Source organism: Mesocricetus auratus, unplaced genomic scaffold (assembly GCF_017639785.1).
Source record: "Mesocricetus auratus isolate SY011 unplaced genomic scaffold, BCM_Maur_2.0 Super-Scaffold_100007, whole genome shotgun sequence".
In the NCBI taxonomy this organism is placed as follows: domain Eukaryota; kingdom Metazoa; phylum Chordata; class Mammalia; order Rodentia; family Cricetidae; genus Mesocricetus; species Mesocricetus auratus.
This window is the reverse complement of record NW_024429191.1, coordinates 57,311,503-57,413,496: the sequence shown is the minus strand read 5'-3', so window position 1 is coordinate 57,413,496 and position 101,994 is coordinate 57,311,503. Positions and strand designations below refer to the sequence as shown.

At 48.9% G+C, this 101,994-nt stretch overlaps 2 protein-coding genes across 5 annotated transcripts; one reads left to right on the top strand and one right to left on the bottom strand.

Annotated features, from left to right (window-relative positions):
- The first annotated feature begins 1,031 nt into the window (after positions 1 to 1,031).
- On the top strand, positions 1,032 to 25,136 carry Lgals9 (galectin 9). 3 transcript variants are annotated; one of them, XM_005077087.4, is made up of 11 exons: positions 1,033 to 1,173; positions 9,046 to 9,134; positions 14,285 to 14,486; positions 16,087 to 16,197; positions 18,014 to 18,109; positions 19,732 to 19,767; positions 20,844 to 20,894; positions 21,361 to 21,402; positions 22,265 to 22,353; positions 22,502 to 22,664; positions 24,585 to 25,136. In XM_005077087.4, the coding sequence occupies exons 1-11, from the start codon at positions 1,135 to 1,137 to the stop codon at positions 24,729 to 24,731; spliced, it is 1,065 nt and encodes a 354-aa protein (XP_005077144.1). In that variant the 5' UTR covers positions 1,033 to 1,134; the 3' UTR covers positions 24,732 to 25,136. The 3 variants fall into 3 exon arrangements, with proteins under 3 accessions (XP_021086806.1, XP_005077144.1, XP_012973736.1); XM_013118282.3 differs by lacking the exon at positions 18,014 to 18,109; XM_021231147.2 differs by lacking the exons at positions 18,014 to 18,109; positions 22,502 to 22,664 and having other exon boundaries at positions 1,032 to 1,173.
- Positions 25,137 to 27,095: 1,959 nt separating this feature from the next.
- On the bottom strand, positions 27,096 to 65,834 carry Nos2 (nitric oxide synthase 2). Of its 2 annotated transcripts, NM_001281644.1 has the most exon segments (27): positions 27,096 to 27,644; positions 29,814 to 30,008; positions 30,806 to 30,954; positions 32,302 to 32,423; positions 33,235 to 33,322; positions 35,525 to 35,732; positions 37,028 to 37,191; positions 38,382 to 38,563; positions 39,311 to 39,389; positions 40,237 to 40,369; positions 41,074 to 41,248; positions 41,539 to 41,588; positions 42,926 to 43,030; positions 43,111 to 43,255; positions 43,587 to 43,669; positions 44,037 to 44,231; positions 46,328 to 46,429; positions 46,522 to 46,696; positions 48,888 to 49,027; positions 49,112 to 49,253; positions 50,616 to 50,707; positions 51,417 to 51,579; positions 55,776 to 55,924; positions 57,220 to 57,342; positions 58,105 to 58,189; positions 65,300 to 65,456; positions 65,697 to 65,834. In NM_001281644.1, coding segments are annotated over 26 exon segments (3,453 nt in total). In that variant the 5' UTR covers positions 65,410 to 65,456; positions 65,697 to 65,834; the 3' UTR covers positions 27,096 to 27,545.
- Between the last annotated feature and the right edge of the window lie 36,160 nt (positions 65,835 to 101,994).

Genomic DNA, 101,994 nt, shown 5'->3' with positions numbered 1-101,994 from the left:
AGAGCAGGGTTTTTTCTTTCTTTGTTTTTGTTTGGGGCTGGGGAAGACTGGGGATGTAGTTCAGTTGGTGGGGTGGTTGCCTAGCATGTAGGAAGCCCCACCACCATTGGGTGCAGATGGCCCGTACCTTTATTCCAAGCACTTTGGAGGTAGAGGCAGGAGGATCAGAAGTTCAAGGTCATCCTTGGTTACATACTGAGTTCAAAGCCAGCCTGGCCTACATGACAGTGTTGGAAGAAGAGGAAGAGGAGAAGTGGGGAGGCAGACAGGGAGTAGGTGTGCATGTATTTGTCAAGGCATGCTGGGACTGCATGATGTGCGGTCATGCCTGGTTTGAAAACTCTTTCAAATATTCCCTTGGCTCTTCTTTCTTGTCACTTGGGATATTCTACTCTACCAGTTATTTTTCCTCTTCTCACCCCAAAACAGAGGAAAGGGGGAGAGAGACGGAAAGAAAAGAGAAGAAACATAAACTCACAGGCAGATGGAACTGATGTTCCCAGGGCACCCCCACATTCCACACTAACAATCACAGTGATGATGTCTTTCTTGCAAAATAGTTCTTCCTGCGGTGTTAAGCTTTTACACAAGGGAGAAATACTTCTTGGAAAGCCTAAATCTTTGTAGGGACTTTAGACTGCCCGTAAGAGTTGAGTTGAGCAACCTTGCACAGGCTCCTTAGACCTTCCCAGCATCACTTTCCCTGCACAGAGAATGGGCTGAGCAGGGCTTTCCCACGGCTCCCTGCACGCACACAGGCAAAGCGAAGCCTGAGCTTTGCTGGATGTGGTGATGAAAGGTTCAGAAGTAGAACCACATCCTCTGGCCAAGGCTGTCGAGAAGCATCACTTTGAAGCTTCAGAAACCGATGTGACCGGCTCTCTGGCAGAGCACCGGAGGGGGGGAGGGCAAGGTGTCAGAGCAGGGAGCACCCAGTATCTTCCCCAAGCCCCTCTTCCCCCTGACATTATCTTTATTTTTCTCCAGACACTTCCTTCAGCCGCTGACTCCTGGCTCCTCCCCGTTGTTTAAGTGCCAAGTGACTTCGGTTTCTATTTCCTCTCTCAGCCCCGCCCTGTGCAGAGGTCTCTAAGTGAGTGAGGCAGAGAGTGGTGATTCCCCGAGACAGGAGAGATGGCTTTCTTCAGCACCCAAGCTCCCTATGTGAACCCGGTGAGTTATGGGGTGCAGAGGAAGTGGCTCTGGGTCTCTGAGGAGACAACTAAGTGGCATGTGGTGGGGTGTCCCTGCAGGAACACATGAGGGCAGACACACCAGACAGGGTCACCCTGATTGGATAGCTCTTGTTAGGCTCACTGTGTCTCTGGGGATCCCAGAGCTCCACTCACCATGATCATGTGGTCGACTAATACATGCCTGCTCTATGCTACCTAGTAGCATCTAGAAAATAAATAGTTTATATGGAGATGAAGATGGGCTTCCAGGGGCTGGGTGGGTACTGGACAACCAAAGACACTTAAGGCACTTACTTTACACAGGATCTCTGTTCAGCCATTTACAAACTAGGAGACTTCACTCATGGTACTTTCTTCTCCTCTCTGGGTCTCGTTACCACATCTGTAAAATGGGAACAATACTTGAGTCTGTCTGGATAAGGAGAAAGCAGGTAACACATGTGGGTGTTAAACAGCACGTGGAATACAGTAGGTGTTTTGGGAGTGGTCTGGGGGCAGTTGGGAAGCTGTCCCACAGAGGCATCTGTCCTCCGAGGACCCTGTCAGAACTTACCCAACAACATTCCCAGAATGTGTGTGGAAGGGCAAGGAGGTCGGGACTGTCCTTCAGTGTGGTGTGCAGAGGGTTGCCTTGTGCTCCTGCAGGTAGCCCCGTTTACACACTAGGAAGTTAAACAGCCCCACGGTGTGTGGAGAAACTGAGGCTTTGATAGGTTGGGGTCGTGCCACATGTCCTCAGATGGTAAGTGACAGTGAGTGAAAGTGCTTTGATTTATTCCCAGAAGGGGGGTGCTCCTAGGGAGAGGGCAGTGAAAACAGAAGTGGGTGCTCCGAGGGCAGTGCTCCCAGGAGCCTTCGGCACTGTGCCCACTTTATGCTGGGCAGGAGACAGCAGGTTTCCGGTGGGCGAGCGGGCTGCCAGGACCTAGCAGCAGAGCTTACTCTAGCACGGGCTCCGGGCTTTGTCTGGGGGTCCTGGAAGTTACCAGTGTCCCCAGCCACACTGTCCAGGCTTCTGACTTGGGACCTGCACTGGAAGGGGCTGTCCAGTGCCTCTGTGGGGCCTTCGAGAGCAGAGTGTGACAGAAAGGGCATCATACTCCCGTTCAAGCTTCCCATCAGATGGGGCTAACGTTTTCAAAATGTGGCAGCTGTGTCCTGTGTGGGTTTAGAAGGCAGACTTTCTGACGCTAGGGAGGCTGGGGCAAGAGGGTCTCCACGCACTTTTGGTCTGCCTGAACTGCATAATGAGTTCAGGGTTAGCCTGGGCTACACTACACAATGAAACCCTTTTTTAATAAAACAAACAAAGAAGATGAAGGAGGAAGCAATATTTTCAAATATGGAGGGAACTCCTCCCACAGAGAAGGAAGAGGCCCAGCAGGTCCTGGTGGCAGATGTGAAGGCCATGTGCAGTCCCGTGTCTCCGTAACACTGGGATCACATGTCCACCTGGCTCCTCTCACTCAGTGACCCACTGGCTTCTGCAGCTGTGGCCCAGTGTCTCCTGAAATGCTGGTGGCTATGAAAGCCATGTGACTTCTGGCCTGCAGAGGAGCAGCAGTGTCATAGCCTGAGGGCACTCCTCTGAGGGCCCAGGGGAAGATGGAACTGGTCAAGGTGGCCAGTTTGTGTCACCCTGGTGAGCCAGAGGGACCTGTATGTGCTTCTCACAAGGGGAAGCCTCTGGCTGAGTCATCTATGACTGAGAACATGAGTCCTAGTGTTCAAATCCCGGGCTTGATGTTAACCGGCTTGCAGCTTTGGACAAGTTATATGGGTTTCCACATTTCCATCTCCTCACCCACAAAAGCACTAAAACCAAGGCTGCTGGGATACTTAGGGAAGTGACACTGCAGGTTTAATGACAGCCACTGGCAGGGTCTTTGAACTTCCGAAACAGCTGGGCCTTTTGGTTTGAGAGCATACCAAATTGGTGTTCCCACTGCTGGTTCTGGACTGTGTGCCTGGCGGACCATGGCGCTGTCTGCCCTCTGGCAGTGAGCTATGCTTTCTGCACATCCAAACAGGAAATTGAAGCAAAAGACTCTAGCCTCAGAGTGGAAGACAGGCCTGCTCAGGGAGGAGGGTACATTCTTCTTAGGGCAAACATTTGATCACTCAGAGACCCTCTGGACCAGGGACGTCCCTAGCATCTTATCTTCTCAGGAATGCCTCAGGCTGTGGTTGGTGCCACTAACCCCAGGAGGGACTATGGCATACATAGATAAGTGACTTGCCCAGGGCCAGGACAAGCACCGGGAGATGGGAGCCAAGGCAAATAGGATCATAAATGCTGAGGGGAAAAAAAAACCAGCAACGACGAAACCTGGCCCCTCTCCAGTAGCAGCAGGGATCAAATGCAGGTCCCATTACTGCCTGCTAAGATTCCTCACCGACTCACTGAAGTTCTGAATTCCACAGTAACCTAGGTCCCCAGGTTTAACTCAATACTTTGTTCTATCACTGTTCAGGGGGGACAGAAGTCTCAAAACCAAGAGTTTAAGTTCTGCGGTTGTGAATTAGGGTTGCCTGCTCATCACATGCGAGGCCCTTGGGTTAATGCCCAACAACAAACATCCCCCCACCCCAGCAGCAGCAGCTCACGCTTCTTTTAAAAAACACCATTTATTTATTTGCTTGTTTGTTTATTATGTGTGTATGTGACAGAGGTCAGAGGACAACCTTGGGGAGTCAGTCATTTCTGTCCACCATACGGGTCCTGAGGGGGGTGTCATCAGGCTTGGTAGCAAGTTCCTTCATCCACTGGTCCATCCCACCGGATCAGATCTCTTTTTTATTTTTGTACATCTATTTCAGAGCCTGACCCCCTGACCTTCCTCTTATAAGCCTGCCTGGGTAGTTCAGCAATCTCCCCATGTCCAGAGACTTCAGCACATCCGTAGAGTCATTTCTGACACTTAAGTCAACATATTCCCAGGTTCCGGGCCATATCTAAGGGTAGGGGTGAGTGAGGTGTGCCACCCAGACCTTCCCTGCAGCCTCTCCTACCACTGGAGTCTTGGAGAATTTCTCCAGAGACAGCTTATCTACAAGTTAGTAACTGAGTACAGATAGCTGCCCCTCCCACTTCCTACACAAATGACCTCACTCTGGGCCTATTGCTGAGGGCTCTTGTCACTGAGCCTGGTGACCTGAGTTCGGCCCCTGGAACCCACACAGTGGAAAGGGAGAACTGACTCCTGCAGGTTCTGACCCCCACGACCACACGAAACGAAGGAATAAATGCAGAACCCCCACCTTCATCCTGTCTACACTGAGTGCCTCATATTGCAAATTACACTATTTGACACTTTCCTTTTAGAGGACTTTTAGGGTCTTTCCAGTCTTTTGCAATCTGTGCTGAGACATGAACAACTTGGCCTGTAAAATCCACTCATGTTAAAATAATGTTTCAGAATTTGGGGATACCACTTAGGATACTAAAGTCTAAGCTGGGGATGGTGGCACACACCAGTCATCCCAGCACATCAGAGGTTGAGGCAGGAGATCCAAGGTCAACCTCAGCTACAGTCGGCCTGGGCTACAGGAGATTGAAAGACACTGAACTCTCACAAAGCTTTTTTGGGAAAATTCATACTTCAGAGAGCAACCTGTGCTGCCCTGGCCCCATGACCTGGGTCTATTCTTCCTCTGCTACAGCACAAATAATAAAAACCCAGAGGTAGATATTGGAGTTCAAGCTGAAAATCAGAAAACCAAAGCATCGGAAACTAGCTCTTCCCTCTGTCTACCTCAGGCTGAAAGGGCTGTCCTGTTCTCAGCGTGGCTGGAGAGTAAATCTCTGAGACTGACTCCTGAACGCCCGCTCCTATCTTACATACCTCTTTGGAGCTGGGACTAGAGGCATGGGATCCCAAGTGCTGGGATCTCCTTTGTGTGAGCTGCTTCTCTTTTAGACTGATTCCCTCTAACGTAACCCTGGGTGACCCTGAACTCCTGAGTCCTGGGATTAAAGGTGTGTGCTGTCACTGCCCCTCCTCTATGGCTTGTGGCTGACTTTGTATTCTGAACCCTCGGGCAAGCTTTATTAAATCATAAATAATATATCACCACACTCTACCTCTGTCTTTCTGTGCAATATGACCCGTAGCCTTCTCAACTGTTCTCTGATCTCCGTATCTCGTGGCTTCCTGGGAGTGCTGGCTGGTTAAGCATCGTCTTCAGATGCCAGCAAAAGCTCTGAGGAAAATTTCAGGAGGTGGGAGGAGTTTTGTTTCTTTTTAAAAAGATTTATTTATAGCCAGGCGTTGGTGGCACACGCCTTTAAGCCCAGCACTCGGGAGGCAGAGACAGGTGGATCTCTGTGAGTTCGAGGCCAGCCTGATCTACAGAGTGAGCTCCAGGACAGCCTCCAAAACAATACAGAGAAACCCTGTCTCGAAAAAACAAAAACAAAAACAACAACAACAAAAAAGATTTATTTATAGCCGGCGTTGGTTCCAGCACTCAGGAGGCAGAAGCAGGCGGATCTCTGTGAGTACGAGGCCAGACTGGTCTACAAGAGCTACAAGATAGCCTCCAAAGCCACAGAGAAACCCTGTCTCTAAAAACAAAAAAAAATTATTTGTGTGAGTGTGAGTGTATGCCACATGTGTTGGGTGTCCCAGGAGGCCAGAGGAGGGCATCAGGTCCTCTGGCGCTGCTTTTGGGTCCTCTGGAAGAGCCGGCTATGTGCTTATTCCTGCAACCTCCAGGAGGAGTAAGTGCCCTCACAATCATCTCTTGTCTGGCTGGGGATAAAGCGAAGTGTGCTTCTCTAGTAAATCTGACACCTTCAGTTTAATCCCTAGCATCGTAGAAGCAAGACAACAACAAAACATTTCCTGCCATGCCCGTGTACAATTCCCACGGGCTGAGTGTTCTCCCACGTACCACAGGTGGGGATGAGGGTGTGACCAGAGGAACTCAGACACGGGCAAGCGGGAATTTGTTCCAGGTACTGAATCACTCAGTGACAGAGCCAACATGACATGTGAGACGACATCTCCCTGAAACGATGACAGTGGAGCTTGCTGAATGAGACTCTTCATCTAGCGGGCCATCACAGGCTTTCATAGGTCCTGGTGGCCAGACAGCTCAAAGATGAAGGCCAGAAGGCAGAGACGGTTAGATAAGGAAGGAGAACCTGGCTGGGGTGTTGGTTAGCTAGAGACAGGAGCTGGCACACGTTTCTGACAATCAAATTCCTTAATAGCGCCAACTATTAACAGCAGGAGTAGCTGGGGCATGGTGGAGATCTAACAGCAACGCAGAACAGAGAACAGCCAGACACAGGTCAACGGAAGTTCTTTAAACGTATAGACTTTAGAGTGACGGGGTTGCTGATCTTAGACAGGAGGGTGAGCTAAGGGCGGAGTCTAAGTTTAGAGTGAAGAGGTTTCTCAGCTTATTACTGAGGGGGTCTCTTTGCTTAGGAGGGAGGAGTCCCTGAGTTTAGCAGATTATTGAAGATGCTTGATAGGCCATAAAGCTGTGTCTAGGAAGCCGACCTGTGGTCCCATCCCTCTGCCTTGAGAACTGACACATGCTAAAAGTTTAGCATCCCAGAGAAGAATCTAGGTAGGATGTAAGTCATGGCAGACGCCTCTACCGGCAGCAATTGTCGAATTTGGTGGGTGGGTGTTCTCTGTTGGGCTCTTGGACGATAACTTAATTTGAGCTGCAAAGAAGTGTCACAATGACTGGCAATCCCAAAGTCCTGTCTTGCTTGTTCCCTTATACCTTCCCCTTCTTTCCTTTCCAATCCCAGGTTATTTCAAAGCAACGCCAGCCACATTTCGCTGAAAATATTCTTTTATGTATCTCTACAATACAGGCTGTATTTTTAACTAATTAATTTTGAACTCAGATCCCCCTGCATCCACTTTCCAAGTGCTGAAATCATAGGTGTGCAGAAACATAACTGACAAGAATTCTTATGCGTGTGTGAGGAGTCCCCAGTATCCCAGAATTAGAACATAAAACCATCCCATTGCCCAGATTTCTGCGTTCTTGGGAGAGTTTGGCAGCTCCACAACCTGTGGTTGGTGTTTCCAAGTCCTTGGCATCTTATCCAAAGAATTCAAAACAAGGGGCTCGCAGGGATTTGCAAAGGAAGCCACGCAGTGCTTCAGGTTAGAACGGGAGCCTCTCCAAACTGACAGCGGGATGGGTGTACGGGAGTACTTTAAGGGCCAGCTGACACTCAGGGCTCCCTTTTGCAGGGTTCAAGAGGAGTTGTTACTAAGGGGCGTGGTCAAGGCTGTCCTCTGCTTTGATGGACGGTCCGGTTGGTATATACATTAGTCCCACCATGCATACCCCTTCCCTCATGCAGAGGCACAGGCTGGTAAATGGGAGACTCTCCCTCTCACTGTCTCCCCTTACTGCACACATCCCCCAAACCAGCTCAGGCTGAGCGAACCCCTCCTCTTCTTCCTACCTGAACGCACTGGGGATGTATTTGAATAGGAACTGTCTAATTTTGATGGTTACCAGGGAAACTTGCATTATTGTTCACACGTGGGAGTAGTCCAACCGGATGCAGGCTGCAGAGGCTCCTGGGGTTTCCAGCTGCACTGTTTGGAGCGGGCTGTATGTGCATAGTGCAAGCAGGCGGAGGGACTAGGCCAGGTGAGGCGTTAAAAAGGGGCGGGGCTGCAGAACCCCACACCGTACAGGGACTAAAACTGTCTCTCGTGTTTGTCTGCTTCATTCCCCCAGCACTGGGCGCGGGTAGCGACCATTCGTTAGAGCTGAGTGGACGGCGCCCCGCTAAATAAACAGTGTGAGGCCCACTCTGTCCCAGTCCCTATGGCTTCCTGCTGTGCCTTACCACCTTCCTGGCTACCAGGGTGTTTAATTTTTATAGGGCATTGACCCAAAGGAGGTGTTAGAAAGGCCATTAAAAACCCTGGAGCGATGTGGGGATTAGCTAGCAGACAGACCCTGCAGGTGGGAGAGGCGCGCTTGGTGTACAAGGCATTCTGGACCCTGGTAAGCCATCAGTTTGGGAATTGGGCTCTAAGAGCACAGGGCAAGGCAGGCGGGGGCCGGGGGTACCAGCCTTGTGAAGAGGCAAGTGGGGAGGCAGTTTATCCCTGTTTACAAAGGAGAAACTGAGACAAACAGAGACTAAGTTTTGGAAGTCCACACAGATACTGAGCAGTGACGAGGGTCAAACCAGGAATCCTCCTGACTCTAAAACAGTGTGACACTCAGTGGGACCCAGTGCTCCTTTAGGACCCTTCAGGGAGATCAGGGAGAGGCCTGATGGATGGACTTCTGACAGCATGTGAGACAGCGGGGACACTGGGGCTCAAAGGGGCAAGCAGGAACAGAAGCCATGCGCTGCAGGAACGAGCTACCTCCGCCAACCCGCAGCAGAGTTGGCCTCTTGGCTGCCGTGGTTACATGGCAGAAATGGTTTGCTGTTCAAAACAGAACGGTAGATCCCTTTGGTCTTCTGGCCTCCTGAGTCCCTAGTCAGGACCCTGAGGTCTTTCGGGGAACTTGGTTTGGGGCCAGCAGCCCTCACCACCATCCTAGTTCCTTACCTTCTAGGCCATTTGCATGCTGTTTCCTTCTGGTAGGTTCACAGCTGTCACTTCCTTCAGACTGGAAGGAAGTGACTTGAGGTCTGCGGCCAGTCATGCCTCAGAAACCTGCCAAACTTCTGGTATTCTCTGAATGACTGTAATTAACTGGACTGGGCCTGCTTCTGTAAAGGACCCTAAGATCTGTGCAGCTGGGATTCCAGCTCCTTGGTGGCCATGCCCACCAGCCCTCACTGGGTCCTGCCATGCAAGTGTCACCCAACTGATATCTATCCATTTCTCCTCTGCAGGCCATCCCATTTTCTGGAATAATCCAAGGAGGACTGCAAGAGGGACTTCAGATCACCATCCAGGGGACCGTCCTCGCCTCTGTAAATAGGTATGTGTATGACACTTGTCTTGGGTTTTATTGCTGTGAAGAGATAGCGTGACCACAGCAACTCACATAAAAGGAAACATTTAATTGGGACTGGCTTACAGTTTCAGAGGTTAGTTCATCATTGTCATGGTGGGAAGCATGGCAGCACGCAGGCAGACATGGTGCTGGAGAAGAGCTGAGAGTCCTGCATCTGGATCAGCAGGCAGCAGAAGGAGACTGTGTGCCACACTGGGTGTAGCTCAAGCATAGAAGACCTCAAAGCCTACCCCCACAGTGACACACTGCCCCCAACAAAGCCACACCTCCTAATAGTGCCACTCCCTGTGAGTCTATGGGGACCATACCTATTTAAACCACCACAATACTGATGTTAACCTCTAGCCTCAGCAACCATGGAGGGGCAGGCTATGGGGGGCTGGCCCTTCTCACACCTCCTACCATCCCGGCACCATTGACAGACTCCGTAGACTCCTGGGCCCTGGCTCAGATCCTGAGGAGGGTAGTAGCATGGTCAGAGCAGCTGGTCACAGGATACACCCTTGATTGACACTGTGACATGGTGCTGCAAAAAGAGACGTTGCATTAGTTCCCACAGCAGTTTTGTATAGTTTTCTTTTCAGGTGTGTGTGTGTGTGTGTGCGTGCGCGTGCGGTGCATATACCAGAGGAGGCCAGAAGAGGGTGTCAGATCCCCCTGGAGCTGGGCTTATCAGCAGTTATAAGCCACCTGATGGGGATGCAGAAAGCTGAGCTAGCGTCCTCTCGAAGTGCAGGAAGTGTTCTTGACCCCCGAGCTGTCTCTCCAGTCCAGCTCTGCTGATTTTTGAGTCCTAGGAAATATTTTAAAGTTCCTGTCAAGAGTGATCCAGGGGATGGAGATGTAGCTCGGTTAGTGGAGTGTTTACCCAGCGCACACGAAGCCCTGGGTAATGGAGTATGGTGGGACATGCCTGGAATCCAAGCATGAGAGAGGTTGATGCAGGGAGATCAGAGGTTCAAAGCTGCAGAGGCAGGCTGGTCTCTGAGTTCCAGGACAGCCAGAGCTGCTTAGGGAGACCCTTTCTTAAGAAGAAAACAAACAAGTTCTGCATAAGGAGTTTAAGGCTAGCCTGGAATACACGATATCCTATCTTTAAAAAAGCAAGCCTCGGGGGCTGGAGAGGTGGCTCAGAGGTTAAGAGCACTGACTGCTCTTCCAGAGGTCCTGAGTTCAATTCCCAGCAACCACATGGTGACTCACAACCATCTACAATTCAATCTGGTGCCCTCTTCTGGCAGAACACTGTATATGTAATAAAAAAAAGCAAGCCTCTGGTGGGTTTATAAACTCAGCTCCTCAGAGGGCTGAGACAGGAGGATCTCAAGTTCAAGGCCTTTCTGTGCAACTGAGTGAGTTCAAGGACAGCCTAGGCAACTTACCAAGACTGTTTCAAAATCAAAACAAGCAAGCAAGCAAACAAAAAAACAAAAAAATAACCCACAAGTGTAGCAGCACATAATCATAATATCAGACCCAGGAGGTAGAAGCAGGAGGATTAGGAGTCCAAGTTCCCTCTCAGCTACACAGTAAGTTTGAGGCCAGGCTGGGCTGCCTGAGACCTGTCTCAAAAAAGGACTAAGTCTTCGGTGTCATGATCATGTGTCTGCTCAAGCCTTCCAAACACAGGCCTAGGTGGGATAATCCCCGGCTTAGGGCCACAGTAGCTTCTTGTAGGTCCTGATGTCTAAGGCTTCAGCCATTGAGGACTTCATCAGCATGCTGCTGCCTAGAATGTTCCAGAACGCATTTTCCAGCAGAAAACTCGAGTGGACTCTCCATTTGAGAGGAACTAGATGGAATATCTGTGAGGAGGGGCCACTGAGTGGGGTACAGGTGACAGAGCTCCGTGTGAGGGCTACAGAGACCAGTGAGTAGCTAAGCAGGCACCAGCCACTTTGGGAGTTCAGGGAAGACCGGGCTGTGCGGCACCTGTGAGAAGAACCTCAGACTTGAACTTGGATCTTGTATCTGAGCTGAGCTGGCTGTGCCACAGAGAGGCAGGGCAAACAATGATGGGTCTCCTTTTGTGAGCCTGCCTCTCTGGAAGTTTCTGTGATTTCAGTTAATCCTGTTGGAGTCCTAGCCGTACTCCAGAAGTGGTTCGGGGAGAGGCTTCCTCCCAGGAGCGAGACAGAAATGGGAGTTTTCCACGTTGGTGAAAAGGAGAACTTACCACGTTAGTGTGGGTCAAGGGTCATATCAAGCGACACTGTGGATCTGGGATCAGAGCCTACGCTTGCCTTCCATAGCTCTTATGTCTCCCAAACACACCAGCACTCTGTGAAGACCAGATTCGGTCCTGAAGGCTTTTCATGCCTGGACAACAATTCCACATGACTTTTGAAAAATTTTTAAATTACACGCGTGTGTGAGTACTCACTCTTGACGTGGCATATATGTGGATTCAAAGGAGTTAGTTCTTTCCTGGTGCCAGGAGGATCTCAGGGATCGAACCCAGGTTGTCAGGCTTGGCAGCATGTGTCTTCACCTGCAGGGCCATCTCACCTGCTCTAAATTTGTTCTTTCCTGAGCCTGTTATGGGCTGGCTCCCAACAGTGTCAGCTTCCAAACACTGCCCACATGTGCAAAGGACTTCCCTGGGGAACATTTTTCATTACTAATAATTTTCTATTTTTATTTTATGTGTATGAGTGTTTTGCCTTCATGTATGTCTGTATATTACATGTGTGCCTATTGCCCACAAAGGTCACAAGAGACCTTTGGTTCCTCTGGGACTGGAGTTACAGATGGTTGTGAGTCACCATGTGGTTAAGAGCGGCCAATGCTCTTAACCTCTGAGCCACCTCTCCAGTCCCCAGTGGGCAGATTTCTTAATGTCCATCTTTGTTATCAATTGCAATTAATCTCTAAGACATTATTCTTTTTCATTTTGCTTTTAATTTTTGAAATGTTTTTATTAGTATATTACTTGGGACATTTTTGTACATGTGAATAATATATTTTGATCATGTTCACCCCCATTCCCCCATTATCCCCTCTTACTCCCTCCCACTCCTCTTGAACCCCTTACCTTTCCCAACTAGCCCCCCATCCCGTGTATGTGTGTGTGACCCAGTGGGTTTCATAAAGGTTGCTTCCATGAGCATGTGTGTTTACAGGAACTCGGGCACTTGGCTAATGTGGCTGCACCCCTGAAAAAATACTTCTTGCTCCCCCCATCTGCTATTAACTTCCCGAAAACCCCCAGGGAAGGGTCAGGGGGTCCCGCCCTCTCCTGACACAGTGCTGTTGTCTGACCCAGCCTTAGGTGGATCTTATGCAGGTAGCCATAGCTGCTCTGAGTTCAGGAGTGAAATGGCCATGTTACACCTGGAAGACAGTGTTCCCCAGGCAGTCAGTCAGTCAGTCAGTAGTCAGCCAGCCAGTCAGTCAGTCTCTCTGCCCTCTCTTCCACAGTGTCCTGGGATGCTTGGAAGGGGTGATAGAGATGGTTCATTTATGTTTTTGTTTTTACCGTTGATGCCCACGTATAGCTGTCACTCTTTCCGCTGTGGCCACCGCCCATTGCAAAAAGAGGCTTCTCTACCCAAAGCTGACAATAGTATTGCTCTATAGACACAAACAATTTTTTGTTTTGTTTTGTTTTGTTTTTTGAAACAGGGTTTCTCTGTTGCTTTGGAGGCTGTCTTGGAACTAGCTCTTGTAGACCAGGCTGGTCTCAAACTCACAGAGATCCGCCTGCCTCAGCCTCCAGAATGCTGGGAATAAAGGCGTGTGCCACCACCGCCCAGCTGACACAAACAATTATGTAGAGGTGTTTTTATATGCATGCTGTATCCATTAAGTAAAACAGTGGTATTAGCTTCCCCATTAGAGCCTAAGACCTTGCAGCCACAGGCTATTATCCAGGTCTACAGTATCGGATGTGAATTCCTACCTCAAATTTAATCAGAAAGTAGTTGGTACCACCATAACAGACTTGCCACTATTGGCCAGTGGGTACATTGTCTCAGTTAGTGTTCCTATTGCTGTGAAGTGACACTATGACCCCCAGCAACCTTATAAAAGAAAACATTTAATGGAGGCCTGCTTACAGTTTCAGAGGTTAAGTCCATGATCATCATGGCAAGGAGCATGGCCCGATGCAGGCAGACATGGTGCTGGCGAAGGAGCTGCGAGTTCTATGTCTTGATCCACAGGAAGGAGACTGTGTGCCATATTGGGCATATCTTGAGCACAGGAGACCTCAAAGCCCACCCCCACAGTGACACACTTCCTCCAACAAGGCCACACTACCCCAAGAAGGCCACACCTCCTGATAGCGCCACTCCCTATGGCTAAGCATTCAAACACATGAGTCCGTGGGCACCATTCTTACCACCACATACATCTTGCCTGGCCAGATGGAAGTTGTATTAGTTTGTCTCTCTGTTGCTGTGAAAAAGCACTCCGACCAAAAGCGACTTGGGAGGGAAAGGGTTTGTTTGGCATCATTGAAAGAAGCCAAGGAGGAACGGATGCAGAGGCCCCAGAGGGATGCTGCTTACTGGCTTGCCTCCCCTAGCCTCCTCAGCTACTTTTTTTTTAATGCAGCCCCAGTCCACCTGCCCAGATATGCACCACCCACAGTAGGTGGGCCCTCCTCGATCAACCAACAACCAAGGAAAACACCCCATAAACATGTGTCAACCCTTCGGGGCAATTCGCTGGTCCACAGTCCCCCTTCCCAGATACATCAACGGCTGACATCAACTGTGACAACGGTGTTGCACACAGGGAACACAGCTGAGTAAGATGGTTGATGACAATTCTCCAGAAGCCTGCGTAGCACCTTCTGAGCGCCAAGTGGCAGCTACCAAGGTCCAGCATGGTTCCAGTGTGGTTTCTCTGTCTGTGACCAGAGGCTGGGGCAAAAGATGTGTGGGTTTTGTTGTTGTTGTTGTTGTTAATGTCGTCATTTTTCCTTGCTAATTGTCTACTTAACTTTTTTAAGAAAAGAACGCAGGAAGGGAAAAATGCAATAACTGCACAGAATACATTTGGCCTAAGTTAGATGAACCTAAGCATGCTAACAGACAAAGCAGTCCCAGGCGGTTCTGTCCAAGTCTGGCTGTAAGCCATGCTCCAGGAGAATCATTTCTCTGCCTTAGGATTACTGTGAACTTTCAGACTGGCTTCAGTGAAAATGACATTGCCTTCCACTTCAATCCCCGGTTTGAAGATGGAGGGTATGTGGTCTGTAACACAAAGCAGAGAGGACACTGGGGGCCCGAGGAGAGGAAGATGCAGATGCCCTTCCAGAAGGGGAGGCCCTTTGAACTTAGCTTCCTGGTGCAGAGGTCAGAATTCAAGGTGAGTGGGGAATCCCACCCCCAAACCTGCCCCTGGGTGGACCACATTTAGCAGCCACATTCATTGAGACCAGGCCACAGCCTAGCCACTACACAGATGTGACCTTTGTTCTTTGCCTTACACGTACTCCAGCCTGTATCTGCAGATGCAGCTCTTGCTTTTATTCCTCAGAAACTAAGACTCCAATCTGCCACCATGTTGCGTTTAGGCCTCATGTGTCTAAAAACAACAAAGAAACCCCAAAATCTCTGTATTTATTCCTAGATAACGTTATACACATATGGAATGTATTTTGAGAGCACACACTCCCCATCCTCCCCTCCCATCCCCCTTCCACTCCCTCTCTAACCTTTGTCTTCCCTACCCCCTCCTACTTTTATGTCTTTTTAACCCCTCAATAACCCACTGGGTTTTATTCGAGCTGCCTTTTACGCATGGGTGTGGGGCTGTTTGCTGGGTTATGGCAACAACATTGAAAAGATAGGACTCCCCCCCAATCCCCACCCCCTGTATCAACTGTCAGTCAAAAACTCCTCAAGAGGGGTGGGGCCTCATCTGCAGACAGCCTCACTTATCCCAAAGTCCAAGTTAGCTCCATTCCTCCACTTCAGGTCCCTAGTAAGGGCTACTTTCTGTGGTGCTGGGGATCAGACCTGGCCTCCTGCATTCTAGGCAAGTGCTCTGCCACTGAGCTACACCCCAGTCTTAACTGCATGGATCTGTGGACAACATTCTTCGATCCTCTCTTTAGGCTAAAAGGCAGTGTCTTTACAGGAGGACCTAGGCTGGGTGGGGTGAGTATGTCCACTCCTGAGCTTGTCTGTGTCACACTGGGCTTCCTGAGGTTGCCTGTCCTGTGCTGCTCATGCGCATTCTAGCACACCTAGATACTCTCCCAGGTGACGCTGGGAGACAGTTCATCTGGTAGAGTGTGTGCCCAGCATGTACAAAGCCCTGGATGAACTAACTGGGCCTGGTGGCACAACCTGCAATCCCAGCATTTGGGTGATGGAAGCAGAAAGATCAGGAGTTCAAGTCATCCTTAGCTACATAGCAAGTTTGAGGTCAGCTACACGACACCTTTTTCCAACAATACCAATAAAAAAATGTTAACTGACATGAGCAAAGTTTGAAAAGATAAACCTGGGGACTGGAGAGGTGGCTTAGCGGATAAGAGCACTTGCTGCCCTTGCGGAGGTCCAGAGTTCAGATCCCTGTACCCACATGGTAGCTCACAACCATCTGTAATCCAGTTCTAGGGAATTAGACACCCTCTTCTGGCACCACAGGCATGCATGTGGTGTGCATACATACACACAGGCAAAACATCTGCATACATAAAATAAAATAGCTCCAAAAATCTTCTAAAAAGGAATGATAAGCCTGGAGTACTAGGTGAATGGCTGTCACCCAGAATCAGGAGCCCAGTGGACAATGGGTCTAAGTGCAGTGACTCGTACATTCTGTCCTTGGCACCCCAGAGATGATGTCCCTGCCTGGAAGGGCTGGGCATGAGAAGCGGGTTCAGATCTTCGTTTCTGAACGTACAGCTCCGGTGTGGCCCGGGCCAGCACATCCCCACAGCAGCTCTCTTCTGCAGGTGATGGTGAACAAGAACTTCTTTGTGCAATACTCACACCGCGTACCCTACCACCTCGTGGACACCATTGCTGTCTCCGGCTCCTTGAAGCTGTCCTTCATCACCTTCCAGGTCAGGAAAGGCTGGCACCTGTCCCAGGGTTGAAGGACGGTGACCAGCTTGGCTTGTGCTCACTCAACAGGGTACCAGCAAGTGTCTTCTCCAGGTGGCTTTGGGGCTGCACTGGTTCCCTGGTTTGGTGTCTGCCTGCCTGTTGTCTGTCCCTCTATCCCTCTTGGTGTTGCTTTCTCTGCAATGAACAATCTGCCTTGGTCTCCAAGATAACAAAGCTACTCCTTCCTTGCAACTGTCTACTGCTAGGTGATCAGGGAGTTCAAGGTGGGGTTGTGCTTTGGGAATCAAATGGAATCCATCTCAGAGGGCACAGCATGGTGCTTGGAGTCCCGACTGGGTTTGACCTCTGTATTAAAAACAGAAAGGGGGGGGAAGGGAAGGAGGGAAGGAGAGAGAAAGAAGGGGGAAGAAGGAAGAAGGAGGAGGAGGAGGAGGAGGAGGAGGAGGAGAAAGGAAGGAAGGAAGGAAAAAGAAAACCAAAGCCAAAACAAACACCAAAAAACTTTTTGTGTATGAATTTTTTGTTGTAGTTTGTGCCAGGATCTCACTTCGTAGCCCAGGCTGGCCTCTAACTTATGGCCCTTCTGCCTCAACCTCTTGAATACTGGAATTACAGATACATGTTACCAGGCTCAGCTCTCAAAACAAATTTAAAATAATGTATTTATTTGAAGACAGTGCCTCACTATATAGCCATGGCTGGCCTTGAACTTGCATCAATCATTCAGCTTCAGACTCCACAGTGCTGTGATTACTGGTACGTAGCACCAGACTCAGTTCTGAAAATCTGCTTTGTTTCTTTTAAAGACAGATTCTTATTATACAGCTTGAGCTGGCCTTGAATTCTGTGTAACCCAGATTGGCTCTACATTGTGGTCCCCCTGCCTCAGCCTCGTCAGTGCTTGGGATTACAGGAATGTAAGACCACATCCAGATGTGTTTTTTTAAAAAATGAGACAGCTATAAAAAAAAATGAGACAGGGTCTCTCATGTAGTTTAGCTGTTCTTGCCATGTAGACCAGACTGGTCTCAAACTCAGAGATCCGCCTGCCTCTGCCTCTCGAGTACTGGGAATAAAGGCATGCATCACCCCTCAACTTGTTTTAAAATTCTTAATGTGTCGCCAAGATCTGAAAGTCTAGCTGTATGTACTGGCCCAGGCCTATGATTCCAACAGCAGAGAGGTTAGGAGTTTAAGGTCACCCTCAATTTAGGGCTAGCCTGAGCTACATGAGACCTTGTCACAAAAATACCAAACACAGTAAATAAATAAATATATAGAGATACTCTTGTGAAAAACTGGAAAGCCAGGGTATGCTGGGCCTCTTTCCCTCTGGCATTATGCTCATGCCCCGGTTTCCTGACCCTCTCCCTGCAGGAGCAGGAGCAGGAGCAGGAGCAGGAGCAGGAGCAGGAGCAGGAGCAGGAGCAGGAGCAGGAGCAGGAGCAGGAGCAGGAGCAGGAGCAGGAGCAGGAGCAGGAGCAGGAGCAGGAGCAGGAGGAGCAGGAGCAGGAGCAGGAGCAGGAGCAGGAGCAGGAGCAGGAGCAGGAGCAGGAGCAGGAGCAGGCAGGAGCAGGAGCAGGAGCAGGAGGAGCAGGAGCAGGAGCAGGAGCAGGAGCAGGAGCAGGAGGAGGAGGAGCAGGAGCAGGAGCAGGAGCAGGAGCAGGAGCGAGGGAGCGGAGGGGCACCGCGATCTCATTCTCGCCAGCCTAACCTTTCCTTGGGTCAGGAGCCGGCCCTTGACCATTGCCTGCCCTTGCTTTGGCTGTGCCTCTTGCTTCCTGTCACCCAGACATGCTTTTGTTTTAACAGAGGTCCTCTGCAGTCCCTGTCCAGCCTGTCTTCTCCACAGTGCAATTCTCTCAGCCCATCCAGTTCCCACGGAACCCCAGGGGGCGCAATTCGAAAGTGAGTTAAGTGTTCGGGCCCTGGAGGTTCATCAGGAGCAAAAAGACAGAGCCTAGAGGCAACCAACAAGCTATCCAGGGCCTTCAGGCCCCATCCCATCAACAAAGGCTGCATTCACCCGCCCACACCACCGTCTCTTCCTCCCCAAAGCCACTGCAAGGTCCAAGCTGCGTAACTCCCCACATACATCACCCGTGGCTCGTTTCCGTTCACCCCCTCCAAAGCCACCACTGCACAGTGACCTCACCCAGCACATTTCATCTGACACTCTCCCGGTGTAAAAATCCTTGGGGTTGGGTCCCAAAGTCTTTCTGAACAGAGCCCAAAGCTTGGTGGATACCTATAGTCCTAACACTATAGAGTCTGGAAGGATCAGAAGTTCAAGATCACCCTCAGCCTGGACTACGCAAGACCCTGACCCCCAAAACAAAACAAAATGCAATAAAACGAGACCGTAAATAATAAATAAGCTCGAGCTCAAATTCCCTCCCAAGACATAACAGGACACACTCCCTGGTCTAGCCCCAGCTCACTGCCTCGCTCAGCCATGCCACCTCCACCGCTCTCTTTTGCATAGGCTGCCCCTTCTGTCCACCTGGCCCCGGCAAACTAATAGTTTTATTATAATTCTTTGTTTAAATGGCACTCTAGAGTTTTCTGTAACCCACCCATGTCACTGTGAACTTTGTACTTGTCTGTGCTGGGACGGTCACAACATCATTCCTATGTGTCTTTGTCTGCCCCCCCGGCCCCCCCCGTGCCAGGAGCGCCTGGAAGACTAGAGCATGACCCGTTTGTTCATTTGTGTATTTCTAGCCCCTCACAAGGTGCTGGCATGCAATAGGGACTGAGCACATGATAATTCTATTATTATTATTATTATTATTTTGCACAGCCAGGGAGAACAGTAAGCAAATGAAGGGGGGAGGGTCTTCTGGGGTGGGGTGGGACGGGGCAGGGAGGAAAGGCCAGTAGCTAGCTCTCTCTGTGGTCACTCAGGCAGTTGGGGTTAGGGGAAAGGGTGTCATAGGCACTAGCCTTTCTGTGGTTCATGATGGTCCAGGCAGGGACCCGCCTTCTGCCACACTAACTTTAGGACTGGCCAAGCACCTGGAAGCCTTTGCAGGGCAGCCCCAGTGTTGACCCTGGCCTGGGGAGGATATAGGATGCGGTGGATACAATATGACCAAGCCAGGTTCTATTTGGAATCTTCTCACTCGCTGGCTCACTCGCCACCTGTGCTAGCCTGGACAAGTTGTGTAACCTTTCATGAGCCTCGGGGCCTCACCAGAGGGATGGGAGTGAAGGATGCTGGCCTGTGCGGAAAACACTGGAACTGGGCACTGAATGCTAATCTTCACCTCGCAGGTGAAAGGGGAGCTGGGGGAGGTGCTCCTGCCTCTGGGGGCCCGGATGGTCTGGCAGTCCTCTCAGGAAGCCAGGGGACAGTCTCCCTCCCCTGACCCTGACACCCTGTGCACATGAGGGTGAGAATTTGGGTGCAATAGGCTCAGGAGGAGGTGAGCGTGACTAGGCAACCGACCACAAGAACCACACCTGGAGTTTGAAGTCCTCTCACCCCAGAGATAACATCTCTCTCTTTCACCCTCCATCCTTTGCAGCTTCAGGGTATCCGACCTGCCCACCAGGCACCTGTGGTAAGTCCCTTGACCCTTTAATGTTTTAGAACCTCTTCATTAGGGCTCTTGTTGAGGGTTAAAAGAAGGAGGCAGGCTCAGCCTCCCTCACGAGGGCAGACAAGGCTACACACTCCCCACCCACCAGACAGGTGTGCTTGGCCGCCTCTGATCAAATAGGAAATGGGGCTGGAGGACCAATTCTGTTGGTGGAGTGTTTGCTCGGCTCTGGCAAAGTCCCAGTCTGATACTCAGCGCTTCACAAACAATGCACAGTTGATGCTCGGATGCAGCCGTAACCCCATCACCGGGGAGACGGAAGTAGGGCAGAACGTCTGAATGGGTTTGTTTGGCGCACATTCACCCCTCCCTCCTGCAAATCAAGGCTGGTGAGGTGGAACTGTAGTCAAAACCCACCTTCCCCTCCAGGAGAGAAACACCTCTCCCCACCCCTAGTCTACGTGGGCGTCTGGGGGAGGAGGGCTGTGGTGAATGACCGCCCTGGTTACAGGTCAAGGTTCAGGCTTAAAGGTGAATATCAACCCAGTGACAGAGAGCGAGGACTGATGAGCAAAGGGGTTAAGACTGGGCTGGGTTAACCCCCAGAAACAGCTGACCTGACAAGGGTTAGCTCTTGAATCCCAGACTGATGCCTGGGGATCCAGCATGGGACTGATCAAGACCCCCTGAATGGGGGTGTCAGTGAGGAGGCCTGGGTAATCTACTGAGCCTTGGGCAGTAGATCAGTATTCATCCTGAGTATACACATGGAGTTTGGACTCCCATCCAATAATGAGAGATGCACTCTCACCCTGGACTCTCGGGGGAGGGTCTAGGCCCTGACCTGGATGAATGACAGACTATGGACACCCCCAAGGAGGGCTTCACCCTCCCTGGGGAAATGAGGGGGCATTGGGGGGGTTGGTGGGAGGGCGTGGGAGGGAAAGGGAGAGGGGCCTGGGATTGACATGTGAAGCAACCTTGTTTCTAATTTAAATTTAAAAATAAAAAGGTGAATATCAAGCAGCACCCTGTGGTGGCAGATAGTTGTCTTCACGATGGGGAGAGCAAGTTAAGACCCATTTCTTTTTTCCCAGGCTCAAACTGTCATCCACACAGTTCATACTGCCCCTGGACCAATGTTTCCTGTAAGTCTAAAATGCAAAGTTGGAGCCAAAGTGCACAGGGAAGAAGATGGAGAAAGCTGGGGCTGGCCCCTGTGCTAGGACGATGACGCAGCTCAAACTCTCCTGGGGACAGCCCAGGTTCAGAGGAGTAGGACTGGCAGACACACTGGGCCCCCGCTTGCCCAGGCTGGAGTGTGGTGGTCCAAGCCTCTGGTTTGCTTACTAAAGTCGAGCCCATGCCAAGGCACTCCCTCCTTCCCCCAGCACAGGGCAGGTGGGGAGTCCCAAGCTGGTGGGGCTGCATGGGGAGCGGCTGAAGGGCAGGGGACCACAATGGGCTCCGGGAAAACAGCAGGAAGCTTCAGAAATGCTGGTGTGAGAGAGAAGGGGAATGGGAGGTCTCAAGGGCTGGATACTGAGGTCCCCCTGAAGTGTGTGTCGCTTGTACACATTGTGCTTCTATATGTGACCCTGATCTTTCCCACAGACTCCCGGAATCCAGCCTGTGGCATACCCCACTTCAGCCTATGTAAGTGGTTTCCTACAGAGAGCCTGAACTTTGGCTTGCGTTGGGCAGGGTGAGAGAGGAAGGGCAGCTTTAGGAGGAGCAATCCTCTGACTTGCATGACCAATGAAGGTTCCTGCATCCATGTGAACAGTTAAAAATACCCTCGGAAATTAGTAGACCGCTGAATAGAGCTTTCAGCTTTAAAATGGTCCCTTCAGCATGAGCAAACTGTACACCTGCCTTACTTACTTTTCTGTTGATGTGATAAACACCATGACCAAGGCAACTTATAGAACAAAGAGTTTAATTTGGGTCTTAAAGTTCATGACCATCACAGCAGGGAACATGGCAGCAGCCAGGCAGGCCTGGTACTGGAGCTGAGAGCTCACATTTTGTAGGAGGGGGTATGGGAGAGGAGGGGGAGGGAGAGGGAGAGAGAGAGAGACAGAGACAGAGAGAGAGAGAGAGAGAGACAGAGACAGAGAGAGACTGAGAATGGTGCAGGTCATTTGAAACCTCAAAGCTTATCCCCAGTGACACATTTTCTCCAACAAGACCACAACTCCCAATCCTTCCCAAACTGTTCCACCAACTGGGGGCCAACTGTACAAATATCTGAGCGTCTGGGAGCGGGCATTCTCGTTCAAACCACAGTGCCCCAAAAGTCATTTGTGCCCTGCGGAGGTTCCTCACTTGATAGTCGAAATGTGTTTGGGAGACAGTGGAGGTTTTCTTTTGATATTTAACGAACCAAGTGTAGGACCCTGGGTTCCTTCCAGAAGATGCAGGACTCTCGGGCATGACTTCAGAGTCTGCAGCCCTTGTGCTGAGTCCCTGCTGCAGCAGTCCAGCTGCTGATGAGCTGTTTTCATCCTCCCAACAGCCTGTACCCTTCTTCACCTCCATCCCAAATGGGCTTTACCCGTCCAAGACCATCATCGTAGCAGGCATTGTCCTGCCCAATGCTAAGAGGTAAGGCAGGCTCCCAGGGCTCTTGGGACAACGGAGGCTCTCGGTGTTGTTGTAGCCAGCCTCTGTCTGAGTCACCTGGGGGTGATGGGTCGGGGCTGGGCCCAGAGCTCAGTGGTCAGACAGGGTCGACGTGACCTGCCCATCCCAGGTTCCACATCAACCTTCGCTCTGGGATGGACATCGCTTTTCACCTGAATCCCCGTTTCAACGAGAAGGTTGTGGTTCGAAACACCCAGATCAACAACACCTGGGGGCCTGAGGAACGAAATCTGCTTGGAAAAATGCCCTTCAGTTGTGGCCAGAGCTTCTCAGTAAGATGCTGGGGTGCAAGAGGCGGGTGCATGGGATGGGGGCAGACACCTGGGATATGAGGGCTGCCCCTCAAAGAAAAGAGAAGGTGTTACTATTTCATGACTACTGTCCCAGCTGAAGTAAGGGTTTGTGTCTGCTAGGCCCCCTTCCCCCTGTTCTGGGGACTGAGCTACAGTCTTATGCATGCTGGGCAAGTACAATACCACTGAGCTACATCTCCAGCCCTCCATTTTGTTTTGTTTTGTTTTAGGAAGGGACTCACTTTAGTCCAGGCTTACCTACAACCCACTTTGTAGGGTGGCTGGTCTAGATCTCATCTACCTCAGCCTGCCAAGAGCTGAGATTACAGGCCTGAGCTTCCTTCCTTCCTTCCTTCCTTCCTTCCTTCCTTCCTTCCTTCCTTCCTTCCTTCCTTCCTTCTTTCTTTCTTTCTTTCTTTCTTTCTTTCTTTCTTTCTTCTATTTTAAGACAGTCTTGATAAGATTAGGCCTTGAACTTCCAATGCTGCCTCAGCTTCCTGAATAGGTCAGAGCACAGCCCTGCACTACAGGGTATTGTTGTCCCTGTTTTCTACAGGGGGCAAATAAACTCACAAGGATGGGGCACTAGCATGAGGTCACACCAGCCAGTTTGCACCAATCAAACCGAAGAGTGACCTGCCATTCGCTCATTTGCTTATGTGTCACCCAGGAGGGGGCGGGCTGAGAGCTGTATGTACTAGTGCTGCAGCTGGAAACCCGATACCCGAGCAGGCCTTATCTACCCTGATTATGACATCAAATCACCCCGTGAGCTTGAAGAAGAAAAATCAATGCCTGGGCCCCACCTCGGGGCAATGTGCACGCACCATTTGAAAATGTCATGGCAGCATTCTCTGCCACAGGTTAAGAGTATAGGGCTGTATGGGTTGTGAAGGGAGTTGCATCCTGTTACTGTTGTTGAGACATATAGCCCAGGCTGGCCTCACATGTATTGAAGGCTGACCTTGAACTCCTGATTCGCCTGGCTCTTTTCCACTGCTAGGATTATAGGTGTGAGCTGCCATGCCCTGCTGAGGTCTTTGTGGCTTTTCTTTGTTTTGTTTTTAAATGTGTATGAGTGTTTTTCTGCGTGGATATATGTGCACCACACGTGCGCATGCCTAAGGCCCTCCGGTGTCAGAAGAAGGCATCAGATCCTTGGGACTGGAATTTGCAGACAGTTGTGAGCTTCCGTGTGGGAGGTGGGAAGTGAGCCCAGCGCTTCTGCAGGAGCAGCCAGTGCTCCTAACTGCTGAGTCCTCTCTCCAGCTTCCTGAGCCTGGGTTGTAACTCAGTGAGAACAGAGACCTAGCAAGACTGAATCTCACAGAGCAGAAAGGAGGGGGCAAACAGAGTCTGCAGCATACTTTGCATGGTGCCCACAGACCGTGTGACATGAGTGTTAGCCTGGTCCTCATACTGTGCCACAAGAGTGTTAGCAGTGGCCACGGATCGTGGCGTTTTAACATCTGCATCAGTTGTCTCATTGAGAATGACTGAGAGGAGACCAGGCATCGAGCACTGGACACACAGATAGCCTGAGCCAGCCCTCCTCTTGCTAGTAGCTTAGAGTTCAGCGGAAGAGTGAGCGTGGGGGTGAGGGATATGGTCTAGCTGGCTGAAATGGGTGGGATCAGGAGGTGGAAGGGACATGGAAGGTCACTGTAAGGGATGGACCAGCACTTATCCCTGCATGGAAGGCGTGCAGGGTGGGAACAACATCCTAGGCTCGGGAACGGCCTATGCTAGTGTACTAGGCAAAGAGAACGCTCATGTTTGGTGATGGGCAAACCATTCAGGCCGGGTTTTAGCCTTGTTCCCGAGGAAGGAGAGATGGGGTAGGGAGACACAAGCCTGGGTCCCCAAGTGCCCTGCAAATGTGATGGCATCTCTCCCCAGGTGTGGATCCTCTGTGAAAGCCACTGCTTCAAGGTGTCCGTGGATGGGCAACACCTGTGTGATTACGTCCACCGTCTGAAGCACTTGCCAGACATCAACAATCTAGAGGTGGCAGGTGATGTCCAGCTGTCCCACGTGCAGGCATAGGCAAGGTCCCTGGCCTGGAAAGGAGGGCTGGGGCACCCTGACTGTGTCTTGTCACCTCTTCTCAGCCTCAGTCCTGGCTCCCCAAACCCCACCATCACGAGTGCCTCAGGGACAGGCATTCTGGAAGGGGAAACCCCCAGTTCACTCCCCTCCACACAGGCTATGTGACATATAGCCTTCAGCCCACAGTTCCGTTGCTCTCAAGCTAGTTATACACTTTGAGAAGTAACCTCCTTGGGTCTGCCCCGTACCTCTCTGGCCCTTTCCCTCTGTCTCTTCTTCCCTTCACCCCACCACAGGAAGGCCACCCTGATGCCATCCCGCTGGCCTCCAACTGAATGTTCCATCAGTTCGCCCCTGTTCTTTCCCAGTGCTCATAAAATAAATAATACTTGTGTGCACACACGCGTGAGATGGCTATGGCTCGGTTATTGAATGACTCTGGAGACATTCTGGAACCTACTAAAGGGAATGGGAGGAGGCAGGCGCTGCTCACACCTGCTCACACCTGCTCACACCTGCTCACAGGGGTCCTTCTTCCCTCCCAAACCCCACAAGGTGTTGCAGTAAGTGGGTGGGGGGTGGGGTCCAGGGTCTATGACTGGAATGCTGGCCTCTGTGTAAACAACCTCAGGCCCCTGAGGTGAGGAGAGGCTGGGCAGAGGCTGTGGAAGTCTGGGTGGGCAGCTTGTGCTGGGTGGGAGCAGAGGCAATGGGGTCAGGGGGAGTTGATCTGCGGTGGACTTCCCAGCAGCGGGGGTTGGGATGGGGACCTGCCACATGAGGGATTCCTGCACCCTACTAACTCATCGAGGACCCCCATGACTTTTGAGACCTCAGACCAGCAACACCTGGGGGCTGGTCAGAAATGCAGCAGCCCACCTGGGAGACTGAGGCAAGCCCAGCTTGAGATACATAGTGTAACCTTGTCTCACATAAAGACCAAGGAAAGGGAAAAAAGCATCATCAGGTCCTTCCCAGACCTACTGGTGTGTGTGTGTGTGATGTACATGTTCCTATGTGCACGCAGGAGAGTGAGAATGTGTGCACATGTGTGTGGAGGCCAGAGATCAGTTCTGAGTTTCTTCTTTCTATTTTTTTTCCCTCTGTAACTCTGGCTGTCCTGAAACTCACTCTGTGTACCAGGCTGGCCTCAAACTCACAGAGATCCGCCTGCCTCTGCCTCCCAAGTGCTGGGATTAAAGGTGTGTCCCACCACCACATCCGGCCTGAGTGTCTTCCTTAACCTCTGTCCACCTTATCTTTTGAGACTGGGTCTGCACTGAACCCAAAGTTCACAGATTAACTAGGCCCATGGCCAGTGAACTCCAGAGGTCTGCCTGTCTCTACCTTCTCTGGCTTGGGATGACAGGACCACACCTAGCTTAGTTTATGTGGGTGTTGGGAATCCAAACATATGACAAATACTTTTCCAACAGAGCCATCTCCTCAGCCCCCAGCCTCCAGTCTGCATTTTAACAAGATTCCCAGGGGACTCGGGACACCGGAGCGTGTGGGAAACCCTGGTCAAAGTGAGTGTACTCTGGGCCGCACTGTTCATTACTGCCAGGGAGGGAGGCTTCCACAGGCAATGAGAGACTGGTGGGCTCCTTTCTCCTGCCAGTTCTGCCAGCTGTGGGAGGGCTGAGGCTCGCTAGTAGGACCCCCAGCTCAGCTCCATCCTGGTGCAGGGCAGGGATCAGCAATGCCTCTGTCTGGTAAGGAGCTCTGCTGGTGTGTACAAGCAGGAGCTCCTGGCCTGGCAGGCAGGTGAGGGTGGTGGTGCCCTTCATGTCACGGCTTCACACGCAGAGAACATCGCCTGTGTTGTCCAGGTGCCAAGTCATGGCTGGCTGAGGTAAACAGGTCACAGAGTGCAACCAACACTTTCTCTTTATTTTTAGCTGGTCTCAGTTTCACTTAAAATCTTCCTGCCTCCACCTCCTCAGTGCTGGGATTGCAAGTGTGTGCCACCACGCCACATGTTATACAGCGCTGGGGACCAAATCCACAGCTTTGTGTACGCTGGGTTGGCACTCTGCCACCTGAGCTGCACCCACAGCCCCAAGCACATCATTTTTAAAGATAAGGTGAGGGTCAAGGTCTTCAGGAAACCCCTGCCACTATGAAGAGCCCCAGGGCTCGCCAAGGCCTGCAGACGGTGCCTTGTGTGTCACCCAGAACCTGTCTGGGGTGCCTTGCTATGACCAAGGGGTTTCAGACAAACCCAAGCTTCATCTGCTGCCCCTGGGGACAGCATGCTCCCTCAGGGGAGCATCATTGTCTAGGCTGTGGTACCCACCAACCCTAACCCATACATCACTTGAGAATGCTTTTACTACAAAACTCAATCACACACAGGGTAATTAAAATAAAATGCATTTCATAATCAAAGTTTTCATTGGAAAATTGAACAGGGAAGGTCCAAGAGGTCCTTGGTTGTAGATAAAGGTATTTGTTTTCTTAAATACAAAGTATAAATAACTGTACATGATGCCGCTAAATATTAGAGCGGTGGCATGGCGCCTCCTGGTGGTCATACAAAGTGCTTCACTCAGGAGGTATATTTTATGCTGCTCCAGGGATCCAGGGAGGCATGAGAGGGAAGGAAGGATGAGAAGAGGGAGGGAGGGAGAGGGAGACAGAGATCCAAGTAGTCCACAGTGCTACCTGATAGAGTGCGTTGGGGAGGAGGGGTTACGATGTGAGGGCTTTGGGGAAAATCGCAGTTCTGTCTCGCCAGGCCCCCCCTGACCAGCTGGGGAGTTGAGTCCGTCACTGAATTCTGTGCCAGAAGCTATGACTCCTAGGCTGTCAGAGCCTTGTGCTTTTGGACTGCTCCAAGGCACTGCCCTTTTTCGCCCCATAGGAGAAGACTGCGCTGAAGATATCCTCGTGATAACGTTTCTGGCTCTATGAAGGGAAACAGAGGCCAAGGGGTCAATGCTACTGCACCTGCCACCTCTCGGCTCCCATGTCTAGGCTGCATAAAACCCCGGGCAACAGCAACAGCTTCCTGGTGACACAGGCACTCACTAGCCCTGTGCCTTCCTGCTTGCCTGGTCCACTGCCATCGCGGTTTCTCCTCCACACTGCGTGTGGCCCACCTCAGCCTCTCCCCCAGCTTCATGGATAGACAGCGGTCCATCCACACTACACCAGAGGATGTGAGCCTCGAGATCAGCTTGTATGGGGCAGGCTGTGTGCACCTCCCTTTCCGAAGGTCTTGAAGTCAGAAGAACACAGAGCAGCAGGTTGAGGGCTCCGAGAAGTCTTACAGTAAAGATGCCTGTTGCTCTTTGTGGGCCTGGACATGTGTGTCAAATGGTCTGACCTTGGGATCTGTTTTTCCTTGGTGCTCAAGATCAAGGAAGGGCATAAGGGGCCTCTCATATGCTAGGCAAGGACTGAGCTACATCTCCAGCTCTTGTTTTCCCTTTTTAAATATATATATATAATTTCCTGTCTCTACCTCCTGAGTGCTGGAATTAAGTGTCCATATGCCACCATGTCTGGTTACGATTTTATTTTCAAGTGTGTGTGTGTGTGTGTGTGTGAGAGAGAGAGAGAGAGAGAGAGAGAGAGAGAGAGAGAGAGAGAGAGAGAGAGAGAGAGAGTGTGTGTGTAGTGTGTGTGTGTGTGTGCACATGAGTACCCTCAGAGGCTGGAAGAGGGTATCAGATCCCCTGGAACTGAAGTTACAGGCAGGTTGTCCTCTGCAAGAACAGTGTATACTTTTAACTGCTGAGCCATCTCTGCAGCCCTAGACACCCCATACCGACTTGCACTCATCACTCTCCTGCCTCAGCTTCCCCAAAGCCTTGGAGTTTACAGTTATGCAGCGCCTCTGCTCCACCTGCTCCTTGTAACCCTTTTGATGTCAAAATTCCATGAACACATCTGATACACACTGAACACACTTTGGGAAGCATCCATGATGTCCTTTCTGGTCACCACGTGTGTCAGAATAATCTGCACCCCGGGACCTTTGTACATGCTGCTCCCCCAACAGAATAGTCTAGACCTCTGTCTTGTATGCACAAGGCGTCTTCTTTACCTTCCCAAGGTATTTTTCTCAGATGTCACCTCCCTGTAACCCCTCTGCGAACATCTCCATTAAAATGATGCAAACCCCTGATCACTGTTCTGCTCAATTCTCACTGGAAGCAGTGCACACTCCATGTGGTTTTTGTTTTTGTTTTTGTTTTGTTTTATATCAACCCTGCTAGAATGTAAGCTCCATTTAGGTTGGCTTTTTGCTTTTTTGTTTTTGAGACAGGATCTCATGTAGGCCAGGCTGGCCTTGAACTGACTATGTAACCAAGGGATGATCTTGAACATTGATCCTCCTGCCTGTTGCCCTAGTACAGGTGCACACTATCATGCCCAAGGCCAATTATTTTTACCTGTTTTGTTAACTGCTTTTTAATCTCTAACACATAGTAGGTGCTTAATATAAATTCGGGGCATAAGTGTAAGCCTTAAGGACAGGGTTGGGAACCAGAGAGAAGGAGAGGGGGAAAGAGGCCATGTACCTGGGTGCTCACACTCAGTGTGCTAGCACCAGGATCCCTTCCCCTACAAAATGGGGTAACAGTCATTCTCCCCTCATTATGCCCTTAGACGGGCAGAAGGAAATGTCACAGGACCGTCATTGGTGAGAACCTGGATCAAGGCAAGATCTGCTACCAAGAGTCCTTCCTGAGAGGCCTGAGGGCATCCAGCTGTCAGCCTGCTATAAATAAGTGTCAGTTTCCCATAGCCAGTAGGGGACAGGTCTCTCAGCCCTGGCGTCCACAGCCCTGCTCTGCCCTATGGATACTTTCTACAGGGGTGCGGGGAGCAGAGCCTGCTACTCTGATTCCACGGACAGAGAAAAGGAACACACCAGTCGACCTTCTCAGGGTGGAACAGGAAGTCCCACCTCCAGGGGCCCAGACAGTCAGCGCACCCCAGATTTCTGCTGTGGTGTAGAGGGTTTTAGGACACCCCCAGTTCTGCTGCTCTGGTCCTGATTCCAATGATCCAATGACATGTGACCTTCACCTACACCCTTCTCTAGTCCCACCCCGACTTCCATACCTTGAGCTGGAAGAAATAGTCCTCAACCTGCTCCTCGTTCAGGTTCAGCTTGGTGGCCACCAGCGTCTTCAAGGTGGTAGCCACACCCCGAGCCATGCGCACATCTCCACAAACATAGAGGTGGCCCTGCTCCCCGTGGAGCACGCTGAGTACCTCATTGGCCAGCTGCTTCTGCAGGATGTCTTGAACGTAGACCTAAAAGCAGAGGACATGGGACAAGCCCTGGGTGCTGACATCCCTGTGGTCAGGCACACTGGCCATGGGGAAGAGGGAGGGGCATTGAGGGCTTCAGTCCGGACCTCAGCTCAGGATACACAAGTATCCTGTTCAATCCTGGCCAGCGGAACCCACAGATCTTCCCTGAGTTCACCACATTTCAGAGATGTCCATCAAGCTAATGGCCCTGCCCAGAGTTCTGAGATCTGCATGCCTATACCCCAGGAAGAAGGGGCTTCCCAGCATGTAGCAGTCCCAGCTCTGATTTAGGATGGGGTACAGGCTCCCCATTTATAAGGAAGGTCCTGGAGTGAGTCAGGATTCCATCCCTTTCCCACAGAAAATGGCCAGTGGTTCAGCAATTGGATCCAAAGAGCTCTCAGGTAACAAGGTTCTGAGCTGAGAGTCCATATTGAGTGCTCATGCCCCTAGAGCACAGTTCCAACTTGAGGGCACTGGTGGGATCAGCTCCTTATTCCAGGCTTGCTGAGCTGAGCATAAAGCCAACACACAGGACATCTCCCCACACGGCCCTGCATCCCAAGGCTGCTGGGCACCTACAGCTGGCTGTGTTGGGGGGGATTAAGCTACAGTGTGATTCTCAAATCATTCTGGGCTTGATCTTCTCATCATAGTGCTCTTCATATCACTTGATACTGTGCAGCTGTCTCCATCCACTTCAGGGCAAAGATTAAAGGCTCAGGGAGGGAGGGCTGTGTAGCTCGGGTAGTGGCCATTATGCACACTCTTCGGGCTTGCTGGGTGGCTGCACTTACCTTGGGCTTGCCTGGCAGCCTGGAGTAGGCTGTATGCACCTGGTGCAGCACTCCCTTGTGGGCCATCTCCTGCATCTCTTCCCGATAGAGGTGGTCCTCCTCTGGGTGCCGGCACCCAAACACCAAGGTCATGCGGCCTCCTTTGAGCCCTTCAAGACCCAGAAGGTTGCAGTTACTAACATGGCCACCAGAGGGCGACGCATGACCACCAGGTGCCCAACATGTAAGTTTCTTATTTGGTATTATCCCCACTTTATAGTTAATAGAGGCACTCCTGAAGAACATGGTGCAGTATCAATTATGATTATGTCAACATATAGATCTTTCTTTTACTTGTCATATTGCATTTTAATTTTACCTTTTCCTTTTAAAATATCACTATAGTCAGTACTTGGGAAGTAGGGGCAGGAGGATTGCAGCAAATTCAAGGCCAGCCTTGTCCAGGGCATTTTCAATACAGCCAGGGATACACTAGCAAGACCCCATCTCAAATATATATGTATGTATATATGCATATATGTATGTGGGGTGTGTGTGTGCGTGCGTGCGTGCGTATGTGTGTGTGTGTGTTTAACATGCTAAAGGCATTCTTTTAGTGAAATATCAAAAACTCTGTGGCCTTGTTTTGTGAAAATCATCTCTCCTGACATAGTGTCCTGACACAGCTGCTACATCAAATGCACGTGATGAGGCCTCAGGTGCCCAGGGGCATCCCAAACAAGCTCCTGAATGCTCTTTTCTGCACTGGACTTCACATTCATGGTCTTAAATGTCAAACATTGCTAAAGGTTCTACAAAAGCCTCCTTTGGATGATTTCAGGCATAGAGATGCCCTTTATTTCTTTCTTTCCTTCTTCTTTTTCTTTCTTTTTTTTCAAGACAGGGTTCCTCTGTGGCTTTGGAGGCTGTCCTGGAACCAGCTCTTGTAGACCAGGCTGGTCTCGAACTCACAGAGATACACCTGCCTCAGCCTCCCGAGTGCTGGGATTAAAGGCATGCGCTACCATCGTCTGGCGATATGTCCTTTCTTTGGGGCTGTCTCTCAAATGAAAGGAAAATGTCTCTACCTAAAATCTATTACTTTCATCTCTTAGCTTTGGAGACCTCTTCACAGGCTCACTCTATGGGTTACTCCATAGATGGTACCGAAGACAAGGCCAGCATCAAGCAAACAAAAAAACCAAACCAAACCCCAGCAAAATGGGCTGGTGAGATGGTTCAGCAGGCAGAGGTGTTTGCCATTAAGCCTGACAAATTGAGTTTGACCCCCCAGGACCTAGGTGGTGGAAGAAGAGAAGCAAGTTGACCTCTGACCTCCACACGTGCATCCAGACACTTGCACCCCTCTAAATACATTTAAAAAGATCAAGGAGACATGAAGTGGGCAGGACACAAGCCCTCCAAATCTGTGTGCCTACTTCTGGGGTGCGGTATAATAATTTGATGTGCGTGTGTAATAATCAGATCACGGTGACTAGCATGCTCCCTTCCCGTACCTCTGTTCTGGAAGTCATGGAGTCGCTGTTGCCAGAAACTGCGAAAGGGAGCGATGCCCGTGCCAGGCCCAATGAGGATGCAAGGCAGGGAGGGGTCTTCAGGGAGCTGGAAGCCACTGACACTGCAAGGAGGCAGAAGGAGGGAGACCTCAGTCTTCAGACACCCTAACCAGGAGACCTCGGTCTTCAGACACCCTAACCAGGAGACCTCAGTCTTCAGACACCCTAACCAGGAGACCTCAGTCTTCAGACACCCTAACCAGAAGACCTCAGTCTTCAGACACCCTAACCAGGAGACCTCGGTCTTCAGACACCCTAACCAGAAGACCTCAGTCTTCAGACACCCTAACCTGGAGACCTCGGTCTTCAGACACCCTAACCGGAAGACCTCAGTCTTCAGACACCCTAACCTGGAGACCTCGGTCTTCAGACACCCTAACCAGGAGACCTCAGTCTTCAGACACCCTAACCAGGAGACCTCAGTCTTCAGACACCCTAACCAGGAGACCTCGGTCTTCAGACACCCTAACCAGGAGACCTCAGTCTTCAGACACCCTAACCAGGAGACCTCAGTCTTCAGACACCCTAACCAGAAGCACATGCAGGATAGGCCAGGGAGCTAAGCACCTGGTAGGGCGGTACTGTCAGGGATGGAGGGAAACCCTGTGCAAAGCTTTATCCTCCCTGCCCAGGCACGGGCTCGCCCCACACTTGAGTCCTCTGGTGAAAGGGCTAGTCTCACTGTACTCTGGACCCCACCACAGTCATCACCACTGTCCTCACCATGGGCTCCACTACACCGTGTAGCCAGATGGAAAATGAAGAGACCCAGAACTACCCACCCCCAACCTTTATGGGCCAAGGGGAACACTCAGACCTAAATCTTTCCCTTGTATTACAGAATCCCCAGGGGCTCCAAAGGTGGCTGCTTACCTTCTCACAAAGCAGGGCACCGGGTCCTGGGGCTTCAAGCTGCTTATCCAAGTGCTGCAGACACCATGGTGCAGGGGACCCTCACCATCTGCAAGGACAGCATAGACCTAACCAACAATTCCCATGGCCTTCACACAACCCAGATGGGTGCTCTTCCTACACTGCCAAACCCTCTTGGGTGCCTAGTTCCTAAATGAGGAGTCACCTTCTCTCCTAACTCTCCACAGAGAGCAGGGAAGGCTGAGAGGGACATGATGAGCAATTGCTCCCTTTGCTGTGCAGACAGAGTCACAGAGAAGAAAAAAGGAGCAGGTGACTAAAGTCATGGTGGACTCAGGTCCATGCTCAGGTCCCTCACTCTTAATCTACAGCAGTGGTCCTCAACCAGTGGGTCACAACCCCTTCAAGGGTCAGGTGACTCTGTCATTGGGGTTGTATATCAGATATTAACATTAAGATTCATTACAGCCGGGCGGTGGTGGCACACACCTTTAATCCCAGCACTCGGGAGGCAGAGGCAGGCGGATCTCTGTGAGTTTGAGGCCAGGCTGGACCGACAGCCTCCAAAACAATACAGAGAAACCCTGTCTCGTAAAACCAAAAAAAAAAAAAAAGATTCATTACAGTAGCAAAATTACAGATATGAAGAAACAATAATAATAATTTTATGGTTGGGTCACCACAACATGGGGAACTGTATTAAAGGGTCACAGTGTTAGGAGGGTTGAGGACCACTGCTCTAGAGCATCTCCCAAGTGTTTGTCTAGGGACTCTCCCAGCAGCCCTGCCAAGGCTCTTCCCACAGCAGTGTGAAGTGATACCCCGTTTCCCAGGCCTGTAGGTACCCCAGTTTCCTCTGGGTTACATTTGCTTCCCCATGACCAGACACACAAAGGAGGCCTCCAGCAACTTGAATAATCCTTTGGTTCTGTTCTGCATAAATCTGCCTTCTCAGGGGTCAGTGCATCTCCTCTCTCACCCAATGATGAGGTGTGGTCAGTCTACAGGCTCTGCCCAGTATTTAGAACTGTGGTCTGTGCTAAGAAGGGAAGGCTCTGAGATACAGACCCTGCCCAGTCCTTCCAGCTCAACCAGAGGTCAGTGATAGACATTAGAACAGGGAGTCAAGTCCACCCAGGGCAGGATCCAAGGCTAAGTGGACAGAACATTGGACCTCCTAGCCCATGGTAACCACATACTTCCCACTCCCTCCCTCATGATACCCATTGCTTATGGGCACCCACACAGTCATATTTCTAAGTATTTCCATGCCTGAACTCTTTACTGGGTTTATGGCTACTCTATGAGGGCAGGGCCTGTTGGCAGAGTTTCCACACCCAGTGTGGCCCCCAGCATGGAGGTGAGGCATGGCCATCACAGAAGGAGAGCATCATGGGAGGGAACACTCCATACAAAAGCTCCCTGCATTTGGGCTGCATCATTAAGATGGCCAAGAATAACTGGGTTCCCCAAGAGTGCAAGGCTCTTCGCATCTGAGCCTATTCGGCAGTCAGAGACTGGAACAGTGGTCCAGCACTTAGATTCAGAGCTAGACTCCCTGGCTCTGATCTCCAGTTATTGACAGGATGACTCAGAACAAGTGGATTAACCACTCCATGCCTCTTTTTCCTCCCCCTGTAAAATGCACATGGAAGCTTTACATAGTGGCAGTATCGTAGTCAATGAGATTTATCTGAGGAGCGATTATTGCTAATTGAAACAAAATTGCATGTGGAAGTCATCTCCCATAGTTATGGATGGCAAACAAAGGGTGAGCTTCATGCTGAAAATGTACCCTACACAGCTTCCCACACCACTGACAACTCCCGCACATGGCTGCCACTGCACCACAGTAGCTCCCAGGTGTTGAACTGCTGCCATCAACTTGGCACACCCAGAAAGAGGGACCCTCAATTGAGGAATTGCCAGGCTGGCCCATGGGCATGTCTGTGGGGACATTTTCTTGACTGCTAACTGATGGAGGACAGTCTAGCCCAGGGTGGGTCGTGCTGTCCCTGGGCAGGGGGTCCTTAGTTGTATGAGGAAGTTAGTTGAGCAAGCCAGAGAGAACAAGCCAGTAAGCAACATCTCTTCATGGCTTCTGCTTCAAGCTCCCGCCTTGGTTTCCCTTGATGACGGACTGTGACCTGTAAGCTAAACAAACCCCTTCTTCTCCTAACTTGTAGTGGAGGTGGCCATGGTGCCTGCGTGTCACAGCAACAGAAAGCAATCTAACACAGCTGCCCTAGAAGTGACAGGTGCAGATGACATCAGAGCCTGCCTGCCTCACCTCGGGTCCGATAGGTGACCACAGCCACAGTGAGGTGGACCTCTGAGGGGGTGTGGTCCTGGGAGGAACTGATGGAGTAGTAGCGGGGCTTCAGGATGGGCAGCTGCGACAGCAGGAAGGCAGCGGGCACACGCAGCGACGGGAACTCTTCCAGCACCTCCAGGAACGTGGGGTTGTTTCTGAACTTCCAATCGTTGTACTCTGAAGACTGAAAGACAAGGGTAACAGGAGGGATTGGGGGACCTGCCATTTGTAGGGGAGGAGCTGTCCCACTCGGTATTCATCCGTTCACTCCACAAACTCGGACAATGGCTGGCGCTGTCCACGGTGCTGAGGCCACTTGGAGAAGAAGCAAGGGATCTGGGGCCGCCAGTATATATAAGCTTAGACATACATTATGGATAGGATAAAGATGGTATTGCAGGCCCAAACAGTCAGAAGGCTGAGGTAGGAGGATTCCAAATCAAAACACAAAACCCTCCCCCATATCAGCACCTCATGGTCAGGGCTCAATACTTGCTTTCTTTGGGGAGGGGAGGCATGGTTAGTCTTGCTATATGTATATAACCCAGATTGACCTTGAACGCCTTTGTTGGCCCAGACTGGTTTCTAACTCACTATCCTCCTGCCTCAGCCTCCTGAGTGCTGGGATCACAGGCATGCAACACCATGCCCAGCTCAGCTCACTTTCTTATTATACTATAATTTGGAACCAGTTGGATCTGTGTTCAAATCACGTCTAGATGTCCCTCCTAGCTTAGCCTTAGTCCTTGTGGAGTGAGGCTGATAGAGCTTTTCACAGACAGGGATGTTGAGGTGACGGTAATGTGTCCAGTGCCTTTGACAAAGGCAACTGCATCACTCCACTAGCTCACTAACTCAGCTCCCCATCTGCCATCACATCCATTAACCCATAGCTAAACTTGTTCCACATTTGAGAAGACAAAGGCTGCCCCTCCATGGGGCATGGTCCAGGGAGGTGCATTCTGTTTATGTGTTGGCTGCTCTTCCCTGTGAATGTGACTGGATTTAGGATCACCAAGGAAGCACACCTCTGTGTGGGTGTTTCTAGAGGTTTAACTGGGGAACACCCACCAGGAATTCCCATGGGTTGAGGTTCCAGATCACATGAAAAGGAGAAAGTGAGTGAGTGGGGTACCTGCATCCACCTTTCTCTGCTTCCTCTCTCCGGAAGTGAAGTGGCCAGCCGCCCTGCTGTCGTGGCTACCCACTGTGACGGACTGGACCCTCTTTCCCTTAAGTCACCTCTGTCATGCATTGTGTCACAGAAACGGGGCAAGTCATGAATACAGGGCACATGATGCTGACTCCCAGAGAAACTCATTCATTCAGTACTACTGTGAAATAGAGATGAACTGCAGAGATGTCCAGCCCTCAACAGACACGGACAAGTCACACCTAGGGACTCGGGAGGATGGTCTCAGACGCCCTCCACTCCACTCCACTCTATGCCCCTGCCTCACCCACCAGCCAGACCCTCACCTGACACAGGGCCTCCAGCCTCTGCCTTTCAGCCTCATCTGTGGCCAGGCGGGCCAGCTTGTGGAGCTGCAGCTGGGTGGGAGGGGTAGTGATGTCCAGGAAGTAGGTGAGGGCTTGGCTGAGAGAACAGGGGGGCAGCCTCTTGTCCTTGACCCAGTAGCTGCCTGAATGGAAGGAAGGGAGGTGTCAGGAAGGGAAAAGGCCAATTTGGGTCTCTGAGAAGACTCCTAACCTCCAGCTTTAAGGACAGGAAGTCTTTGACATCTTGGTCCCAGAGAGAGCAAAGATCAGGCATTGGTGCTGAGACAGGGCTGCCAAGGCCGGATGATAAATTGCTCCCACGTGGTCATCCATATTGTCATTGTCCTGACAAACTATAACCACATCTTTCTGTGGCCCCTAGTTGTGTCTCTGATACCCTCAAGTGAACTACAAACTCATAGTGACTAAGTCCACTGCAGACTGATGTATATCCCAGAGGCTAGTTGCTCATTTAGAGAAAGGTTTATGGACACAGTCCTCTGGGGTATTAAGTCAAGATGCTCCAGGTGGATAGATCAGTATAAACTGAGGTGGCGCCGGGCGTTGGTGGCACACGCCTTTAATCCCAGCACTCGGGAGGCAGAGGCAGGCGGATCTCTGTGAGTTTGAGGCCATCCTGGTCTACAAAGTGAGTTCCAGGAAAGCCTCCAAAACAATACAGAGAAACCCTGCCTCGAAAAAAAAATAAAATAAAAAATAAACTGAGGTGGCCAGGCTTCAGGGGTCACAAGAGACAGCTTGCAGAGCAGTCACAGCACGATCCAGGGCAGCAGAGACAGGTTCAAACTGGTTCCCCACTTCCCAGTTCAGGGTCTGAACCCACGGCCTCTGGCTGCTTCCTTGAGAAACAGATATGATTGCAAAGGCTGGGCTGGCACCAGCAATGAGGAAACCACACTTGGGAAGTGGTTGGCCTGGTGCCAGATCCACAGGTGTTCACTGCATGTAAGCACATTATTTTTACTATTCTCCCCTCACTTCCTTCTAGAGAAAAGGACTGTATTATTAGTGGCATCTCATCTGCATCCTTACAACCCCAGCGATGCCTCAAGTCTCTGTCAGTCAGTTTCAGGCTGACTCACTTTCTCAGGGATGGTAATGAACACTTTCTCCCCAGGTGGTGGTGGACACTGCCAGGTTTTGCTTCTCTGGTGCCTCCTCTGAGGCAGAGGGCACACTCATGGAGGCCTCACTATCAGTGGAGGCCACGGAGTTTTTCCCACAAGCTGAAACTGGAGTACACCAGGGCAGACAGCCCCAGTCCTCAGGGATGGGAGTGAGGGACCAGGTTTTCTGGGGGCCAGGGGCTCACCGCTCTCATCCAGCACCTCCAGGCACATGGTTTGGTGGGGTGAAGGACAATCCACAACTCGCTCCAAGATTCCCTGGACCAGTGCCACCTGGTTGCCTGGGAAAATCCCAAGGTGTTCCCCAGGCAGGTAGCTGGGGCCTCGGCTGCCCTCGAAGGAGAGTTGGACGAGGAGGGTGGTCCGGCTATAGAAGAGAAAGAGAGGCCTGGGTAACTGCTGGCTTCCCCAGGATAGGTGCTCTCCTGCCGTCTCCCTGCTGGCTTCCTCCAGCCTTGGTCACCAGCCAAAGTTTGTGGCAGGACCTCCCCTCAGCTGGGACCCTCGGAGCCCCATAGTCTCCCAGAGGAGTTTGGCCGCAGCTCTCCCTAGCAGGGGACCGAGCCCAGAGGACTTGGCCACAACTCTGCCACAAGAAGCATCTCACCCAGGGTGTGTGGGCATTAGAAGTGGCTTTTTCTTGTCTCCAGAAGAAATCCTGTTCTCATTAGAACCACAGCCAGTCTCCCCAACGGATAGGATGAGGGAGAGGGAGCACAACACAGATACAATCTACAGATCACCCGTGGCCCTCGTCTACCTGGCTGGGGGATTTACACCCTTCTCAAATATTCCCACAGAAGGTCTGAAGGCTCAAGTGGTCTGGATGTCTGGTCAGTCCCTTTAGTGAGGGTTCAGAGAGGAGGAAGAGCCAGTGAGGTAGACACCTGGTCCCCAAGTGAGCAAAGGCAGAGGCGCCAAGCACTAGCAGAAAAGCTGGTCCCGAAGACGGCATCCTCGGCAGGCACGTCTCCACTCCCCATGTACTGGCTGGCTTTCTCCAGGTCTCTACCCATCCCAGAGCAGTCTTGGAACACCAGTGAGGCATCCCTGCCCACCCACCGGCCAGGCATCCCTGCCCACCCACCGGCCAGGCATCCCTGCCCATCCTTACCTGGACTTCTCACTCTGCAGATTCTGCTGGGATTTCAGCCTCATGGTGAACACGTTCTTGGCATGTATACTGCTGAGAGCTGGGGAGACAGAAATGGGATGGCACTGGGTTCCTGTGCTGTGGGGGGAGTGGGGGAGCCCTTGTGCTATGGTGGGGAAACCCTGTCTGCTGTGTGGATTATCCATGCAGGCTCTTGCTGTTCTGAGGCTGGATGAGACCCTTTCTTAGCTATCTGCCTTCACATACCCCCAAAGGGGAGGAGAGAGCAAAAGGTCCCAGATGAACAGTGGCTTTGGGGTTGGGAAGCACTGGGAGACTCAGTTTAGACATTAAAACACACAGTCTCAGGCACCTATGTGGGTTAGGGATTGGGGACTCACAGCAGAGGTAAATCTAGGCATGTCCTAACAGGCAGATACCTTTATGATGTCTGGACACAGGGAACTGAGTTTATCACCCAGGATGGACAGAGCTGAGCCACTGACTGCTGCCCTGAGTCACCCCCAGAAGCCTTCTTCATGGCATATGGCTCCCTTTGGGAGACCAACTCCGACCCTCCTGTCCCCACGTGCTACCCCACTTTCCTTGAGCTGTACCTTCTCTGGATTTGTCACAAGTCTCATAGGACAGTTCATGTGAGTCAAGAGGCTGGCACAGTGCCTGGCAGAGTTGTCTGCACCACCCACCCTCTGACTCTGGCTCCCTGCTCTCACCACCACTCTCTCAGGGCTTCCTTCTGACAGTCTTTTCCTCAGAGCCTGAAGCCCTGTACCAATAGGCCCTGTAGCCAGCGAGACCGACACCTGACCGTTCCAGCTGACAGCCTTTGTTCAGTAGGACATGGTGGGTTCCTTGACTACTGGTTCAGGACTCAGACAGCCTCAGTCCAGGCAGGAAAGACCAGTAGGGTGCAGAGGGGCTGGTACCTTTGTTGAGGTCTAAGGGCTCTGGGCTCTGGGTGAGCCTGTATTGCTGTGGCTCCCAGACTGCGTTGGAAGTGTAGCGTTTCGGGATCTGAATGTGATGTTTGCTTCGGACATCAAACGCCTCACAGGCTGCCTGGAAAGTTAGGCAGAGTAGCATTCATCATCACCATCACCGTCCTTCACCAACGGTCAAATACTGAATGGATGCATCCCAAAACTCCTAAGTGTGTCATCTGATGGGGACTGAAGGAGCTCAGAGAAACCCAGGCTTGGTACCCAGTGGCCATTGCTATCATAATGAATATTAAAGCTACCATCATTTTCTTTTCCTTTTTCCACATAGAGAGGGAAGTTCAGGGCTTCCCTATCCTGATAGAAAACCTCAAGGAGGAAGCCCAAGTCTTAGAACCAAGTCTTCGGGGCTTCCAATAGCTATCCCTTCACTTCAAAGTTAAGTTCCCTCCATCAGCAGGGCAAAATCCCAAAAGTAAAGATTTGAGGCGACAACAGCCAGATCACAAGAGGTCAGCAGTGCGGTCTCTGTCCCTGCCTCTGTAGAGCTGGGAGACTGAAGCAAGGCACCACAGTTAAGAGGTGGCCAAGTAGGAAAGTCCCTAAGCCAGAAGTTCAGGACAGGGTGGTGATAAGCCGCCTTCACCTACCTGGAACCACACACCAAGAGTGACACTCTTCTTGGTGGGGTGGGAGTTGGGGATAGCAGCTTTGACCTGAGCCATCAGGCCCATAGCCCTAGCTTACACCTGACAGAGATCATGACCCCCGGGAGGCCATGTGTTTGGCATGAGCGCGTTACATCCTGTCTGCCTGGGAACTGACCCGGAACGTTTGCACAGCCCAGCTGCGGAAGGCATCCTCTTGCCCGCTGAGTTCATCCCCTTCTCCTGTCAGGGCAAGCTGAGAGGCTCCCAGCTGGGACAGTTTCTGGTCGATGTCGTGAGCAAAGGCACAGAACTGAGGGTACATGCTGGAGCCAAGGCCAAACACGGCGTACCTGCCAAGGAGGACACACGTGGAGACTCAGGATGCGGGGCAGTGGTAACCACCGTCTGCAGGAGCATCCCTACTCTCCCACGCCCACTGGGTCACACCACAGTGTGGCCTTCTTTGGTCACGTGACTAACGCATTCTTGGCCTGTGTCTTGATCTTCAACTCACTTAGAAGACAAACCTCAAACCAGGACTCTGCCCTCGGACGTCTCTGAGAAGACACCCTGTACACACCCAGCTCCATGGTCTGATCCCAAAGAGCCCAGGAGACAGGGCTGCTGGCTAGTGCCTCACCTGAAGGTGTGGGTGAGCTCTCTCAGCATGAACAGAGCTTTCTTCAGAGTCTGCAAAGACAAGAACCAGAGCTCTCAGGCCAGGATCCCCAAAACCACCGCTTGCCTTCCCCACAGCGGTTCATTTAAACCCTGGTCACAATGAGCAGGCAAAAAAAAAAAAAAAAAAATCCAGATCTGTGAGGCAAGCCACAGGACAGGTCCAGATTTCCCCAACCAGCTGAAACAGCTCACATGGGCCCCGCCCACCCCCACAGTGGGAGACCCAGAAGTGTTTCCATTTAGTCCTGGAAGAGCATAGGCTCCCTTAAACTCCCTTAAAAAGAAAATGAACCTCCCTTCTTGCTTATTGTAGGAACAACATATTCTATAAAATAACTGTGGTTTTAGGCAGCATTTTAGGGACCATCACACTGTGGGAAGCTAAGCCTTCTGGAACCTCTTCTCATGCAGTTTCTTTTCAATGGTCTTTTCATCCTTCCAAACGCTAGAGAGACAAGCTCAAATCGGTGCTGACCAAGCCTTAACAACTCACGAATTCTTGCCTCTACTCAAAACACAAGGCCAAGCAGGCCTGGGTGAGGCCAGATAGACAAAATTCATACTTTGGGCCCATTTTACCTTTGTGAGAGCCAAACATTTTCTTTGACTATGAATTCTTTTTCAAAGAGAGGTTTGTGTCTGAACGCATGAGCGCGGGTACCCAGGGAGGCCGGAAGACAGTGTTGGCTCCCCTAGAGCTGAAGTTACAGGAGGTTGTGAGCCACCTGATGCAGGTGCTGGCAATGAACTGTGGTCCTTTGGACACACAGCAAGTGCTTCTCCCTGCTGAGCCATCTCTCCAACCCCTAAATATGAATTCTTGTTGAAGGGGAATTTGATATGAGATTTCCTATGGTGTCCAGGTTGGGCCCATATCCTCCTGCCTCTACCTCCCAAGTGCTGGGATTACAAGTGTGCATCACTATGCCCAGTTAAATAAGAATTTTTGAATTTCAAAGGAAGGTGGGTTGTGCCTGCTGTGATAGATCAGCAGGCAAAAGTGCCACCAAGCCCAAGAACCTAAGTGACCCACATTGTGGAAGCTGAGAACTGCCTCCTACAAGTCCTTCCACGTGCAAGCCATGACATTTGTGCATGCACGTACATGTGTACACACACAAAATAAGTAAATAATAAATGTGATAAAGCTAATCCCCTCAAATAATCTAAAAATGTAAATAAAGGCTGGTCGATTCACAAGAAGGCATTGTGTGCCATTGGAAAGTGGCACAAGAAGGACCCAGAGTGGCCTGACTGCTTACCTCCAGTGCCTTCTCCAGGTCATGCTGCGTCCCCTTTCTTGGTCCCCTAAACCCCTCTTCCCCTAGATGACCAGGGCCACCCACCTGCCCATTGCTGGGGCAGTCTCCATTCCCAAATGTGCTTGTCACCACCAGTAGTAATTCCTCGTCTTCCAAGGTGCTCGCCTTGTACTGGTTCATGCAGACAACCTGCGTGACACACAGGAACATCAGCCCTCAGCTCTCAGGAGGCCCTCTGTTCTCACCCCAGACTCCTTCCACCTGCGTACCTTGGTGGTGAAGGCATAGCTGAACAAGGCAGCCAGGTCCCGGGCTAGCACTTCAGACTTCCCTGTCTCTGTAGCAAAGAGGACTGTGGCTCTGACTCGGGAAGCCATGGCCTTGCGCATCAACGTGGAAGCAAAGAGCACCGCTCTGTGGGGATGGACAGACAGACAGACGACAGACAGATGCTGTGCTGAGTCAGCTTCCAGAAGAGCATAGAAAAGGGACAGCTCTGGGGGTAGTGAGGGGAAACATCTACTTCTCATTGCTTGCCTGGTGGCCCCTGTACACCCTGACTCAGTCCCTTTGGGAAGTTCAGGGCAATAGAAACAAATGAGTCTCAGAATTGGTGTCTAGAGTTCTAGGAGCCAACACCATAAAGAACGTTCTCCATACGCCCTGCCCTCCATGGCGGACACAGGGAGGCTGCTTATGTGAAAGGGACACAGTGCAGACAGCAACACTGCCCGCTTCTACATACTTCACCAAGACTCTGAGCCGGATCTCTCTCCTCCTGGGCCTCAGTTTCCCATCCTGCCAGATGTGGGTCTTCCAGGGCTCGACCTGCAGGAAAGAAGGGAGGTAGGGGATGGCTGGGCTCAGGCTGGGGGATGCTGGAGAGGCATCTCTAGAGCACTCATGGATGCTCATCACACCAAGCCTCAAAAGCTCAGAGTGGTGCCTGGCATGTCCCACATAGAATCACACAGCAGAAGGCACTTGGCTTTCTTTGTTAATGTCCCAGAAGGTACAGGTCCACCTGCTTTCAGTATCTCTTTATTGGGCACACTAGATAGTGTGTAGTCTAAGCTGGGCACCTTGGAGAGGACAAGGTAGCCCTCAGCTGGCATGTGCTACCCTAGGCAGTCATAGTACACAGTCTCCATGGCTGAGCTGCAAGATGGGGAGGGTGGGGAGGCTTCTCCCTGACCTGATAGTAGTAGAATGGAGACAGGATGTAGTTCAGCATCTCCTGGTGGAACACAGGGGTGATGCTCCCCGACATCGGAGGGACCAGCCAAATCCAGTCTGCAGGGCAGCCGCCTCGGGCCCGGTACTCGTTGTGCATGTGTTTCATGAAGGACTCGGAGGCTGTGTGGTGGTCCATGATGGTCACGTTCTGCTTCTGAAGGAGGAGATGGAGAAGGCTGAGATAAGGGCAGCAGAGGAGAGCTGTCAACTGGCTGCACTGAAAAGTGGGTATCTGTGCAATGGCTCTGCCAGTGTTCCTGGTCCTCTGCTGATCACTGCAGAAAACACACAGGTCGCAGACTTAGAGACCTAGGCCATCATCACAGCCTCCACACAGCAGGCAGCCTCAGTCACATGATAGCTTCCCTCGGGCCCTTTCGGAGCATCCAGAAACTCCGTGCATTGCCAGCAAACACCAAACCCCAGATGTGGGCCGCTCACACAGCACCACCTTGTTCCAAGTAAAGCAAACATGAACTCAAAGGTGGCTGGCTCACTTGGTGGAGTGCTTGCCTGGCGTGCAACAGGCCCTATGGTATGTCTGTAATCTCGGCACTCCGGTGGTGCAAGGAGAGGATCAGGAGCTCAAGGTCATCCGCAGCTACATAGGGAGTTCCAGGCTAACCTGGGCTACTGGAGACTCTGTCTCCAAAATAAGCAAACACAAAACCACCCTGGCCACCTGTGGGGACAGGGAGGACCCCAATGTAGGGAAAACAAGCCACTCGCATCTTAAAATTACAGGGCATGAGGTCTGAACTAGCCTGGAGGGATCCAGTAAAAGCAGCTGTACTCCCAAAGTCCGGGGATCCGTTCAACCAAGAGAAATACATGTGTTTACGGGAGTGCAGATGGCTAAGTGGGTTGGGGCATTTGTCACCGAGCCTGATGTGAGTCCCATCCCAGGAACCCACACAGTGGAAAGAAAGTTGTTCTCCAGCCTCCACACTACATGATGTTTAAAATTTTTTGAAAGAGAAAAATATGTTTAACATAGTGGTCAACACTCTGTCCTCTCATTAGCCATGTGACTTTGAGTTGCAAGTTCCTTAACCTTGACAAACCTCAGTTTCCTCATCTGTGAAATGGGAGGCAATGCTTTCTGTATCAGTTCCTACATTGTGAGGTGGTTGAAAGAATGTGAAAAATCGTATGTTCTCAGTGGGTGCTGTCTGCTCCTGCCCAGCCTCCAGGTACTGTGAAAGGCCATGGAACGGCAGAGTGCAGGCTCAACCCACACAGGAACCAACTGCTGTGTTGACCCTCACAGGGAAGCATGGGTAACCCTGCTCATGCGGATGGGGGTCACCTCCATTCATCCAGTCACTCCATAACTTCCCATTCTCTGCCATGGGCTAGACTAGCAGTGTAACAGGGAACTCAGTCAAGATCCCAGCCCCAGGGTGCACCCAGCAGCTCACATGTCCAGTGGAGGAAAGAAACGACAAAGAAAGATAGAGGTGGGCCTGTGATCTGATGCTGGAAACTACCTGAAACTACCTGAACGAAGTTAACGGAAGTAGAAGGGAAGGGAAGGGGGCCTGTGGGCTGGGGGTGGGTGGGCACTGCCCAAGGTGGTGTGGACCAGGAGGGGCTCTTCAAGGAAATGTGTGGCTGAAGTTTACAAGAAGGGGAGGAGCTGGCCATGGATGATTTGTAGGAAGACGAGTCTAGGTGGGAGGGAAAGTAAGGGGGGGCAGCGGGATGGCCCAGGGGGTAAAGGTGCCTCCTGCCAAGCTGAGTTGGAATCCTAGGACCCACAGAGTGAAAGCAGGGAACAGATAGATTCCCATTAGCTCTCCTCTGACCTTTACACGCACACCATGGCATGGATTTAAGAGTGCTAATCCTGTGGTGGGATTGCAGATGGCCCAGGGAGACAGAAGCCACAGCAGGAGCAGGAGAATGAGAGGGAGCCCAGCGGCTGGCAGGGACTGCTGGCTAGTTGCTCATTCCTGTCCTGCAGCCTGCAGCTGGCACAGCCTTTTGTGCCCTGTGGGAATGGTGGGGCAGGGAGGGAGGCCCTGGAGATGCAGCAGGGAGGAGCCGTCTCCAGGTGGCATCCTTGAGCAATGGAAGCAGAGCCACACACAGTGCTCAAGTGCAGGGACAGGCAGGCTTGAGGAAAGGAGTTGCCAGGGCTAGAGCAGCAGTAATGCATGCATGAATGAATGATGCCGTAAGGGGAAGTACCAAGAACCAGATAAGCAGCTGGATCAAGCGACCTTCTTACCAAGACGCCTGGCATACCTGGAAGCTATGGAGCACAGCCACGTTGATCTCCGTGACAGCCCTGTCTTTCCACAGGGAGGCCAGCGTGTGGGTCTCCAGGCCCATCCTTCTGCCCACTTCCTATAGAAGCCAAGTGATGAGAATGAAGCAGCTTTGGGGACACACCCACCAGCCTACTCCTCCAGCTGGCCCAGCCGGGTAGCCCTTGTCACCTCCAGGATGTTGTAGCGCTGTGTGTCACAGAAGTCTCGAACGCCAATCTCCGTGCCCATGTACCAGCCATTGAAGGGGCAGGCTGGAAATTCAAGGCCACCCACCTCCAGCAGCATGTTGGCTACGGCAGGCAGGGCATACCACCTCAGCCCGAGCTCCTGGAACCACTCGTATCTGGCAGGGGGGGAGAGCCAGCTGTAGTTAGGGTCTTCTTCTTTGCCCGCTCCACTCAACCAAAAAATAATTAACTTCAGTAAAAGAGTCAATCAAAGAAATCCCTATTCTTTCTTTCTTTGTTTTTTTTTGAGACAGGGTCTCATATCCCAGACAGGCCTTGATTTTATGTAGCTGAGGATGGCCTTGAACTCTAATTCTCCTGACTCCTATCTCCCAAGTGCAGAAATTACAGGCATGCATCATCAAACCCACTTTATGCAGTGCTGGAATCAAAGCTGAGGCTTCAAGCATGCTAAGCAAGCATGCTCAACTGAGTCATAACCCCGCACTAGAAAAGTCCTCTTTAAGAGCTGACCTCAGTCACCCCACCAGGAGAGATAGCTGGGCCCTCTAGGGGTCATTCATTAAATAAGATATCTGTTTACTCAGTCATTAATGCAAATGGATCAGGTATATGCCAGGCTAAACACTAAGACTCCAGAACAGTTCGGCAAGTGGCTAAGGACTCTGGCATCAGACAGCTGGGCTCAAGTTCTGCCTCAGCACTGACTAGGGCACTTTTAGCCTCTCTGAGCCTAGATGTCCCCATCATCAACATAGAGCCAATAGCATCAAACTCATGGATTATTACAAACATAGTATCATTCATTGGATAGTTAGTCACTCCACAAATATCTATAACTAAGCACCTACTATGTGCCTTGCACCTTGTAGCCAGTGGGGATATACTGATGAAAAGCAAGGTTCTATTCTTGAAGAAGTTACAGCCCAGCATCTAGACTATAGACCACAAAGAGGTAAAGCAATACACCAGTAAGAAAAGGAAAAACAGAGTGTGATGTTAAACTGAAGGTGGGCAGTCAGGAAAGGCTTCTCAGGGGTCGTAGTGATGTCACAGCGAACACCTTTTGACGAGAAGACTTGAGTTTTGCAAAACCCGAGGAAAGGGCATGTCAGGTAGAGGAAGCAGGGCAGAGGTCCTGAGGCAGGGCTGCGCTCAGTGTATTCAAGGGACCAGACAGTTTGCCCCAGGCAGTTAGATAGTAAATCTCCATATATGGAGGGATTTTGCAGAGGTTCAATCAGTTTTGTTCTTAAAGTTCTTGTGGTTCTACACTTTCTCTCTCTGAGAGGGGTGTCCTTTTCCTAAGAACTCTGGGAGGCCATTGAGATGGCTCAGCAGGTAAGGACACTAACCACCAAGCCTGAGTTCAATCCCCAGGACCTATATGTTACGAAATCAGTCGACCCCTGCAAATGACCTGACACCACACACACACACACACACACACACACACACACACACAGCACATACAAACACACATAAACACATACACACACCACATACACATGTACCATACACACAGTACACATACCAAACATACAACACACATACTATACACACAACCACAAACACATATCACACAACAAACATGCAAGCACACCACACATACACACATAAAACATAAATACATACCACATACACCACATGCACCATGCATATTTTACACTCACACACACCATACACACAAACAACACACACAAATATAAATACACTACACATACAAACATATCACACACACACAAATCACACAGTCATACACAGCACACTCTACACACAAACATGCATATGTACCACATATACAATCACGTACACTCACATACACACCCATGCACACACACTAAATAAATGTAAGAAAAATTTAAGAAGTGTTGGGAGTGTTGGGAGAGCTGGGCAGTGGTGGCAGTGCACACCTTTAATCCCAGCACTTGTGAGGCAGAGGCAGGCGGATCTCTGAGTTCGAGGCCAGCCTGGTCTACACAGTGAGTTCCAGGACAGTCAGGGCTGTTACACAGAGAAACCCTGTCTTGACAAACAAAACAAAGTGTCGGGAGGAGTGCAAAAGGCCCAGCTACTCAGACAGAAGCCCAAGGGCTCTCCTGAAGGCACTGCCTCCCAGGCTTCCAGGACCCTGTCAGCGAGGCTGCTGCTCCCCTCAGTCACCATCAGTGGTTCCTCACAAGGCTGAGGCTGGAGAGGAAAAAGCACAGCTGCTGCAGAGGCTAAACAAACTTTGCAACATCTGTCTTCTGAGTACTGCCAAAGGCTGGGCTTCGGTGGAGGATAAGCGTCTCCCGAGGAGAGATGTGCGCATGCGCATAATCTATAGCACCCTTAGTGACTTACTTGGGATGCTCCATGGTCACCTCCAACACAAGGTTAGGAGGGATTTCAAAGACCTCTGGATCTTGGCCGTCAGCCTGCAGGATCAGAGGCAGCACATCGAAGCGGCCATAGCGAGGCTTCCAGCCCAGGTCGATGCACAACTTGGGGAGAGAGGAACACATTAAGTCTGTAGGTCCAGGCAAGCATCTGTCCTGGGTTTCCGCCCAGAGGGACCCATTAGGTACCTGGGTGAACTCCAAGCTGGCAGGGTCCCCTCTGATGGTGCCGTCGGGCATCTGGTAGCCAGCATACCTGATGAGCTGTGAGTTCCAGATCCGGAAGTCATGCTTCCCATCACTCCGCTGGGGGAACACAGTGATGGCGGACCTTCCCCAAGACAGGAATATTGCAGTTTACAAACTGTCCCTGGCTAGGATGGGGCAGGGGCTCCCAGCCAGCCCCCTCCATTCTTCCCACTGCAGTCCCTGCACCCCAACCAGACTGAGATCACTCCGTGACAATGAGCCAGTTCCTCCCTATTCCTCAGTACCAACATGGGAACCACCGCTCTAGGGAGCCGCAGGTCCCTTCCTGGCTTTCACAACAATGCTTCTCTTCTCACAGTTGGTGGCTGTCCGGCAGCATAGGTTTGCAGTTGACTGGAGCTGCACTCTAGGGTCTCAGTTACCTCTGCATCTCACCCTGCCACCCCCTTCTCCCCCATTAGGTATGCACCAAGTGTTTACTGGGCACAAAAATGAGTGAATGACAGATTGAGTGCGCTGTTCAGTCTGTGTGTGTGTGTGTGTGTAGGAACATACAATGCCAAGCAGTGGCTCTCACGTCTAAGAAAAATACCACAGCAAAGGTATAGGCAGGAAATCAGTGTCTCCTCCCAAACAGGGAAGGAGGACCTTTTATCTTGTAGTTTTCAAGACAGGGTCTCCTGGCTGCCCTGGAACTCACTATGTAGACTAGACTAGCCTCAAACTCACAAAGATTCCTCTGCCTCTGCTTCCTGAGTGGGCTCTTTTTAAAACATGACCAGGTCTGTCTATGTAGCCCAGACTGGTCTGGAACTCAAGGCAGTCCTCCTGTCTCAGCCTACTCGCTGCTGAGATTACAGATATGTGCCACCATGTCCAGCTAAGATTTTTTTTGTTTTTGTTTTGTTTTGTTTTTGAGACAGGAACACATGGAGCCTAGACTAGCCTTAAACATGCTATGTAGCTAAGGATGATTTTGAACTCTTGATCCTCCTGCCTCCACTTTTCCAAGTACTTGGATAACAGACATGAGTCACCGTGGCCTGCTAGAAGTGGTTTCTTAAAGATATAACTTCCCTGGGGCTGGAGAGATGGTTCAGTGGCTAAGAGCATTGTCTGCTCTTCCAGAGGACCTGAGTTTAATTCCTAGTAACCACTTGGTGGCTCACAATCATCTATAATGAGATCTGGTGCCCTCTTCTGACCTGCAGGCATATATGCAGGCAGAATACTGTATACATAATAAATAAATAAATAATATTTTAAAAAAGATATAACCGCCTCATGGTTCTAAGTTAGAAGGAACCTGGGCCTGTGACAGAGGCTAATGGGGAAGAGGTCACTGTCGCCATTCCAGAGCTAAGCCTTACTCTGTGGTCTCTCCCTAGTTTCTCCTCGAGTGAGAGCCTTCTCCCCTAAACCCTCTAACCTCTTCTGCCTGAGACTGCAGGATGGGCCCAGCCTAGATGAAAACGTGTCTCACCTGATGTTGCCATTGTTGGTGGCATAAAGCAGATGTCTGCAGATATGCTGGAACATGTCCTGGGCAGTGCTACAGCTCCGGGCATCAAAGACCTGTATACAGCCCACCAAGACCAAACCATGGAAGACTCAGAGGACAGAGGCTTGGGGCTGATTGAAAGTCCCCAGGGAAAGAGGGCTGCCTGTACACCACTGCCCAGCAAACACAGACGTCATACCCAGCCCTCTGCATCAACAGTGCTCATCTCTAAGTTGCCCTCCTCACCCCTGCACTTGAGAAGGGGAACAGAGAATCCCACTCAGAAGGCCCCAGTCAAGCCAAACCCCAAGGAGTGTCTGACTTTGAGGCACCAAAAGGCAGGGTCCCCACAGCCCCAGCCTGGATCTTGGTCATGGGAGTGTGTGCCATCGTTGAGTCTCCTGGATTTCTCCAGTCCAAGTGCACTCAATAGGACCCAACGAAAAATGACCCTCCAAGGAGACGATGGCCTAGGAGGCTAGGATAAATAAAATGTTCTCTAGGAGCCAAGAACGTAAACACTGGAGACAAACACTCGCAGCACCAAGACCTCGGGAATAAGACATCCAAGGTTGCTGTTTGTTTCGTGGTAGCATACAGTCTCCCACGTTTAACAAGAGAGTGGGTCTTCCGGAGCCCCTGGTACTAAGATTCCAGGTCCTCGAGAGAGGCCTGGAATACCCTGTCTCAGGGATTGGCTGCAGTCCGCAGAGGCCTGACCACTTCCTCGTCTCCGGACCTGCCCATCCTGCTTCCTTCTTCTGCTCTGCCCCTAAGGCTCACCTGCAGGTTGGCCCACTGGATCCTGCCGATGCAGCGAGGGGCGTTGCGCCATGCCAGCTTGGTGGCAAAGATGAGCTCATCCCGTGTCAGCTGGTAGGTTCCTGTTGTTTCTATGTCCTTTGTTACGGCTTCCACCCTGGCCAGATGTTCCTCTATTTTTGCCCTGGGGGACAGGAAGCCATCAGGAAGATCAACAATAGCAGGACCTTATACAGGAGATTAATTCAATCCCCAGAAAGCAGGAACTGAATTTGGACACCAGAAGAGCAAACTGTCCACTTTGGGACACTGTCCCCTGTAGGGCTGGCTCTTAGTTCACTTAGACCCACTCTTAGCTCACTAGGGACAAGTTTTTAATACTCTGACATCTCCACCTTGAAGTTCTTAGTCCTGTTTAAACAAAATCACACTTTCACTTCCACACTGCCCCCTGAAAGTTGTCATCATCATCACCGTCATCTTGAGACAAGGTCTTGTTATGTAGCCCAGGCCAGCCTAGAACTTCTGATCCTCTTTCCTCCACCTCCCATATACCTGAGATGCTGGTGCATGCCACCACAAGTTAAGTTAGGAGCTACTGTTGTGTTTACTTTGCAATCAAAGGCCTTAAGGCTCTAGAGTGGAAAGTACCAGGCCCAAGAACACAAGCCTGGTAACAGAGAAATGAGGACACAGACCCAGGTGGTCTCGTTGCCAAGGCCAGGCTCCTAACTGCCTGCAGTGGAAGGACCTCTACCTTACGCCCAAGGGAAAACTGCAGACTTGCTGGTTCCTCAGAAGGCAAGGCAGGCCCAGACAAGACCTGAGGTCAGAACTCAGCCTGAAGGAGCCTAGAGCCCACCCGAAGAGCCACACTCAGTGACTTAAGCATACTTCAAAGTTATCCCAAGGGAGAGGAACTTGGTCACAACGACTCTGAAACATACACACACCACAGCAACCTTGAGATTTCCAACCAGCACCACAAAAGGCTTTCGAAACGACAACAAACAAAATTATTTAAAGAATGAACTTGTGATTAAGGGCAGTGGAGGACTTGGAATGAAACAGCCGTTGGGGCAGGCGGAGGGTCTCGGCAACTCCTTTTTGATTACAGAAAGACTTGAAGACTTTGTGATTGTACCTAGTGATCCCTGAACAGGGGAACCTCTGTGAGGTTGGTGTCCTTCATCACCAGAGGAAGACTCTAGAAATACCCCCCACTCTGTACCCAAGCATGAAAATGGCAGTGCCCATGGTATGTTAATGCCATGTAAAGGGAGAAAGATGAACTCTTGGTGCCGTTTACCCAAGAGTGGGTCTGATTCCTTTGGAAGATTTGACCTCGCCTGTTGTAATCTAAGGAGTGGACTGGTCCTGAGCACAGCCATCCTCTCCATGTAACGAACAGCGCGGCAACAATGGTATTGAGAAGGAATGGGGAACCTTTGTCTTAGCCAGTCTTTCACAGGACTCTTAGACAACTGTTTTCTGACTTCCCGGACTCAGAACAGCTCATGAAGCCACAGTCAGACTTTATCCCTCTAGAACCACATGTAACTTCTAGAATACTGAAAGTCCACACACAGTAACAACAAAGCTTCCAACATCCATGAGAAAGAATATAACACGTGGAAACATATAAGAAAGATGACTTTTAAAAGAATACTTTAAACGTAATTATTTTATGGATTTTTTGTTTTGTTTGTTTTAGTCAGTGATTTACTCTTAAAATTATTTTTCATGTTTTCTCCCAATTCCCTTAGATTTTTTTAATTGTTTTGTTTTGAGACAGAGTCTTACTAGGTAAACTGGGCTGGCTTAGAGTTCACTATATAGACCAGGGTGGCCTCAGACTCACAGAGATCCTCCTGCCTCTGCCTTCTGAGTGCTGGGATTAAAGGCGTGTGCCACCACACTCAGTGAATTTTATTTTGGGCATTTTCTTTTACTACTTTTCCTTCTCTGTTCTTTTTCTTTTGTTGCACCAGGGACTGAACCTAACTAAACTAGGCTTATTCTACCACCGACCTACACCCTCAGCCCCATGCCCCTACACTTGCTTTTTCAGCCTTTTGAGAGGGGTTCTCAATATGTTGCCCAGGCTGTCCTTGAACTTGGAATCCCCTGCAAGAACCTTGGTCTCCAGGGTAACTAGATCTACAGGCCTGCACCACCAGGCCTACTTTACACATTGTGTGTTTCTCTTGGTCATGTTTCAGGGTCGCTAGGAATGCTGTGGTGGCTTAGTCCTGAAAAGGATTGATCACTCTCAGAAAGTCAGAGGCTAAAAGGTACTGACATTCTGCATGTACAGATGTCTGAGTCCACTCTGATGGTAACCTGCAGCTGCTGGTGTCCCTGCACCCTGGGGACAGGCTGTTGTTCATCATGCCTGGGAACCAAGATAGAGACTTGTGACTGGAAAATGAGAAGTAAAGGCTTTTGCCCAGGCACTGGGCACAGCACCGTAGCCTCCCATGGTTTCCTAAGACGCAACCAGCTGTGTTGGGAATGCCAGCTGGGTATCCCAGCTCCAAAAAGAGTCAGGATCATGAAGGGCTAAAGGGCTCTAAGCTAGGCTCCATGTAGAAGCTAACATCTAGAGTCCCAGCACCAGCATCCGAGGCTCCCAGGGTGCATCTTCAAGAAAGTCCTACCCATTCCCAAGACTGCTGCCCTTGGTCCAGGGGGCCAGGCATCAGTGTTCTGCAAGCTCCCAAGTAGGGTTGGGAAGCCTTGCTCTGGAAGATGGCGCCTCCCAGCTCTGGCATCCAATAGACAGGTGCAGCAGGTATCACCAAGAACAACAATTTCTGTTCTGGGTCCCAGGCACCCTTCTGTGTCTGGATGTCCCAGATGGAACTGCTATGTGAGACTGAACCACAAAACGACACTGCCACGGGGTACCCAGCTGCAGAGCAGACATTCACTGTCTTGGTCAGTCATTCTTACAGTCACTTGTGTATTTTGGTTAGAAAGTTTTAAGGAGGCTAAATTACTTAGGCACATATTATACTGGGACAATTACAATGTTCTATATCCAGGCATTAGCTTGTGGATCTGTCATTCCAGCACTCAGAAAGACAATTGTGGGCAGAAGCCAGCCTCCACTATTTCATGAGATGCTGTCTCAAAAACATAAGTAGAAAGACCAGAGAGATGTCTCAGTGTGCAAAGACACTTGTCACTAAGTCTGATAATCTCAGTACAGTCCCAGCAATCCACACTGTGGAAGGAGACGCCCAACTCCTACAAGCTGTCCTCTGACTTTCATACACTTACTGTGGCTCAGGTACCCTGCTCTCCAACAGATAAATGCTTAAAGTTAAAATACATACAATGAGCTGGGCGTTGGTGGCACACACCTTTAATCCCAGCACTCGGGCGGCAGTGGCAGGCGGATATCTGTGAGTTCGAGGCCAGCCTGGTCCATAGAGTGAGTTCCAGGACAACCTCCAAAACAATACAGAGAAACCCTGTCTCAAAAAACCAATATATATATATATATATATATATATATATATATATATATATGTATAACTAAGACTTACTTGCATTCATTATAGGCCAGCACAGTTCTTAGCTCTTTATAGCCTCTAACTCATTTAATCTTCATACAAACTCCTACAAGGTGTGTATATTACAATAGATATTTTCAGGCAAGAAAACCAAGGCACACAAAGCAGAAGAAACTTGTCCAGGTTTGAACCTGTGTAAGTGGCTGACGGGACCTCATCTTGTAACCATGCCACACAGCCTCTCCTTGATCACAACTGTATGCATCGACAACAAAACTGGCAACTGGCAATGCAGAAAATCTTCGCATTCCAGGCAGGACCATGCTTGGTGCTTGACACACACTTATTAATGGGGTGACCCCACCAAGTCATGGATCCCTGACTCTAGTTAGACTAGGATGATGCCAGGGGTATCTCTGGGAATCTTGCTCACATCTGTAGGAGTGGCCTGACCACATAGTCGCTAAGCTTCCATCTACCTTAGGCTAAAAGGATCCATTCCAAGTCACTGTTTCACAGCCCCTAGGCTAGGACACTGTCCTAAACTTGCACAAATCTCATGGCTGTCTAATAAGCCATGCTATAAGATCCCCATTTTACAGATGGGGAAGTTGAGGCCTGATCAATTTCCCCAGAACTCAGGAGTGGTCTGTGGTGGAGCCAGAACCCCAGCCAGTTACACTCTCCCCTGCACTGCCAGACATTATTGCAGTGCCTAAGCCTCCTCCAGGGTCTGCCCTGGGCCTAGAACTGTGGCAAGTCTGGAGATTGCAGGGTTCAGGGGTCAGTGTGGGACAGTTGGAGACAGGTCAGCCACGGGGAGTAGGGGAAATGTCACCCTGACTGGAGCCACACTTACTCTGTGAAAGAACCATAATACTGGTTGATGAACTCAATGGCTTGAGGCAGGAGCTCCTCCAGTGAGGTGGGCTTGTCTCTGGGGCCTCTGGTCAAACTCTTTGGATTCATGATGGACCCCAAGCATGATTTGGACCCGCAGGTGAACTCCTAGGAAGAGAGACACAGGGTGAGCAGGCCTCCAATTCTCCTCCTTCCCCCGACTGCACCCCCAGGCAGTCGCCTGGCCTTCCTCTGACTGCTGTGCTCACTGCGACTCTATGCAGGCACCCTCTCCTCGGGGTCTACCAAGATTTCTCCTAGGCTAGCTCCCCTCTCCTTTCCTGAGATCCACTCAGTGAGAGCTGGTTTCCGTGCTCTCCAGTCAGCTAAAGACCCAGCAGCAGCCTCAGAGAAAACTCCACAGCTTCCACCTAGAGGACTTCTTGTCTGCTCGTCTTTCTAAGAGACCCAGCTGGCTCCTGTGGGAGCATGGTTCCAGTGTCAGCCTAGAGAAAATGGATGAGCAGCTGAACACTCCAAAGTCAGGGAGGCATGGAAAGAAATGCCAGGAAGATGGACGCCCAGATGTTAAGTGTGGCGTTTCTCATTTTGCTTTGTTTGGTTGGTTTTGGTATTGTTTTTGAGACAAGATCTTTCATGGCCTAGGCTGGCCTCAAATGCACTACATAGCAGATCATCTTAAACTCCTAACCTCCTGCCTCTGTCTCCCACGTCTGGGATTACAGACACAGTTTCTAGGGTTCAGGGGATCATCCTGCCTCACCGCCTTTCTGGTTCTTTCCCACTTTAAACATGAATACTTCTTTTTTCTTTCTCTCTGTTGTTTGTTCTGTTTTATGTTTTGTTGTTGTTGTTTTGAGACAAGATCTCACCATGTAGCTCTGGTTGTCCCAGAACTCACCATGTACACCTGGCTGGCCTCAAACTCAGATATCTGCTTGCCTCTTTCAAGTGCTGGAATTAAAGGCATGCACCACCACACTCGGCCTCATAGCATGAATTCTAGAGTCAGAGTAAGGAACTAAAAGACAGGAAGGAACCTTAAAAGATAACTAGTTCCCAGCTGCTTGAAGCTCTGTTACCTCCCTAGCAAACAGCATTTGAACCCCTCAGTCACAGGGAACCTATTGCTTCCTCTGTTAGTCAGTCAGCTTTGGACAAATCTAATAGTTAGCTCTCAGATACTCTCAAAATCTAAGAAAATATTGGTTCCTGTACTTTTTGTCTGACCTCCTAGGTTATCTGCTGCCTAATCGGGTAGTTAACAGAAAACTGGCCTTATTAACACTTCCGACTGTAATTTATGTAAACAGTTCCCAGCATCTTTTTCTGAGAAGATGGCAGTCTAATAAGTTCAGGGGATATGTGATGAACCCACAGAGGCCCCTTTTGGCACTCTAGCTAGGACAAAGGTGGTCCTCCCCAGCCCCCAGACTTCTCACCGACGTGGCCTTGTGGTGAAGGGTGTCTTGCAAAGTCTCTCCGCTGCCCCAGTTTTTGATCTTCACGTGGTGTGGGTGGGTCGATGGAGACACATGCAGCTTGTCCAGGGGTTCCGGGCCATTCTAAGAAGGGTAAACATCCAGGCTTTTCCAAATGCCTGAAACCCCAACAACCCGTACAAGTGTCCCCGCACCTCTGTACCCTGTCTCTGTGTGGGGACACAAAGCAGGGCACGCACACAGGGCCAGTCCTCACTCCTCCGCCCATCCCAGAAGGTGGACCAGAGCCAGCTGAGTGCTGCAGGTGGCTGGGCCAGGGCCAGGCTTCTGTCCTTACCAAGACCCGGCCAGTGCTGGCTCATGAGGGGAATTCAAGTTAGATGGGAAGGCCACCGCTGCAGCTGGGCCTGCCAAGGGCAGAGCTGGGAGCTTCGAAGGTAGCAGATTCTCCACTGTCTTGCTTCCCCAGGGACACCTTTCCCCTTTCCCATCTCTCTGCCACCTCTCTACAGTCCTAAGGATGGAAGGGCTTCAGGAAGATGGGACACATGGCTGGAAGCCAGGGGCTCAGTCTAGAGGGTCAACAGCTAAGTCCGACATCATTCTCTAATGTCCATAATTCCGAGGACACCCATACTGCTAACCACCAGACAAGTTATCTTGGTGCTAGTGCACCCTGGGGACCTCCTCTCCTGATCATCAAGACTATCCTATTGTTTCCAGCCTCCTTGTCTTCCTGTGTACCTCAGGCCTGGGTTGCTCCCATCTCTGCCCAGGCCTTGGTGTCTTGTGCCCTCCTTTCCAGCATCCAAAAGGCTGTGTAGCCTGTATCTCCCAAGGAGAAGGAAGAAGGACCTTCCCATACTATGTGACCAAATCACTGACCTGCGCTGTCCCGGTGAGGGTCTGCAGGGAACCATTTTGGTGCTTGGCAGGTCTGTGCCCCTTAGGGTCATCCTGTGTTGTTGGGCTGTGAAAAGAAAGTTATCATGAGATGGAGTCAGGGAGTGGAGGGGGTCTTAAGAGGCCTCTGTGAGTCCCTATCTGGCTGATGGGGCACTGGCACTAGAGACAGGAGTGACCTGTCCCTGGCTTCCCATTAAGGAGGATGAGGTAGCCAGTCTCAGGGTCTCCTGTCACTACCTTCCCTCTTCATCTTTACTTTGAACTCCCAAAGCTAAAGTGACATGAGGGGAACAAGCCAAAACTATTCAGACAGGAGCACACAGAAGCTCTAGGGAATGCCCTTCTCAGAAAGCCCAGCGCAAATGCTCTGGCAGTCCAGACCTCCCAGGCCGTAGTTTAAAGTGGGCTTGGTAGTGCATGCCTGGAATCCCAGCATCTGGCAGATGGTGGCAGAAGGATCAAGGGTTCAAGGCCAGCCTCAACTACATAGAAAGTTCAAAGTCAGCCTGAACCTGCCTACAAAGCACACAAACAACCCCAAAACACTTAATTTAACTTATTCACTCTGTGTATCACACTGGCTTCCAACTCATGGCAATCCATCTGCCTGAGCCTCCTGAGTGCTGAGATTACAAGTACAAACCACAATGTCTGGTACTCCAAGTATTTATCTTGTAAAAAGTGAAAGAAACAAAAGCCATGTATGGATGGCACATACATGTGATCCTAACACCTAGAAAATAGAGGCAGGAGGATCAGGAGTTCAAGGTCATCCTCAGCTACATAGGGAATTCAAAGCTAGACTGTGCTACACAACACTTATTTTTAAAAACAGAATTAAAAAAAACCTAGTGGGAAAAAAGAAAATGTAAAAAAAAAGGGGGGGGGGGCCAGACATGGTGGCACATGCCTTTAATCACAGCACTCAGGAAGCAGAGGTAGATAGATTTCAGAGTTCCAGGACAGCCATGGCTATACAGAGAAACTGTCTGTAAAAACAAAAAAGAAGGAAGGAAGGGAAGAAAGAAGGGAGGGAGGGAGGGAGAGAGGGAGGGAGAGAGGGAGGGAGGAAGGAAGGGAGGAAGGAAAAAAGGGCGGGAGGGAGGGAGAGAAGAAGGAAGGGTGGGTAGAGAAACCATGCCTGCTGGTGAAGTTGCAGCCACATTTCTAGCAGAGTTGAAGATGAATCCCTGGCACCAGAAAAGAAAAAAACAAAACAAAACAAAAACAGATGACTATTGACACGGTCACTGCCTCAACTATCCACACCACATAATTTTTACTGAAATGCACTGTTAATGATGGTTCTGTGTTATTAGTCGTTACTGTTGCTTATCTCTTACTTGACCCAATTTATAAATTAAACTTCATCATTGGCAAGTATGGGTAGGACAAAAAGAGCACACATGCAGGTTCATTGCTGTTGTGACTTCAGACATCCCCTGTGGTCCTAGAGTGTGTCCCCAGAGATGCAAAGGACAGCTGCAGGCATCACAAAACAACTTATATCTGAACCAAGTTATGCACCAACACTGAAAAGTGTCCTGTTTATGAGCCATGAAAAAGATTCCTGACTTGGTAACACCTTGACCTAGACCCATTCCTATGCATCCTTGTAAGTTCTGATTTGGCGAAGTGTGGTAATACATCCCTGTGATCCCAGAAGCAAGGAGGCAGGGGCAGAGGGATGTTCCATGAGTTCCAACCCAGGCTGGGCCACATAGTAAGACCCTGTCTCAAAACAAACAACAACAAAAAAAAACCCAAATCCAGGGTCTGAAGAGATGGCTCAGTGTTTAAAACCACTTGTTTCTCTTGAAGAGGACGTACAGTTTGACTTCAGGCACCCCAGGTGGCTCACAACCATCTACAACTTTAGTCCTAGGAGATCTTACACCCTCTTCTGGCTCACATGAGCACCAGACATGCTTATGGTACACAAACATACCTGCAGGCAAACATCCATACACATAAAATAAATAAATCTAAAATAAAATGAAACAAAAACCCCAAACTCCAGTTTTAGTTACCCCCCTGCTTAGTCTTTTAGTAATAAGTCACCCTGGTCCCTCACCCCCGAGTGAGGTTTGATTGTCTGGGTCTTACCTTTGGCAAAAATCTCGTTGGGTCAGTTCAGTGAGAATCTTCTTTATCTTTGGCAATAACTTGCCCTTACCCTGCCTGTCTCTCCCTCCACTACAAGTCCCTGTACCCACCCCAGTGACTGTCCTCAGTGAAGTCCTCCTTGTGTTGTGTGAGCAAGTATCACTAATATGGGGAAAGCTTACTGGTGCTCGGAAGGAAACCCAGCATTCAAGGTGAGGCGGGAACGATGTTTAGCCTGGGCTATATAGTGTGAGGCTATCTCAAAAAACAAAACAACAACAACAACCAAACACCCCTCCTTCACCCACCCACCCCCCAAAACACTAAACAAACAAAATCATGGAACATTTCTTTCTCGGTCGCGCGAGACAGTTTCATGTACCTCCGGCTGCCCTCGAACTCACCATTCAGCTAATGATGTCCTTGAACTCTTGCCTGTACCTCCTGAATGCTGGGATTACAGGCATGCACTGCCACACCCAGCTGAAAAAATTTTCTTAAACATGCTCCTCTGATCTGGACTGGTACACTTCACCAGAAAGAAACAAGGAAGCCAAGATTTGCTTTCTCACCAGCCTCCTTTGACCCAACCTTCACATCCAGCCCACCCTGGACTTCACAATTTAGATTTAGATCAGAAACACCCCCGGCTACAGTAATAGACTTAAAGACAACATCACTGTTTACGTAAGTGCTTCTCCTAAACATCAATGTTTTAAATGCTATCTGAAATCTACGGTTGAAATGAGCCACAGTTAGCCTCGCTCCAGGGTCCACGGCAGCATGTTTAGGTTGTCCCTAACAACCTAAGCATGCTGTTTGCTCAGACTAGATACCTGATGACCCTCTTGGTGTGTGTGTGTGTGTGTGTGTGTGTGTGTGTGTGTGTGTGTGTGTGTGTGAATGTGGACTCCAGCAGCTGAAAACACCTGGGGGAAATGCCAGTGAAGGTTTACAGTGATTAATTAGCATAATGTGATCAAAAAGTCATGAGCTATTTAAATTTCATTCTTTCTTTTCAACTTTATGCTTTTTGAAGTTTTTAAAAATAATCTTTCAAGTACTTTTATAACTAGGATAAAGGAGGAAAATGTAACGGTGAATAAACAGAGCTTTACTCCAGCTACTCTGTCTTGCTACCAGTTAGCAGATTTCTTCTGGCCACTTGCTAAAGGAGACCAAGGACCAGGTTTCAGATGAGCACTCGCGACCCTTGGTTCCAAATTACTGCACCAAGAGCCGTTGGTTCCAAATCACTGCGCCCAGAGCCTGTAGACACTCCCAAACCCAGAGCCTGGCTGGCTGGTTGAAGAAATGAAGGACCATTAAGGACTTGAAGGCAAAAGGAACCGTGGGGGCTTGCTCAGGCCCATAGAACCATCTGCAGGCCTGGTGTGGCCTACTGGGTGCTGAGGAGGGAGTGCTGAAGCCATACCTGCCTTGTGAGAGGGAGAATGTCTTACTGTAAAAAGATCATCTTTGCCCTCTTCACCATATTTGTCTAGAGCACAGTAATGAGTGTGAGTGTGTGTGTGAGTGTGTGTGTGAGTGTGCGTGTGTGAGTGTGTGTGTGTGAGTGTGTGTCTAAGTGGAAGAGCACTTGTTTAAATGCAGTTCAATTCCCAGTACCGCAAAACACACATTAAGTAGTGGCACACGCCTGTAATCCCAGCCGAGGCAGGAGGATGTTCAGGTCTGGTGACAACCTATCGACATAGCCAGAACCCGTCTCAAAGCAACGCAGTGCAGAAGTTCTTTGCTGCAGAAACACCCACTGGGTAGCACGCGTGGGCGCTGAGCCCCGCCTCTCGAGTCCTGGCGGGGTCACCCGGGCGCCCAACGCCCTCGCTGCTCCCCAGGCCCCAAGCGATGTACCTGGCTGGGCTCACGCGGCTGGCGACCTTCGGGCCGAAGATCCTGCGCAGGAGGCGGCAGAGCCGTGGCCTGGCGGCGTCGCACGCGCCGCTCAGCCCGTCGCGCATGGTTGGGCCACCGCCTCTTTCTGGCGCTGTCCCTTTATCGCCGCGGAACCCCTCAGAGCCCGCCCCCGCAGCGCCCGCCCTCCTCCCGGGATCCGGGCTTGGCCCCTAGTGGCCCAGGACAACATCAGGGCGGCGCAAATTGCCTCGGTTTGTATATTCCCTTAGCGATGACAATAAGGATCGCGACCCAGACTCCCGCTGCACCAGCATCTTCCACACCTATTGTTTTCTCTCCCCCTAACGAAATTCACTCAAGAAGGCAATTCTTTATTACCTCCGCTTTGTGGAGGCAGAAGCTGAGGGACCATAGAACTGACCAGCTCAAGGTCGCACAACAGCCCCAGGGCCACTTCTGCCTCTGCTTCAAACCCTCCCAGGAAACATCTGCCCTGTCTCCCTGTTCTTTATGATTGCAGAATGGAAGAGAAAGAAAGCTTAGGGTTGAGGGTGACTTCTAGTGGGAAAAGTGGGGGCCCATCTGACCCAAAGCATCCTTTAGGTCCGCGCAAACCTCTGGACAATGCTACGTAGAAGGTCCACGTACTAAGGTGTTTTGTTCTGTTTGTAGGTTGCAATTTGGGAGCAGGGCAGCTGATAGGACCCGGTGGAGTACGGGTGCAGCCCTCAGGAACCCTCTGGGCCAGTATTTCAGCAAATGAAACCCAAGTCCAAACTACGGTTTGAGGAGCGTTTCTTTTTAGACCCTGTAACCCAGTAACTAAGGCTTAGCTTAACTTTGCTCTAAACTCCCTATGGTTCACCTAGATGATCCCACACATACCCTTTGCCTCTAAAACACAGGCAAGCACATGCATGACACACCCTGCACACTTCCGAATCGCTTGTTTACACAAAGTTGAAAGCCACCAGGAACAGGCTCTTAGTTTGCATGGATTTGAAAAGTACATTTTAAAACAAAAATAAATAACGCGGCTCCGGCCGCTTTCAGAGTAAAACCCCCTTTGTAAGCTGCTTCCTCTTCCAGGAACATCCTCTGACCACCTTTCCTGGGCAGCCCCATTTCAGCTGGACTCTCTTCTCCAGAAAGCCATCTGCCACCCATTGGCCCCTGCTGACCGCACAGCTTAGAAAGCTCAACAGCACATTCTCCTATTGCCCTTCCCTACCTGACCCCTCCCACACACATAAAGCTCTCTGACATGTTGCTTTGCCAGGATTGCCCAAACTAGGGAGGAAGCCTTTGCCTCCCCCTTTCCTCCCTGATTGTGGAAATTGGATCTGTTTTTCTCTTTCTCAGTGTAGTATGTACATAGTAGGCCCTCAGGGAAAGAGCACAGAGACTTGACTCAGATCTTAGCTTCTCCACTCTCTAGAAACTGGCCCTGTTAGGCAAGATAGAAACAGTTCACACCTGGTTTTTGACATAGTACTACAGATGCTATAAATATCTGCGGTTTCGTATGCAATTAATAAATGGCTCAGTTAATCCACTGATTAAACAGGAGGACTTTGCTGACATGTTAACTGGCAGCATAGTGCCAGGTAAGCCAGCATCAAGTGTAATTGTTAATGGGATGAAATTTATCCAGCACCCATGGTGTGGCAACCAGGATAGCGGCTGTAAACCAGACTGTCCAATTTGAATCCTGGCTTTGCAATTTGCCAACTATGAGATCTTAAGATGACTTGAGCACCCTGGACTTTTGTGTCCTCTTCCCTAAAGTGGGATAACAGCAGCGCCCTTCTGGATTTTCAGAGGGGATGCCCTCTGTCTGGGCAGGGTCAAGCCTCAGTATGGGGACAGGCAATGGCAGCTACCAAAGACTTCGGAGCAGGGGCTTGACTTATATGAAGTTAAGTTGGAGGAAAGAGGTGTGGGGGCAGCTGGATTCTGGGGTGATGGAAGGCAGGGGTCACAGGGACCAGGTAAAGAGAAGGAGGGGATGAAGCACTATTTTGAAACTGAAGTGCGTCAGGTTGCTTGAGCCCAGTATTCTTGACAGACTTGATACAGTTGCCTCCAGCTCACCCAGCCTTCCATACCTGGGTCATCTGCCTCCTCTAATCCTACCGTGATCACTCTTTGCCTATAAGTGAGGAAATGGAGGTTTGGAGGCTAAGGGACTTGACAAAAGCCACAGAGTTATGAAGTGGCAAAGCTATTCCTTTCTGCCTAAGTTTTCTCTCCACATCTGGTTGCACAGAGACAGGGAAATTTAGGGTTGCTCTGCATACTACCTCCAGGGGGCGCTGCCCACTATAGTCTTGCAAATACCTGAGCCAGGTACAGGCTGAGGTTTGGACATGATTCTGTGTCACCACATTTCAGAGAAAGTCATCTTTTTGCTTGAGTTAGCCTCAAGTCCCAAGCTATGGCTGTAGACTCAGTGTTCTCTAGAATTCTCCTAGCCTGTCCATACAAATTGTGGGAGGACTAGTTCAGTTCTGAGATGCACCAGGCCAACCTCAGATTTTACCTCTGTCATTAGCAGTCATGCAAGCCAGGCTTTCCCCTCCAGCACCTCATTTGCAGAATGAGACCACAGTGAAGGACCCCATGGAGGTCAAGTTCAAAATGTGTAGATGCACACACACACACACACACACATGTGTAGTCTTGGTGATAAGGAAGCTTCTATTTATCAAGTGCCTGTGGCATGCAACGTGCCTTATGTACACTTTATTTCATTCCCAGCATGCTATCAGGCAGGTCACATTGCAGACTTGCCTGAGACTCACATAGGTGGGCTTGCCGAAGTCACACAGCCACTGAGGACAGCACAGGACCATATCAACACCCTTCAGTTTCAGTTTTCTAATAGTCAAAATACCTACAAACTGATGGCGCACATGTCCTGGCCAATCGGGACATCACCTGAGCTGACTGCTAAGCTCTCCAGCCTCCGTTCTCATGTATTCTTCCCTCCTCCTCCCTCCAGAGAGTCCAAACTCCCCTGGGAGCAGCACCAAGCCCTAGGCCTTCTTTCTACACACCACAGCTGCACCAGACTCCAGCAGAGAGCTGCAAGCCATGCCTTGGAGACCAGCTCTCTTAGGAGGCTGGGGACCGAGAACAGCAACAGGGGCATGGGAACCCCAAAGAGGTGGGAGCGGAGATTGCTTACCTGGGAACGGCACTTGGGGTTTTCCCCACATTGTTGTTAATGTCCTTTTCCTCTTTCAAGTCACCTTGGTAGGATTTGGCTCTGAACAGAAACTTCCAGGGGCAGGCCATGTCTGACTTTTCGCTCCTATTTCAACTCCAAGATGTTCTGTGTGGAGCTGAGGAAGGGGAGGGAGGCTGTGAGACGAGGGTGAAGAAGACCTAACAGACCGGAGCTTCTCCCAGGCGCCAGTGTCCCCGGGGATGGAGACGAAGTCCAGATAAGGCTTGCTCTCTCTGCGCTTGCACTCTGGGGTTTTATTTGGGGTTGGGGTTGAAATCCTGTGGGACAGACTCCTGTTGTGCAAAGGCACATAACAAGCCAAAGGAACAACACTGGACGCCACATAGCCACCTACCACAGACAAAGGAAGTGTCCACGATCCTCCTTAGGAGAACTCAGTGGCTCAGGGCAGGGCTATTCTTGGCACCAAGTAAGGGGAACAGGAGCTGCGGATCCCTGAAGTGTGCACACTAGTCTGACCCTCCTTGTTCCCTGTTGATGAGAAGAGCCAACAGTTGTTAATAACAACCTTCTTGTTAGAACTGAACTTGGGGCTGGCACTCCAGTCCTGGCCACCTTTCCTTTGATTTGGATGTCATTGTCCATCTTAAGCTAAGGACACTATGCTGCGTGTTCCCTTCCTGTCATTCCAGGAGAGATCAATGGTTTGTGGAAAAGAGTATTAAATTCTCAGCACTTGAGGTTATCTCCTTTAAGAAAAAAGATACGGAATGGAGAAAGCATGGGGGTGTCTGGGCTTCCCCATAGCCAGCACCCTCCTTGGGAAAGATACCCTCAGATGGCAGTGGGAACAAGAACCTGCCAGGGTCCTGGGCAGTGGTGGCGCTCGCCCTTAATCCCAGCACTCGGGAGGCAGAGCAGGTGGATCTCTGTGAATTCGAGGGCAGCCTGGTTTACAGAGGGAGTTCCAGAGCAGGCTCCACAGCTACAAAGAAACCCTGTCTCAAAAAACAAAGAAAGAAACAAAGAACACTCTCGGGAACCTCAGAGCCCTGATGACCTGGGTCCCAACTTGACCCTTTCTAGTTACTGATGTAAATCAAGTTAGTCAGCTGAAAATCATTTCTTCACTCCTAAAATGGGGTTAATAGTCCCTACCTCATCAGATTTGGGGGTGGGGAGGGGTACATCTTATAAAAGTTTTTCTTTGTAGTATAACCACCACCACAGTAAGTATTTGCAAAGAAGAAACCAGACCAAGATGCCCTGTTGAACAGTCACAACCTCCTGTGGTTGCCCTCCCTAGGCCTTCTGTCAGCTTCAGGCCATCCACCAAAAAAAAAAAAAAAAAAAAAAAGACCGATTTTTCTGAGCTTTCCCAAACAGGAAGGTCCTCCTAAGAGCAGCTGTCCCCTGTCCCCAACATAAGACTCACCTTGCAGCTGATTAAGCTATTCTGTGGAGTGAACAAGACCCAAGCCCGAGGAACCTCAAAGAGTCTCTAACTGCCCAGTCTCCTCACCAGGGTGGCTGAGAGGTTTCAAACCAGTGACACTGTGTCCTCTGGGGTCAGAGTCTCAGTCTTCAACTCCCTGTGAAGCTGTGGCCCTGGCAGCAGCCATCAAGTATTTATACCCCATGCTCTTCTGAGCTATTTTGCATAAAGTCTCTGATCCCAAAGGGAGAGTCCCCAGCTGGGTGTGCAGTTAGCTCATTATACGATGGGCACTCCTAGTCTGTGGGCACTAATACGTCACTCTGTGTGGTGCATCCTCAGCAAGGCCACCTTTTCCTGGTCTCTGGTCCAAGGACGTGGCCACTTGGCAGCAGGTGGCCACTTCAATATTGGGTCACTAGGGAGAGAGGCTTTTCTTGGCTAAACCACATAGACTGGCTTGCAGGTTCCCGGGGATTTTGTTCTGGGCATGGAGCTCTCTGACTAATTCCTGTATGTTCTCTCACTTCCAGTTTGCAACAGGAGTTCAGGGAGCTGGGAAAAAATGACAGTATGGAACGTGCTGGAAAAAAGGTCCAGGTTCCAGAAGGCCAATGATACTGAATGATGCCAATATCCCAACAGGCCCCTGAGACATCTATCAGGAGGTCTTTTAGGATGGAAGGCAGGCCCTGGGCAGAGAGAAGTCTCTGAGATACTTCTTCACTGGCATTCTCCCACTATTAGTAAGTTAGTTTGGGCAGCATGGTGGGCAGGGCTACGGTAGGAAAATCTCCTTTTCACAATGGACATTATAGTGTGACTTCTTATGTGCAGAACTATAATTTCCTACCTGGGTGTGATGGCACAAGTCTTTAATCCCAGCACTTGGGAGACAGACAGGGAAAGCAGATCCCTGAGTTTGAGGCCAACCTGGTCTACAAAGCAAGTTCCAGGACTGCCAGGACTACACAGAGAAACCCTGTTTTGAAAAACCTAAATAAATGAAATATAATTTACTATAAGGCTTCAAATAAAGCATTCATACATGGCATGGAATTTTCCATTATAAAAGTAAAATAGCAACAGTATTATGGGAAAGGGGACAAACAGAGACGGGGGAAAATCCCCCTGGATCATACTGTCCTAACACACCCTGACAATGTCCACTCATCTTCCCAAGTTTCCCAAGTTCAGCCCAGCCTCAAAGTTTTGCTTTTGTCTAAGATACACAAACTAAGAGTCACCCAAAAGATGCATGCCCTCAAAAAGTTGAGAGAATAAAGTGTTTGCCTTGCATGCACAAGGACCTAAGTTCAAACTCACATAAAGATGTAGGGCGTGGACTGGAGATAGCTCAGCAGGTTAAGGGACTTACTGTCAGGCCTGGGTTCCTGGAACCCTCCATTTATGGAGGAGGGAACTAACCTCCATAAATTGTACCCTGACCTCTACATGTGTGCCATGCACTTACAGAGAAAATCAGCCAGTCAATCGACGGTAGAATACCGGGTGGGGTGCTCACACCTGTAATATCAGATCTGCCGAAACAAAGACAGGAGTACCCCTGGGTTTGCTAGCCAGCCTAGGCTACTAGGCAAGCTCCAGGCCAGTGAAAAAAAAAGTGGATAGCATCTGGGAAACAAGAGCTGAGATTGTCTTCTAGTTTCCAAGTTTACCTGTGCGCATGCACACACACACACACACACACACACACACACACACACACACACACACACACACACAGCCTATGGGTTTCAGTATTTCAAAGCCAACCTCCTTTCAGGCTTCAGCCAGATGAGCCCAAAGGAACAATACTTGGGAAAGACTGAGCCCCTAACAGGGAGCACAAAGTCTAGGGAAAAAAATGGATGACTAAAGTTCAGAGTGATGGAGGAAGCCTGGCCTCAAAGGACCTAGATCCATGTTGCTCCGGGGACACACACAGGAGCAAATACATTAGGACAGCATTCAGAAGTTTCCCACAACGGAACCCTTAGCCCCTGTTCATGCGTCCAAATATTCCAGCTACACCTGCAACAAATACGTGTATCAATCCCAAAACTCCATGAAATGGATATTATAACTTCCCATCTATAGAATCTTCCAGAGTCTCACCTACTTTGCATCTGAATACTTGGTCAAATTCTGTTATTTAATGCAAAAAATCTGTTACTAAAGAGAAGAGATCTGGGTACATGAGCAGTGAGACTCCAGGGTGTGTATGACGCGTCCTCGCCTCAGCACTGTGCTCTGCTGGCCCTCACAGACACTCACGTCTCTGGTAGACTCCCCTAAGCACAGTCTCTAGGGAATCTCCCTGGCTTTGTCCCTTGACTCTCAGTGTCCCTCCATCAGGAACCTTAGTTTGCTTGGAACCCATGACCCACAGCACAGTGCTTAGAGCTGCCTTCCTTCCTGTGGTGCTGAGCCCACGGTCTTAACTCTTCACTCTCTAGTATGTGAGGCCCACGGTGCTGGAGTTTAGGTGAATCTGTGAATCAGCTGTGTGAGTGGAGGATGAGTGTAGCCAGTCCGGACCTCTGAAGTGCTGGCTTGGGGTAAGGCTTGGTGGATATTTCTCCTTCCCACTGTTGTTCTTTTGCATTCTGCTCATGTGCCAGCCTGGCCGTTCTGGCCACCATGTCCCCTCCGGTGCTATTCCAACCCATCATCCACCAGCTGTGGGCTTTGGTGCAGGGGAAGACTGTGTCTCCTGAGAACCAGGCTTTGAGGACATGGCTAGATAAACCTATAAGGTCCTGGGTTCTAGTACCAGCTCTACCACACCACAGTTGTGTGGGCTCAGAAAAGCCACCTACCTGTCTTTGCTACACTGGACAATTTCCATGACAGAGTGACAATGACAAAGGGGAGATGTGGATATAAGAGAATGTTTCAAGCTGCAAAGCTGTGAGTCAGAGTAATCACTTAACCTTCTGACAGATCAGCATCCCTCAGGTGGGGTCATCTGCCACCAACCCCCCTCTCTTCTTATGTGTGGTACTGGGAAGTGAACCCAGGGCCTTCTGCATGCTAAGTGAGCACTCTATCAGAGAGATATATCCCTAGACCATTTTTGTACCTTCTGTGTTTCTGTCCCCTTTATGCCCAGGTAGGGCTTGAGTTTTCCATCCTCCTGTCCCAGCCTCGTGAGTAACTGGGATTAAGGCCAGTGTAGTCAAGGATGATCTTGAGTCTTTTGTGGTCCTGCCTCCACTACTGAGGGCTAAGATTATGGCAGGCACAACCATACCCAGTCAGTGTGGTGCTGCGGATTGAACCTAGGATTTTACTCACCCTAGGCAAGCACTCTACCTACAGAGCTGCACACCCCAGCCCCTCCTCCTAAACTTTATTTTTAATACCAAATAATACAGACTAAATTAAATGTGTAGCTGCCATGCCATATTGTTTAGGGCTTAATGTCTCTACGTGGTCACTAGAAAGGTAATTTAAATACTTTTCCTTTTGGTCAACAGTTGGTAGATTCTGAGGATGGGAAGCCCATGGAGGCAAAAAACACACTGTGTTCAGGATGTTGTGTGGACATCCTCACGGTTCCGTTATTCTAACTACGGAACAGGAAGAGGAGAAGGAGAGTGAAAACAGCAGTAAGGGCAACGGTGGCACAGAGACGCTGAGGGACTCGGCACAGTTGCACAGCAGCTAGCCTCTGAGACAGAACACACCATAAATTTCCGCTGCACCCCTCACGCTGCTGTCAGCAGCTCCAGAGCTGTCGGAGGTTGTCGCAGGTCCTCCTCTCCCGTCTGCCCTCAGCTTCAGGGCCTGAGAAGCCATCTTCCCCTTGGCGCTGCTCACCTAACAGGCAGCATTCCTGCATTCCTGGGCCTCTCCTGTTGATGGACGGGGCAGGTGAACTCTGCGGGGGTGAAAGAAAAGTGCACTTTGAAGGGCAGGTGGGGAAAGGCAGGCCCCTGGGGGTGGCAGTGGAAGCCCAAGGTAGACAGTCGGGAGAAGAAGGCCCTCCTCCCCCACAACCTAAGCATAGCACCAGTAGTCCCCAAACTTGGGCTTCTAGGCCCCTCCATCCTAGGGCGGGGTCCATCAAATAAAGTGCATCTGTCCCTGAGAGGATCTGAATGCGATGCGTGCTACATGGCTCTCTGTGATCAGCAACCTCAAAGGTCTTCCCACAAAAACAGTGGCCAGGGGTCTGGTGAGACGATTCAGCAGTTAAGAGCACATGTTTCCTCTTCTAGAGGACCTGAGTTCGATTCCCGGCACTGGCACGTGACAGTTTATAGCCACCTGGAACTCCAGCTTCAGGAGATCTGACATCTCTAGCTTCTTCAGACATTTGCACTCGTGTACATATACCACCCCCACACACACATAATTTAAAACAAAACAGTGATCAAGTAGCTAAGGCTTACTGAACACAGCATTAAAGCATTCCTGCCATTTAATCCACACGGCCTCCTTTGAGAGGCTCCTGTGACTAGTTTCACTATATTGAGGACCACGGAAGTCCGGTAGAGTCCCAGCTCCCTTCTCCCCCCTCCAGCCCCTCAAACTCATCCTGAGAGATGGAACCAGGACAAGACTGGAAAGTAGCATGGCACCATGGCCTGCACTCCAGCACCACCCAGCTGCCTCTCTTGGCATAGGTCCCTCTCCTGGCACAGTAATAATTTTCAATCATTAGAATACTTACAAGCTCCTCACCCCGGGTACTCACTGTGTGGATGTAACCAGGCCTGGCTTTCAGCTCATTGACTGAACCGCCAACCATGGGCGCAGCTATTACCTGATTTCATGAACAATAAAACTGGCACCGAAAACCCAATGTACTAGTGAGAACTGTGCCCCTAACCCAATGTACCTAGCTTATAGATGTCAGAGTTGTGGCTTCACCCACATCGAAGGACCAGGATGCTTACTGGCCCCCAGAGGACTCCCTACCTCACATGCCCACTTCACTGCATGAGGACACTCAGTAGAGGGACTGAGACCGTGGTAACAGCTGAGTGGATCTACTGAATGTCCCCCACTGATAGCAGTCTCTGGTGGCAGCTCTGTATGACACTATGGAAAGAAGTACAGGCAGGCAGAGTCCCTGCTGGCTTTGGAGGCAAAGGAGCTGTCTCCCAGAGCCCGCCTTGGCTCTTTAGGAGTATTACCTTAGGGGTTGGGGATTTAGCTCAGTGGCAGAGCTCTCGCCTAGAAAGCACAAGGCCCTGGGTTCCGATCCTCAGCTCTGAAGACAAAAAGTACTACCCTTACCTTCAATTTGCAGAGGGATCTGCAGCCCTGAGGCTGCAGTGAGGACTGAGTCCCTCAGGGATGAGGGAACAAAGCCAGGATTTGAACCTAGAACTATGTGTGTATTTACGGGAAGCTTGGTAGGACTTGCACCTCATGACACTGGGCAAAGGTGTCCAAAGTCAACTCCCAGAATCTTCATGGTGATACTAGAAAGCAGGCCAGCCCACTCTACACAGGCTCTGAGTGGAGAGAACCATCTGCCCACTCTACACAGGCTCTGAGAGGGGAAGCAGCATCTGCCACGCTTGCCCTGTTTTCCTGTGGTTCTAGCAATGTTCAGCATGGACAACAACCAAGATCAACGCACTGCTCTAAGCATGGAAGACACCCAATCCTGGAAGGTAATGTTATTGTCCCATTTGCAGGAGGGAGGGGCACTAAGGCTCAGAGAGGGGGGCTGCTGGCTTACAGACCACAGATAGAAACTCCCAGCTCCAAAGTCAGGGCACTCCCAGGTGCTCCTCCCTGAGACCCCGCACTCCTTCCTGTGGCCCTTGAGCACAGGCTATGTCACTCAGATGCCCTTGGGAACAGCAACAACCAGAAATCTGAAATCCTTTTTGGTTTGTTTGGTTGGTAAGTTAATTTCTTGAGACAGGGTCTCATGTAGCCCAGTTGGCCTGGAACTCACTATGAATCCAAGGATGATCTTGAGTAATTCCAACGCTTGGGAAGCAAAGGCAGAAAGATTGCTGTGAGTTTGAGGCCAGCCTGTACTGTATAGCAAAACCCTGTCTCAAAAAAAAAAAAAAAAAAAAAAAAAAAGGCCGGGCAGGGGTGGCGCACACCTTTAATCCCAGCACTTGGGAGGCAGAGCCAGGCAGATCTCTGTGAGTTCAAGGCCAGCCTGGTTTACAGAGTGAGTTCCAGGACAACCTCCAAAGCCACACAGAGAAACCCTGTCTCGAAAAACAAAAACAAACAAAATAAATAAGTTTGTGAAGCTGCAGTGTCATCAGGGAGGCTGGGATTGCCTACTGGCTTCCAGAGTATCCCCAGATCAGGCCAGCCACAGCAGGTAGCGGTACAACAGCAGGCTGTCTTGCATTGCTGTAAGTACTGCCTTTGGCCCATCCTCTGTACAGATGGGTTGAGAGGCCACAGGTGAACTTGGCCAAGTCCCTCAATCCCAGTCTAGCCTCAGTTTCTTTAACTGCACAATAGGACCAGCAAGCTTCTGCGCAGGGCCTTCTGGGAACTAGATGAAGTGAGGGCTGCAAGGGCCAGACACTGTAAAGCCTGGTTTCCTTCCCCAGTGCCCCTTGCCAGGCTCCTCCCCACTCCTTTTCAAAGTGACCTTTGGCCACCCCCAGCTTCCTGGCAACCTGCGGTACATCAGTAACCTGTGGCCCTACCGTCCCCTTTGGGTGGTACACAGCTGCCTGTCTGTGTCGTTGCCCTTGTATATAGTAGGCACTCAATAGATTCCTTCACTGATAATATACTGCAAAGTCAGTAGCTGGGAACTCCTGAGTCTCTTTGTGGTCAAATAACAGGTTTCTCACAGAATGATAAATGTGCCTAAATTATATACAAAGGGGACTCAGATGGCACACAATGTTAATTTCTGGTAATTGAAATATCTCTTGATGTGATCACATCTGTGTCAATTGTCTGGCTCTCTGGTTATGGAAAAGGACAAAGTTTGACCCAGGTGTGGTGGTGTATACCTATAATCTCAGCACCAGGAAGCTAAGGCAAGAGGATCGCACCATGGTCGTCCTCAGCCTGCCTTGTGTGATTTCTGCATCCTTGGCTCCCCTTAAGTGGCTGTGTCTCTTTGGTTGGATTGCATGCGCCCTCTGAGCTTCCTTTTCTCCAGCTGAGGAGTTGACTAGATGACTCAAGCTGCAAAGGTCCTAGCTGCCAAATGAGTACCTGAGTTTGATACCCAGATCCCACATGATGGAAGGAGAGAACTAACTCCGGCAAGTTGTCCTTTGATCTACACACACACACACACACACACACACACACACACAAGGAAATTCAAATACTTTTTTTTTTTTTTTAGTTTTTACGAGACAGGGTTTCTCTGTATTGTTTTGGAGGCTATCGGTCCAGCCCAGCCTCGAACTCACAGAGATCCGCCTGCCTCTGCCTCCCGAGTGCTGGGATTAAAGGCGTGCGCCACCACCGCCCGGCTCAAAGACTTTTAATTACGAAGTTAGGACACAAAGGAAAGCAGATGAGATGATGCATCTCCACCCTTGTGTGACCTTTGGCCTGTCATGTGTCCTACCTCAACCTCATTCCACTCATCTGTCAAAAGAAAAAAGACACAAAAAAGAAACTTTTCAAAGAACTGCATGACTTATTCAGAAGTACCTGCCCTCTAGGCCCCTGCATCATTTGTTGGATGACCAGTTGGGAGCCTGAGTCACACAGACTTTTGTAGCTAATCTCCCTTTTGTGTCATCTTAGATGACTTACAGTTGATGGAAGAGGTGGGATTTTTGCTGGAAATGCCCAGGCAGTTAGCCTGGGGTTGGCAGGCCCAAGTTGGAAGAGAAAATGTTTAGTTCTTGCTCGTTGGATCCTTAGACTGTAGTACATGCTGCTGGCATGGACAGGCACAGTGGCAAGGAGGACTGGACATGGCAGTCAGCCTGCCAGCTAATGGCAGGGGTCCAGTCAAGAATGCCTCTAAGGGCCAACTTATTATATTTCAGGGTTGTGATTGAACCCACAAACTCCACAGGCTGGATAAGTGCTCTGTCTGCAGCTTAGGGCTCGGTTTCTTGCCAACATCCCCCGAATCAGTCCACTGGGAGCAGTCATCCAGGAGGAGCAAACCATCTACCAACAGGCAGATGGAGTGCAGCCCACCCACTGGGGCATGGTGAAGTGGTTTAGCAGATAGGGCTGAGTGACCTAGTCTTCAGGGTGTCCCCAGTCTCTGCTCCCAACATTTCTGGAGCATCACAAAAGGAGATTGCTGATGCAGGACAGAGTAACTCCTCAAGGCCCGCTATAGGTGGACCCATCTCCCTTGGTTCTGGGAACGCCCAGGAGTGAGGGTTGACAAGGTGCTGGAATGTGGGGTGTGAGAACAGACACTGAAGCTACAGACGGGCTAGGGTCAGACCAGACGGAAGAAAGTGATTGAAAGGTCACAGGTCACAGCCCATAGGTTGGATGTTCCCGACTGTGCAGGCTCTCTTCTCATTGCTAGAGTCCAAGGAGACCTCTACCTGTAATTGGCCCGCTAGTGTGGAGAATGTAGCTTTGCATCTGCAGCCGCAATGCAGTCTAACCCAGGTGCTGCTGCTCTGTTGAGGAAGCCTCCAGTTTCATGGTAAAAACAAAAGCAAACGAGATTGAAGGAGGGGAGCTTGGGGTATGATAAAACACGCAGGGGAGCACCCCGCTAGCAGCCTCACGAGCTTCTGAGGGCCGAGGGTTTGGCTGAGATCCCTTGGAAAGAGTGCCTTTGCCCAGCTTCAGCATGGCACTCCATTAGCAAATGGCAGCTCTGGGGTCTAGAGCCCACCTGTCCCACGTGGCATATACGTTTCATACCATGGAATGAGGACAGTTGCTACTCCTGTGACCTCACATGGCTGTTGTCAAACTGGTTGAAGGCCTAAGCAACAGGCACAGTGTCCACTCCCTGATCCATGCAGCAAATATTTTTGCCTTCTCTATCAAAGAGCAATGTCTGGGGCCAGGAAAGTAAAGACTCCCTGAGCCTGGGGGAGGGGCTTGTCGAAGGGGTGCGCTGAGGACACCCACTGTCCAGAGTGGGATCCTACCTCCCAACACTCTGCTTAGAAGGAGGCACATTCCTATCTAGGCAGGGTAAAGAGGGAGGGTGAAGAGGCCGTAGTTCCCCTTGGAGACAAAGGACTCTTTAGGACTTAATTAAAACGCCCATCAAAGACCAAGATAGGGGTTACTGGATGAAATGACAGTAGTTGGAGTGAACATGTTCCAAGTCAGTTTCATTCCAGGGGCTCCCCTGGGGCTCTAAGACTAGAGAGGTGCAGTCTATCCTCAGTCCAGTCTCTTTGCCACAGCAGGCGGCAGTGGGACTTCTGAAGATGCACAGCTCCTGTTTGAGTGGCAGGAGAGCTTGACCTTTGGACTCAGGTGGTGGGTGAGAGAGGCCAATCTACAAACGGCACCCAGTGAAAGTGAATGGAAGAGAAGGCACTAGGCTTTAGCATCACCCTAATGTTGGAGTAAGCCCCAGCCTTGAGGCCTCTGCAGTTACCCCTGTAGAGGAGCAACTTGTCCTCGAAGTGACCCACGACTCATCACACCCCATCTTTGTTCATTCGTTACCTCCTTGTTAAGGCCAATCCCACCATCCCTATTTGTTTTTATTTGCTTATCTAATTTGTTCCCTCACTCATTCATTCCTTTAGCAGCAGCGGAAATGGAACCCAGTGCTTAGCATATGCCAGGCAAGCACACTACCATTGAGCCGCGCCCTTGTCTCCCTGCTGTCCTTACTTAAAATGCCAGCCCTTCTCTTTGACCCTAGTAGTCCCTGACCCTGTTTTGTACATCCTCCCCAGAGCTTCCAATCCCATCTTAGTCTGATCACTTGTTCATTGTTTCCCAGCCCCCCAGAATGAAAGGAGGGATGTTTGACTGTTTTGAACATTGGTGAAGAGGCCATGCCTGGCTCAGTGCCTTCAGAAATACTTATTGGGTGAATGTGTGAATTAATATGGAAGAGAAGAAAGAATTTGTTAATTTCCCTGGTCCCCAAGGAGTTAGTGGGGCCAAGAGATCTGAAGGGGTCTTATGTCCAGGTGGAGCCTCCCTGAAGACTGGTGTTCAAGAGTGACACGCTCATCCAGGTTTAAGGCCAGCATTCCTCAGGTCCCCTCTGGCTTAGCCAAGCCCAACCTCCCCCTACACACACACACACACACACACACACACACACACACACACACACACACACACACACACACTGCTCCTGCTGTGGAATTGGTGAGAAATCACATACACCCTCTCCCTCATCTTGGGTCCAAAAGTAGCTTCTTGTCCCTTGCAGAGGTCAGAGTGGCTGCCTAGGCTCACGTACCAGCAAGAAGCCCTGGGGAGAGGTTGGGAAAGTCCTGAACACAAGACATCTGTCTGGAAAATATGAGCTTTTGGTGTGATGTATTTGGAACCTGAGCCCACACACTTTCTCTTTTCCTGACAAAAATAAACAGTGGTGGGGCTTGGAAATAGATGGGACGTTCCCAGTTGTCACCACTGCCAGCCCAAGCTGGCCTGACTCTCTTGTGGGTTAGTTTCCCTTTTGATTATAAGTGTGGCCGGAACACTATGAAGAGTAATGGAAACATATTAATATGGATATGGAATGCTTCTTCTTTCACCGGTTTCTTGGAAATCTCCAGCTTTTCCAGCCTCAGCACTAAATAAATAAATAAAAATAAGCAAGATCATAGCTCCACATTGTAACCATCCATGGGGAGGATGGTCTTTTCATGAAGTGGTTCTAGAATGATTAGTTTCCAGATGACATCTAATGAATGTTGGCCTCAACCTCACATCAAACAAAAAACTCCACTCCAGAGTGACACAGGTGCACGGGTAGAGGTGAAGAAAGCTTTGTGAGAAAAACACGGAAGACGTCTTCAGGACTCCAGCACAGGCTAAGATGGCTTAGACAGGATGCACAGAGCACTGCCTTAAGAGAAAGACCATACGAGGGACCTTGTTAAAGACTTCATCAAAAAATACTGTTTTTTTTTTAAAGATACTGTTAATAAAATGATAGCTGGACATGGCGGCCATGCCTGTGACCCCAGAACTCAAGAGACAGAAGCTAAAGGATTGTTGCAAGCTTGAAGACAGTTCTGATCTATGCAGCAAGATCCAGGCTGGCCAGGCCTATATAGCATGACCCTGTCAGGAAGGGAGGGAAGAGGAGAGCCATCGGTGGGGTGTAGTTCGATGGTAAAGTGCTTGCCTACCATGGTGAGGTCCTGAATTCCATCCTCATCACGGAAGGGAAGAAGGGAGGAGGAAAGAAAGGAGAAAGAAAAAAAAACTGAGCTAGGTAGCCAACGATGGTGACGGTGGTCTATAATTCTAGCATTTAGGAGGCTGTCAGCAGTCTTAAGAGCAGTGGTCTTCAACCTTCCTAATGCTACAACCCTTTAATACAGTTCCTCATGTAATACAGTTCCATCATAAAATTATTTCATTGCTACTTCATGACTGTAATTTTGCTACTGTTACAAATCGTAATGTAAGTACCTGATATGCAAGATAACTGATATGCAACCTCTGAGAAAGGGCAGTTAGACCCTCGGAGGGGTCGAAGGTTGGTAATCACAGCTTTAAAGTATGAGGCTGGTCTGAACTACATAACGAGATTCCATTGAAACAAGAAAAGAGGAGGGCGTGAATGGAAATTCCTTAAAAGGCAGGGACTTGCTTTTTCTTTGGCATTTTTCAGGCAACATCCTGAATCCTTAGGAACACACTATAGGGAGGATTTCTCCCCAAAGAGAAGGATTCTGGCTGGCCTTAGCTTGGTTTGCATATTAATGCTCTGCTAAGGAAAGCTTTGGCATCCTGATGAGGCATCTTTCCTTTACAAATTTGCTTTATATTTCTGTTGTAATTTTTATTCTGCTCAGCTACAGTAATAGATACACTGCGCACAGCCAATCATAACGGACAGCCGATGCTTCCAAATGTGACTAAGGGTGTGAAGCAACCTTTCTGGCGGCATGTGAATTGGTCCAGCCACTTTGGGAAACTGGCAGTGCCAGCTAAGGCTGCATGTGCCGGTTCATGACCTAACACAGCACACCTTACGCTCACACAGACACACAAGACCGCCTTCTTCATTGAGTCCAAGAGTAGAAAGAACCCAAATGTCCTTCCCAGAACAGACAACTAAACACACAGTAATCTGTCCCTAAAAATGAGACATTGCAGCAGCGATCTTAGCTCTATAACCACAGACAGCCAACCTGTAACCTGGTGTGGGTTTGTGTGTCATCTATTACTACATCTGAACATGGGAGCACAGACATAGACTCCCTGAGCCTTTAGAAGTTTGCTGCCACCAGTATGCAGCAAATGAAAAGATGGACCTTAATTCCTGCAAAGGCATGAAGGAGGGCCAGAGAGATGGCTCAGAGGACAGGGGCACTTGCTGCCAAGTCCTGTGGCCTGAATTTAATCCCTGGAATCCTTATGGTGGAAGGAGAGAACTGAGGCCTACAAAGTTGACCTCTGACCGCCACACCTGCACCATGATATACACACACACACACACACACTCACGCACGCACGCGCACACACGTAAATAAATGTGTTTTTAGTTTTCAAGTATGGAGGAATTTTACATATATGTGTTGAGCAAACGATGGCAAACAGCTTTGGACAGCATACCTTTCTGAAGGTTGTTGGTGAAGTCCTGTGCATTTGTCAATAAAGCACTGTCTGGCCAATAGGGAATCTAGATAGGAGGGACTAGGAGTCCAGAAGGACTCTGGGTAAGAGAAACACAAGATTCGAGATGTAACCGCCATGGGGTAGGAAGCCCGGAACTATTCTCCAATAAGAGAAATACTTAGATTAACAATTATGGGGTAATTATTTAAGTCAGAGCTAGCCAGTAAGAAACAAGCAAGGCCAACAGCTTCATAATTAATATAGCCTCCTGTGTGTTTATTTGGGACTGATGCGGCTCTAGAACCAGGCTGGCGGGAAGGCTTCTCTCAAGGAAAAAGCTTCCCTTTACAGAAGGTCACTAGCACTTTCCCATTCTTGGGAGTGCTTCCCCTGCCTTCTGGGGGTGGGGGGAGTCAGGATCTCACTCTGTAGACTTTGAACTCACAGAGCTTGAACCCACCTCTGCCTCCTGAGTTCTGGGATTAAAGGTGTATGCCACCATGCCCAGTTTATGAGTGCTTTCACTTTTTAAAAAGTTTTTAACATAATTCATCTTTTAAAAGATGTACTTGTATGTTTAAGTATGCATGTGTTTATGATGGGGTATTTGCACAGGAGTGTAGGAGCCCAGGGAGGGCAGAAGAGAGTGCTGGATCCCCTGGAGCTGGAGTTACTAATGGGTCATGAGCCACCCAATTTGAGTGCTGGGAATAAAATGCCAGCACTAGAAAAACAGCACAGACTCTTAACCCCTGAACCTTCTCTCCAGCCCTGCTTTCCCTTAATGATAAAGAACAACAGCTTCTATTTCTAGTATATACAAATGGCCGAACATAAGCATACATCTGTTTATATAATGTTCATGGCAACTGAAGTTAAAAGGGCAGCTATGTGGAGTTAATGGTTCCAGATGTGTAATTATATTAAACTCCATTCAATTTAGATTTGTGCACCTATCTGCCTGCAACTTTTCCATCTAACCACTTTTTAAGAATTAAAGAAGATTCCCACTATTACTCTGTGTGTGTTCACAGGCACAGGCCAGTGAAGTGTGGCAGGTGGAGGACAAGTTCCTTTAACAATGTGGGTCCTAGGATCCCAACTCAGGTTGTCGTTCTTGGAAGCAAATACCTTTACCCACTGAACCATCTCAATAGCCCCCAAAGGCCATGGTAGAGAAGCCCATGTCTGAAGACAGGACAAGAGAGTGTCTCCCAGCCAACCTCATCCCTCCATCTGAAAAGGTGGGCAAATGCTGGCCCAAAAGCAGTGTCCCCTGAAGGAGAGAGCATCCGCATCCCAGTGATTGCAGTCAGTGCAGCTGTAGCCAAACCATGGACCCTTTTTCATCAAAGCACCCATGGCAGGACCATTCTTACCCACTCAGCACTATATGTGGTATCATTTGACCCCATCTGTCTGCTCCAACTGATGATGCCAATGACATCCTTCCACATCTGGTTGTCCAATTTCAAAAATAAATCTCTTGGGAGCTTGCTAATAATACGCTGTGCCCACTAGTTTCTTTCTTTCTCTTTTCAATTTTTTTATATTCACTATTTATTTTTGTGTGTGCATGTGGATATGCACATGTCATGGCACATGGAGCGGATTAGAGAGCAGCTTGCCAGAGTGGACTCTCCTCCTACCATACAGGTCCCAGGGATCAAACCCAGGTCCGCAAGCTTGATAGCGATGCCTTTCCCCTTTGAGCGATCTCATGGGCTCCAGGTTTCAGCTTCTTGCCTTCAAGATCAGGGGGTTAGAGAACAGAAAACCTCATCACCACCAAGTCCTGTGGGTGGTTCTTGCAGATATACTTTGAGAGAAGAGAGCCAGGGTAGGACGCAGTGACAGGGCATCCAAGAGAGGTAGGGGTAGCAGGGAGAGGAGGTGGGCTCTATGGAGCTGGGCCAGGAACGCACATACAAGGTACAGAAACCACAGCAGCAAAGTCTGAGTGAAGCTGCTGTCTCTGCTGAAAGGCTATGTGGATGTCACTCCCAGAGCATGCTGGCATCTGAGCCCAGCTGTCACAGTGAGATAAGCAGGCTGTCCAGGGAAATCTCGTCACATCCACATCTGGCTCTCAGTCAGGAGATGGGAAGTTGCAGGCTCAGCCTTTCCCAGCACACCTACAGGTTTGCATCAGTGGTTCGGGTTCAAAGTTGCCCCACCTAGCTCCAGTGTGTATATGAGTGGATGTACACACAGGTACCAGTGTTGAGCCCTGTGGGCAAGGCTAGCTGAGTGATGGGATGTACCAGAAGAAACGAACGAGACAACGTACAGAAAATAAATCATCGGATCCCTCTGCTAGTGCAGGACATGATAACCCCTAAAGGGGACTTTTAAAAGTTAGATATGGGCTGGGGGTGTAGCTTGGCTGACATAGTACTTGCTTAGCATGCATGAATCCTTGGGTTCAACCCCAGCACAGCATGGCTGTGGTGGGACAAGCCTGTACTTCCAACACTCAGGAAATAGAGGTAGGATGGTCAAGAGTTCAAGGTTCTCCTCAGCTACATAGGGAGTTTCAGGTCAGTCTGGCCCAGATGAGATTCTGTCTTAAAAAAAAAAGTGAATTAGAATCACAGGGTTTGCACAGAGAGGTATGTGACACCCCTGTACATTGAAAGCCTTTTTTGGTTGTCATTAAGTAAATGTGGTCTTGATATGGTGTCCAGACTGGCTTTGAACTCACAGTCCTCTTGTCTCAGCCTCCAAGTAGCACTCTGTGTTTTCACACATCAGAAATACATAACACAACACTTGACTGGCTCCAGGGAGGGAAACCGGATATGGAAGAGGAGCAAGATAGTTTTTAGTCTACATTCAGTACTGACATATTTATCAGGCATAAATTTTATCTATTAAGAAATTAAGTGGGGGCGGGCATGGCCCAAGCCTTTAATCCAAGTCCATGCCGTTAATCCCAGCAGAAGCAGGCGGATCTCTGTGAATTCCAGAACAGCTAGGGCTACACAGAGGAACCCTGTCTTGAAAAAACAAAACAAACAAGCAAAAAAAACAAAAATTAAAAGGTAAGAAAAAATGGCAAAGGAAGGGAGGGTCTGACAAAGCACTTCCAGGTAGGCTTGGTCTGGAGAGCAAGTTTGGCTCAGAGTAGGCATAAGCCCATTCCTGGAGATGTAGCCCAGGCGTCTACAATGATGCCAAGTGCCCTGTGTCCTCCCGCCTCATCCACTGCATTCGCTGCGGCAGGAACAAGTTGTCTTAAAGTCTCACCACACCCAGGGTGGAAATACCATGGTGTGCCAATGTGGAATTTCCAAGCCTCTCCAGTGCAGCCCAAGTGTTCATGCCTTTGGGTTAGAGTGGCTGAAGCTGAAATGAATGAGCAAAAACCTGAGCCATACTCCCAGGACATCCTGGTAACTGCAGAGCACAGAGAACAAGAAGACAGGGTGGGGCAATGGGATGAGGTCTAGACTTTACACTGGGCCCTATGAGTTTAACTCCGGCTTCACAGTGTAGGGACTGCATGGCTCTGGGGGTGGTGGGGAGCACTATTGCATGGGATGACAGATGCAGCTCTGGGGGGTGGAGAGCACTGTTGCATGTGATGACAGATGCAGCTCTGGGGGGAGCACTGTTGCATGTGATGACAGATGTGGCTCTGGTGGGGTGGGGAGCACTGTTGCATGCGATGACAGATGTGGCTCTGGGGGTGTTTGGGAGCACTGTTACATGGGATGACTGATGTGGCTCTGGGGGGGTGGGGAGCACTGTTGCATGTGATGACAGATGTGGCTCTGGGGGTGTTGGGGAGCACTGTTACATAGGATGACAGATGCGGCTCTGGGGGGGTGGGGAGCACTGTTGCATGCGATGACAGATGCGGCTCTGGGGGGGTGGGGAGCACTGTTGCATGTGATGACAGATGCGGCTCTGGGGGGGTGGGGAGCACTGTTGCATGTGATGACAGATGCGGCTCTGGGGGGGTGGGGAGCACTGTTGCATGCGATGACAGATGCGGCTCTGGGGGGTGGGGAGCACTGTTGCATGTGATGACAGATGCGGCTCTGGGGGGGTGGGGAGCACTGTTGCACAGGAGCACAGAGCAGCTGTTCGCTCTCAGGGTTTTGCATCTTACTTGACTTCTAATAATACCCTGAGAGAAGGTTACCGTGCTACACTGAAGCTTAGACAAACAGAGTTTGTAATAGCCAGACAACGGAGTCTCTGATTCAAACCCAGAGCTTGATTTGTCATGTCAGGATTTTCCAAATTCTGTTCCAAGAAACACTTGTCTTCCCACCAAAGTTTTTGTAATTGCTCCTCTAAAATGAGCGTTTGTGACCAATGAGTTTTTTTTTTATAGTCCAGGTTTAAATCTACTTTACTCAGCTCAGATGTGTATACTAATAGATGTGCACATAGGTACCTGTGCTAGACCCCGATGGCTTATGTGAAATTAGACAGGTCATTTACTGCAGGACCCAGCAGAATCTTTTTTAAAGTTTTTTTTTTTTATATTTTAGGTTTTTCAAGACAGGGTTTCTCTGTATTGTTTTGGAGGCTGTCCTGGAACTCGCTCCGTAAACCAGGCTGGCCTCAAACTCACAGAGATCCACCTGCTTCTACCTCCCAAGTGCTGGGATTAAAGCTGTGCGCCACCAACGCCTGACTTAAAAGTTATTTTTATTTTATGTGTATAAGTGTTTTGCCTGCTTATATGTAAGTGAGCCTCATGCATGCCTGGTGCCTGAAGAGCTTGGAAGAGGCCATCAGATCCCCCTAGAACTGGACTTACAGTTGTGAGCTGCAACTTGCATGCTGGGAACCAAACCTGGGTCCTCTGGAAGAGCAGGGAGTGCTCTTAACTGTTGAGCTATTTTTCTAGCCCCCCAGCAGAACCTTTAAAATACCGGTATTGGGGGTTGGAGAAATGGTTCAGCAGTTAAGAGTACTTATTGCTTTTGCTACAAAGGGTCTGGTTCTAAGCATATTGCTGAATATAGTAGTGATGCCTTCTTTTTCATTGCTGTGTGCATTTATTTGATAAATATTTGAGTTTTAACAATATTTTCTTGGTGTCTTTTCTCATATTATCAACGAAACACTCATTTCTAACACCCACCTTAAGAGTACAAGATACTTTCTCCTGAATTTGAGAACAAAATAAAAATATTCACTACCTCTACTTCTCTATTTAACATTTCACTCAATTTGCTAGTCAATGCAATAACTCAAGAAAAGGAAATAAAAGGAAGTTGGAAAGCAAGCAAAAATGCAACCTTTTTTCTTTTGTGGCTAGCACACACACATGTATATGCAGGAAAGAAAGCAAAAGAATGCACTACTAAAATCAGCGAGCGGATTTACCAAAGTCACTAGCCGTAAGGTTAAAAAAAAAGTTATATACAATTAGCAATATTTGAAAAGTAATATGTTTTGAATATTGCTTATTAGTCGTGATGTGTGAGTGTACATGTAAAAGAGAAGAGAGGAGAGGGAAGAGAAGAAAAGAGAGGGAGAGGACATGATAAAATGCAAACATTTAGGGAATCCTGGATTGTAAGTTTGCCAACACAGCATGAATAACCTGGAGAGATGACTTGGAGGATGAAAGATTCCTTTTGGCTCATGATTTCTGAGGTTTCACACTGAACTGATTTCTTTCTTTCTGGCCTGTGATGAGGCAGAACAAGATGGAAAATAAAGAACTGGAACAAAATTGCTCACTTCATGATGACCAGAAAGAAGAATATGGGAGAGACAAAGGGGCCAGAGACAAAGTAGCCTTCAAGTCATGGCTTCAGTGACCTCCTATAACCAGGCACTGCCTCACACAAGCCCCCAGTAATGTCACCAAGTTATAGGTCTGTCTGTGGATTAATACATTAGAAATGGTAAAGCCCTCATGGTCAAGTCACCTCTCTGTCAGCTGGGGACCAAGTCTCCAATACATGAGCCTTTTGGGTAATACTTCATATCTAAATAATTACACTGAGTGAAAGAGACAAGGGATTTTTCATTCTACTTTTTTAAAGTTGTGTGTGTGTGTGCGTGTGTGTGTGTGTGTGAGAGAGAGAGAGAGAGAGAGAGAGAGAGAGAGAGAGAGAGAGAGAGAGAGAGAGAGAGAGAGAGAGAGAGCTCTGCATGTATACCTGCATATCAGAAGGGGGCATCAGATCCTATTAGAGATGGCTGTGAGTCACCATATGGTTGCAGGGAATGGAACTCAGGACCTCTGGAAGAACAGCCAGTGCTCTTAACCTCTGAGCCATCTCTGCAGTCCTCTTCATTCTAATTTTGTAACATTTTCTTGGATAAAATTACTTCAAAATAAAAGGCTAAAAAATATAACATGGGGGCTGGAGAGCTGGCTCAGCAATTATAACAGAGCACTGGCTGCTCCTCCAGAGGACCTGAGTTCCATTCTTACAACCCACATGGCAGTTTATAATGATTATAACAGTTCCAGGATATCCAACACCCTGTATTGACCCCTACAGACCCAGGCTCACACTTGGATCACAGACATGCACGCAGGTAAAACAATCATAAATTTAAAATTTTTAATACAATTTGTAATATTTAAAAATCATGGACCTTGGCATAAATCTATTAAAAGATGTATACAAACTCCACTAAAACCACAAAACACCTTTAATCCCAGTACTGGAGAGGCAGAGGCAGATGAATCTCTGCTCGTTTGAGGTCATTTGGGCTATACAGCAAGTTCTAGGTCAGTCAGGGCTACATAGTAAGACCCTGTCTCAAACAAATAAACATTGTTGATAAAACTACAGATGTAAATAATTGAAGGTACCACACTGGCACAATGAAAGCTAGGAGAAGCTGGCATTTTTCTCAATATGAAATGCAATTTCAATCAAATTCCAGAATCTCTATAAAATGATGTTATACATGAACCTGCTATAACCAAGACTAGAAGGGAGGAAACTTTCTGTCAATAGCCAGACTAAATATTCTAGATTTGTGGCTATATAGTCCTTTTCCCACTACTTAGTAATGCCTTTATGACATAACAACCAGCCATGGACAGGCATGAGAGATGTCTCAGTGGGTAGTGTATACTATGCAAGTATGAAAACGTGACTTTCATTTGAGGCCAGCCTGATCTACAGAACAAGTTTCATAATAGCCTGGTCTACACAGAAAAACCCTGCCTCCAAAAAAACAAAAACAAAACAAAACAAAAATCTGATTTTCATAACTCAGCACCCACATAAAAGCAAGGCAGGGTGGTGTATGCCTGTAGCCCCCAGTTCTTGTCTTGGCAGAGCTAATATACTTAGCCTGTGTTATCCCATTTGTAGAACGATTGGGGACTATAGGTCCAGGAGCTCAGAGAACACAGACTTTGAGGATTTTGTTTTCTTTCTTTGTTCATTTGTTTGTTTGTTTGATTAGTTGGCTGGTTTGGTTGGTTGGTTGGTTGGTTGGTTGGTTGGTTTGTTTTGGTTTGGTTTTCAAGACACGGTTTCTCTGTAGCTTTGGAGACTGTCCTGGAACTCACTCTGTAGACCAGGCTGGCCTCGAACTCACAGAGATCCACCTGCCTCTGCCTCCTGAGTGCTGGGATTAAAGTTGTGTGTCACCACCACCCATCAAGGATTTTGCTTCTTAACAATGAACCCTGTCTGGAGTAGTGAGCAGGACAGCCCTGCATGATCTTGAGTGGAGGCTGTCTGAACCAGATACAGAAAGACACAAGAATGAAGACCGCATGTCTCCCTAGTCCCCTTTGTGCTACTAGTCTGACTTCCTTTGACTCCGTTAACTCCCACAGTTCTGGGAGGTGTTTTTCCTGGAGTGTGACACAAAAATGAGTCATTCAAGACAACTTTTTAAGTTTTGCTCCACTGGATACATATTTATGTTTTTAGATAACCAAGTAGGGCAAGGGTTTGACCAAACAAGTCACATAGCCAGAACCAGGATCTGAGACTCTAGGATCTCAAGTAGAAAGGGGAGTGCAGAAACACCTAAGAGACTAGAGTTGACCACCATCCTCCCTCCCTTCCCAACTGCAGCGGTGAATTACAGCCTCCGGTTGCATTCATCACCAAAGCCTAAGAACTGGGACTGCTGGACCTGCTCTTCTCTCTCGCATTTGCAGACCTGAAGCCACTTAGAAAACACCCTGAAGCCAGGAGCCATGAGTTCTAGCCTTTGACCTGCTTCTAACTAACTTATGACTTTGGATAGTTAGTTAGCCACTCTCTTCTCAGACTCATCCTCATGGAAAGACTAACGCTTCTACACATCGAGGTTTCGGACGGGTGTGATTAAAAGAGTGACACCATCGCATGGGCGGAACGAGGTGTTGAGTGAACTTACGCCAGACACAAAGGGAGCAATATTCACTGCTACGGGATCTTTAGACTAGCCACATTCTCAGAGATGAACTGGTCAACTAAGGGGGTGTGGAGGAAGATCAGAATCAAATAATTAAAGTCAGAAGTGAAAACCGGGACACACCTAATAATTTTACAAGAAGGAAAATGATTACTAGTAAGCATCATCAGCAAAATGGACAAACTCCTAGAAAAGACACACACCAAGACCAAGTTACAAAGACACACAAAATCTGTATGCGTTGGGGGAATGGGGCAGTATGTGTGGTGTCTGTGAACGGCGGGTGCAGAGTGCAATACCCAGGGCTGGTCTCCGGGCTCCGTGGGAAGCTTGAAGAAGAGCCCGTGCCCGCCCTCTGGCCCCCACTCCTGCCCCCACCCCCCACAAACCCAGAGGGTGGGCCACACTTTGACTCATTGACACACACACTGGGCACATTGATACACAGCTGGGGCTTCAGCACCACGTCCTCTAACCCTCACTGGGGCAGCTCATGAGGGCACCCGAGCCGCTGCTCTTACAGCCTCCTGCTGTACCAGAAAGTCACCTGCCTTCTCTTTCCCCAATGAGGCAGGCAAGCATTGTGCCCACACACACACACACACACACACACACACACACACACACACACACGTGCACACACACACCAATTACAACACCAAAGGCATTAGGGAAAGTTTTGTCTGTGTTTTATGTGTGTGGATGGGTCCATATTTTCTGATGTGTCCATAGTTTTGTTGCAAACATGGAGCTGAGGCAGAATTGGGTCAGGTTCCGTTCAAAGTATGAATGAAAGCATGTTTTGTTTCAGAAGGTCTCCTTTGAGTATGTGAGCTTCTACTGTTCCATTGGCTGCTTTGATGGCTGGGGCTCAGAATTATCTCTGAGCTTTCTGGCCTCCGGATCCAATTTAATAGGAATTCTAATGTTCTGGGGACATGAATAATATTAAAGTTGTTTTATGCTGTTTTGCTTTTTTGAGAAACTAGCTCTGGAATTGGACTATGGCTCTCCCCTTTTCAGACCCAGACATGCTTTAAAAGTCTATTTCTGGGGTCAGAGGAGTCACCTGACACTGTGACAGGGAGAAGACAGCAAAGCAGAAGAGCTGAAAAGATTATTGCTTTCATTTAGTTACCTAAAGCTTTTGCTAAGATATAAACCTTATCTCAAGATGTATACTATATGGGGGCTGGAGACAGCTCAGAGGTTAAGAGCACTGACTGCTCTTCCTAGAGGTCCTGAGTTCAATTCCCAACAACCATATGGTGGCTCACAGTCATCTATAATGACATCTGGTGCCTTCTTCTGGCCTACAAGCAAATGTGCAGACAGAATATTGTATACACAATAAGTAAATCTTTTTAAAAAAAAGATGAGCTGGGCAGTGGTGGCGCACGCCTTTAATCCCAGCACTCGGGAGGCAGAGGCAGGTGGATCTCTGTAGGTTCGAGGCAAGTCTGGTCTACAGAGAGAGTTCCAGGACAGCTTCCAAAACAATACAGAGAAACCCTGTCTCATAAAAACCAAAAATAAATAAATAAATAAAAAAAAAAGATGTATACTATATGAACTTTCTGTACCTCGAAATTTATAAGTTTTTTGGACATAGTTAAAAATCTAGGACTGGAGAGATGGCTCAGAGGTTAAGAGCACCAGCTACTCTTCCAGAAGTCCTGATTTCAATTCCCAGCAACCACATGATGGCTCACAACCATCTATAATGAGACCTGGTGCTCTCTTCTGCCGTGCAGGCATGTGTACAGGCACAACACTCTGTACATAATAAATAAATCTAGAAAGAAAGAAAGAAAGAAAGAAAGAAAGAAAGAAAGAAAGAAAGAAAGAAGAAGGGAGGGAGGGAGGGAGGGAGGGAGGGAGGAAGGAAGGAAGGAAGGAAGGAAGGAAGGAAGGAAGGAAGGAAGGAAGGAAGGAAGGAAGGGGCTGGGGCAGGTGGATCTCTGTGAGTTTGAGGCAAGCCTGGTCTACAGAGTGAGTTCCAGAACAGGCTCCAAAACTACACAGAGAAACCCTGTCTCGAAAAAACAAAAAACAACAACAACAAAAAAGGCTGCACCTTATGCTCTCATGTACAAGAACGTACCTTGTTGGCAGCCAGACTTTGTAACATAAGTGTTACCCAGGTGATATTGGTTTTAAAAACATGAAGGGGTCATGGAGAACAGCTGAAGCTTACCAATATGTGGCGGGCTGGAGTTCCTAAAGAGAGTTCAGTTGCAATGGAGTTTTGGAAATGCTGATGCTGAAGGGCCCAGGCCCTCACCCAGCACCCTGCCTTGGCAGCCATGACAGGATGCAGAAAAGACCCAGCAAGATGTAGGCCTCTGACTCTGCAACATGTGCTGAGCCCCCAACCTTGCCCTAAACACTAGGAAGGCAGAGTCCCTCCATGTGGCAAGGAACCAATCAGAAGTCAGCTGGCGGACTCTGGATGTACTTTATGGTAACAGTGGAGTGCAGAGCATAGCAACAGCCCTGGGAGAGCCTCCAGGCATAGCAACCTTCCTGCAGCTGCAGCTGACCAATCAACACAAGACCGCCCACCCAAGCCTGGAGGTGCACGAATCCTAAGACTGTTGCTGTGCAACGTAGTGGACTCCCCAGACACGTCCCTTGCTTCATCACAATATACTCCTTGCCCCACTGCTGCTCAAGGTCCTCCTGCTTTACCCACTGTGTTAGATGGACAGGGGGAACTTGAGTTAACCTGTTTTAACTTGCAAAATTAAAGACTCTTTGCTTTTGCATTGAATCGGGTCTCTTGGTGACTTTGGAATTCAGAATTTGGGCACAACAATGCCGTATGACAGTCATTAGAAAACACCAGCTGCAATGAAATGGAGCCGGCTGGGACCTAGAAGACAGGCTATATATGCTGTTGAGGGCGGGGCCAGAGAGGTGGCCCATGCCCCTTGGGAAAGCGCTGATGATTGTGAACAGATCCCAGATTGAACACTGAATCGCTTGCACTTCTGGGGCTTTTTTTTTTTTTTTTTGCCTCGTGCAGATTTTGGTTCTGTTCTGTATCTCCCCTCTTGAAGTAAAAAAAAAGGTACTTTATGTTTGATATTGCAGGAGCAGACAGTGAGAGATTTTAAACTTCTCTAAGAGGAAATTTTGGAGTTTTACAGAAAATTTAAATGGAAAAAAAACCTGGATATTTTTAAGGGATAGCTTTTTAAAATATTTACATTTATAAGGCTATGGAACATTTTAAGTTTATAAGATGCTTTATATTCTTAAAAAATAAACAAAAGGCTAAAAAAAAATTAGGGCCACAGCTATGAGCACCAAACACTAAACATTAGAAACTGGGATGTTCCTGCTTATAATGCAGCTAGACAGTGACCTAAGCAGTCTGGCAAAGGGTCTTTCCTTACCTAGGGTCTATTCAGGCTAACACAGGCAGACTTAAGAATGGGGTCTAGCCTCCTCGGTTTTTGCTACTTTGTTAAGCTTTAGCTATGTAATTTATGTATTTATTATGTATACATTGCTCTCCCTGCATGTAACCTGCACAGTAAGGACACCAGATCTCATTATAGATGTCTGTGAATCACCATGTAGTTGCCGGGAACTGGACTCAGGACCTCTGGAAGAGCAGCCAGCGCTCCCAACCTCTGAGGCATCTCTCCAGCCCAAGCTTTAGCTATTTTGATAAACTGAGTCATATAACGATACTCGAGGCTATATAGGGAAAAGCAATATATTTATTTATCAGGGAGAGAGAGTCGCACATACCAGGAGTTAGAAGCTTGGCTGGCTTCCAGGAGAAAAGAGAGAGGGCCCCTTTTCCTTTCACTACCTTTTATCTCTACCTTGACCCCGCCCTGTTGGGCGGGTAGCTTTGTGGGGTTCACTCCTACAATTCCCCTTTTAGTCTAAATAGAAGATTTAAATTTGATACAAACTCAAACATATACAACATATATACATAGAGGGTGATAATTAAGTTATGATCTACTTATCCTAAACTAAACATATCCATCCCACCTAAATTCTAAACTTATCTGACAGGGATGCCTAAATCTGAACACCTCCTACAGAGTCATATAAGAAATGGTGATATCCAGGGCTGGAAAGATGGCTCAGAGGTTAAGAATACTGACTGCTCTTCCAGAGGTCCAAAGTTAAATTCCCAGCACCCACATGGTGGCTCACAACCATCTGTAATGAGATCTGGTGCCTTCTTCTGTCCTGGAGGCATACATACAGACAGAACACTGTATACATAATAAATAAATAAATCTTAAAAACCAGAAACAGAAATAGTGACATCCTGTAGTGGTGCACTATGAAAGGAAGGGAAATGTAAAGTGGCCAGTCTCCCTATGAACTGTATTCACGGTTTAAAATTTTGTTTAATACTAAAAGGAGCTTCAATTCACCAACTGTTATTCTTTAAGGCTCAAACTTAACAGAGATGGAGCTGTAGATTCCTAATCTTATAAAAAGCTACTAACTTACTGTAAACATGCAAGTTAACGGTCAGTCACCTCATAAAAGAGTAAATTCTTTAATGTGTTCAGATACTTGGCATCATTCAAAGTACTAAGGTAACTAACTACAGAAATAAGCTTTATGTAGCCTCCTGTATATGTTTCCAAGGTTCAGCTTAAAGCATGTAACTAAAAATAAGCAAAGTTTGTTTAGCTCGTATATACTTAATATATAATTGTCCTGGAACTTGTCAGAGATCTGCTGAATATGGCATTTAAAAATGTTTAATGGAAAAAGCTTACTATGACAGACAGAGACCCCCAGCTCCTAGTGGGAACCCCAAGGTCTCCAAAGAAGATGGTGGGGCGCCGGGCGGTGGTGGCACATGCCTTTAATCCCAGCACTCGAGAGGCAGAGGCAGGCGGATCTCTGTGAGTTCGAGGCTGGGCTGGACCGATAGCCTCCAAAACAATACAGAGAAACCCTGTCTCGTAAAAACCAAAAAAAACAAAAAAACAAAAACAAAAACAAAAGAAGATGGTGGGGCATAACTCCACCTGGATTGTGGTGACACTAATCATTGGGCATAACTGTCCCACATACCTCCCCAAACTGTAGAGAATCACAACACTGGATAGTTGATTGCCCCACTTTGCCTAAACAAATTAAGGTTAGTCCTCCAGATCCCTCCTCCACAGAGTTTCTGGGCCAAAGACTGATGCTGTCCCCAACAGAGCCATGGACACCACAGGAACCTGAGGTGACAATAGGCAAGTCTCTGTCATTTTTAATTGCTACACAGACCATTTGGATTATACTTCCTGTAATAATTTATTCTTCTCAGATCTCTTGATGGCTAGACAATTACTTTGTCAGTTTGGTAGCAACAGGCAATCAGCTCCTCCCCCAAAGCTGCAGCCACCTTGTTCAAGTCATATGTAAAAACCAGGCCTTGTTTTTATACAGCTGCGAGGTCTCCTGCTGAGAATGGCAGACAGCTTTGCCTTGCTAGCAGGCTTCACATGAAAGGATAAACAGGTTTCAGACGCAGCCTTTCACTCTCCCTTTACTTAAAAGAACTTGCTTTACAATGATTGTTCTCAGTAATAACTACTTGTGTCTGATAAATGATTAGATGAAAAGAAAAAGGCTTAAAGTCTGTACAAGTTCTCAGGGCCTAAGAAAGTTCTAAGATGTATAAAGGTCTGAGGACATACGCTTAAATAACTTCTGAGGGTATAAAAATTATTTAAGGTATGTGAAAAATGAAAAATGTTTCAGATTTCTTCCCCCATTCTGCGCTATTGTTATACCGAGACCTATTAGCTACTTTTTCCATAATATGGATTTTAGTGCAGACTACAAACAGTGATAACGATAATATATCTAAAACTTTTATCTCCTTGTGAACTAAAAAATTTATATAAACTTAAGGGTATTGAAGGAGTTCTAAAACTTGGATCCATCTATCACAGGACAAATGAACTCCACATAAGCACAGCCTAAGTTTCCCCACCTGCCTGTTCCTGAAGATGGGCTCTCTCCCACCCCACCCCTCCCCTGGCCTTGAGACTCCTCCCCTGCCTGAGAGTTCCTAATGTAATATTTTCCTTTAAGTCCCTAAACCTTAACTTCCATCCCTGGTCTGTATCTGTCTCAGCAAATTTCCACTTGGCTGACAGACACATCCAAACTGTAGACTATAAACTGCTCCAAATGGCTGAGGATGCTGGACTTGCTGAGAGCTGATGTGACCAGTCCAGCCGATGCTATTGCTCCCTGTCTCTTCAGCTGGGTCAGTGAACCAGATGCTTCTGATGAATGCCCCATTGCCTGAATCCCCTCCCAGCCTGACTAGCATTCCAGCCTTCCTGGTTTCAGCAGGAAGTAGTTACAGAAGAGAATGTGTCGCCCCTTATCCTCAACAGGCTGTAATGTTAGACCAAAAGGAAATTCCCTGACATAGTGGACAAAATAACTAGCTATATATTGGCATACCAGAAAAGAATCTATTAAAACCTAATAGACCCAGATCTATCAACAGGTAGATTCATTAGCTGACACAGTTACATTCTGATAGGACACTTGATCTGTTCTGTGTAGAAAAAGAAGGTATTGTATGACTTCAAGAGAAAATTATTGTTTCTGTACAAACTGGGAATCATTAGAGGTAATCTGGCTACACTCAAAGAAAAAGAGAAGGGGAGAAAGGGAGGGGGAGGAGAACAAGAGAGATCAAGAAGACTGAGTCAGGGGAAGAATAGAGGAGAGCAAGAAAAGAGATGCCTTAATAGAGGGAGCCAGAATAGGTTTAAAGAGAGATCTGGCACTAGGGAAATGTTAGGAGATCCACAAAGATGACCCCAACTAAGGATCTAGGCAGTAGTGGAAATGCCGCCTTTGGTGCCCTTCTCCTATAATGAGATTGATGACTACCTTAATTGCCATCCTAGAGCCTTCATCCAGTAGCTGATGGAAGCAGAAGCAGACACCCACAGCTAAGCACTGAGCCATACTCCTGGAATCCAGATGTTGAGAGGGAGGGGGGAAGGAACAAAGGGGTCAAGACCATGCTGGAGAAACCTACAGAAACAGCTGACCTGACCTAGTGAGAGAACACGGACCCCAGTCGTAAAGCTAGGGACCGAGCATTGGACCAAAACAAGTCTTCTGAATGTGGGTGCCAGTAAGGAGGCCAGGGCAGTCTACTGGACCTCTAACAGTGGAACCAGTATTTATCCCTATTACACAAATGGACTTTGGGAGCCTATTCCCTATGAAGGGACACTATTTCAGCCCAGATACACAGAGGAGAGTCTAGGCCCTCCCCCAAATGATGTGACAGACTTTGAGGATCCCCTTTGGAAGGCCTCACTATCCTTGGGGGGTGGTTGGGGGGCTGGGGGACACGGGAGGATGGAAGAGGGAAGGGGGATTGATATGTAAAATAAGATTGTATCTAAATAAAAATTATATAAAAAAGAAACATTGCAAAAAAAAAAAAGGGATCTGAGATAAAATAAATGGCCGGTGCCCATTCTCATCATCAGGCTCCTCCTGGGTAGTAACTGATGTCAGCCTTCACAGGGTCTTTGACCCTTCTGTTTCAGCAGGCTCTTGCATCATTAATATTTTAATTAGATACATAAATTCTGGCCTGGGCACCATTAAGTTGATGATCATTAGATCCCAATAAGACCACTATAAAGTCAAGGATTTGACTCAGGATGTAACTCAAGGGGGGAATGTGAGACCAAAACAGAAGCAATATACCTTGTGTGCTCCTGGGAGACCAAAACAGGAAAATCCTTGCAGGATAAGGGTTCTGTTTGCAGTTAAGACAGTTAAGAGAGATAGGGGCTGGAGAGATAGCTCAGTGGTTAAGGGCACTAGCTGTTCTTCCAAAGGACCCAGGTTCAATTCCCAACACCCACATGGAAACTGTTTGCAACTCATAACTCCAGTTGCAGGGGATGCAACACTCTCTCACAGACATACATGCAGGCAAAACACCAAAGCATATAAAATAAAAATAAACAAATCTTTAAAAGGATAATAAGTTCCTGTTTGTCCTGTGTTAAGTTCTTGCATGGTACTATTTCCATTTGTAATTAAGAATAAGTTCCCGTTTCTTAGCTCTGATACAAACTGTTTGCAACCCTATTCATGTGATGTATGTCTGTACCCTTTTTCCTTCCATTTAACTGTATCTTTATAACAATGTACAACAGCCCAGCTCTCTCACCTCTGGGAACACCTTATCTCTCCTAAAAAGGGACTTCAAGAGGCCAGCAGGGCTGCTCTTTTAAATTCCAACTTAGGATAAGACAGCCAGCTGGCCAGTCCCTGTTATACCTCAAAATACAGCTTGCTTTAATTGGTCAATTGTAGATTTGGTCTTTTCTCCTCAAGATTCTCAATCATAACATAACAAACCAAAAGTGTTGATGATATAGCTCTGTGGGTAAACACAGCTCCGTGGGTAAAGTTGCTTGCTGTCAATATAATATCTAATAACCACATGGTATAAGGAAAAAAACAACTCCAGAAAATTGTCTTTTGACCTCCACATTTATATAGAGGCTTGCCTACACACACACACACACACACACACACACACACACACACACACGCATGCACGCACGCACGCACGCACGCACACATAAACATGCAGTTAAAAAAAAAAAAGAAGCAACCCATTTCCAGGACCCTTCCTGCTGTTCTCCCTGTGGCTCTACTTAGTCAAACCTAGACTTCCTGCCCTTGAGTTATTTTTCAGTGACATCTATACTGGAAAGGGAGCATTGAAGTTGTCTGCTCACAGGTGACATTGTTGCGTACATAGAAGACGTCAAAGACTGCACACAAAAAATTTAAAACTGGACAATGAATCCTGCAAAGTTCCAGGATACACAGTAACACACAAATATCAATTTTATTTCCAACCTAGAAAAGAAAATTATAAAAATCATTTCATTTTAAATCAATAGCACCAAATAAATAAATAAAATACTGAGCTGGGAGTGTAGCTCAATGATGTTTGCTAGTACATGTAAAGTCCTAAGTCTGAGTCTCAGCCCAGCATGACAAAAAAAAAATACAATTCTTTGAAATTGATTTAACCAAAGAGGTAAAAGACTTCAACACTGAAAACTACCAAAATATCCCTGGAAAATGTAAAGAATGTACTGACAAATAAAAAATACTCTATGTTCATGGATTGGAAGGCTTAAAATCACCATTAGTGATCTATAGATTCAATATAAATCCTATCAAAACCTCCAAATATTTCTCTTCTCATAAATGTGAAGAACTATACTAAAATCAATGTGGAATAAGACCTGGTGGTGCACACCTGTGATCCCAGCGCTTGGAAGACTGAGACAGGAGCATCACCACAAGTTTGAGATCAGCCTGATCTGACAGCCCATCTTAAAAAGAAGAAAAAAAGAAACAGAAAAACATATGGGCCCTGAATAGTCAAAATGATCTTAGAAGAGAATGTATAGAGATCTTGGTCATTAAGAGCACCAGCTACAAACTGGAGCTCAGTTCCCAGCACCCGTGTGGGGCAGCTCATACCCACCGTAACCGCAGCTCCTGAAGCTCTGACGCCTCCGGCCTCTGCAGGCTGTGCATTGCTGTGCATATATCACTCTCATTCACACACATACAAATACTTTAAAACAATACAATGATCTTTTTAAGAAATAAAATCTCCAGGCATTGGTGGCACACGCCTTTAATCCCAGCACTCAGGAGGCCGGGGCAGGCGGATCTCTGTGAGTTCGAGGCCAGCCTGGTCTACAGAGCAAGTGCCAGGACAGCCTCCAAAACAATACATAGAAAACAGAAAAAAAAAAGAAATAAAATCAAGAAGAACAAAGTAGAGGGCTCACAGACTCTTCCCCCACTTTACAAACTTGGGCAAGTTCCCTAATCTCTCTGTTCTAGGGTTTTGGTTTGTTTGTTTGGTTGGTTGGTTTTTTCAAGACAGAGTTTCTCTGTATAACTACTCTAACTATACTTTGTAGACCAGGCTGGCCTCAAACACAGAGATCCGCCTGCCTCTGCCTCCCAAGTGCTGGGATTAAAGGCATGCAGCAGCAACACCACCAAGCTTGTTCCCAGGTTTCATCTGCAGATGAGGACTACATCACCCAGGTCTCTAAGTCACCTTTAAGCATCAAATGAGTTGCATGAGTTAGGGTTCCTAACTAACTGCTGTGAAGAGACACCATGGCCACAGAACTCTTATAAAGGAAAACATTTAATAGGAGCCAGCTTGCAATTTCAGAGATTTAGTTATCGTCATTATCATAATGGCAGGAGATGGCAGTGTGCAGGCAGATGGTACTGGAGGAACTGAGGGTTCTACATCTTGATCCTCAGGCAACAGGAAGTGAACTGAGTTCCACACTGGGTATAGCTTGAGCCTAGGAGACCTCAAAGCCCACCCCCACAGTGATATGCTTCTTCCAACAAGGCCATATCGACTCCAACAAAGCCACACCTCCTTAATAGTACCACTCCCTTTGGGGTCATTTTCTTTCAAACTGCCACATGAGTAAATTATAAAAAGTGGGTAGGGAGAGGCTGGGGCATAGTACTAGATAAGGAAAAGCTCTGTGTGTGTGTGTGTGTGTGTGTGCGTGTGTGTGCGTGTGTGTGCGTGTGTGTGCGTATGTGTACGCGTGTGTGTGTGCGTGTGTGTGTTCACACACATGCTAAGCAAGCATTCAACCACTGAGCTACGTCCTCATCGCATCATTATTTCTTTATTTGTGTTCCTTGGACCTCTGGGAACCTAGAGAATGTCTACGTGTGTGACAATGCATTACGATGAAAATGTCTCTAGTATTCTAAGAGACTGGAACATTGGCTGGACCTCACAGCCACAGTTTATAATACAACTTGAGGTCTCATAAGAGTTAAGATTGCCACCCTACTATCTATGTAGTCTGCTTTTTTCACTTGCCTTTAAAAGAACAATGTAAGTCAGGCATTGGTGGTGCACGCCTTTAATCCAGTTTGAGGCTAACCTGGTCTACAGAGTGAGTTCCAAGACAGGCTCCAGAGCAACCTTGTCTCAAAAAAAAAATTTAAAACCCAACCTTACCTGTTTTGGATGTATTCAACTTGTACAATGTAAGCTAATGCATAGTTGTACTCTCAAGTTATACACTCTTCAGGCCCCTAACCCAAAATGTTATATTTATATCAAATCTGAAAACAGCAAAAATAGAGGTTGAAAGCAATCTTATAAAATGAATATGTGCTCTAAATATGGGAAACAACATTTGGCTATTGATTGATAAACAATGGTGTTTGTAATAATGTTTATTGTCTGGGTCAGCTGGGGTCAGTGGGAGTCAGTGACTGAATCCCTTGTTTAAGAAATCTGTTAAAGATTTCTATAATGTGTCCCTCATTGCTTTCCTGTGTGAAGCCTTTGCTATGGAAAAGCATGCACAGACAGACACACAGGGACAGACACAGATATAGACACAGACACTGATTTACAAGACAGCCTCTAGGCAGGCACAGATTTGGAATATACAAGAGATAGACAAGAGGACAGAGGACACAGGGAGCATGAAGTAGAGAATTCAGATCTCGGTTAAATGGCACCAAGGGGAAGTGTTTGCTCTCTTTCCTTAGTGACACCAATGCTTCATTTGCTATGAGTTTATTTTAAAAGCATGTAATCCATGCATGCATGGACATCCAACTCCCTGCAAGTGGCTCGATTAAGTGATGCCCATTTCTGGGAAGTCTTCTTTTGCTAAGAACAAGTCAAGATTTGGAGCCAAGAGTCCAGAAGGGAAAAGAGCCAGAAAGGTGAATCACTTGCCTCATGCAGACAGGGGAAACCCCAGAGCTGTCATGCTCAGAACCTCATGGGCTGCCACAGAATGTACCCGTACCATAAACTAAACGGGGAGAGTTAGGGGTTTGCTTCCTATATTTGACTTGATGTTGGCAGTAAGAACACAGCACCTACCCCTGCCTCTTAGGCCAACTCATTCCCTCCCGTTGACCGTAAAACTCTCCGGCTGCCTCAGGGAGAAAACATCACTCCTCACCTCAGCTTTTCCCTCGGCACCCTAAGAAAGAACCTGTGCCTCTAGAGGACCTACTAGTCTAAAGAATCCATCACTGATGGGCAAGACAAGACATGGTGGTGCAGACTTGTAGTTCCAGTACTCTGAAAGCAAAGGCAGAAGTTCAAGGCTAACCTAGTTTACATAATGAATTCCAGGCCAGCCGGGATTACGAGATAAAAGTCTGTCTCCAATAAATAAATAAAAAGATAATTCAGGGATGGGAAGAGGAGTCTGGGGAGGTGGGTCAGTGGTTGCTATGGAAGCCTGAGGACCTGAGTTTGAATCCCCAGCGCCCATATAAAAGTAGGCATGGTGATGCACAAATGCAGCCCCAGAATGGGCGGAAGGGAAGAGATGGATTGTCTAACCAGTGTAGATGAAACGGTGAGTCCCGGGTTCAGTGAGAAGAGCCACTGTCTGAAAAATAATAACAAATGAGATGCCAGGCTGGGGAAATAGTTCAGTGGGTAAAGGCATTTGCCACCAACCCAAATGATCTGAGTTTAACCCCTGAGACCCACATGGCAGAAGGAACGAACCAAGACCAGGAAGCTGTCTTCTGACCTACACATGTGTACACATGCACACATAATAGATGTTAAAACTTGAAGATGGAGGGCAGTTGAGACTAATGCCTGAGGATGACCTTGAGCTTCCACAGGCACATACTCAGGATAGTACCTCTGTGTGTGTGTGTGTGTGTGTGTGTGTGTGTGTGTGTGTGTGTGTGTGTGTGTGTGTGTGGTTAGACACAAGACAGACAGTCTTTTTTTTTTTTTTTTTTTTTTGGTTTTACGAGACAGGGTTTCTCTGTATTGTTTCGGAGGCTGTCGGTCCAGCCCGGCCTCGAACTCACAGAGATCCGCCTGCCTCTGCCTCCCGAGTGCTGGGATTAAAGGCACGCGCCACCACCGCCCGGCTAGGACAGACAGTCTTATTGACTATCCAGTGTGTGTCTTTAATCCCAGCACTCAGGAGGCAGAAGCAGGTGGACCTTTGTGATCTTGAGGCCAGCCTGGTTTTCGTAGTGAGTTCTAAGCCATCCAGGGCTACACAGAGACACCCAATGGCAAAAAAGTTAGAAAATGACTCAGTAGGGAGTGCCAGCCTACAATCCCATGGCCAGAGAGTCTGGGAAACAGAAACTTCATTTAGTGGCTGATCGAAGAAGAGGCAGGCTCCCTCGGTTAAGTACTGAGCTGAACTCAAGAAAGCCAGTAACAGAGAGGGAGGACTGATGACCAAAGGGATTAAGACTGAGCTGGTTTAACCCCCAGAAACAGCTGACCTGACAGGCATCAGCCTGGGAATCCAGCATGAGACTGATCAAGGCCCCCTGAATGTGAGTGTCAATGAGGAGGCCTAGGTAATCTATTGAGCCTTGGGCAGCAGATCAGTACCCATCCCGAGTATACACACGGACTTTGGACTCCCATCCAACAATGTGAGGTGCACTCTCACCCTGAACTCTTGGGGAAGGGTCTAGGCCCTGCCCTATATGAAATGACAGACTATGGACATCCCCATGGAGGGCCTCACCCTCCCTGGGGAAATGAGGGGATAATGGGGGGGTTGGGGAGGGCACGGGAGGAGGGGAGGGAAAGGGAGAGGGCCCTGGAACTGACTTGTGAAGCAACCTTGTTTCTTATCTAAATTTAAACTGAAAAATAAATAAATAAATAAAAAGAAAATGACTCAGTAGATAAAGACACTTGTCACACTTGATTTGATGACCTTAGTAACATCCCAAGAATCCATACAGTAGAAGGAAAGAAATTACTCCCCCAAGTTATCTCCTGACCTCTGCATGCATACTATGGCTTGTGTATACACATACATCATAAATAAATATATAAATGTAACTACATTTTTAAAATTTAGACAAGGTCTCACTATGTAGCTCTGGGTGGCTTGGACCTTGGAATGTAGATCAGAGTGACCTAAACTCAGACATCCACCTGCCTCTACCTTGCACAGTGTTGGGATTAAAGGTGTGTGCTACCACCTACTTTGTGTGCGTGTACGTGTGTGAGCGTATTTGCGTGAGTGTCTGTATAACGTAACATGTGTGCAGATGCTCATGGAGGGCAGGAAAGGATGTTGGAAGCCCTGGAGCTGGAGTTACAAGCAGTTGTAAATCACTCAATGTGAGTGTTAGGAACTGA

Bases quoted from the DNA above. Each gene is read 5' to 3' on its own strand.
- Lgals9 (XM_005077087.4), top strand. From the start codon at position 1,135: ATGGCTTTCTTCAGCACCCAAGCTCCCTATGTGAACCCG. The intron at 1,174-9,045 runs GTGAGTTATGGG...TCTCCTCTGCAG, and splicing joins AAGCTCCCTATGTGAACCCG to GCCATCCCATTTTCTGGAAT. The intron at 18,110-19,731 runs GTGAGTTAAGTG...CATCCTTTGCAG, and splicing joins CCAGGGGGCGCAATTCGAAA to CTTCAGGGTATCCGACCTGC.
- Nos2 (XM_021231068.2), bottom strand. From the start codon at position 62,213: ATGCGCGACGGGCTGAGCGGCGCGTGCGACGCCGCCAGGCCACGGCTC. The intron at 57,343-58,104 runs GTCAGTGATTTG...TACCCTTCTTAG, and splicing joins CCCTCACCGGGACAGCGCAG to AATGGCCCGGAACCCCTGGA. The intron at 44,232-46,327 runs GTATGCCAGGCG...CTCCTCCTTCAG, and splicing joins CTGTGCTCCATAGCTTCCAG to AAGCAGAACGTGACCATCAT.